The 144,179-nt window shown below is 35.8% G+C and overlaps 3 protein-coding genes and 3 long non-coding RNA genes across 21 annotated transcripts in view; 1 reads left to right on the top strand and 5 right to left on the bottom strand.

Annotated features, from left to right (window-relative positions):
• Nucleotides 1-35,609: 35,609 nt before the first annotated feature.
• Nucleotides 35,610-36,903, bottom strand: LOC113341971. The gene is made up of 2 exons (XM_026586660.1): nt 36,381-36,903; nt 35,610-36,162 (listed from the first exon to the last, which is right to left on the bottom strand). The coding sequence occupies exons 1-2, from the start codon at nt 36,402-36,404 to the stop codon at nt 35,878-35,880; spliced, it is 309 nt and encodes a 102-aa protein (XP_026442445.1). The 5' UTR covers nt 36,405-36,903; the 3' UTR covers nt 35,610-35,877.
• Nucleotides 36,904-83,673: 46,770 nt separating this feature from the next.
• On the top strand, nt 83,674-94,576 carry LOC113342040. Of its 8 annotated transcripts, XR_003356355.1 has the most exons (12): nt 83,674-84,066; nt 84,292-84,410; nt 84,898-85,097; nt 85,328-85,498; nt 86,249-86,305; nt 86,547-86,668; nt 86,755-86,810; nt 86,926-87,055; nt 88,494-88,635; nt 88,758-88,921; nt 93,124-93,171; nt 94,022-94,576. It is a non-coding gene; the product is annotated as an uncharacterized LOC113342040 (long non-coding RNA). The 8 variants fall into 8 exon arrangements; XR_003356350.1 differs by having other exon boundaries at nt 83,674-84,410; nt 86,249-86,301; XR_003356351.1 differs by having other exon boundaries at nt 83,674-84,410; nt 86,926-87,029.
• Nucleotides 94,577-95,198: 622 nt separating this feature from the next.
• On the bottom strand, nt 95,199-98,710 carry LOC113342080 (serine/threonine-protein kinase STY13-like). Of its 2 annotated transcripts, none has more exons than XM_026586741.1 (6): nt 98,252-98,710; nt 98,014-98,146; nt 97,692-97,887; nt 96,300-96,424; nt 96,056-96,214; nt 95,199-95,964 (listed from the first exon to the last, which is right to left on the bottom strand). In XM_026586741.1, exons 1-6 carry the CDS (start codon nt 98,362-98,364, stop codon nt 95,653-95,655), a joined length of 1,038 nt encoding a protein of 345 aa, XP_026442526.1. In that variant the 5' UTR covers nt 98,365-98,710; the 3' UTR covers nt 95,199-95,652. The 2 variants fall into 2 exon arrangements, with proteins under 2 accessions (XP_026442526.1, XP_026442527.1); XM_026586742.1 differs by having other exon boundaries at nt 96,300-96,403; nt 98,252-98,708.
• Nucleotides 98,711-104,232: 5,522 nt separating this feature from the next.
• Nucleotides 104,233-107,549, bottom strand: LOC113342001 (ribosomal RNA-processing protein 8-like). The gene is made up of 9 exons (XM_026586671.1): nt 107,286-107,549; nt 107,077-107,190; nt 106,869-106,983; nt 106,618-106,754; nt 105,524-105,556; nt 104,998-105,104; nt 104,790-104,904; nt 104,662-104,706; nt 104,233-104,536 (listed from the first exon to the last, which is right to left on the bottom strand). Exons 1-9 carry the CDS (start codon nt 107,472-107,474, stop codon nt 104,462-104,464), a joined length of 930 nt encoding a protein of 309 aa, XP_026442456.1. The 5' UTR covers nt 107,475-107,549; the 3' UTR covers nt 104,233-104,461.
• Nucleotides 107,550-128,166: 20,617 nt separating this feature from the next.
• LOC113342084 lies at nt 128,167-130,394 on the bottom strand. Its single transcript, XR_003356392.1, has 2 exons — nt 129,595-130,394; nt 128,167-128,726 (listed from the first exon to the last, which is right to left on the bottom strand). It is a non-coding gene; the product is annotated as an uncharacterized LOC113342084 (long non-coding RNA).
• Nucleotides 130,395-142,198: 11,804 nt separating this feature from the next.
• LOC113342108 overlaps nt 142,199-144,179 on the bottom strand; it is a 4,068-nt gene continuing 2,087 nt past the window's right edge. For 2 of the 8 annotated variants that reach the window (XR_003356409.1, XR_003356414.1), the window contains 3 exons: nt 143,868-144,179; nt 143,047-143,568; nt 142,199-142,529 (listed from right to left, as the gene is read on the bottom strand). The exon at nt 143,868-144,179 is cut by the window's right edge. This is a non-coding gene — a long non-coding RNA (uncharacterized LOC113342108). Of the gene's footprint in view, nt 142,530-142,622; nt 143,569-143,867 lie in introns of all 8 variants that reach the window. The other 6 variants (XR_003356410.1, XR_003356411.1, XR_003356415.1 and 3 more) reach the window with 6 other exon arrangements.

Raw genomic sequence — 144,179 nt, 5'->3', positions numbered from 1 at the left:
GGTTTCTTCTTTGCAAACATTCATAGTATGAGAATCAAATGTTTCTAATGGAGGATATCGAGAAACAAAGTCATTTAACAATATTCTTGAAGTACATACATTCAAGACAATAAGAGGTAAAGGAGAAGGATTAATAGGAAAAGGGTTAGACAAACCTTGTGACTCTTGTGTTATGGTATCTTCTTTATCCTTAAAGAATTCACGTGAATTACTTACCTCTTGCACATCATAGTCCTCTATTAAACCTTGCAAGCACTCTTCGTCCGTTTCTGCCTTAACCAAAGTCTCGACATCAACATCATCATTACAATCCTTTGCAAGCTCAATTGGGTCTTCCACAATATGGATCAAATCGGTTTCATTCTCAATATACTCATCTGCGACTTCATTTTCAGAGTCACCGAAATCAGAATCGTCGTCGGTTTCCCAACCTTTATCGCGATGTCTATTAAGTTCCATACGGATGGTCCTACTAATTTCATCGACAAGCTCTTCCGAGGCTCCATCATCTTCCAACTTGTATAATGTATGTGCAAGTTTTCTAACGTTCACACGCTTACCACCATTGGCTACAATAGATTCTGTTAGAGCATTGCTCGGTTGAACCCACCAAGTGTTGGTATGTCAAGTTTGGTTGTCATATTTTAGTGAATCAAAACTCATGTTAAGAGCTGCTTGATTATGTACTAGAGTCAACTTCGTATAGGTTAGCTTGAAAGTATTATGATATGAGACATTACAAGTATTGCGAAGACTTGAAGATGTGAAGAAGCAAGGAGCTACAACGACAATAATCATCCTTCCACTTGAGGTTAGTGATATTTGACTTGAACTATTTCATTTCCTAACGTATCTTTCAAGTCGTGCATATTGAAAACAAAACTGCGAAGCTTATTTGCACTCTAGATAAACATAGTATTAAGGAATACAATGCGAGGTTTATTGCTTAACCATTAAACTTTGTAGATAAGACGTCGCCATAATCATTTGAATGCTATTGTGACTATGTATGGGTATGAGGTGAGGATTTCATCCTAGGAAACCATGTTTTACATGTGTTCTAAGGAAGTAAGTTCATAAACTTGTTTGTGAATCGAAAAGGAAATCGCCAGGCGTTATTGTTTTTGTTATTCATTTCATATCTTATGAACAACCAACATGTGTGATTGAGTATAACCGTTCACGACTTGTTTGTGTTCTTGGTAGAACTATTCACAAAGGCCTAACTTATGTATTGGTATGACTTTTACTAGTGAAAACGATCTTAAGTAATCACCTGAGATGGTATGACCGGGTTTATGATTTTATGTCTGAAAAATATGGGAAAGAGGAACCGATCCTAGTAAGAGGTGCAGTACATCACAAAGGGGAACCGATCCTTGTATGAGGTGCATCAAGGTTTATAGCAGAAAGAGGAACTGATCCTATGAACATGTGCAACACGTTTTTAGGCAAAGGGGAACCGATCCTGTTGACATGTGCAACACATATAAGTTAGATACCATATATATGAGGGGAACCGATCCTAGTACCTAGTCAACCGAATTTCGGAAAACTAGTGTGACTATGCACAAAACTCACATGGAAGGTAGAACTGAAACTTGTCTTGGTAGAACCGTTAAACCCATGATTGTGATTGAATGTTATTTGATCAAACGCATAGTTCTTTAAAGTCATATGGACCAATTCTAAACTTTTTTGGAAGTGTGGAAAATCGATTTCAAGGTTGTAAGTGTGAAAGAGAACTTACAAAGTAAGGATGTCGACATACTTTGAACACGTGCTATGAATGTTTATTTTTAAATTGTTCAAAGTTATTCCTTAATAGCTAAGGGAAGAGAATCCCAGGATCGAAACATAAATAAGTTAAGAATATTTTAATTAAGGTTATTAATTTCATTTTGTAGGGAAATAAGAATTAGTAATGTGCATTTACTAATTAGAGATTTTCCGAGAGATTTCGATCATTATTTTTGGATAGAGCATTTCCAGGAATTATGAAAACCGAATTTGTGCTTTAATGAATATCTTGAGAATATTTTCGGTTTTGGAAATTCCTTGTTGTCCAAACTTCGTTGTCTATAAATACTTTAAATTTTCCTTTCTAGCAAACTAATCCTTCATAATAACAAGATTCCTCTTTGTTGTGTTGTTACTGGTGTAGTAACCTATTCGGAGAGAAGAGTCACCTAATTAGGTGAAATCTCTTACGGACGCTCAATTTAAAGTCTTCTTTGGGATTGAGAAGCTCTAGCGTGTACCATTGGTGGGAAACTAGATAATTGCGATTTATCTTTTGTTTACATTGATTTGATTGACTAACGGTGGTTGAACTTTGATTGCACCTAGTTTGTTTATGCTTGAGAATCTTCTCTTATGATATAAGATTCACTCAAACTAGTTCAGAGTTTAGACAGGGATCTTTAGACTGTTTTTAGTTCTAAAGATGATCTTGTGATAATCCATTGTTAACAGACTCCGTTCTGTGCGTGATTGATCACAAGAGATTCAAGTGATTGTGTGCAGGTTATTATTGAAGATCTAAGAAGATTTGAAGACGAAAAAGATATTGAAGATTTCTGATTTGTGGGTTCATAATCTCTGGTGTGCACAATACTTGTTTCGGTAAAATAGGATCCAATTAATAATTGGGTTATCCTTGTGATAGATTGGATTGATTAATTGAGTAGATCAGCATCAACATAATTCTTTGGATTAATAGTGTTGATTGGATTAATCTTAAACGATTACTTCGGTAATTGAACATAAGATAGATCTAAGTACCTGACGAAGGAGTTTATGTTTAGATAAACAGAAGAGCCTTTGTCCGACTCATATCACTTGGTTAAATGGAGTTGATACCAAACAAATTTATTGTCCCTTTACTGTTTGGAATATGAACCAAAGGAATTGTTCCAAGTAAGTGACTTATTTATAAGTTGGAGGCATGGGAATACATACGGTACTAGGTGAACTATAGGTTTAGTTGTGTGGTCTCAACTATACGAAGTTAGGTGTAATTTTGTGTAGCGGCTTAATCCTAAGAGTATTCAATTCTGGACAAGGTCCCGGGGTTTTTCTACATTTGCGGTTTCCTCGTTAACAAAAATTTTCCGTGTCATTTAATTTATATTTCCGCATTATAATTGTTTTATTAGAATTAAAGTAAATTACACAAATTTTAATTCTTATTTACTTGATAAGTGAATCCCATTGTATTTGGTTAAGTCTGAACCTTTTTATCAAGTAACATACTTTGTTGTTATATTGTCTCGATCTCGTATCCATAGACGATCACACGAAGTGTGAACCGATTCGTTGTATTGTCTCGACTCAGTCCATAGACAATCACTTTCGGAGAAAGTATTTATAGGTAGGAAAAGTTTTAGCTTGAGGTATATTTGGGTACCCTCGCCTTTTCAATTGGTGTCAGAGCAGGCAAACACGAAAATATCTAATAATCTGTGTTTGGTGCGATCCAACCTACAAGAATTGAATCTACTGTATGATTCAGTTAATGTTATGCAAGAGTATGACTTCTCAAAGGTTGAAGATGTTACTACTTCGTTGAGTCATGATCCAGGAGTTTCGAAAACATCTATGTCTATCTCTGATGAAAGAGAAGATGCTGATAAAGAATTGATAAAACTCTTAAAGCCTATACAATCTCTGTCTTCTAAAGTACTCATTTTAAAGACAGAGTCAAATATTCTTAAACAGGAGATCAGAGAAAAAAGACATTCAACTTAATTGTCTAGACAAAGAGAAAATGGATCTCACTGTCAAACTAGAGGCTCTTGGAAAATCTCTTACAGATAAAGAGACACGTCCTATGATTCTAACTAATGCTGTTGTGATTTCTTCTGATAAGGAAACTAAAAGTCCTTGCTCGACTTTGACAGACTGTAATGAAATCGGTTTAATCACATCTGAAACTGATCAAGATGATGGAAGTTTGCCTAACTACATCAAGTTGGAAGAGGATGAGAAACCAGCTTCTAGATCTACTGATAATCAAACGAAATCTTGTCCAAAGGAAAATTTGAACCGATTCTGTGGTGATTGTAAGGAATACAATTTTCAGTCACTTGACAGGAAACTTATAGATACTTCTTCAACATACGGTGGTAAAAAATTTGAAAATTTTGAAGGAAGTTTCTTGTCTTAAAAAACTGAAAGATCATTCCTCAGTATAAAGACAGATTATAACACATCCGGATAAGCTCAACTCAAAAGAGTCAGAGGAAAGATTTGATAACCGCTTCTGGAGAGAGGTTCCTCCGCACCCATATCAAAACAATTCTGGTTTTGATAAGGAACGACTTCAGAAGGAAGGGAAAGGGAGAATATCTGCTAAAAGAAACAATCAGGAATTTTTGATAGATGTTTCAGACAATCACACTAATGTGGAAAATAAGGAAGTCCTTAGAATGAGAAAATCTTATGGAAAATAAGGAAGTCCTTAGAATTAAGAGAGATTTATCTATCTCTGAGAATTCTCACATTAGTACGTTCTCTCCACATGATCATATCTCTCTAGTTAGAAAAGATCATTGTCTTGGGAGAAAATATTTTGGGCAGAAATTCCAGAAGAGAAACATGAACTATGTTTCTAATATTCACTGTAGGATGGAAAAAGTTTACTCCGATGCAACTTAGTTGTATCAAAATTGTGCATTCTCATACTTTTCGTGCTTATAATCTTGGATGGGAAAGGCACAATAAAACAGGAGCACATTGGTTTTGTGTAGTTGTTTATCATAAAAATTCTGTGACACTGTATGGGTAGCTGCGAATCCATGGTTGTCTGAAAAATGTTCATGTTTAACATGATCTTCCAAAAAGAGGTTTTATTTAAAATTTTCGAATTTTAATAAACCTTCCAGCCTAAGAAATTCGGACTAAGGAAACGAAATATATTCTTTTATATTTTCGGATTCTCCAGAGGTCTTTCGGTCCGAAAGTTGTCTCTTTTAAAAGGAGAAACTTTCTCTTACCTGTATTCGGAAACTCTGATCAATCTTTTTATATTTATTTATTCATAACCGAGCATGCCTCCAATAACTCGCAGTTTCTCAAAGGATAATAAGGATGAAGCTCTAAAGGTGAAGGATTGTCAAGGAATCAATACAGAGAGAAAGAAGAAAGGCATCATGACTGATAGTTCAGTTGGATCACAAGATGAGTCATGTCTGTTGGCTTACAACCTACAAGATCCAACCAAAACCAAGTGGATTCGTTCTGATACTATGATTGACTATATCGAGGGTTTTGAGGAACTAAGAACCAATCTCATAATAACGGTTCGAAATCAAGATTGGGGAAACAAAAGCGGATATAGCTGATATGAAGATGCAAGTTGAAAGACTTGAGAAACAAGAAGTGGTTGCGGACAAGTCTCTTGAGACATGATTTAAGAGTTTGAACACTGAAGAAACCTCAGTGAACAACAAGAGCACCACTAGAGATTAAGTTATTTGCTGTAATACTTAATCTAGAAAAATAGACATCAATTTTTGATTTCTTCCATTGATTGTATTGGTCTATTATGAATAAAATTATTTGATTTATAATCTTTCTTGTGATATTTTTCGGTTTACGTAGCTTGTGCTTGAATGCTTTTATCTTATTGCTATCTATGTTTATGGGATGTTTGATTTCGGTTTTACTAACTTAATATTCGATCTCATATATTGTGAACTCTTGTGGTTTGGGTGACTTTTTGATTTAGCAGGATTAAGTTCTAGATCATGTTGGTAGGATTTATCAAAGAATAATGAGGGATTCTGGTAGAAACAATATGTGAAAAAGTCACAATATGTTGAATCGGTTTTGATTTAGCATAAAAGCATATGTGTTTCGACAGTTTTCAACTTTTGCTTGCAATTCTTAAAATCGGTTTTCAACCTTTCTCTGGTAAAGGTTGGTTGTTGTTATTCTTTTGTTTTTGCAGAAGGATGACAACATGATGATAGTTCGATATCAATTCTCCCTGGACGAAGATGCAATCATATTGGAGAAGTGGATGCGAAATTTGAGGTACAATCTTGTTAGTTAATTGTTTTCCTGTTTAAGAAAAGCCTGAGTTTATATCATATATATTTATTGGTTTTGCTTAACAAAAATTCGGTTCAATTGATGTTTATTCCATGATGTGTGTGTGGATGTGTGTGATTCAATTGGTTCCAGTTAAGAAAATATATTGTTATCTTGCTTTATTGTGTGGTATCAATTGTTCAGGCTTACAAAATTTCGGTGCAATTGCGGTGTTTTAATGCTTATGGTGTTTCAATTGCTTCCGGTTGAGGTGAATAATTATGCAAGTTGAATTATTTGGTTTGTATGAATTATTTATGGCTTAACGAAATAAAAGGATTACGGAATGAGTTGTTTAGTCCAATTCGATTACGGATAAGAGAAACTAAGTTAATTATGATCTTAGTTAGACTTATCGAAGTGAGGTTTCGGTTATTCAAGTCTAATCGAATGCCTTAACAAGAAATTCTAGTTAACTAACCTAGTACTTGTCTTGTTTAAAATTGAAAGGTCTAAGTTTATGGATAATTAGAACCTGATGAGAAAAATAGAGTTATCTTTATTTTGGTCTTATCGAACTAAGCGGTTGTTTTTGAACAATCGGTTTAGCAAAGGGACTAAGGTGCTTAGTTGATTTTTGTTTTGCAAAACTAAATTGGAAAAATTATTTCGGACAATTTTTTCCTTGGTAACATATCAAAATAAAAATACTTGTAGTTTCGGTTTTGATATTGGTTATCAGAACATGATGTGTGGAACACTAGTGCCTAACTCTACAGGTTGCAAGTCTATTTTGAGATTTGTAAGATTCTTTTAGTGTTTACCTTTATTTTTCCGTTTCTTTGTCATTTTGTGACCAAAAGGGGGAGAAATATATGGAGTAAACAAGTGATATTGGCATTGATTTTATATTGATTGGTATCGCTAAGGAAAAGAACATTGGTGCTTAAACGTTTTATCTAAACGAAAGAGTGAAAGCAGAGACTAAGGGGGAGTAACATGTCAAATGAATTGGTATAACAAAGACATGCAGATTGAATATCTACCTATCTTCATTAAGGGGAGTATTAGCTTTGTTATTATAATGTCAATAACGGCATTTTCAAGGATTGAATGTAAGCAGTTTACTGTGCTGTTGAATTCGGGAATTAAGCGTATGTGTAATGAATTCTTGTAATTTGTTTATCCATATGATGTAAGAGTTTTGTCACTAAAATTGACAAGGGGGGATATTGTTAGAGCATTGCTCGGTTGAACCCACCAAGCGTTGGTATGTCAAGTTTGGTTGTCATATTTTAGTGAATCAAAACTCATGTTAAGAGTAGCTTGATTATGTATTAGAGTCAACTTCGTATAGGTTAGCTTGAAAGTATTAGGATATGAGACATTACAAGTATTGTGAAGACTTGAAGATGTGAAGAAGCAAGGAGATACAACGACAACAATCATCCTTCCACTTGAGGTTAGTGATATTTGACTTGAACTGTTCCGTTCCCTAACGTATCTTTCAAGTCGTGCATACTGAAAACAAAACTGCGAAGCTTTTTTGAACTCTAGATAGACATAGTATTAAGGAATACAATACGAGGTTTATTGCTTAACCATTAAACTTTTTAGATAAGACATCTCCATAATCATTTGAATGCTACTGTGATTATGTTTGGGTACGAGGTGAGGATTTCATCCTAGGGAATAATGTTTTACATGTGTTCTAAGGAAGTAAGTTCATAAACTTGTTTGTGAATCGAAAGGGAAATCGCCAGGCGTTATTGGTTTTGTTATTTATTGCATATCTTATGAACAACCAACATGTGTGATTGAGTATAACCGTTCACGACTTGTTTGTGTTCTTGGTATAACTATTCACAAAGGCCTAACTTATGTATTGGTATGACTTTTACTAGTGAAACCGATCTTAAGTAATCACCTGAGATGGTATGACCGGGTTTGTGATTTTATGTCTGACCAAATATGGGAATGGGGGACTGATCCTAGTAAGAGGTGCAGTACATCACAAAGGGGAAACGATCCTTGTATGAGGTGCAGCAAGGTTTATAGCAGAAAGGGGAACCTATCCTATGAACATGTGCAACACGTTTTTAGGCAAAGGGGAACTGATCCAATGGACATGTGCAACACATATAAGTTAGATACCATATATATGTGGGGAACCGATCCTAGTACCTAGTCAACCGAATTTTGGAAAGCTAGTGTGACTATGCACAGTACTCATATGGAAGGTAGAACCGAAACTTGTTTTGGTAGAACCGTTAAACCCATGATTGTGACTGAATGTTATTTGATCAATCGCATAGTTCTTAAAAGTCAGATGAACCAATTCTAAACTTGTTTGATAGTGTGGCAAATCGGTTTCAAGGATGTAAGTGTGAAAGAGAACTTACAAAGTAAGGATGTCGACATACTTTGAACACGTGCTATGAATGTTTATTTCTTTAATTGTTCAAAGTTATTCCTAAATAGCTAAGGGAAGAGAATCCCAGGTTCGAAACATAAATAAGTTAAGAATCTTTTAATTAAGGATATTAATTTTATTTTGTAGGGAAATAAGAATTAGTAATGTGCATTTACTAATTAGAGATTTTCCGAGAGATTTTGATAATTATTTTTAGACAGACATTTCCAGGAATTATGAAAACCGAATTTGTGATTTAATGAATATCTTGAGAATATTTTCGGTTTTGGAAATTCCTTGTTGTCCAAACTTCCTTGTCTATAAATACTTGAAGTTTGTCTTTCTAGTAAACTAATCCTTCGTAACAACAAGCTTCCTCTTTGTTGTGTTGTTACTGGTGTAGCCGCCTATTCGGAGAGGAGAGTAACCTAATTAGGCGAAATCTCTTACGGCCGCTCAATTTAAAGTCTTCTTTGGGATTGAGAATCTCTAGCGTATACCGTTGGTGGGAAACTAGATAATTGCGGTTTATCTTTTGTTTTCATTGATTTGATTGACTAACGGTGGTTAAACTTTGATTGCACCTAGTTTGTTTATGCTTGAGAATCTTCTCTTCTGATATAAGATTCACTCAAACTAGTTCAGAGTTTCGACAGGGATCTTTATACCGTTGGTAGTTCTAAGGATGATCTTGTGATAATCCATTGTTAACAGACTCCGTTCTGTGCGTGATTGATCACAAGAGATTCAAGTGATTGTGTGCAGGTTATTATTGAAGATCTAAGAAGATTTGAAGACGAAAAAGATATTGAAGATTTCTGATTTGTGGGTTCATAATCTCTGGTGTGCACAATACTTGTTTCGGTAAAATAGGATCCAATTAATATCGGTTTATCCTTGTGATAGATTGGATTGATTAATTGAGTATATCTGCATCAACACAATTCTTTGGGTTAATAGTGTTGATTGGCTTAATCTTAAACGATTACTTCGGTAATTGAACATAAGATAGATCGAAGGACCTGACGAAGTCGTTTATGTTAAGATAGACAGAAGAGCCTTTGTCCGACTCATATCACTTGATTGAAGAGAGTTGATACCAAACAGATTTTCGTTCCTTTACTGTTTGGAATACGAATCAAAGGAATTGTTCCAAGTACGTGACTTATTTATAAGTTGGAGGCGTGGGAATACAGACGGAACTAGGTGAACTATAGGTTTAGTTGCTTGGTCTAACCTATACGAAGTTAGGTGTAATTTTGTGTAGCGGCTTAATCCTGAGAGTATTCAATTTTGGACAAGGTCCTGAGGTTTTTATGCATTTACGGTTTCCTCGTTAACAAAATCTTGTTGTGTCATTTATTTTATATTTCCGCATTATAATTGTTTTATTATAATTAAAGTAAATTACACAAACATTAATTCCTGTTTACTTGATAAGTGAATCCTATTGTGTTTGGTTAAGTCCGAACCTTTTTGTAAGTAACATACTTCGTTGTTGTATCGACTCGATCTCGTATCCATAGACGATCACACGAAGTGTGAACCGATTAGTTGTATTATCTCTACTCAGTCCATAGACAATCACTTTCGAAGAAGGACTTATAGGTAGGAAAAGTTTTAGCTTAATGTATATTTGGATACCCTCGCCATTTCGCGTTCTCTTTCCCATGACTCTTCCCTTTAAATGGGTGAATAATCATAACTATGATCCGGAATCGGGTAAAAAAAAGTGTTGCAGAAATTGGTTTGTGCGACGTTCTTTCTATCACAGTCAAGTTGGTCTAGTCTTTGTTGCATGTCTTGCAATCCATTCATAGTCTGCATACAAGTCGAATGAATCCAATTAGAAGTAGAATTATCCCACCTTGGTGCTTGATAGAGCTGCACATGAACCGGTACAGTCCGAATTTTTATGAACCTGATACCTGTACCCGGAGTTGACCGGTTCCTCATTTTGAGGACCGGTACCTGTACTTGTATTTGGACCTGTACTTGTACCGGTCATACAGGTCCGGTTCTGGCCGGGACCGGTTTTTTACCAATATTTTTAGTATTCGCCGTTAGATTAAGCCCAACTCCAATTACAGCCGTCCAATCCAACTCATACGGAATTAAAAAATTACCAGATTCGATTAAACATTTTCTTCCTCTTCTCCTTCGACTTCTCTAAATGGCTAGAATCCCAATCCCTAATTCTCAAATCAATTTCCAAGGTTACGAAACGAACCTTCTCAGTTATGATATAATGATTAGATCATCTAATTTTTTGAAATTTCTGATTGGATCCAAAAATTAAAAACTTTTGTTCATTGGGGATTCATGAAATTAAAACCATTATTCATGATCAACACACACATGTTTTCTCTATTTCAACCTGATTCATACATTCAAACACATATTAAATAAATACACTGATTAGAGAAACTTCAAAAAATAGAGATTTTAATCGATCACTTTTTAAAATCATGGATGTCCATTAACAAACATTAGTCCATTGAAATAAGAAATAATAAGAAGAAAGAAAGAAACAAAGTAATTAGCTGGAGAAGGAAAGAGTTGTGTAGTATGTTGACATCTTCCATGATTCCATCTCTCTCGGAGAACAAGGTTATTTTTAAATTTTTTTAGTTTGTTCAGTTTGTTTGCCTGATGAGGTGAAAAGCAAAACCAGAGAATGGCCTAAAAAGTGATAAGGGTAAAGGTTTAGATTTTTTGCACTATTACACGTATGGGACATATAAGCACAAAAGGTAACAACTGTCGACCAGAGGATTAACCAAGTGAGCAAATCCATGTTTAATGTGTTGGTCTCGAAGAGAAGTGCCCTAAAACAAATTCCACTAGACAATATGCTTCTGATTCTCGAAAAATGAGAGGAAATCCATATGCCCACTAACCGGGTATGATCGGTCCGGAGTGGCCGGGTATGAGGTAAGAACCGGTACCTGTTTCGGTCTACACCGGTTCTCATATTCTATTTCCAGGTCTTGTACCGGTTATACCGGTTTCGGTACGGTTCCGGTCCGATTTTTTCGGTTCCAGATCGGGTCTTGTGCAGCTCTAGTACTTGACTTACATGCCCACTACAAGGTTGTTGTTGGTATGTATGAAAATTACCGTAAGATTGTCTAGGATATGCATCATAGCCAATAAATTGGTTTTGATTGTATCCCATAGATGGTGGGTAATTGTCATAGTGTTGAGGAGGTTGAAAACCGTATCCATTGCTCCAATATGCTCCGTCCATAGTATCGGTACCTGAAATAAGATCTCAAACCAAGTTTGAAAACCAGAAAATAAGAAATGTATAAACAAAAATAAAAACTAAACTAAAAACAAAAAAATAAGAAACCAAAAACAAGAGGCAGCGGCGCCAAAGTTTGATTGTTGTCGTATGCGTCAAAAATAAAACTACTTTCTTACTACTCAAAATATATTATATAACAAGGGCAAGAAAGGATCATTCTCACAGAGAGTTCTTGGGTTGTCAATATGTTTCGGTTTCCTATCTAAAACAATGGGGGATTTCTGATTTTTATAAATTAAAACAAATACAAAATCAAATAATGAAATAAACAAGCAAGTCGATAAGATGAAGATATTGGTCAAGGATTTGTTTTCATTCACAAACATGAATTTGTAACAATAACTAGAATTGGGATTTAATCTCAACTTTATTAAAAGTCCTAAGATATCTTGATCGCAAGTATATCCCACTAATTCCCTGATTTCATCACAACCACATTAAAAGATGCATATGTGAATTCTTCCTAGAAAGCAACCTAAAGTGTAAAAGCACAATTAAGTTTAACTCCCTAAAAGCACTAAGTTCTTTAGAATAAGACTAATCAAAGCAATCGAACGTGTAAAAGCACTAATCCGATTTAACAAAGGTTATGATCCACTTGTGACTACTAGGATACATCACTACAAGCAATACTCACAATTATGCTACTTGCAATCAGGAATTATCACTTTTACGTATAATAACCCTAATCTGTCAATAGAGATGAAAGCAAACTCAATCGATTCGCGACTCGACTAAATAACCATTAAAATCAATATCAATAGTGAATCATAAGTAACAAAGTATGGAGACAAAACTAATTCATTGCAGAAATATCATGGTTGGAATTGCAACTTATTCCTTAACCAAAAGAGAGTTATCTAATCATATCAATGGAGTTCATAAACAAGAAGAAGCAATAAAACTATCATGTTCAAAACCCTAGAAAATAAAAGTAGAAGAAGAGATATCTCCTAATAGAGTTAGAGGTCTTGCTTTTATATATTTTCTCTTGGTCAACTAATTTCCAAGTCTCGGCCAAAGCTTAACCAATAGTACGTAGGCTAAATGTTGTTTCTGTTTAAAGTGCCCAAACATTCAAGCCCACAACTCTGAGCCCATCAGGTCCATTACTATGCCTTTCAGTTTCACAAAACTGCCAGTTCATCTCTCTAATTCTGCTCAACCAACAGCCATACACAATGGCAGCAACATACCTCCTTGTTCATTGAGTTTCCAGCTTACCTGCTTGCAAATGCAGCTGCAACTCACATTCATTCATCACTGCCTACTTCTAAGCTTCGACCATTGCAGCTGCATCAAACTAGTTACAACTCTGTAACCCTCCTGAAACATCTTCACTCCAGCTGCAACGTACGATGCATGCAACACTCGTTTCCGCAACTCAGCCAACACCATGATAAACACAAATAATGCAAACCCATTGTTAATTCAGATCAAAGAAACAGCTCAAACCCTTATTCTTCATGTTGCTTCTTGTTGTTAGCATCACCAAAGCCACCACTACCTTCTCTATCTCTCAGCCAATTTGCACCAGCACTTGTTCCTGAAACCTAGGAATTCATCTATAAACCTCATGCCATATTAAAGCACAGCTCCACCTCGAGCACCATTAGTTCTCCCAACTCAGCTCACACTACTTTTTACTCTAGCCTTCTGGAAACGTACAACTGCAGTACACAGGTTCAGCTCATTCTCCGCCTTCAATACAAATCCACCACAAGCCAGTTATCACAGTTGCAAGGCCCCCTAAACTGCTCTCAGTTCCTCTATCATCACCTGCATACTCCACAGTCCACCAACTTCAGACCAATACCACAGGTTCAGCTCCATAATTTCTGCAACTTGAGCTACATCCACCACCAATGCCTTCGCTGCCAATTTCCTGCAATCTCAAGGCCGCCTCTGTCACTTGCAAACTCAACATCCATTCATCCATTCAATCAATCACAACCTGCGACAGTAACTTGTTCTTCTATCAGTTCGATCACAATGTCCTCCATCTATGCCTCATACCCTTTACTTCGTTGCAGCATTTCAATGCCACCACCAGTCTGTAACCCACTCTTCTCCGCCTTGCCTTACTATTACCCCCATTTTTGTACTTTCTTTGGTGAAACCAACCCAGTTCTTCTGATTTCTTCTTGAATTCACTACCGCAGTCATCTCCTTCTCAGTACCACTACACAAATTCATACCAAACACCATCTGCATCTCAAATTCTCAGAACCCTTCATCTCGGCAGACAATCACAACCACAAACTCATGGCATCAGACTCAAAACCACAAACTAAGTTTATATAGAAAAACGACTTTGTCTCAAGATAGGAGATACATATACTTTTGAGTGATAGATAAGTTCAAGTCTCCACATACCTTTTAGTCGATGAAGTTACACCGGTTCCTTGGTAGTTCTTCATCTTGTATGATGATCTTCATGGAGTTATTGAGCTCAACTACACTTTCTATCCTAGTCCGAGACTTTAGCTATAGTAGACTAGAAATCAAGACTTATAGTTTTGATCACTAACATTGACAAACATGCTTGAGATAGCAACGCATGCGAGTTCGACCGAACAATGCTCTAACACCATCTTTCGCGGCTTTTGCCTTACTGGTTTAAATCCTTCACTGATATTCAGGCGATGGCACGCGAATCTAGGATCAATACCTAGCATGTTTCTAAGGCTTCAGGAGAAAACATCTCATTATTCTTCAATAGGGTAATCAAGCTCTCACTTACGCCTAATGGTAATTCATCTCCGATAAACGTTGTATGCCCCTTTTGATCCCCAATTTGTACTTCTACGAACTCCTCAATAGTTGGTGGTCCTTCCTTTCCTCTTCTTTGCTAAGAGGTCGGGAAGCACTGTGATTTCTAAATTTTCTTTTCAACTTGGAGTGTTTATGAGCCCTTTAGTTCGGACTTTCTATACTCCTCCATTGCGCTTCCGTGACATTTATGAGATGCCACCTGATCGTTTCTAACTTTCATTACTCCAACCGGAATAATGAATTTCAAACATTGATGGATAGTGGAAGTTACCGCCCCCATTGCATGAATCCAATCGCGTTCTAAGATAACATTGTAGGATGCACAACAATCTAACAACGAGAAATATTGCATAACTGTCCTTCCTCCCACCATCGTAGGTAGATTAATTCTTCCCTTCCCATTGCTGCCATCGTTTCACCACTAAATCCTATGACAGAGTTATCATCTGCTTCAACTTGGCTCTTATTCAGACTCATTGAAGAGTATTCTCCCGAGAATATGACGCTAATTGAATTTCCAGTATCGACTAGAACTCGACGTACCTTGTACATTCCAATGAAAGCTAAATCACGATCGCATCATTATGTGGTTGATATACTCCAGCAAGGTCAGCGTCCTAAAAAGATATCTCGGTCTTTCCTTCTTCTAAAGTCTTCATACCAATCAGATTGGCATAGTCGACCTTGTTCAATATTCGCCAATCATTAATATGACGCAACTTCAATCGTGTAACATTTTCCTGAGCCTTTATCGAAGTTGAATTGACTCTTTTTTGCTGAGTTCTTCACCTCTCACCGAGTCTCCTTCAGTTTCTTTGCGAATCCGCTCATTCTTGACAGGATCCGTTCTCCTTTTATAATGGTCTTTATCACGTCTAGATCTCTTTGAGTGATCATCATTGATATGATCATCCCTTTGTGTATGTTTCCCGTGACTTGGTCTTGTTCGCCTATCTTGTTCGACCGTGTAGTAATGATCACCATCGGGAATATAACGATCATAATATCCGTCATTATGGTGATCACAAATTTGATAATCATTCTTGACATCCTCACTTCTTCTTGCGTCACTTCGACTGAGCCGACAATCGTCAAGAACTTCGTCCCTTCTGCGAGGGATGTCTTGTTCTCGATGGTTATGACGGTTCGACCTATCACTTCCGGAATGCGGGATAGCTGCTTCTTCAAGCTCCTTTCTTTTCTCCAATGCGATTTTGAGTCATTTGTTCTCTCTTTCCAGCTCCTGGAAACGCTCACATAACGTCAAGTCGATAGGAGTCACTTTTGGATTGTTAACTTGTGCAGCTGGTGGGTTGTTAGCTTGCGCAGGTTGTGGGTTGTTAGCTTGCGCAGGTTGTGGGTGAGTTCGCACTCCTCTACTAGCGATGTCCTCTTGACGATGCTGCTGGATGCTTGGGTGTTGACTTTCAGTCCCTCTTTGACGATTGAGGCTTTCGCTATTGGTCTGGGGAGGCGATCTATGTAAGTGAACATTGTTTCCCCTGAGACTTGGAGTGGATCTCACAGAACGAGCAGCTGATGCTGTTGATGAAGCTGACGTTTCCCGTCCCTTTCGTCTTGATAAGTATGGACGACAACGCTCCTTAAAGTTCGATTATTTGCATGTTGACTTGAAGGATTTCCGGTAGGTGCATCAACGTCCATTCCTGAATAATTCATATGTTATTCTTTTCTTTTTTGTGGTTTAACAATGTTTTCTTGCGTGATGATTCAGAAACTGATCTTCAGCAACTTTCTGTATCGCGACGTTTCAGTAACCTTCCCGCAACTTTCTGGATTGCAACGTTCTGTAACTTTTCAGTAACTCTCTGGCTCGCGACGTTCTGTAAATTTTCAGCAACTTTACAATATCGCCACGTTCTGTAACTTTTCAGCAACTTTTCAGGATCGCGATGTTCTGTAACCTTTCAACAACTTTTCAGGATCGCGACGTTCCGTAACTTTTCAACAATTTTTCAGGACTTTCTGCAACTTTGTTAGAAACGTCTCCCGAAAAAGTTCAGATCTTTCTGCAACATTGTCTGATCTTCTGCAACTTTGATCAAAATATTTCTGAAAAACGTTCAGAACTTTCTGCAACTTTTTCTGACGTCCCACAACTTACATCAAAACGTCCAGAAACTTCTGCAACTTTTGATCACAATTATTTCGAAACCCTAGTTTCCAAAACCGTTTGGGAATAACTTCTTTCACTCGGAGAACACGATCTTTACTCGTAGTTCCCCTTAGTCGGCGCCAAAAGATGTTGGTGCAAAATTAATTACCCAACATTTTCGAGATGTGTGTATGATGATCGAGTCGTCGTCGTTGATTATCTTCTCCAATGAATTGATGATTGGTGGGGAGGGTACCTGCAAAGACACTCGGATGCTAAAATCAACAAGAATTCTAAGTATGTAGTCGTGGAGAAAAGGAATAGAAAATTGTGTATCTTTTGAGTTGGATTTTAGCCTCTATTTATAGGCCTAAAACCCTAATTTGGTTCCATAATAACCCTATATTTGTAGTTATCCAGAATAACCATCAAGATTTGTACTTATCCTTGAAGATTCTTGTCTATCTTGAAAGATCCTTATATATCTTGTCAAGCTTTGAGTTTATCTTGGAAGATCTTTGTCTATCTTCACAAGATTTGGGTATATCCTAGAAGATCCTTGTCTATCTTCATAGGATTTGAGTATATCTTGGAAGATCCTTATCATCTTCTCAAGATTTGTGTATATCCCCACATCATTTGTATCCATCTTGAAAGATCCATATTTATATCTTCAAGATTTGTAACTACCTTGGAAGATCCTTGTGTATATTCCAAGATTTGTGTCTATCTCAAAATGAGTTCTAAAACAAGTCCTTTGGGCTTCTATAATAAGCTAGACCGGGCTTTTATATTAAGCCCTTGGTTTCTACAATAAACCAAACATGTCTTCTATAATAAGCCATGTGGGTTTCCTCAATAAACCCATGGGTTTCCATAATAAACCGAACCGGGCTTCTATAATAAGCCATGTGGGTTTCCTCAATAAACCCACGAGTTTCCATAATAAACCAACTGGGCTTCTATATAACCCATGTGGGTTTCCTCAATAAACCCACAGGTTTCCACAATAAACCGAACCGGGCTTCTTTGATAAGCCATGTGGGTTTCCTCAATAAACCCACGGGTTTCTATGATAAACCAACTGGGCTTCTATAATAAGCCATGTGGGTTTCCTCAATAAACCCACGGGCTTCCACAATAAACCGAACCGGGCTTCTATATTAATCTATGTGGGTTTCCTCAATAAACCTTAGGGTTCCCATAATAAACCAACCGGGCTTCTATAATAATCCATGTGGGTTTCCTCAATAAACCCACGAGTTTCTTTAATAAACCTATGGGTTTCTTTGACAAATCGTATTTTACCGATATCAAATTGCTTGAGCAGTACACACGTACACTATTTTAATAGGGTACAAACAATGCACAAAAACAAGAAAACTTCCTTATAAAAAGCATAAGAAAACGATATTTAAATGATGTAATTTAGGCACCTATCAACTATATAAGGGATAACTCTAACAACTGGAAAACCTAATCCCGGCACTTTCATGTGTCCTAGTTGCGACTAGAGTCGATTCTCCTTTAACTTAGGTTTTTTCCAAAACCATTATAGGTTAACGACTAGAAGAATTCATTTGGGATTCGTGAAGCCAGACCCAACTATTTTCTCTGTAGTTGCGTGTTCTGATCTTACTTGTTCCATCGTATTGAGTACTATCTTCTCTAAGATTTACTCGAGATTTATCTCCGATAGGTAAGATATAAAAAGTAATCACAAAGCTCTTAGTTAAGTTATACATATTGATTTTCAGTTTGATCTATAGTTAAAAATATCCAGAGCTCATAGTTTTTGAAGATTGAAAAATGATCTGCTGGTTAACTAACATCGTCCGGTTTTATACCGAAACCGAGTCATCCAGAACCGAACAAAACCGAATAAACAAAATGTAGCTACACCGGTTGTCAAAACTGAAAAACCGAATGCTTCGGTTTCGGTTTTGGTTTTGGTTTTGGTTTTGCCAATAACCATACCGAACCAAACCTGTGCAGCCTTATAGATGCTTATGACCAAGTGCCTTGCCAATATAAGCAATGGGTCTATCGTCTTGCATTAAAACAGCTCCAATACCTTTTCTACTGGCATTATTTTTTATTATAAATATAGTAGATAAATTAGGTAATGCTAAAATAGGAGATGAAATCATGGCTTCTTTGAGAGATATAAATGCTTCATTGGCTTCCTCGGTCCACTTAAACCATCTTTTTTTCAGCAGTTGTGTTAACGGTGAAGCAGTTTACACATAATCCTTTATGAACTTTCTATAATAACCTTTCAAACCTAAAACCGTCTTAATGCCTTGATAGTTTTAGGTGTTGGCAATTCTTTCATGCATTGTATTTTTGAATAATCAACAGCTACTCCTTCACGGGTAATTACATCCCCAAGATACTCCACTTTCCTTTTTCCGAATGAGAATTTGCTAAGTTTCACTACCAACATATGTTCTTGCAAAATTTTGAAAACAACATGTAGATGTAACAAGTGTTCATCCCATGTTTTGTTGTAGATTAATATATCATCAAAGAGTACCAAAACATACTTACTGAGCTGATTAAGAAATATGTCATTCATTAAATGTTGGAATGTGGAGGGTACATTAGTAAGATGGAAAGGCATTATTAAGAACTCATAGTGTTTATCATGAGTTCAGAAAGTAGTCTTTGGTACGTCATCTTCGTGCATTCTGATTAGATGATAACCTGTATCCAATAAGTCTTTCATAAGATTTTCAATTTCATTTTTTGGTAGTGTGTATACCTGGCATGGGAGCTATATGGCAACAGTGGTATCCGATGATCATGATTTATCGGAGGCGATAATATTGTTGGTGTCGCGAATATTTCCACAAACTCTTCTATGATATTGCATATGTCGGGAGAATTTGAGCTTCTTTGGTTTTTGTTGAACTTGTTGTATGTAGCAGACGTAACTAGGCGCTCCGCTTTTCAAAAACCGTTGAATTGTATGGCTTGTGTCTATCCTAGACTTATGATTTAGTTCACCTACGTGTCGAATAATTCTCTCGTCCACAGTAAACTCAACTGTAAGCTTCTTAAAGTCCCAACTTATTGGACCCAAAGTCTGTAACCACCGTGCACCCAAAACAATATCACATCCCCAAAGAGCTAGTACATGAAAGTCGCACATGAAAGTATAGTTCTGAAGTTGAAACCCCAAATTTGAACATCTACCTAGACATGGTATTCGTGTTTCATTTGAAACTATTACCTAAATTTAGCATCGCCTAATACCTCAATTCCCAATTTCTTTGGAATTGATGGTTCAATAAAACTGCAAGTGCTGCCGGAATCTATCAAAATAGTCACATTCACTTTTTTTTATAACCCCTGGTACTCTTATTGTTTGAGGTAATCTAGATCCTGCCAGAGCATGAAAAGATATCTCTCACATATCTTTTTTTTCCTGTTGTGTTAATGCCATCATCACTTTTTCCCCATCCCTCTCAATTAAGAATATGATTTTAGTCTTGCACTTGTGTCCCTTAAACCACTTTTCATCACAGTAAAAAAAAAGTTATTTTCGATATTCATCGTGCTCGGCTTGAGATAACCTTTTAACATGCGAAAAGTTCCGTAGTAATTTTGTTAGATTATTATTACCAACATTAGTATATAAGGATGAACTATTGCCGCTTTTTAGAATCTGGCGCTTTAAAGAGAACTTCCTATCTTGTAAGCAAACAATGTCAATTGCTTCAGATAATAACTTAGGTTTGAATGAAAGTGTTTCTAAGTCAACTTCCTCCTTAAGTCCACTAATAAAATACTCCCTCCGTTTTTAGAAAAGCGTTGCGTTCACTTTTTCAATTTGGCCTATTTTTAGGCTATAATGAAAAAAACGAAAGTAACACTTTTCCATAAACGGAGGTAGTAACTTGTAATAAAACTCTCAGCTAATCCTTTTACCTGATTAGAGAGTCGTTCAAATTCCTCACGGTAATTTTCGAAACTTCCACAACTACTTTGCTTTAGTTTGGAAAGCTTTGATACATAACCTTCAAGAGCAGTATTCCTGAATATCCAATAATGTTGTTTTAGAAACATCTTATCATTTATCCTTCATGTAATCTTGTACCAACTTATACCATTATGATGCTCTTCCATCAAAATGGAAGCTTGCCGATTTTAAATTTTTTCCTTCAGGGATCTTATAATACTCAAAATATGTTGATGCCTTACTTAACCAAGATTTTGGATCGTCGCCATTAAATTGTTGTAGGATTAAGCTTCACGAACGGTCTATTCCCCCTCCCCCCTTTTTTTTGATTCAGAAAATTGAGTTTCAATCGCCCTCAACCTGTCTTGTAACTCCTTGATTTGTTTCTCCATCTTTTTCTTTTGTTTTCAAGTAAAGTATAACATATACCGGACGAACCAGCTCTGATGCCAATTGTTAAGAACCTTTCCAGAATTCTTATCTCAACAACAAACGAGAGCGGATTGTAAACAAGTTTATTGAATAACCAAGCAAAATTCTTTTCTGACCTTCATTCAATTTTTTATGAAGTATTTAAAAGACTTAACTTCCACTAATAAACTCAACTAAAAGGAAAACTATTACTATTGAATAACAATGAAAAACTTTTAGTTCAAGAAATTCTAAAAACTAATGACTTCCAAATCTAACAATCTATTAAGTTTCCTAATGTAATCAACTGTGACGCAATGTTGTTTCCTCCATCTTCTATAGATTCTATTAATTTTATTCCTGGCTTTGTTTCCTTTCTTATAGATACTTCTTTATTTGTTCAGAAACTAGATTATTTTTTTTTGAAAGAGTAGTTCAATATTATTAGATAAGAACTTCTCTGGGGTAAGTACGCCCCATAAAATCATTCATTACAATTACATTAAGGAAGTACGGGGTTACATTGTCCCAGATACATGAATGTAGATTCTCTCCTCCCTGTATTTGTTGTTGTTTTGCCGCGTGATTCGCCAATCCTTTTGCCGCTTGATTTGTTTCTCTAAATGAGTGGATTATAGAGAATGCCTTGATTTGTTGTAGGTGGCTTTGGATTTCGCCTATTTTATTTTGAATGATCCATGGTGCTTGTTCCTTGTCTTTTCTCAACAAGGATGCCAAAGTTTCTGAGTCTGTCTCAACGAGTATCTGGGTCCAGTTTTTGCTGCTTGCCATTCTAGTTGCCAGAAGGAAAGCCCAGGTTTCCACTATTAATGGTGTTGTTATCCTAACTGGAGCCGACATTGCCATCATCACGGTTCAATCTGAGTTTCTACATATCCATCCTGCTCCAGCAAAACCCGTTGTACCTCTTGGTTGGCATTTGCAAGCTCCATCTGTATTGATTTTGAACCAGTCGGAGGGTGGCGGATTCCATCGTACCTAAACTATTTGTATATTGCACCTCGCTCCGTCGTTGTGTTGTGAAGTTTCTGCCTATATCATTAAATTGTTTGGTTGCCCATATGAATTCTTGGTTGAGAAGTAAGGCAATATGGAAAGTTTGTTGGGGTGTTTGGATGATGTTTTTGTGGATTTTCTCATTTCTTGCAAGCCAGTTATTCCATAAGGTGTAACAGCATGTTGTGAAGGCCTCTTTCTTGTCCGACGGTAGTAAGAACTCTTTGAAATTTTGCGGGACTGTGATATGGTTTATTGTGTGTTCCCTTCTTCTTCCCAAGTTTTGGTTATGCAAGGTTCTATTTTGATGGTATATGGCCGAGGGTATTGGGTGAGGTGAGAGTAATAACCTTTCATAAGGATTGTTTGGGTCATTTTCTTTACTCGGTCTTGAGCACAATAGAGGCCAAACCTGTCTTGCATTATTACATTCAAAGAGGCAGTGATTTGTGGTTTCCGATTGTTGGAGACAAATCGGGAATACATCATTGTTAGTTATGTTTCTGTTGTGGAGTACTTTCATTGTTGGTAATCCATCATGAGCGACTTTCCAAAGGAAAAGTCTGATTTTTTGAGGGCATTTAGCTTTCCAAATTATTTTGAAGTCTTGTTCACTGCAGCTAAAAGCATTGGAGTTGTGTTTCTGGTTGGTGGTTAACGTCGGTTGAGAGGAGAAAATCTGATAACCACTTTTAACTGAATAAACTCCGTTTTTTGAATGCGGCCAAATTGGTTTATCTGGGATGGAGGGTTTTGAAATGTGTAGCCCAATGATTGCATTAACTACAGCCTGTGGGAGGTTCAAATAGAGTACTGACCTAGTTTTCTACCTCGCCCGTGTTTGAATGGAAAGCTTCATGCATGAGGTGCCATCTGTCTTTAATTTTTGCCGTGTGTCCATCACCAATCTGAATTGCGTGATCTTTTTGCACGAAGACCGCCACTTTGTATATATTCTTCCATGCAGCACTCGCCGAATCTGGTGGCTTTGGAGGGTCCCTCAGGATTGATCTCTGCTGCATGTATTTTGCATGATAAAGAGAGTTGCATATTGTGTCCGTTTTTTCATGCAGTTGCCATACTCTTTTACCAATTAAAGCAAAATTGTGTTTCCTGGAATTTCAATTTCCTAAAATTCAATTTCGAATAGGCAATGTAATTGTGTCTTTCCCAACCATGTGCATTTTCTTTGTATTTTTGTCATGCCCCCAAAAGAAATTCCTAGCCATCTTATCCATTTTTTATGGACGTGGACCGGTATCAGCTGAGTTTGTATTATGTGATTAGCAGTAGGAATTAGGTAGGAATTAATAAGAGTCCTGATTGAGACACTTCTCCATCCAGCCTTTCACCCTTCTTTCCATTCTTTGTAGCAGTTGCGCAAACATCTTTGCCAAGTTCCTTCAACTCTTTAAACTGTACTCCTAGATATTTGGGTGGATTGTGGGTTGTAGGGGTGTTGAACGTGTTATCTAACCAATGGACCATGTTTTGGTTTAGATTTGGGTGATGAATTAACATTGATTTTTGGGTGTTTATCATTTGGCCCGCTGAAGAAGCGTAGGAGTGTAGGATATTGTTCAGGGAAGAACAAGCAGACTAGTTTGCCTTACAAGTAATTAGAAGGTCATCTGCATACATCAGGTGAAGAATGGTCTTGCATTTGTGGAGATTTTCAAACCTTGCACTTCTCCTTTATGCTCCATTCTTGCAAGATTTGTTGAAAGAATTTCTGCACAAAGAATGAAAATGTAAGGTGATAGGGGGTCTCCTTGTCTGATCCCTCGCCTTGGTTTGATGTTTCCTTGTGGATAACCATTGATATTCACTAAGTATGTAACCGAAGTTATGCAAAGCATCAGTTATGCAATAAACTTCTCTGGAAATAGATACTAGACTCACTATTCTTTTGGTATGTGGATGACATATTAGTGAGAGGAATATATTCTTCTTTTATTAAACATCTATTTCTGAATCGAGTATTCATTTTTCTGTGGAAGATCTCTGTGACCTTCATTGATTTCGTGGTTTGGAGAATTCTAGAAGATCTTCTGGTATTTTTGTGCATCATACTAAGTATGCCTTGGACTTACTCATTAATTTAGGGAACTTGTTATGGCTAAATCCTTAAGAAATTTCATGTTTAGTCCAAAAACCCGACCCGGGATTAGTGTGTAGTCCAGCGGGATAGAGAAATTATCCGGTAGTCCAAAAAGGTTTAAAATACCTAAATTACTAGCCTACCCTCACCACTTACATGTGGACCGTATATCTATATCTTCTTCTTCTTTATTTTTCAGACGAAAACTTCATCTACTTTTTCAGAAGAAAACTGTTCTTGTTTCTTCTTCTCAATCAACAACACCAACAACTAATTCAACCCTAAACGCATGCTTAATCATCTCTCAAAAATCATCATCATCAGCAATAGAAACCAAATTCATCGGAAAGCTAGAAGGATAAGCTAAAGATAAAAACCGAAAACAGATCTGGAGAGAAAACCATGGAGAAAGAGAAAAACCGAAAATGGGTGAACTTATTCTCCGGTATTTGAATAAAGTTTTCGTTGGCGGCGGCGATTTATCAAACAAGGAGTAGTTTTGGCATGGTGGTGATGGTGGCGTTTGGAGAAATTATGGTTATGTATCTCTGTAACAACAATATTTGTACTTCTTTCTTTCTAACATTTCCATTTTTTATTTATTTATGTACTGATCCTACAATACATATTAATGTGTATTTGAAGAATTCATTTATTTTTGTATAAACCTTTTTGTTCTGTATGATCCTGTAATACGTATTGATATGTACTGGTAAGGATATCAATAGTTTATATTGATCCGACAGTATATTCGTATGTATTGAAGAAAAAAGTGATTGATTGATATGTAGGAGTACATATTAGTATGCATATGAATATACTGCAGTACATATTTGGCTGTACTGACGAAACTGGATAGTTTTTTGACCGCAAGAGCAACGACAATGGCTTAAGGTTTGGCATTTGAATGTTTTGCCTAAATTTGAATATGTACTAGTAAAAATTGCATTACATATTTGGTTGTACTGACGAAACTGGATGGTTTTTGACACTGTGAACTGCCGGTACATATTTGAATGTATTATAATATGTACTGTGAAAAGCTGGGTGCTCCTACAATACATATGGATATGTAATGACTGAGTGACTGAAATTTTGAGTGTTTTACAACCAAATAAATATATTGCCTTCATGATATATCGCCTTTCAAATCTTATTTATATAGATTTGGAGCTGTCTGGTATAAACCCAACGAGATCTTTGCATGAGCAAAATGTTGGACCATCAATGCATTTTCAGTGATAGGTCGTATTGTGAACATATTGAATAAGCATAATAACATGTACTTCATCTATAAATGATGTACATATTCATAACCTAGGTGGTTTATACAGTACATAATGATATGTACATCATCAAATTTCATGTTTAGTCCATAACTAATATGTATGTTACTCCACCAGCAGCACCAAACCAGTATTTCCTAGACTACATATTAGTCGTATTGTGAGCATATTGTATTGCAAAATCTATGCAAGTTGCAAGCATTCTAGAAGGTGTACGTCGAGGTTGTATTAAGAGTACCATGTATGTATCAACATTTGTTGAATATAATCCTATAGTACGTATTATAATGTACTAATCTACCATGTTGTACGTATTGTGATGTACTCATTTTTCCATACGTATTGTGATGTACTCATTTTTACAATACATATTGTCATGTACTGATTTTTCCTGTATAATCCTGCAATACATATTGTCATGTACTGATTTTTCCTGTATAATCTTGGAATACATATTGTGTTGTAATGAAAAAGCTAGTTAAAGCGCAGGCTCCATATACATGTTGTTTATGGGTTCATATTGTATTGCAAAACCTGACGCATATAAAGTAATTGGAACTTAAACTTGGGATTTTTTCAATACAAATGGTTCTGAAAAAAAAAGAACTAAATGTGTTTCAATACTTCTTGTAGTACTACAGCATATTAGTCGTATGACTTAGTATAAAAGACTAATAGAAGAGTATGAACCTTAAATACTTGCAGTACATATCTGCCAGTACTGTAAAACCTGGTATACATAAGAAAATTTTGCAAGAAACATATATAACTTAACGAACTTTAGTACATATTGGGCAAGAACCCAGTACATATCGATATGTACTGAACAAGAATCATCAAAATTGTGTAGTATCATCAAAAATCTTCTCCCAACCATCTGAAAAAAACACACTTGGGACCTCTTTACCATCTTTCAAATAACTTTTTTTTGCACTGACAACTAAGTCTGCATTACTGTCAACTTCCATACGCCTAGAAGAACTAGATGCGCCAGCTGAAATTACATCCACCTGCAAATCAAAGAAAACCGATTGCTTTGCAGAATGTAATGCACGATGCCCTGGAGCGTTACGTCTGCAAGAATAGGAACTATCGCTTGATTCTGGAAATAGTTAACCAAAATAGTCGATGGAGTCAACCAGCTCCACATATTACAGATGCAAAATTTCAAATGCTCTAAAGTTGAAAAAGATGTAACCAATATGCAAAATGGTATTGCTTATGGTATACATGAGAATAATAAGAGAAATCTGGTGCGGAAGCAACGTCATACAAGTTTTACCCTGTAAAAAATGATCCAATAATTAATTATTGGTAATATACATATTGATATGATATGTATTGACATGTACTGAGATGAACCAAAAAGAGTCTCTGTATGGATATGTATTGTATCATTTCGATATGTATTGACATGTTATATGCATTACGTATTGACATGTACTGAGTCTCTGAATGCATATAACATGTATAATAAATAACATACATTAAACAACATATCAATATGTACCGTTCCTATGAATAAATATGTTCCATATTTCGATATGTATTGACATGTTCTATGCATTACGTATTGACATGTACTGAGTCTCTGAATGCATATAACATGTAGAATAAATAACATACATTAAAAAACATATCAATATGTATCGTGCCTATGAATAAATATGTTCCATATTTCGAGATGTATTGACATGTTCTATGCATTATGTATTGACATGTACTGAGTCTCGGAATGCATATAACATGTAGAATAAATAACATACATTAAACAACATATCAATATGTACCGTGCCTATGAATAAATATGTTCCATATATTTTGAGAATCATGATCATATCAACAAAAAACATGCTAATGAAACTGCAGCTATATCAAAAAGAGAGAACAAAAATTACTACATGATCTGTCTAATGAAAAATAAACCTATATCAAAAAATAAAAAATCAGATTACAAAAGAAACTAAAACAGAACAACAGCAGATAAAAACGTAATTACAGTAACATACCTTGTTCGAATATGAGATAAACCTAATTCGAATCTGAGATACCTAATTGAAACACACAAAAATCACAAAAAAAAATTAAAAAAACGAACGAAAACTGAATTGACAATACAAATCAACATAAAACTGAAATCATAAGAGATAGATAACAATGTACATCATATACAATTATTCTGTTATAAATCGGATCAGAATAAACCTAATTATTCATCAAGATTTCAAGAACAACAGCAGAGGAAGATGATTAAAAGATAAATACCTTGTTCGAAGCTCAAATAAACCTAATTCGAAGATCATATGAACCTAATTCGAAGCTGAGATGAACCTAACTGAAATACACTACCAGAAAACTGAGATGAACCAAAACGCAGCAGCAGATAAAACGAGAGACTGGATCTGAGAAGAAACTGAGTTTGAATGTGTTTTGTTCGTGATTAACAGTTGCAGAAGGGTATGTTTGGCATATTTAAACTACTGTCTTGTGTCAACCGCACGTGGGTGGACTAAGGAATAAAGATTCTGGTTCAAAAACATGTTTTTAGACCAACGGATAATTCTAATCTAGGGGTGGACTACATATTAACCGGTCCTCTCATTTCTGGACTAAACAGTAATTCCTATAATCCTTAATTGTTCATCATGTGGATGCTCAAGATCAAACAACTGATATAATTACTAAAGGGCTTCATGGTTTGAGGTTTCAGTTCTTGAAGTCCAAGTTCAAGGTCTCTTCTCCTGATACCTTTAATTTGAGGTCGGTAATGGTTTACATACTTCTGGTGGCTCTTAACTAAATCATGTCTGCACTTACTTATTATTGTGTTTATATATACAAGTAGAGTGCACGTGCTTCGCACGTCAGCAACCTTTCACGTGAATCCATTTCCTCGATACTACCACATTCTGCAACAAAATTCATTATAGCATACGGATCTAAGCTAAAATATTCATCGAACTGGATGAGCATAGGCATGAAAAGAAAGAAAGCTCCTGAGGAGTTTCATCGAACATGTTTTGCGCACATACAACTTTAACTATTCTTAATATATTGAGTATATGACTTTTGGGGTGACATGAGACAACTCCCTCGGCATTAAAAGAACAAAACACAGTGGATAGGGGGAAAAAAGAAAAAGACAATGTAACATGTCAATATTGATCATAATTAGTGAAATGAAATTGAAACTCGATTTCATCGGATCATTTGAAGTTGCCTAAAATAAGTTTGTGACAGAAAATAGGGGTATAAAAAAAATGATATCGCATCATTATTATTATGTTTATCAATTGATTTTGATTATTCATCTTCTTTTGTATCTCTTTCTCCTTTATTATCATGTTTTATCAATTGATTTTGATTATTCATCTTCTTTTGTATATCTTCTCCTTTTTTTACAGGGATGTATTGGATCCGGATTTATTTGGATAACTAAATTTCCTCAAAATTCCGAGGTATTCAATTAGGATTATTTCAGATTCCTTAAATATCCTAGGTATTCAATTAGGATTATTTTAGATTCTCTAAATATCCTAGGTATTCAATTAGGATCAGATATCTTTGGATCGTAAATGATTCGAGATATATTAGGATTTTCTAGGATATGTTTAGGAAAAATATATATAAAATTATCCTCTACCAATCTCGACCAAGACCATGAGATTTTCATGGATACTCACGGTAGTCATATATTCATATATATATATATGCGAGTGTTTTTTCTTCAGCACCGTAAACAAAATGGATCCTCCATCTCTCTAGCAAGCAAGACAAGGTACACAAGACGTATGTATTTCTCAAATTCAAGATCATTTTTTTTCCTGTTTGATTATCAGTTTATTATTTATTCCATTGTCTTTCTACTAACTTGCTAAAAGAAGTTATTATGGAAAATGATTTTTCTTCTTTCTTTAATTACTGATGTGATGTATGTACAAGATGATCATCACTTTTGCAAGTGATTCTGATACGATGGCAACGGATCCATTTGCTACTGTGATTGATCGGGTATTCGTCGCCATTATTTTGATGAGCTTTTTGTTTGTTTGTTTTTGTTTCAGGAACAAGAGACAAATTTTTTATTGCGTGAAAAGGTATTGTTTTTTAGATTAATTTTTATATTCATTAGTGCTAACGTTATTTAACAATCATAAAACACGTTTTGCTTGAACCTCTAACCTTACTGTACCCACTCTGTATGCACTTGAAAATACGTAACTAGAAATGTCTGATATGGGGGAAAAACAACAAGAGGTTGCAAAGAGTAAACGAAGGTCGTCATCCTGAAACTGCCAATGAGTTGTTCAATCTTCGCCATGCTTCATTAAGAAATGTAGTTGAACGAATATTTGGTATATTTAAATCTCGTTTCACTATCTTTAAATCGGCACCTCCATTTCCATATGAGACACAAGCACATATTGTATTAGCTTGTGTTGGGTAGCATAATATTCTTCGAAAAGAATGTCGATTAGATGAATTCCACCTGAAGAGTATGATGATTCTTCGTCTTCGGATGATGAAGAAGAAGATTTGGATCCAACTATTCAAAGTCAACAACATCAGTGTGCAGATGCAAATAAATGGTGATCAACTATCGCTGCTGAAATGTGGAAAGATGAAACCGGTGAAGGAAATAACAATGAATGATGAGGTTATTTTACTTACATGGATGAACTTTAGATTATAATTAATTAAGAGTAATAAGGATTTTATTTTATTTATTTGGATATGTTGAACTTTTTTTAATTATTAATTGATCATTTTTTCTTAAGATATTTGGTGTTAGAAATTTGTTTCAATCTTTATAAATCTAAATTAATCCAAGTTACAATCCATTATCATCTGAAAATATATATCCTTAAGAATCTGAAAAAATTCATTAGAAACCATACATATCCATCAGATTCAGGTAAAACTTATATCCATATAAATCCAAATAAATCAGGATCCAATACACCCCTGTTAGTCTTCAACTTTGGATTTTTAGTCGATTAAATACCAAACCAAACCCTAGATTTCAGTTTGTCTCCTTCTTTGTCTTTGTCTAGGAGCGAAGTGTGAAAGAAATTTCATTTTTGGGTGAGCTAATCAATTAGATCAAACGGCTGAGTTTCGGTTACTGTTTAATGGTTGAGATTTAATGTGCGGACATTGAAAGAGTTTGGTGAACGAAAAATTGGTTAGCGAATTTGGGTCGTGATTCAATTTCCTTGTTGTTTTTAAAGAGGGGGAGAGAAGGATAATAATCCTTCAGGTGTAATTGAGTCAGATTTATTTTCCATTTTATTTTATGTTGGTGAAGAACATGAGATTCACTAATTGATTTCAAAGATGGAGATTCTATGTTAGGGTTCTAGACCAAAACACTAGGTTTACGTGACTGAAATAGGTATAGAACCCGGATAATAAGAAGAATTAATAGAATGAGAGGATTAAGAAGAAGAAAAGAAGTCTAGAAGAGATTGAAGAAGAGTTTCTCGTATTAATTCTTAAGTCTTTTACAAGGCTCGGGTGTAGTGTTTATAATTACAAATACTTGTGAAACAAGTAATGCTAACTATAGAGTTCAAACTAAACAAGGAAACTAAATAAGCTAAATATAATGAAATTAAATAAGTAAACTAATATGAATAGGTGTTGGTACCGCAACATCCCACCCCTCTCGAAAAATGGCTTGTCCTCGAACCTGAAATTCTGGAAATGCATCACGACACAACGAATGTGCGCGGCTTGTATTCTCTATATAATTCTCTTACTGGTACGGCTTACCACGATCAAACACAAAAGTCATAGCCTTGGAGATTATAAAACGAACTAGCCACAAAATGTTGTTCCACGCATCATAAGATGTGCATTTAAATTTTCCGCCATCAAACACCAAAGTCACCTCATTAGTGATTGTAATGGGGTTGACCATGCAAGTAGCCGTCAGTAAATTCTTCACTTTTCCTTCAACTTGGTTGACCTGAAGTGAAACTTCAATTGCAGCATTTAGAACTTGAAAGCCTTACTGCTGGTAACAAATAATATGCAATAAGACCGATCTCCTCTATCGACGTACATCTCGTTTGTATTGCACCCTTGAATGAGCTGCGGTACTTCATAAATGTGGTACTGCATTTTTTGTTGATCCTTGAAACTACTTTACCTCTTTCGTAGAAATTATCCAAAAATTCCAAATTGGATGTTTGAATGCTTCTCCAAAACAGAAAAACACCATCTACTATGTTGTTGATCCAAAACATTCCTTTGTCAAGAAGACTATCCAGCTTATCATCGTACGCTGTTCGTATTGACTTGCCACGATCGAAGACAAAAACCAAAACCTCAACTCGTTGGAAATCCTCACAACTTTGGTTAGAACTAGCTGCATCTATACACTGTTCAACACTCTTGTGGACGGTATCCTTTAAAACACATAACTGGCTTAGCTTGTGAATTAACCCAATAGTTACAGACTTTTCCTTCCCACTATTTACCTTTCGAATAAAATCCTCCAATGAACTTCTAAACACTTTTAGCCATAAAAATGAGTTTTGCTGATTATTGAACCTCAGGGTTCCCTTGCCTTGCTCGTAGTATTTGCCAAAATCATTCGGAAAAGAAAAATTGAGAAGAGCGGTTCGATTTTTTTCGAACGTTGGCAACAGAAAATCATCCAGTTTATCATCACATGTCGTCTGTTTGGACTTATTGGACTGATAAGCTTCAAGACTGCCTAGTATTGAATTCCCAGCCTCAACATATGAAATTAATTTCTTTGTCTGTACGGTTAGTTCCACAAGTGATGCTCTTTGCTTATGAACTGAGACCAATCTCTCAGATTTTGAACTCTTACTGAATATTATTTTCTTCGAAAATTTTATACAAGGTGATAAAAGAGATCCAATCATAAGCAATCTAATACTAAAATGTTTAGCCACTGCCTTTGCCAAGGTCTTTTCATAAATGTGGTATCCTGGAGGACCAGACGACAACATTCTCGGAGTTACGGTACGAAGAACTGAAGTCAACTTTGGAAACTGGTCACATTTAACAAGGTCGACTATTACCATTCCTCTAATTGAGACTAGTATTTTGACATCATTATGGATATGGGACTCTGAACAGGCAAGCATGATATAAAACTGAATGCCATCCGTAGAGAAGTTTCCTAACTTTGGAATGATCACGTCTACTGCCAAACACATACACGTCCTCGTTTCTTCGAGAGCCATAAATTGTAGTACGGTTAGAGAGAAACCACAGGTGTCGTGAACATCATATTTTGAAATAAAATGGAAGTAAGTAGTCCTCTTAGCTAGAGTCTTAACCCCCCGTGAAATACGTACACCTTGCAAAATATTGTATAACCCACTTGGGTACATGCCGATAACTGTTACAGCAAGATAAAGTCTTCCCTTTTTATCGTGTAGAAGAGGCGAAGCATGAGATGAGATATCCAAAAACTTGTAAAATGTTTCAACATAATCCTCCGTGCTTCGACCAAATTGAATATTCATGGCTGCACTTTCTTGACCAAAACCATGATACTGCACAACTAATGAATCTGTTTTTATATGAAGCAAATCCATACGATCGTTGGCATGTTCCGGATGTAGATATTGCGAAGTAAGATCATACTGTTCTTCAACCATGGTGCATCATTGTGCACAAAATCAATTTCAAAAACAAGAATTCCAAACGAAGCTGGAAGTAACAATAGAATACCAGAGATTCCAAACAAGAGCTTATTTGCCGTTTCTTCTCCCAGTTTCGAGCAAAAATATGGATTTTCATATAGCAACCTGTTAGATTTGGTAATAAGCTTGAGTTTCACTTGTATGGACTTTTCACGTCTACTAATTTTCTTATTAATGCAATAAGCTAGACTGCAATAATCGTGCAAACTCAAGGCAGGAACAAAAACTCTCTAACAGTAACGATGTCTCCCAGAAAAGATATTGTCGTTGTCATGCTGCCACTCCAAAGTAACCTGACCTTCCACAAAAATAATTCCAAAGATAATGTTAATCCTTTGGAAGCATTGTGTATTAACTCCGGGATGAATTACATTTTTCCTGCAACCCAGAAAAGCAAATTTCTTGCAGCTACAGCTTCCAAAATCCAATTTAGTAACGACATTGTAAGCATCACTTGATGTCGATAGTCCCGTTTCGAACAAAGATGAATAAATTCCATATGCAATGTCAGAAACAATATGCGCAACTGTCCATCTTATACTCGGATATTGCACCAAAGTGTTCTTCTCGCAAATATCAATCTCTGGACATGAGTTCATGTTGTATCGTAACTTCACTACAGAGTCTTTCGTCAATGATACTCTCTTGGATTTTGAGAAAATACGAATCGTTCCAAAATAATGTTCCAATGGTATATCATTTGGAGATCGACATACATGCAAATCGACTGACATTAAAGATTTCCCGTAGGATCAATCCACATATACGGACTCAACTACGTCGTCCTTGTTAGGGTTTATATAAGAGGCGATACATGTTTCCTCATGATCAATAACTTGATTATTCTCAACAGCAGATAACGATAAATCAAAGTTATGAACTACTAAATCATTAGGTTTACCAAAATTTGAAGACTTACCGTTAGGCTCTAACGAATCATCCGTAACCCCTTCAACTTGATCTCCTTCGTCCGTCTGAGAAGTATTTATATCATCCGCACCAATTAATATAGCCGAAAACATGCCAGTTCTATCTTCAATTGGTGATGATGAGTCCTCTTGAGCTGACAACGATACATATTATCGTTATGTGATTCCTCCTCTTCGTCGACCAGATTTTCTTGTTGTATAGAAACATGAGTCTCTTCATTCCTTTGAGAAGTCGTTTTGGTTGCTTCTTCTAGAACAGTAACTTCTCTTGAATCATGAAAAACATATGGAACCTCGTTGGCCTGTTGTTTTTCTTGTTCTTTTTGAGATGACGATAAAACTTTCTGTTTAATGGTACTTAATGCCATTCTAGCATCAACAAATCTCTCAGGGGAAAAACGAGCACGAACAAAGGAACAAAATTCTTCCCATGTAGAAACTGTAATCGTGGTCTTCTTCCAACGATACCAAGCATAGGCATTACCTTTAAGATGCGCGGAAGCGATAGTGATTTTTTGATTGTCAGCCACCGTGTGTAAACTAAAATATTGATCGGCACTAAAAATCCAATCATCAAGTTCATCTCCATCAAAAATAGGAAACTGCAAACCAACAGCTCCATCACGAATAGGAGTTTCAAGAATTCCATCACTAATATTAGGGTTAGTAGTACACGGATGGGTTTGCTGATGACCAGTAACATGGGCAATAAGTTGAGGAAGAAATTCACGAAACACATCACGTAAAGATTTTGTGAGTTCTATTTCTAGAGTGTTTGTCTGATCTTCTGTGGAAGTCATCGTAAAAAAAATGGTGTAAAAATAGGTACAGGATAAACCTGCTCTGAACCATATGTTAGGGTTCTAGACCAAAACACTAGGTTTACGTGACTGAAATAGGTATAGAACCCGGATAATAAGAAGAATTAAGAGAATGAGAGGATTAAGAAGAAGAAAAGAAGTCTAGAAGAGATTGAAGAAGAGTTTCTCGTATTAATTCTTAAGTCTTTTACAAGGCTCAGATGTAGTATTTATAATTATAAATACTTGTGAAACAAGTAATGCTAACTATAGAGTTCAAACTAAACAAGGAAACTAAATAAGCTAAATATAATGAAATTAAATAAGTAAACTAATATGAATAGGTGTTGGTACCGCAACATTCTAAGGTGACCAGTTGTTGTGTGCTTGATTGCTTATATTTCTTACTTCATGCTGCATCTAGACTATATTCCGGAACTCAAGATTTGGTTAAATTCAGAACTTTGAGTTTGATCAAGATCATTAGGGCTGTTACTCAGTAACCAATCGATGTTGCAGTGATTCAGCTAGATTTGGCTCATTGAGATTTGGGCAAGACTATATTAATAAAATTTCTATCAAAGAACCATAAAATTTGTAGTTGCTGTGACTGACACCAAGGGTTCAAGATTTCCATGAAATTGTAAGGAATTCATAGTGTCGTCGGAGTACCAAGGGATGGATAATAAAGAAACTGGAAATTTGGAGCTACAATGTGGTCAGGGCACATAGTTTTCTACCTTGTGCTAAACAACTAGCATCGAATGCATTTGGAATTATCTAGAAATTTCCAGTGATGAAGTACAGTAAAACCTTCTTGGGATTTGCCAAGATCACCTAACCAAAAGATCCAGAACTTCAACTATATCAATAACCTGTTCTGGATTCATGAGAGCGATTGATATGTTTAAGATATTCAAGACCCAGTTATTCACAGATTCAGTACTTTCACAAACAAAATCAACACATAGCTTTCACTTGCTAGAAATAGAAAGAGAGGTTTGTACATACATATAGAAAATCATTATGAACTAGTTTATGTTCATGGGAAGTTCAATTTCATGTTCATTTGTAGCCCTGGGAGCCGGAGGTGACTCGCGGAGAATCGTTGGAGTATCAATGCTTTTAATACGTTGAAAACTTGCATTAGTACTGTTGTGTGCACGGTGAAATCTGCAACGAAATGAACCAGCATGTGTAGTTGGCGAGCATAGACAATTGATCTTTGCTCCATTCGATGTTTGTCTCGTTAGTACACCACCACCACCCATTGACATACTATTCTCCTCTTGTCTTTCCTTGTTCTCTTTCTCTTCCTAACACAAATACAAATCAACATAGAATCAGTTGCAAAATTTGAATTTCGATAATAATCTATATTCCATTATATACACATCAAAGAACTCAAGAAAAAGTCTACCAAATGGACAAATAAACGCGTCGAGAACAAAGAAGACAGACTAGAATAATGATAATGAAAGAAAGAGAATGGAAGACCGAAAGAAATCATGCTAATACAAACACAACTACATACCTGATGAGTCTCAATTCTGAGCATAGCTGTTTAATTTAGTAAGTAGTAGTAATACCGGCACTCGCGTACGTTGTCAAGTCGGACAAATTTTGATTCTAATTTCAAAACTATTGAACAAAGCTAGACTAGTAAATTTGAGTTTTCTTCTACTGCTGGTTCAAAAAAAATCAAAGTTTTCTTCCTTATTGGTGCGGCATTTGACGAAATAGATGGTTCTTATGGGTTAGATTTAATTTTTTGGAAAAATAATGGTGTTGCTGACATCAAAGTTTTTGTGGAAGAACAACCAGTGCAACAGCAGCAGAAGTACTAGCTGTAACGAAAGCAGTAGAATGGGCGAGGGAGCAAAACGAAAGACGTATCAAAGTTAGTTCAGACTGCAAGTAGGTCGTTAATTTTTTGGTTGGAAAGCAAGCTAAAACAAAGAAGATCTTAATAGATGTACTTGCTTTTTTGGGTACTAATTTTTTGGTAGATATCAAATATGTAAATAGGAATGTAAACAATGAAGCAGATAGACTTGCTAAATGGAATCGTGTGAAAAAATGTTATTTTGTAAAAACAAACTCCCAACATAATGTGCTGAAAAGAAAAGTGATAAATGGAATTGTAATGGGAGAAAACATTATGTTAGATGATTTCTAGCTTTTAATATATTTTGTTGTTTATTAAAAAAATAAAAAATAAAATCTTTATTAAATGAATGAAATCGAAGTCCAAATATGAGAGATTTGGGCCCCAATATCAACTCTACCGAAAAATCAAGTGGGGTGCTACTCTCTAGAAGATATCTCCACTTTACTCTCTTTTTTCCTACTGTTTAATGTCACGGGTATGATCATCAACTCCATTTTACATTAAAAACATATCTATTCAATCACTGTAATGGGTAAGTATAAGATTGATAATAGGATACCATTTTACTTGGGGGTGTACCAATTTACATATAGAACAAAAAAAGTATTTGGTTTTGGGTTGGTACATCCCAAGCAAAATGATACCCCATTAGCAACCATTGGTAGTTGTACCATGAATTATGATTCAACCACTCTTTGAAACAAACAGAAATTGCGCCCCACTGATTAAAAGTTGAATAAGATAGCCAGTTTCCTGTGAATTAATATACACTGATTCAATCTATGATTGTCATGGGGTGTGTTATCTATTCATTTATTAGTGTTAGGAATTTTGGATAATGGTTTTCAATAAATATGAAAATGAACGAACCCCACTTTTGGCTTTGGACTTGGCAAAAAAAAAAGGGAAAAAAACGGTTCAGTCCAAAACTCCCCTCAAAAATACATATTAGTCCACCCCGATCCGACTAGGAACATATTAGTCTAAAGTTAGTTTGAAAATATGTAAAGACGCTGCTATCCTTCGCATGCGTATCATAAAGCACACGTGCAACGAATTGAAACTGTTTTGTAACTGACACAGTTAATGTGGAAGAGACGTGTTGGTTCGAAAAAGAAAACTGAAATTAAAAACTGAAAGAAAAAAAAACGGAAATGTTAGTAATTCATTTAGCATAAGAGAGAAGATAAAAAAAACTCAGAGAAAAGAAAAACAAGAGAGAACTTTAACCTAAAATCCAAAATCCAAACCCTAAAGCTTCAAAATCAAACTTTAAATCTTCGCAGAATTGATGAATACAGTAGCAGTAACATAATGGTGAGTGCTAAAAGACCAGTTACAAAGCGAAAATCAACAGAAGAATCTTCTGATACACCAGCAACAGTTGAAGAAGATATTTCAAAATCACAAGAATCGAAGACGAGATCAAAATCTGCAGCAATTTCAACATCAACTGTATAAGAAGATACTTCAAAATCATCACCACCTAAGAAGAAATCAAAATCTACAGCAGTTTCAACAGCAACAGTTGAAGAAGATACTTCAAAATCACCACCACCTAAGAAGAAATCAAAATCTACAGTAGTTTCAACAACAACAGTTGAAGAAGATACTTCAAAATCACCACCACGTAAGAAGAAATCAAAAAAGGGTAATGTTACTTAAAACTCTTGTCCATCTATTGTGTTTTACAAGTGTACAAATCTGTACACCGGCATGCTATATCATGTTTATATGTTCTGATATGTGTGTTTTCAGACTATTGTCCATCTCTTGTTGTTGGTGTGTCCATATATGTACACCACCATGCTGTTGCAAGCTTTCTTTTACAGTTCTATCTATTTTCTTGAAATTTTTATGAGATTTGTTGTTGGTGTATCCATATATGTACACCATCATGCTGTTGCGGGCTTTCTTTCACAGTTTTATCTATTTTTTTGCAATTTTTATAAGATTTGTTGTTGGTGTATCCATATATGTACACCACCATGCTGTTGCAGCTTTCTTTCACAGTTCTATCTATTTTTTTTGCAATTTTATGAGATTTGTTGTTGGTGTGTCCATACATGTACACCACCATGCTGTCGCGGTGATTTGTGTTTAGATTTCTTGTTCATGTATGTATATTTCCAGACTCACATGTTTTTGTATGTTTAGATTTCTTGTTTATAATATTTAGATTTATTGGTGTCATGTTCTGTATGTTTTTGTACTGACTTTTTTATTTTGGAACTGTTTTTTCATCACTTTTGGTACCAGTGTACAGATCTGTACACCAACATGCTAGTTCATCTTCATATTGCCTGCTGAGTGTGTTTTGAAACTGATTTTGTTAGATTTTTGTAAGAGTGTAAAGACTTTTACACCTGTATTTGTTCTTATTTGATTAGTGCTCTGTTAAATACTTGTGTATACATTGTTGTACACCTATGTGACTATTTTGTAGTTATGAGTATAATGAATGTATTATTCTTCTTGGTATAGATTGCATTCCTTAATATATAAATGTATTAAGAAACACTTTAGCCACGTTTTGCAAAGAATGCATTCCTTAATATATAAATGTATTTGTTCATGAGTATGAAATCATACTTAACCGATTTAGAACTTAACCACATAAGTTCGCAAACTTAAGTTCCGGACTTTGATCTTTTCCGACAGTTTGCAAACGGGTATGCATGCTGTCGTTCGAGACCGCATTTAGGTGAAACAGTTTGAAAACGGGTACGCAAACTTAGTTCCCGGACTTTGACAGTTAAAACCGTTTACATACGCGTATGTGTACTTGGTTCCCGGACCTGAATTATTCTTTCAACAGTTTGCATACGAGTATGCATACTGTGCTATATCCAGACAATGATTAATTGTTCTAAACTCCCATTTCAATTGTTGAAACATTATTAGAAGACGAAAATAGTTGTCTCACACAAACTATTAGCTTATAACCAATTTTCAAATGATCGAATGATCAATACGAACATTCCGATACTACGTCAAATGACAGTCTCACACAAATCAGTAAGATGTTACAAGGCGATTTTCACATGATCATATTTTAACTTTCGTCAAGAATAATGATGAACACAGTTAAAGCAAGAATATTTCCAACACATATTTCGAGAAAGATATAAGCGACTTAAGCTCAGCTCGAAATATCTAATGTGTATAATGTAAAGTCTATATAGCTATACGACTTGGTATCAATAGGAGATAGAATATAATAGACTTCTGAGTGATATATGAGTTCAAGTATCCACATACCTTTTGTTGATGAAGTTCCTCCAGGCTCCCCTTAGTAGATGTTCGTCTTCAATCGATGAACGACGTGAAGTATAAAGCTCAACTACACATTCTATCCTAATCCAGACATAGCTATAAGTAGACTAGAAATAAAGACTTATAGTTTTGACAACTAAACTTGACAAACAAGCTTGAGATAGCAACGCTTCCGAGTTCGACTGAGCATTGCTTTAACAACAACGATTAGACACGTCAATATACTTTGAAAAAATGAAGATTACAGAAAGCATGTTGTTGATACATTTTAGGGTTTTGTTATCTTGTATATCCACGCACAAGATAAAAGTCAATTATTGGTGTGAGAATGAGAGAAAATGGTTATTTGCATCGGAGAAGGCAATTATTTATGAGTTTTTGAACTTCTGTCTCAACAAATGGATTCTCCAATGCAAAAAACATTCTTTTTCTTGAGGTTGTTTTTATATCTGAGATGCAGTCCCAGTTAAGGCTGCACAAGAACCGGCCCGGAACCGGTGTAACCGAAAACCCAGGGCCGGAACCGTTATAGGCAGTACAAGGAATGGGAATGAATATGAGAACCGGTGTTGACCGGGACAAATACTCGGTTCTAGGGGGAGTACCAGCTTGTATCGGCCTGAAAATCCCGATCAATAAGATTGTCGTTGATTATAATTTATAGACTGATATTAACCATCCATTCTAGGCTAGGTTTATAAGAAAATTTTCATCTTTTTTCTCATTTTTATTTTTATTTTCAGTTTCAGTTCTTCTTCTTCACTGCTAAGAAGAATCTCACGATTATCACCATCGCCTTCTTCCCTTCTACTGAAGAGTCTCACCATCCTTCTTCACTTCGAATCAATTTCTTTGGATAATTGATTTTCCTGAAAGTGTTTGAATTTTGTGAATTTTAATGAGTTTGATGGACTGATAAATTGAGTTGAATTTGTGGGTAAAAACCCGGTACCGGTCTTGAATCAGACCGATCTTACAGGTACAGGTACAAGTACAAGTCCAGATACAGGTGATAGACGCATTTATGTGTCTAATATAGCTCATTTGTATATATTGTTAGTACTCGATATTGTACTTATTCGGTTATTTTATGTATTTGTAGGTGTTTTTGGAAGAATAAGGCTTTGTGGCGAAATTGGCTAAAAATGCGGCATTTGGACCTCCGTTGATAACTACCAGAAGCACCCCAGAAGTATGTTGGAGACACCCAGAAATACCCCGGAGGAACCCCGAAAAAGTGCGGAAAATGCCCCAGAGGACACTTGCTATACGGACCCTTGATTTTGGATAAGGGGTAACCTAATTACTAAGGGGTGACCTATTTCCAGGCAGCTGCTAAAGGGAGACCAGTCACAGATAAGGGGAGGTCATCTTCTCAAATTCAAAAGAAAATTTTGGCGGGAAATGAAATGCTTCACGAACATCAAACAGGGTTGGAATTTTGGGGCCCTTTGGGACAGATTCGATCACCAAATTCGTTTGGGCTGGATGTTAATGGACTAAACAGAGTTGGTACATGCGTTTTTATCAATCGAAATGGTCTGGATAATCCGGGCTGGATAAATAGAGTTGGTACAGAGATACGTATCTTCCCGATATGTACAGAGAATGGGTAAAGGATTCAGGGAGAGTTTCACGCTAGTTAGACTTTTACTTGGTCCTGTTCTAGTCTTGATAAGAGTTTGGTGGCAAATATATAGCTAACAAACGCGTACAGGGAGATCAGAGAGAGATATTTTCTCAACAGCGCAGAGAAGAGAGAAAAAGAAGAAGTCGGATTCACTCGAGATTTTTGGGGGTTTGGTAGCTATATAAGTGTTGGTTCGAGTCATAAGAAGGGTTAGAAAAGTTTAGAGAGAAATAGGAGAGAGTTCAGAGCCGAAACGAGGAAGATACCATTGATTGTTGCTGCTGCTGCCGCTGTTCAAGGAGGAAGAAGAAGAGGAAGAACAGACCTGCTAAGGCAGTCGTTCTTCATCAGTCTTAAAACCAGAACACGCTGTGTCGCTATTTACAGCACACGACTTGTATCGTTTTTTCCAGCAGCTTACACCCTGTGTCGCTATTTACAACACTTTAGTTCTATCGTTTCTTCTCAGCACTTACACCATTTATAACAGTGACGCTGTAACACTTGTAAAGCGTTGCTAATTCCTATTTCATCATATAATCATCAATAAAAACACCTATTTTAGCCATGAATTTATCTTGTGAGTGTGTTTTTGGGATGAGGAGCTAAACCCATTAGCCGAGACGACGGAGGAAGCCATTGGCACAAAATTTATTGGTATAATTCTAATTTTTACATTTATTTGCAATATTATTATTTGATTATTTGCACGAATTAAAATTGAATTAATAGTTTTTATTGAGTAATTGTGAATTGACTTGATGAAGCATGCTGGGTTTTAGTAACTTTTGATGTTTTATACTTTTTAATTACAATTATTACTTCAAAAACTTTTTTGAGGCAAATATTAGAATTGATTTTAAGGATAAAATTGCATAAGAACTATTTAGAGTTTACTATTAAAATGGTCATTGGTGGAATCCTAGTCTTGGTGTTTTTCTCTATAACTTTGAACAACTCTTTTTATTTGCCTGTTTAAATTTAAATCTAAAAACTGTTTTCTTCACAAGTCTGAAAAGAACCTTTTTACCACTATCTCTACAACCATTTGAAAATCCATCAACAGGTACAGGTACCGGTCAACTCCAGGTTCAGATATCGGGTTCATAAGAAACTCAGACCGTATTGGCCTATGTGCAGCCTTATACCCAGTTGATATTACTATTTAGTATTTACTAGAGTTAATGGAGGGTTTGACCAAAGAATATAGGGATTTGGTGTTGAATTATTTGATAGTTGATGAGGCATGTGACTAAGAAATGAGAAAGCCACGAAAGCCAAAAGTATTTTTTTTGTTTGTAGAAATTGACGTTTAGTCCCAAAGTTCGTGGGCTTTGGACACTTTAGTCCATTCATCTGAAGCCCAGTACAGTCTAGTCCAAATAAATCCCGCTTGCTACAGTTTAGTCCAAACATGAACGAGTTAGTCCAAAATCGGGTCGAGTCCCGATTTTGCGAGTTTTCGATATACCATAATTACCCTTGAAGCGATTCCGTATATATAAAGCGTGTTTTGAAATCGATTTTTTTGGATTTCAAACATGAATTCAAAACAGGGAGCAGGTCAGAGATTAATTTTGGGAGGCGATTTAACAGTTTCAGAGAGGATTTGATCGTTTCTTCATCATATTTCAACTCAGGTTATATTCGAAAGTGTTATGAAATCAATTTTTTTAATCTCAGATTTGAATTCACGACAGATTGAGAGAAACATCGATCCAGATTTGAATTCAGAGGTGGTTTAACAGATTCATAGAGTTTAGGTTGGATTTGATTTTCAATGGAGCAAAATTCAACCTCAGGTTAGTTCTCTTTTGGTTGTACGATTTGTTACATCTAATTTTCAGGTTTTTGTTTCTGATTTTTAGATTTTTTGAGTTTGTGAGTTGATGATATCAACTCGATCTATTATATATTATTGTTTGTATGATATTGATTTGATATTTGTTATATTCTAGCTTTTGATTCTCGTAAAAGGATTTTTGTTTACTGTTGTTTAATGATGATTTTTAGTTTTATGATGCATGATATGAAATCGAACTGATATTAGATCGGAGGCTTCTAATTTATTCAATTATGTGTTCCAGTAAGATTCTAAAGCTTAAATGATGGAGTATTTGATTTAGGTTTACTGTTATTTGATGTTTTTGGCTTCGATTAAATGTGTACTTTTCTGTACACTATTTAAGTTTTAGGTTATTCAAATATGAAATTGTTGTTTGAAGCTTCAAATGTTTGTTATCATTTATTTTTGTAATATGGAGGGGTATCGAACATGTCTGATAAGAAGTTTATTAATGTTGTTTTGAATCATGGTGTGCATTCTGCTGTTTTTCGTGTTAATACTTCGACAACTGTAAATAAATTGAAGCATTTTTCATGCAAGCATTGGAGGTCTTTGAATCCTGGGAGTATACGTTTCAGCTATATGGATACTGATCAATTAGTTTGTACAAGGTGATATATAACTGCAAGGTTTGATTGCTCTTGTTATTCTTATTAAGAATGAAGATTTCTATTTGAATGTTGACGTGAATCGGAATCATGCTTCTTCTTTTAATTCTGGTTGTAACACAAGTTCTGGTTCTAGTACTGCAAATTCTTATGTAACTGAAAGTCCTAAGATAGTAAGGGTGTTAGATCATGACGGGGACAAGGGAAAGCCTCTGATTATTGACGAATGTGTTAATGTTTTTGACAAAGTTGGTAGAGAATTTTTGGGTGGTGTTAAAGCTGTTAGACTTGCTGTCAATAAGTACAAGATGGCTACTGGTCACAAGATTATTATTCTTAAAAATGACGAGACTCGTTTTACTGCAAGGTGCGCAGAAAAGGATTATGGTTGGAGGATTCACTTTGGGCCTGTGAATGGTGACATTTATCGGTTCGTGCTGAAAGATTCTAATGTTATTCACAGGTTAGTGGTGTCCATATTAGTCCACATTACAAATTCTTGATTTTAGGCTTTTGTACGTAGACTTGTGTTTAGGTGTACATTGTGGTGCACATTGCTTGTTGTGGGCTTTTTAGGTGGCACATTACTTGTTGTAGGCTTTTTATATAAATTACATATTCTTGCTTGGTCTTTTCTTTTTTGAATATATGTGGTGTTGGTTTTGAGATCTTATTAGGTGTACATTGTAGTGCACTTTACTTATTCCAGTTTGTTTCTTCTTCTTTTTTTGTAGTTGTGGTGTTGGTTTGAGGTTGAAGAGACATGCAGTGACAACCAAGTTAGTCAAGAGTTTGATCACTGACAATATACATGGGGATCCTAGTCTAAAACCTAGACAGATCATGCCACTTTTTAAGAAGACTTATGGTTCCAATATCAAGTCACCATGCCCTTAGAGGGAAATAAGTCGTATTTGAAGAACAGTTTGGCGATTACGAGAAGTCGTATAGCGGTATAACTTGGTATGTCAAATCCATTGAGAAAACTAATCCTGATAGCTATGTGAATTTTGAAGTTGATCATGCAACTCAAATATTTCCGAGGATCTTCATTTGTTTCGGTGCTTGCAAGCATAGCTATAGGTATCTCAGGCCGATGATTTACTTGGACGCTACTTTCCTTACCGGTATATACAAGGGTGCTTTGATGGCTGCAACATATATCAATGGAAACAATGGTTTTTACCCATTTGCATTTGCTCTTGTTTCTTCTGAAAACAAAGAAAATTGGTTTTGGTTTCTAGAGAATCTTAAACAAGTTGTCGATGGTCGTCAGATTGTTTTCCTTAGTGATCGTGGAGAAGGTCTTTTACAGGGCATTCCAAAAAAAAATCCTAATTCATATTACAGCTATTGATTTTACCACATCAAGTGCAATCTCCCAATTGGATCAGGTGGTGCGCATTCGAAGGCCGTTATTGATTTGTTTTACAAAGCTGCTTACTCTTACACAGCAGCGAACTTTAAAGAAGCTTTGCGGGGTATGCATGCAATTGGATGTGGACATGTTGCTAGATATATCAGAACTATTCCAAAGGAGAAATGAGAAAATACATCTTTCCCTGTAAGCAGATATAGTGCTCACTAAACAACTCTTTCCGAGTCCTTCAACAACTGGATTCTTGAATTCAAAAAGTTGCCTTCTTTTGCTCTTCTCGATGAGATAGGGTGAGTTTTATGTTTAGTGTTTCATTCATTTATTTTCTTTGATGTGTACATCTTCCCTTGTATACATGTTTGTCTGTCTACATTGTTGCACACATGGATTTGCTTGATCTGTAGATAATTGTACACATGTTTTATCTGTGATTCTGCAACTGTATGTACATTGTTGTACACATGGATTTCCTTAATATGTACATTGTTGTACACATGTTTTATCTATGTTCCTTCTAGATCATGTTTTGATTCTATGATTTGTGTCTTTGTTATGTTAGTTTGAAGGTTATGAAGAAGAATTCTGAGAGAAGGATAGAAGTTCTAGAAAATTTCAACACTAGGCTCACTCCCATATATGAGGCTTTACTAAAGGAAAACATCGACATTGGTCGTACTTGGACTGTTACTCGGTCCATGGAAAGATTGTATGGAGTCGCGTCTCCCCGGTCTAATATTGTAGATCTATTGCAGAAAACTTGTACATGTCACAGGTGGAAAGTTAACGGTTTTCCTTGTGCACATGCTTGTGCTGCCATTCAAGCTACGAGAGAGAACATCTATTCATTTGTTGAGCCATACTTCACCATGAATGGTACAACAGGACATATCAGGAGAATATCTTGCCAATCCCCAATCATGACAAGCCACGGGCTTATGATCCTAATGATAGGGTTATTGTTCCTATTCCTGTTCCTCCACCTGGTAGACGAAGAACACATCGTATCAAGAATGATTGGGAGAAGCAAAAGAGGCCTATGATGTGCACAAAGTGCTTCACCCTTGGTGACCACAACAGAGCTACCTGCCCCATGATTTGATGCTTTTTTTCTATGTTTTATTTGTTCAAAAGATTCTATGTGTTTGGTCTTTACTTTTGGTAATGTCTTTTCAATTTTCTTTGGCTTGGATAATTAGCGCCAGGACATGTGTACCATTATGTACACCTTCATGTGAACTTCAGTTTTTCTTACCTGTCTTTTACATGTGTACCACTATGTACACCTTGGTGTACAATGGGTGCTACTAGTCTATTTTGTTTAGTAATATTCTATGTTTTCAGATCTGTATAACTAGTAATTACTTTTGCTATGTTCAGTTTTTATGTTTTTAGTCTGCATGCTATAAAAAATAATTTTAGTAATGTTTTTACGTCTTCAATTTTTATACTTTTGATAAAGTATAAAAATCTATCAGTACATGTGTACCTTTATGTACACCTTCTAAACATTTTCTGCTCTAGTCAGTAACTCTGCACAATCAAGTACACCTTAATATTTCAAAACCTGTAATATACACTTCAATGGTAGTGATAATTCATAAACTTGTAACATCAATATTGAAACTAATAAAAATATTAATTCAAGGTCTTTATAGTAGTGATAAGTCATAAAGAAAGTGATAAAAGCTGAAATTTGAAAAGTTGTCTGAAAGATAGAAAATGTTTAGAAGCAATTCAGAAAGTGATATTGTATAATGAAGAGAATGCAAATGTGTATAGAAAATGCAGTAACATGGTTATAATCATTGTGATCTGCATTTTGTAGAAAGTGATCTTTGAGTGATAGATAACTTATCATGTCTATGCGAGATAAACTCGGCTCGATATAGCAAATGTGTATAATCATAGTCTATATATGAATACGACTTTTATCTCAAGATAGGAGATATAGTAGATAGACTTTTGAGTGATAGATAAGTTCAAGTCTCCACATACCTTTTAGTCGATGAATTTCCACCAGTTCCTTGAGTAGTTCTTCGTCTTTGTATGATGATCGCCATGGAGTCTATAGCTCAACTACACTTTCTATCCTAGTTCGAGACTTAGCTATAAGTAGACTAGAAATCAAGACTTATAGTTTTGATCACTAACATTGACAAACATGCTTGAGATAGCAACGCATGCGAGTTCGACCGAGCAGTGCTCTAACAATCTCCCCCTTTGTCAATTTTAGTGACAAAACTATCAATACATGTGGAGTACAAAAATAAATATAAACTTTTGTAGCTTCTCTTCCACATGCCTGGTCTTCTTGGTTCTTCAACATTACTCGAAATCTTCGTCACTTCCAAGTACTCCAATGATCCCAAAGGTTGTAAATTTACTATCATCGTTGTTGAAAATCCATAGCCATAACAATGAGAAAACAAGAATTCTCAATCATTGTTACACAGTGTCATAGTATTATTATACAACATTAAAGTTCAATTGTATCACAACTTCGACAACAATACTATGGTGATATGTATCACTCCCTCTTAGTCAATTATCCATCTCACATGGAAACCACTCCCCCTTACATAATGATCCAAAAACCATATGTATTTGTAGTGTGAACTACATATTAATTCTCCCCCTTTTTGTCAATAAAATTGGCAAAGGTACGAAAACTATTGGGATCCTAATGATATTTCCATAGAGACATTTCATGACCAAAAGCAAGAACATATCAACTTTTTAGATGCAATCATATAGCCGAAACTAAATGCTTTCATTAAGGAGTTTATAAAGATACAAGATTATCCTATAATATTCCACAGCCACACTCCCCACAAAGATTTGGAAATTAAGCACAAGTTCAATTAAGAACTCTTCCCCATAAAATGACATTCCCGAAAGAACAACAAGAGAGACCTTACTTTCACAAGAAAAGAAGGATTTCTTTGGACATAACAAATCACATACGAATATGAATTTGAATCCAAAAAATACTCAATAAAATTAACCACAAGAAAACTCATGATTAATTTAATTGGAAATGCTCAACATAAGAGAACTTACGGAGCTGCACAGTATATACATAAAAATATGGATCAGGGAAGATCAATACTGCGGAATAGACAAGGATTCATTATATTTTCCATCACTATTTGCACAATAGCATATAACAGACATAATCCTCGTAAACAAAAGTTCATCCTATCTTCCATCAATATTTTCATAATGACATACAATAGGCTTAAAAATTTTGTAATGTCATAAGTTCATTCATTCTTTTATCAATACATGCATATCGACATATGAAAGACTTAACTTTTGACAAGGTATGGTACAATCATAGTTCACAGACGCAAACACACATATCCCATAACAAATTGCAATATATAAAATCATAAAGATTAATACTTCAAAAATCATCTTCCAAACAATTTTAGAATTTAAACCAATAAACCTAAAAACATGAAGATGAAAACGTTGGACATAGATATGTGTAATCACAATAATGGCTATTCCAAACTCTAGTTATTCTTCTAAACAAAACAAGAAATAGAAATTCTCATCAGAAGATTTACTATATGTTAAGACCTTTGAAGAATTATTTATCGTCCCCGAACTCCTTGTCGTCAACATCCAGTGGGAGATAAGGTTCATGAAGATAGGAGTTAATATAAATAAACCTTCTTGACTGATGTCGAACCAGGGCCTTCTGAATCTCATGAGTCTTAAGCACAAAAGCCTTTATTTATTAAATCTCCTTTCGTGTTGAAAATGCGGGGGTACAACAACCTCACTGATCAAATTTTATATAGTGGTAAATAGAGTTGTCGTTCACTCGGACTTGATGAGATTGATTTTAAGAATTAATAAACTAAAATAAAACAAAAATATATACAAAATATTTTCACAAGATGAAGAGAGTTACTGGGACTAGGATTTCGTCGAATTCATAACATAGGGTTCGATTTATTTATTCTCAACAATTAAAGCTCAATAAATAAAATTAACATGGACTCTGATTTTGCCAAGGTAGATTCTCAAAAGATTAGTTGTAAATCCTAAGCATGATGTATCAAAACATTTAAGCTAAGCATACCTCATCAAATTAAATGACAACCAATTAATTCAAATCATATTTCAATTAAAATTAATGTAAAAGTCTTAAAAAAATTAAATAATTTTACCCATGTATGAAATTCGTCTTCCTCCGTCGTCCCAGTGTTGGGGATTAGCTCATCACGTCGAAAACACACTTAAAATATTTATTCATGGCTCAAAAAGTGGTTTACAAATGATGAAAATGTGAGAAAATTATTAAAGCGGTGATTTTCTTTTCTCTCCAAAACTCCCCCAAATGTGCTCTCTAGCTCTCTATTTATACACACAAATACACATCACTCAAATATATTCTTCCATAACTCCAAAATCTTCTTCTTTTTAATTAAAAATATCTTCAAGAATTTTTCCTTCTCTTTATTCTATATATGTCTTTACTAAATCCATATCTTCTTTAATTCGCAGAATAAAATCCAAGATAAAATCTTCTAAGGATATCTTTCTTGTTTAATACAAGATAATTTCCTTTTTCTTCAAAACTTCATGTTTGTAAGGCAAGAAGATATTCTTATCTTAAAGATAATAAATCCTTTACCGTTGAAACCAAATTTCCCGCCAATTTTTATTTTCAAATCAAGGAAGAAGATGGAGCCCCCTTAACCAGTAATGGGGTACGATTAGCAGTTGGATCCCTAGGGTGCCCTTTATCCAAAACTGAGAGTCCGAATAATGTGTGTCCTCCGGGTGCCTATACCAACTTTTCGAGCCGAATTTTCCAAAAATGTTTATTTTCCAAAAATACCTGCAAACACATAAAACACCATAATAAGTAGAAAATCGAGTACCAACAATACTGAAAATTCAGGACAATTCGGTCACAAAAATGTGTTTATCAAATACCCCCAAACTTATTATTTTCTAGTCCTCGAGCAAATATAATCTATAAAAATAAAAATGACTACACTTAGCACGTGCGTCAAGTCGTTAAACCGCTAGGTGGCCCTAGCGGCGGAGTATTGTCTCCGGAGGGTTTACCAGAGGTGTACCCACAAAACCTTTACTCCGGACCCTAGCTATCTACGCAAAACCTTGGAAGGCACTAAAGAATCTCCTTGGTTGGCATACTCTCATTGACTACCGGAGGAAGTACCCTGATGCGAAATTCCAATTGTTGTACACGAGTGTGCACTCAAGCATACTAAAATTCATATAAGTGACAGAGCTCTACTCAGATAGTTTCTGTACATCATAACCGGAGTCAACCAATCACATGGAAAGATTAAGAAGATGGATGTAGAGAAAAACATAGATGGTTTTGATGTTGACTAAGGTGAACCTATCCTGATGGACTGAGATATCGGTCTGCCTAATATCAACACAGCTGGCATATACAAGGGAACCAGCGGGTGATAATCCTAACTATAGGTCAACACAACTGGCATATACAAGGGCTCCAGTGGTCGACTTTATTGAATTTATTCAGGTTAGTCTGATGGTCTGGTCTCTCTTTTTTTTATTTTTTCTTTTTTATTTTTGTATCTCAATCACTCTATTTCACCCAATCACTTATAAGAAAATAAAAATAGAAGGTGAAAAGGATTCAACGAGATATGGCGAAACTACCATGTTTTTTTTTTAAATTCTAACACCTGAGCTCTGTGCTTTTATGAATAGACTCTTTAGATGTTTCCATCTAATCAGATTGGTTCCTCAACTCCTATAACCAAGATGCTTCCATATACTTAGATTGGTTAGTGCCATCCTTAATAAACATAAATTTCTAGGCTCTGGAATTTATTTATTACAACTAAAAAGTTTATCCCATACCCCCAAACTTAAATCTAACATTGTCCTCAATGTTCTAAAGATAAAATTAAAACCATATGAACAAGGAGAAACTGTTACCATTTGAAGCAGGAGAGTTAAGGAAAGATATTATGTATTGCATGAGATTGGGTTACCTCCTAAGAAGTGCTAAGTTTAAAGTCTTCAGCCAGACTAAGAAAGGATTAGTCACCTTATAGAATCATAAAGTAATAGCCGGAATAACTGCGGATCACCAAAACCAAATAGAGATATCACAAGTAAAAAGAATCTGCACCATGCCAAGAAAGTTAACAAATAAAGCACACCCTTGTCTAGTTTCCTGTTTAAGACAACTACATCTAGCTATGGTTCAGGTTCAGGTTCTATAACTGGGTCTAGATAACATATTTTCCTGGGTTGCATTTCCTCAAAAGTTAGATCTGAATGTTCAGGTTCTAGAGTCTGGAAAAACTCAAATAAAAACTTAGAAGCACATAATAATAACTTAAATAATTGCGGATCCTTAAAGTCAATCAAATTTGACTTACACAACTGACCACAAAGAGAGTGGTGGTCTCCCTTAAACAAATATGTCGACCCTAATCTCCTAAAGTAATTAGGTTTAGTCTCGAAACTTAATATCTGACACATTTGAATTTCATAAGTTCCCACAATTGGAGAAAAAGCTTTTGGTGGGAAAACAAAGTCAATCGAGGTATCGTAGCCCGGGTTAACCACATCAACAAGAGGATGGGTTTCTAACAACTGAACTTCTTTCTGGACATCATTAGGTTCAGGAAAACGTGTATAAAGATAATCTTGTAAAATGGTTGAGGCACATATGTTAAGTTCCAAGTGAGGGACCTTTGTAAGAGTTAAAGTACATGGAGAATAAAAATCACCCTCAAACTTAGAGTTTTCAGTGTCTCTATAAAGACTAGTCACAACTTCCCTAGTTTCAAGGTCATCAGATTCCTGAAAATGATCAATTAATTCTTCTAAGTCAGGTACATCCTCACTCGTCTCTACGATTTCATTTTTTTTTCTAAGACTAATGTTTCTAAATCGCTAGACTCGAAAAAAATATTCTCAGGATAAACCCGCACCTCTAAACTATCATCGCCTTCGTAATCAAAAGGAAATACTACATCATCTAAGGAAGTCTTATCTTTAGTCAAATCCTCATCCTTTTGAATAGGTGAATAATTATTAAAATTATTTGGATTTGAACTAGAAATAATATTATCATTATAAATCTCAGTTAGAGTAACAAATTCCTGATCACTATGCCTAAATATTTCATATTCTTCATCAGCACTATCCTCATCATAATCATAATAACATGAAAATGGTTGAACCTCATCTAAAGTATTGCTTCCAATTATATCCTTGTCATCTTGATTATGTAAATAAAAATTTCCTCACTTTCAAGGTTGATTTTTGAAGCAATGTATTGGCAATTCAGTGTAATTCGAGCAATTCTTTCTTCCGTCTCTAACTCAAGCCTACGTGTTGACTCAGCAAACTCACGTGTTGACTCAGTTAACTTACATGCTGACTCATCCAACTTCCTGAGGTTATCTTCTAAAGAAGGTTCACTCATTGTTACAGTTCCTTCGTCTATAACTAAGTCATCTGTGTCCGCTGACTTATGTGTCGACTCATGTAACCTACGCGTTGACTCAAGTATCTTACGTGCCTCATCTAGAGAAGAGGAATTATAGGAATTTTGCTCGTATGACCGGTATTCATGTGAATGGTAATTGGGCTCACCATGGTATGAGCCATACTCTTCAAAAGGTTGGCATTCCCAACCACTATTCACACTATGGTCAAAGTAATGTCCATATTGAAAATCAATCGGATATTCGTTGTATTGGTATTGTAATACCAGTTCGACATTCTCAACACAAAATAAACCCACTGACAGGGGATTCGTGGGTGGATAGAGCGTAACCTCCCGTACCAGACGGGCGATGAACCGTTGAAGTCGACTCAGGCCACCGACTCCAACGTCAGTGTACGAACCCGAGGGGCCGAGACGGTATCGTAACCGTCGTCCTTCCCTGCAACAGTTTTATTTAAATGAACCCTTCCTTAGGGTTTTTAAAAATAATAATGTCCAATGTCCAAAAATAAAGTCCAAAAAATATCCAAAAATAAAAAGAAGAAAAAAAAAATACAGGAATAAAATCCTAAGTACAGTTTTGAAAAATAAAATAAAATAAAATATCTATATACAAAAATCTTCTTCTTCACTCCTTTTGGATTCCTCTTTTCTTTCCTTCTTTGGCTTCGCTTTTGTTTTCAGCACTTTCTCCCTTTTTCTTTAGCTCGGCTCCAAATCTGAAAACAAACAAGAAATACCAAAAGGCGTAAAAAAGAACAAAAACAATAAAAATGAAACCTAAAAACAAATCTATACACAAGTCCCCGGCAGCGGCGCCAAAAATTGATCGAATTTTATATAGTGGTAAATAGAGTTGTCGTTCACTCGGACTTGATGAGATTGATTTTAAGAATTAATAAACTAAAATAAAAGAAAAATAAATACAAGATATTGTCACAAGATGAAGAGAGTTACTGGGACTAGGATTTCGTCGAATTCATAACATAGGGTTTGATTTATTTATTCTCAACAATTAAAGCTTAATAAATAAAATTAACATGGACTCTGATTTTGCCAAGGTAGATTCTCAAAAGATTAGTTGTAAATCCTAAGCATGATGTATCAAAACATTTAAGCTAAGCATACCTCGTCAAATTAAATGACAACCAATTAATTCAAATCATATTTCAATTAAAATTAATGCAAAATTCTTAAAAGAATTAAATAATTTTAACACGTCCCAGTGTTGGGGGTTAGCTCATCACGTCGAAAACACACTTAAAATATTTATTCATGGCTCAAAAATTGGTTTACAAAAGATGAAAATGTGAGAAAATTATCAAAGCAGTGATTTTCTTTTCTCTCCAAAACTCCCCCAAATGTGCTCTCTAGCTCTCTATTTATACATACAAATACACATCACTCAAATATATTCTTCCATAACTCCAAAATCTTCTTCTTTTTAATTAAAAATATCTTCAAGAATTTTTTCTTCTCTTTATTCTATATATGTCTTTACTAAACCCATATCTTCTTTAATTCGCAGAACAAAATCCAAGATAAAATCTTCTAAGGATATCTTTCTTGTTTAATACAAGATAACTTTCTTCAAAACTTCATGTTTGTAAGGCAAGAAGATATTCTTATCTTAAAGATAATAAATCCTTTTTCTTCAAAACTTCATGTTTGTAAGGCAAGAAGATATTCTTATCTTAAAGATAATAAATCCTTTATTGTTGAAACCAAATTGCCTGCCAATTTTTCTTTTCAAATCAAGGAAGAAGATGGAGCCCCCTTAACCAGTAATGGGGTGCGATTAGCAGTTGGCTCCCTGGGGTTCCCCTTATCCAAAACTGAGAGTCCGAATAACATGTGTCCTCCGTGTGCCTATACCAACTTTTCGAGCCGAATTTTCCAAAAATGTTTATTTTCCAAAAATACCTACAAACACATAAAACACCATAATAAGTAGAAAATCGAGTACCAACAATACTGAAAATTGAGGATAATTCGGTCACAAAAATGTGTCTATCACTCACCCGATATTTCGATTAGCAATCTGTATGGACTAACTCCAATATACTTTTAAGAGAATCAACTAGACAGTCAGACTCAATCTTAATAAAAAGTATATCAAGGAGTTAATATCTCAATCTCTTGATTTGATCTTTACTTAAGCAAACAGAAATCTGCGAGTCTTTATCAAATACAAGGATAATAACTTGGATGGTACCAAAGACCAATATCCAAGGATCAATCAATTTCCAATCAACAACCAAAGGTTGGATTTCACAATTGATCGAACAAACGAACAACCTTTGATATTTCAATTATATAGCAAAATATAACGCGGAATAGAAATAACACAGACACCAAAAATTTTGTTAAAGAGGAAACCGCAAATGCAGAAAAACCCCGGGACCTAGTTCAGATTGAACACTACACTGTATTAAGCCGCTACAGATACTAGCCTACTACAAACAAACTTCGGTCTGGACTGTAGTTGAACCCTAGTCAATCTCACATTGATTCAAGGTACAGTTGCTCTCCTTACGTCTCTGATCCCAGCAGGATACTACGCACTTGATTCCCTTAGCTGATCTCACCCACAACTAAGAGTTTCTACGACCCAAAGTCGAAGACTTGATAGAAAAATATGACTCACACAGAAAAGTCTATAGAATTGAATAAATCTGTCTCCCACGGAAATACCCAAGAGTTTTTGTTCCGTCTTTTGATAAATCAAGGTGAACAGGAACTAATTATAACCCTGACTTATATTCCCGTAGAACAGCCTATTATTATCAATCACCTCAAAATAATCTAAATCGTATGGTAGCGAAACTAGATATTATGGAATCACAAACGATGAGACGAAGATGTTTGTGATTTATTTTTATCTTGTCCTATCGGAGATGTAATACCAAGACAATTATTCAATTGAACTCGTATGATAGAAAATGGCAAGATCAGATCGCTCAACTACAAGAAAAGTAGTTTCGTCTGGCTTCACAATCCCAATGAAGTCTTTCAGTCGTTAACCTACAGGGTCTCGAGAAGAAACCTAAGGTTAAAGGAGAATCGACTCTAGCAAACCAACTAGTATCACACAGAAGGTGTGGAGATTAATTTTTCCAGATGCTAGATGTCTCCTTTATATAGTTTTCAAATCAGGTTTTGCAATCTAAGTTACCTTGGTAACAAAGCATTCAATATTCACCGTTAGATGAAAAACCTGATTCAACCAAGCTAATATCTTTCAACCGTTAGATCGAAACTTATCTTGTCACACACACAAATGAAATGTATTCATTTAGGTTTGAGTAACCGTACCTAAACGTGTACACTTAGTTGGTTCACAAATAGTTAACCAATGGTTAGCCATATGAGCACTTTCATATTAACCGTATTCATCTTTCTCATAACTAGTTCAAATGACTCATAAGAACTAGTTGAAGAGTTGTTCAATTGCTTAGGTTTTTATTCATAAACACAATTGAAACAAAATTGGTTTGATCCACTTGAATCAATTCATGAACAATATAGCTATGGTTTGCAAAGATTGCATTCATTATAATTTATTGTTTTAAGTTCATGAACTACCCATTTGAGATATCACCAGCTTGAGTATGCGTACGAGTATGCGTACCTTAGCTAACGGATTTGAGTTTACAAACTCAGCAGAAATTTTCGGTTCAAAAACTTCCGCGGGTACACGTACGGGTATGCACACCTAAGGTGACGGGTTTACAAGTTTGCAAACTACAAACTCAGCAAAAAATTTCGGTAGAAAACTTCCTCCAGTACGCGTACCCAACCCGTCTCCTTCACCAATACCGCATACACACATATGCACGCACTTGGCTTCTGGTACATATATTTATACAGTAATGTGCGAACACACTATATATGCTTATATCCATAGATGGTAATCTCAACTCTACATTTCAATCATTGAAACATTCTTCTATAATGTTATAACAATCGTTATTCACGACTATCGTCATCAAAGCTATTTTAAAGATTGAAACGTCATCATGACTTTCGACACGGGTAAAGATGAAAATGGTTAAAGCAAAATCTTACCAACACATATTTCGAGAAAAAGATAGGCGAGTAAACTCGGCTCGAAATAGTAAATGTGTATGTATGAAAACTATCATACTTAAATGACTTTGTCTCAAGAATAGGAGATAGAATAGACTTTTGAGTGATAGATAAGTTCAAGTATCCACATACCTTTTAGTCGGATGAAATTCCACCGGTTCCTCGAGTAGTTCTTCGTCTTCGTAAGATGATCGCCATGGAGTCTGGAGCTTCAACTACACTTGACTATCCTAGACCGAGACTTAGTCATAAGTAAACTAGAAATCAATATATATAGTATTGATCACTAACATTGACAGACATGCTTGAGATAGCAACGCATGCGAGTTCGACCGAGCAATGTTCTAACAATCTCCCCCTTTGTCAATTTTAGTGGCAAAACTATCAATACATATGGATTACAAAATAGATAAAAACTTTGTAGCTTCTCGTCCACATGCTTCATATCCTTGGTGCTTCAAGATTACTCGAAATATTCGTCACTTCCAAATACTCCCATGATTCCAAAGGTTGTAAGTTTAGCATCATCGTTGTTGAAGTTCCGTAGCCATAACAATGAGAAAACAAAAGCTCTTGATCATTGTTATACAATGTCGTCGAACAACATCAAAGTTCTCATATAACAACTTCGACAACAATACTATGGTGATATGTATCACCCCCCCTTAGTCAATACTTCGTCTCAACACGAAAATCACTGCCCCTTACATAATGATCCATAAAACACGTAAACCATATGTATTTGTAGTGTGAACTACATATTAATTCTCCCCATTTTTGTCAATAAAATTGGCAAAGGTACGAAAACGGGATCCTAATGAAATTCTCATGGAGACGCTTCAAGACCAAACAAAAGTTCATATCAACTTTGTTTAGATGCAACCATAAAGCCGAAGCTAAATACATTCATCACGGAGTTTATAAAAATACAAGATAACTCCTCAAATATTCCACATCCGCACTCCCCATAAAGATATGGAAATTAAGCCCAAGTTCAAAAGAACTCTCCCCCATTTGATGTCATTCTCGAAAGAACAACAAGAGCGACCTTACTTTTACAAGAAAAGAAGGATTTCTTTGGATACCAAAAACCACAAAATGATTTTGTATCCAAAAATTCTCAATTAAACTAACCACAAGAGAACCCATGATTAATTTAATCGGAATACACAACCAAAATAACCACAAACGAATCTATGATTAGTTTAGTTGGAAATGCTCACACAAGAAAACTTACGGAGCCGCACAGTATACACATAAAATATGGATCAGAGAAGATCAATACTGCGGAATATACAAGGATTCATTTTATTTTCCATCACTATTTGCATAACGACATACAATAGACATAATCCTTGTAAACAAAAGATTTTAACCTATTGGTAGGTTTCTAAAAGACCTACAAACTAATACCGCAAGTGCACGGTGTCGAGGTGTAGAACAATGCAAATACGGGTCGATCCACAGAGACAAGGTGTGTGTGAGTTGAAGTTTCCTAGATAGTTCTGAGCTAGTGACAGTGAAGCAAAGGGACAAAGGCAATGAGCCTAAGGCAGTGAAGTAAATATCCAAAGAAACAAAGTAAAACAGTTGCAGTGAGGCAGTGAGGCAGTGAGGGAAAGAAACAGTGACTTTAGGCTTAATCACTAAGGCTTTTGATTCCACCTCTAACCTATGCTAAGTCAATTTTCAATGCTAACTCATGTTCTTGCCCCTTGTTTAGATATTAGTGAGATTCTAGCCTCATCTAACTATCTAGATAGCAGTGGAGGTTCGAGCCTGCTGCTTATCAAAGAGGTGGTTTTAAGAGAAGGATTTAGGGTCACTAAGTTAAGTCTATTCCTTGTAGTAATTGGGGATCTCACACTGCAACTACCCGCAGATAAGCCACTTAGATGATTAAACCTTCCTAAAGGATAATCTAATTACAACTAAAATGTTCTTCCATAGCACTAACTGTCTGATTAGAGCACAACTAGTCTAAGGTTTGAACAATAAACATTAATCATGAGCTGCAGCACCATCAATCACAGGGTTATCCTAACTACAATGTATGCTTGACATACAATGTGAGAGAAATGTGATGAAATGCTTAAATTATAACTGTCCTACACAGTTTCAGAACACAAGAACATTGTCTACACATTAACCAACTAGCATTAGCATGGAAGCTTCATCTCAACCTTAGCAAGTGATAAATTAAAACATGATGAATATGTGAAAATAAAACTGAATTTGAAAGTGAAGCAAAAACAGAACATGAACAATTGAGGAACTGGCTAGTCCAGTCCTCTTGGTGGTGCACTGGCTAGCCCAGGCATTCCCCATTACAACACCCAGAGACCCCTATTTATACATACAAGCTATAATCAAAGAATCCCCAAATCAGTACCACATCAGCAAAATTAGGGTTTGCTAAAAAATACAATTAAAATCAAAATTGGCTAACCTAATCTACTGATAACAACCCTACTGCGTGACCCATACTTCAATTTAGACATACAATCGATTTCCCCAAAAAATCCCCAATGTCAGAAAAATTAGGGTTTGATAAAAAATCTTACCTAATCTCTGAAAATGATTATGACTCTTCACCCATGCCTCTATTCCTCTTCCTGCGTCTTCTCTTGTTCTTCCCATGCCCTAATTGCTTTTATAGCTCATCTATTTCATCAACCCCTAACCTAGGGTTCCTGTGAGAGGAAAAGATCGAGGAATTGATGTTATAGAAAGCTAGAGGAGTAGGGGAAGAGTGGGTTTCAGCTGGTAGGAGCCATGATGTCTTTGGTGGAATTTGGTGTCTGGCAGAGACGAGGGTGTGGTGGCGATGGATTTGGTGGATCTGTTGCAGAGGGATGGGGGAGAAGATGGAGAAGAAGGTGGTCGATGGAAAATTGGGTAAGGTCTGTTTGGATGACGGGTATAGGTGTTAGGTGCTCGGGTGTTGAGCGGGGATAGAAAGTTGGATGTACAGCGAGGATGAGACGTTGGATGTGGAGGTGATGGATCGATCTAACGGCGAGATGGAAGGAAGCTTAAAGCGACCGTTGGATGCGGAAGTACAACGAAACTGACGGCTCAAGATGGAGTTAGGTGCTATAGTGTTTGACAGGAGCTTCAAATTTCGATGCACGAAGATGATGCGACCGTTGGATGCTGAGATGATCCAATCTGACGTCTAAAAAGGGAAACGGGTATGGATATTGGAAATGGGTTTGGGTGAGGGTTTTGGGCCTTGGGTATGCCAAGCCCATATCTTCTTTATATAAGCTCATATTCCATCAAATGTGACATGTGCAAGACAGTTTAAGCTCACAGCAAAATGGAGATGTCAATCTAGATATCAAAGGCACAATCCTAGCACTGATAACAAATAAAGACATGTGATAAGAGTGTAAAGTGTATCTACACATGTGTAAAGAAAGATCGGATGTTATGACTACTAATCACCAAGAGATAGTTTCTCAGGCTAAGAACTGAGGTCGAAATCTAGCTAGCTGTCTGGACTTTACGAGAATTGTGAATGAGTTGGAGGTATTTCACAATTACTCGCGTTGTACATCAATGGCATACACCCTTCCTTGCTTATTACAATAAAACACAAAAGATGACTCTTTACATGACTCTTATTTACATTGACTACTCTCTTTTATTTTTGGACAAGAGAGAATGGAAATGATAAATACTTGATTTTTTTTTTCATTTTTTCATTCTTTTTTATTTTTATTTTTTTGATTTTTTTTTTTTATGAATATATACATCATTTTTTATTTTTATTTTTATTTATTTTTTTTGATAAGGAAACACTTTTGATACATAAGCAAAAAGAAACAACAAATTACATGACATTTTGCAAGAGGTAGCCCTTTTTGATGCACCCAGTTAAATTCGATGGTTGTTTTTCTTAATGTAACCTCCACCTTCTATCCCAACCAACCAAAGAACAAGCTAGTCAAGTTTCGTTCAGTATTCTAAAGTGATTGGCAACTAAAACTTCCGATAGAACACCTCAAGGATGAGGCTATACATGTATTGGTAGATCGTGCGCGTGCAAGTTTCTTATCACTATGTGAATTGTGCTAGAATCAGGGGTGCCTAAATATCTAGACTAAGACTCCTAAAAATTACATATTTGCACAAGAGTCAACATTTCAAGGTAAATGAGCTCCATTTTTTTGATTTTTTTGATTTTTTTAATTTTTTAATTAATTTAATTTTTTTTGGAATTTTTAAATTTTTCAAAAAGAAGGAGTTCGTGTTTTCAATTATGGCATATTATCAAAGTATCTACTTTTCACCCCCAGACCTAAATTAAACATTGTCCTCAATGTTTCAAAATATGAACAAAATTATAATACAACATATGAAGAGGATCATGTTGAGTAGAGAAAAAGGAAAGAGAATACCCGATTTCGACGAAAGCAATATTAGAACTCCGTTATTCAAGACAAGAATCAAACATATGTCAGCCGAGATCATATTGGATTAGCAAAATATATACAAAAGGAACAAAAAGATTTTTAAAATTTTTATCTACTGGATTATATACAAAAAATTCACCATACACTAACAATCTAAAGAGTTGAGGATCAACCCAAAAGACAAAGTGTAGAGGTTTCAACAACTTCACACAATAATAATATGATAGGCATGCAAGTGAAGCTGTGAAACAAAATGAGCTACCCCCAAACCTGGATTTTTCAACAGATAAAATTTTGGATACAAAATCTCGCAGTTTTGGGGGTTCATCATGCACAAGGTCTAACTCAAAGTGAACTTTGCTAGGGACGGGAAAACATGCATATCCTAACTGTGGCTCCTCGAAAGTATTGTATTTAGATGCAAAATAGTCCAAGAGGACTTGAGAGGCACACAGTTCCAGGCCTAGATTAGGTATTCTCATGAAAATTGGTTTGAAAATATTGTTACAAACCAAATCTAGGTAGGATGCAAGGCTATCAGATTGTGACTTATGTAGGACGATAGACACATCATTATTAATCACATCAACATCTCCTAAGTCTTCTACAAGTGTCAGAACATGCTCACCATGCTCACACAAATCAGAATCATAAACATCATCAGAAGAATTATTCTCATGCATCGGCAAATCAGTGGAAACATCACAACGTGACCCAGGTAGAGAATCAGACACAACAATTATATTTTCATGCATATTAGTGTCAACAGAAGATTCTATATTACATAAGTCATCTTCATAGGACAGATGCACATGCTCAAAATCAGTATCAACATCACATGTATATGGAATACTAGAAGAAACATCATTCATGAAGGTCGAGGCAGAGAAGCCTAATGTATTTGAACCCAAAGGTTCCATAACATTTTCAGTATAGACATGTTCTTCTAACATAACATCATAATCATCATCATCATCATGATAGGGATTTTACAATCTAGGATAATTTTCAATCCTAAGGTCGGAGCTATCACAAGAATAAGAATCTAACTCATGGGGTGACTCATACCATGTGGCGTTGTCCCTGTTTCCCTAACAGATTCCCATTGATGGGTTTTCTCTGCAATTTCAGCTAAAAATTTCCATGCATCATCCACAGATTTATCAATAAATTTACCATTACACATAGACTCAACCATGGTTCGAGATTTAAAGTCTAGTCCCTCATAGAGGATGACGACAAGTCTCCACTTATCAAATCCATGGTGCGGACATTCGCTCAACAAATCATTAAAACGTTCAAAATAGTGAAAAACAGTTTCCTCATCCAATTGGACAAAACAATTGATACTTTGACGAATAGCGATGGTCCTATGATGTGGAAAGAATTTTTTGAAAAATAGATCTGTGAGTTGGTCCCAAGTGTTGATTGATTGTGGTCTCAAACCGTAAAACCATGTTTTGGCCCTTTCCTTTAGAGAAAATGTAAACAAACGCAATTTCAGAGAGTCTTCGGACATATGATCAGGTTGCATAGTCCGACAAATTTGTTCAAACTCTCTTACATGAGTATAGGGATTCTCAGAATCGAACCCTCGAAATATAGGAAGTATTTGTATCATGCTTGCATTTATTTTAAAAGGGTTATTGGTTTGAGGTAAGACAATACATGATAATGGAATTTTTATTGTGGGATACATGTATTCATGGAGAGCACGAGGTTGGCCCATATTGAAAAGACACAAAGCCCACTATTTGGTTTTTATGGGAAAATTTTGGTTTTTAAAGGCAAGGGGCAAAGCCCATTTTGGTTTTTAAAGATGGGGAGCAAAAATTTGGTTTTTGAAATTAGAAGCAAATTCCTTTTTTCTTTTTTTCTTTTTTTTTTTTTTTAGCCCAAAATTTAGTTAAGTTTGGTTCACAAAAGAGGCAAGCCCAAAATCCAAAAGGTTAAGTTTAGAGCAAGCCCACTATTAAGAAACTACAAGCCTAACAAACAACTAAATTACAAGCCCAAATAAAGAAAGAAATAAAAATAAAACTAATTATTACAAACCCACAAAAAAAAAGAAAATAAAAATAAAACTAAAATTATTATAATCCCAAATAAAGAAAGAAATAAAATTAAAATTAAAATAATTATTACATGCCCACAGATTAAAAATGGAAGCCCACAGGTTGGTTTCTCTTAATGGGTTTAGGCTTACCTTTGAAGCACAGCCCAGCTGTTCAGTTTGGTTGCAAAAGCCCAGTTGGGCTTTGGATCATCCTAAGCTTTGGCTTCAACACTCAAGGCCCAGTTGGGCTTTGGTCTTTCTTCTTTGGCTTGTGTAGCCCAGTTGTGTTTTGGTCTAGCTACAGCAGCAGCAGACAACAACACCAGATCAACTCAGCAACAGCAACAGGCTTGGCCTGGCAGGAAACAGCAGCAGCACCAGGCAGCACAGGTAGGCTTCAGGCAACAGTTCTGGCACCAGCAGCAGCAATCAAGGCTCAGCAGCAGGAGCAGATCAGCAGCAATCAAGGCTCAGCAGCTTCACCAGTTCAGGGCTTGGGTTCTAGCTGCAGCTTTGGTTCAGCAAGTTTCAGCCTTAGCAGCACAGCAACAAGCCCAGCAGCTCACAGGAGTCTTGGCCTGACACAAGCAGGAGCACCACAGCAGCACAAGAGCACCAGCAGCAGCAGAGGCAGTGAACAGGGAAGAAAGCAAAGAAGGCAGGATGATGCAAGAAATGCAAAAAATGCTTATACTAAGATGCTTATACCAGAATGCAATACAAAAATGATGCAAGACACAAGAAAAACTTAACACACAACGCCAAGTCCCCGGCAACGGCGCCAAAAACTTGGTATCTCTCTAAAAGAGTCACAGAAATTATAACCGCAAGTCCACGGTGTCGATTGTAGTATGTGTGTGCAAATACGGGTCGATCCACAGAGACAAGGTGTGTGTGAGTTGAAGTTTCCTAGATAGTTCTGAGCTAGTGACAGTGAAGCAAAGGGACAAAGGCAATGAGCCTAAGGCAGTGAAGTAAAGAGCCAAAGAAACAAAGTAAAACAGTTGCAGTGAGGCAGTGAGGCAGTGAGGGAAAGAAACAGTGACTTTAGGCTTAATCACTAAGGCTTTTGATTCCACCTCTAACCTATGCTAAGTCAATTTTCAATGCTAACTCATGTTCTTGCCCCTTGTTTAGATATTAGTGAGATTCTAGCCTCATCTAACTATCTAGATAGCAGTGGAGGTTCGAGCCTGCTGCTTATCAAAGAGGTGGTTTTAAGAGAAAGATTTAGGGTCACTAAGTTAAGTCTAGTCCTTGTAGTAATTGGGGATCTCACACTGCAACTACCCGCAGATAAGCCACTTAGATGATTAAACCTTCCTAAAGGATAATCTAATTACAGCTAAAATGTTCTTCCATAGCACTAATTGTCTGATTAGAGCACAACTAGTCTAAGGTTTGAACAATAAACATTAATCATGAGCTGCAGCACCATCAATCACAGGGTTATCCTAACTACAATGTATGCTTGACATACAATGTGAGAGCAATGTGATGAAATGCTTAAATTATAACTGTCCTACACAATTTCAGAACACAAGAACATTGTCTACACATTAACCAACTAGCATTAGCATGGAAGCTTCATCTCAACCTTAGCAAGTGATAAATTAAAACATGATGAATATGTGAAAATAAAACTGAATTTGAAAGTGAAGCAAAAACAGAACATGAACAATTGAGGAACTGGCTAGTCCAGTCCTCTTGGTGGTGCACTGGCTAGCCCAGGCATTCCCCATTACAACACCCAGAGACCCCTATTTATACATACAAGCTATAATCAAAGAATCCCCAAATCAGTACCACATCAACAAAATTAGGGTTTGCTAAAAAATACAATTAAAATCAAAATTGGCTAACCTAATCTACTGATAACAACCCTACTGCGTGACCCATACTTCAATTTAGACATACAATCGATTTCCCAAAAAAATCCCCAATGTCAGAAAAATTAGGGTTTGATAAAAAATCTTACCTAATCTCTGAAAATGATTATGACTCTTCACCCATGCCTCTATTCCTCTTCCTGCGTCTTCTCTTGTTCTTCCCATGCCCTAATTGCTTTTCTAGATCATCTATTTCATCAACCCCTAACCTAGGGTTCCTGTGAGAGGAAAAGATCGAGGAATTGATGTTATAGAAAGCTAGAGGAGTAGGGGAAGAGTGGGTTTCAGTTGGTAGGAGCCATGATGTCTTTGGTGGAATTTGGTGGCTGGCAGAGACGAGGGTGTGGTGGCGATGGAGTTGGTGGATCTGTTGCAGAGGGATGGGGGAGAAGATGGAGAAGAAGGTGGTCGATGGAAAATTGGGTAAGGTCTGTTTGGATGACGGGTATAGGTGTTAGGTGCTCGGGTGTTGAGCGGGGACAGAAAGTTGGATGTACAGCGAGGATGAGACGTTGGATGTGGAGGTGATGGATCGATCTAACGGCGAGATGGAAGGAAGCTTAAAGCGACCGTTGGATGCGGAAGTACAACGAAACTGACGGCTCAAGATGGAGTTAGGTGCTATAGTGTTTGACAGGAGCTTCAAATTTCGATGCACGAAGATGATGCGACCGTTGGATGCTGAGATGATCCAATCTGACGTCTAAAAAGGGAAACGGGTATGGATATTGGAAATGGGTTTGTGTGAGGGTTTTGGGCCTTGGGTATGCCAAGCCCATATCTTCTTTAATAACAATTCTCCCTTTTCAAGCCCAGTTCTAGCCTTCTGGTCTTGCGCACAACATTCTTCGCGGCTTCCTTGTGTAATTCCTCCCGGCTTTTCACCACTTTTCTGCTCTTTTCCGCTCCGCTATTCATCCAAACTTTATTTATTACCTAAAAATGCAAAATTAGTTAATAAAAATATTTATTCTTGAAAACAAAGAAAATACAGAATATGGGATAAAATGTAGAATTAATGCACAAAAGATGAGTTAAATGCCAAGAAAAATATATAGAAATATGCACTTTTTAGGACTCATCACCTATCTTCCATCAAAGGATTTGACATAATAGGCTTAATTTTTGTTTGTCAAAAGTTCATTCATTCTGGTATCAATTCATGCATATTGACATATAAACGAGATAACTTTTGACATCGTATGGGACAATAATAGTGCACGGACTCAAACACACATATCCCATAACATATTGCAATATATAAAACCATAAAGATTAATACTGCAATCATCATCTTTGAAAAGGTCCATCAAAATAGGAGTCACTGATATCCTTGATTTTCTTGACCATAGAGGCACCATGTTCATGAGTTAGAACATCTGTTTTTCGGTCTGGATTTGACACAATCAAGGATGACCTTCTTCTGGTTCCTGATCAGAATGTTTTGATTATCAAGAATCTTTGCTTGTCCATCAATAAGATGGTTTATCTGCAATTAAAGGTTAGCAAGCTCGTTCTTCACCTCTTTCTGAACGAGAATTAAATCCTTGACAGATTCTCTTATCCAAGATTTATACTCATTTCTTTCAAGCATATTTTTCAGAATTAGATCTTGAGCTGTCACATCCTTTGAAGTCTTCTTCCATCTCAATGTTTACTTCTTTTTGAGGTTCAACAGAGGTTCCCATAGACACCTTTTTCTGAGAACAAGATAAACACATACAAGGCATATATATGTTGTCAACCAGGGAAGAAACCCTAGATTTCCTTATAGAAGACTTGGACGTTTGTGGACTTGGAGAGGATATCAGAAACAAGAAGGACCCTGGGAGGAATACATAATGTTTCTCAAAATGTCTATTTTAAACAAGGCTCAATATCTGAAAGTTATATAGAGCAAAAAAGATACATTAGATACAGAAAGAGTCCCAGAATAATTCAACCTGTAAAACAGACATCAACAGAATGGATGATAATCGTGCTAAGACTTGAGAATCTCATAAACAGACATCCTTGTGACTCTCATGTTAGACAAAAGGATGTGAATACCTAAAGTTAGATAACAGGATGAGATATGATCTCACCATGAGTGTTTAGAGATTTAGGGATATCATCAGTCAGTCTGTTTTTTATATTCCTTTTCTCTCTTTGACTATTTTTAACTTCATAAAAGTTTCTTACTTTCCTTTGAGAGAATCCATTAAATGGAACCTTTTGATGACTAAGTCTAGGACCTCTAGAAATTGTTTCTAGAGGATTAACTAAGATAGGTCTCCACCTTCTAGACTTAGATCTACCAGTTTTATTCTCATAGAAACTGGGAAGATGTGTTTTTGTGGTGTAGTTTGCACCATGAGTATAAACACGATCCCTGTGAAGATTTTGAAATGAGTGACCATTAAAAATATTTTTACGAGAATTCTGGTATTCTTTGGGAGTGAAATCCATTGTTGATGCCGCCAGATGATTAACTCGTTTGACAGTAAATAGAAGAAGATTTTGAAGATCGGAGATCCGTTTCTTCCTAGCAAAACAATTTTAGCAGTATGATTCTTTTTCCTACATAAGGAACAAGTCCGTGGAGGAGAAATGCTGGAAGGCATCTGTTTCAAACCCATGTCCCGTTTGGAAGTTTGCCGTATATTTCGCAGGGACTTCCTTTGGTGAGTTTTTCTTCATGTCAGGGAACTCATATTGAGCATCAGCACGTGACACAAAAGAATTTCTCATTACAGTGTTTCCCTTTGTCAAGGAGATATACTGTTTTTGGGCTAGGTGAAGAGATGCAACAATATTCTATGTTTTAACACGAAGGTTGTTCAAATCAGAGAAATGTATCTCAATCAAACGTTTTTCTCTAATTGTCCCCTCTTTAACAATATTTTCGAGGATGCTAATCTTTTCTTGTTGCAGCATATTTTCTTGAGTGAGTCTCTTAATATTGTTAGAGAAGGATTCAATGATTTTGTAGAGTTCACGTTCTCGACTAAGAGACTTCTCAAATTCATCCAAGAGTTGAGAATGATCGTGTAAATCAATCGTCTTTGTTGGATTTTCTATGGTTCTAGTGATATTCCTTTCTACTTATGACATCCTGTCAATTGTCTCGTTCCTTTCTCTGGATTCGGAAGAATCATCTAAGGAGTTACCCTTTGAGGAAAAACAAGTCACTTGACATAGTCAAAAGTATGGGAAGACATAGACTATGCGTATATATGAGATACCACTTTGTCCACAGAATCAGTTTGCTACAAACACAGACTTTTGAGGTCTTAAACGTGTTTGCCTGCTCTGATACCAATTGAAAATGCGAGGGGTACAACAACCTCACCCAATATTTCGATTAACAATCTGTATGGACTAATTCCAATATACTTTTAAGAGAATCAACTAGACAGTCAGACTCAATCTTAATAAAAAAGTATATCAAGGAGTTAATATCTCAATCTATTGATTTGATCTTTACTCAAGCAAACAGAAATCTGCGAGTCTTTATCAAATACAAGGATAATAACTTGGATGGTACCAAAGACCAATATCCAAGGATCAATCAATTTCCAATCAACAACCAAAGGTTGGATTTCACAATTGATCGAACAAGCGAACACCACACCTCAATATACTTTTAAGAGAATCAACTAGACAGTCAACGAGAAAACCGCAAATGCAGAAAACCCCCGGGACCTAGTCCAGATTGAACACACACTGCATTAAGCCGTTACAGACACTAGCCTACTACAAACTAACTTCGGTCTGGACTGCAGTTGAACCCCAATCAATCTCACGCTGATCCAAGGTACAATTGCGCTCCTTACGTCTCTGATCCCAGTAGGATACTACGCACTTGATTCCCTTAGCTGATCTCACCCACAACTAAGAGTTGTTACGACCCAAAGTCGAAGACTTTAATAAACAAATCTGTATCACACAGAAATGTCTACGGTAATAGATAAATCTGTCTCCCCCAGAAATACCTACGAGTTTTTGTTCTGTCTTTTGATAAATCAAGGTGAACAGAAGCCAATTGAGAACCCGGACTTATATTCCCAAAGAACAGTCTAGAATTAACAATCACCTCACAATAATCTTAATCGACTAGCGAAAGAAGATATTGCGGAATCACAAATGATGAGACGAAGATGTTTGTGACTTCTTTTAATCTTGCCTATCGGAGAAATCAATCTCAAGCCAATCTTACGATTTTACTTAGTACCATAGAAACAGCAAGATCAGATCACACAACTACGATTGTACTTAGTACCATAAAAAATAGTTGGGTCTGGCTTCACAATCCCAATGAAGTCTTCAAGTCGTTAACCTACAGGGTCTCGGTTGAAACCTAAGGTTAAAGGAGAATCGACTCTAGCTTATACAACTAGTATCGCACAGGAGGTGTGGGGATTAGGTTTCCCAGTTGCTAGAGTTCTCCTTTATATAGTCTTTCAAATCAGGGTTTGCAATCTAAGTTACCTTGGTAAAAAAGCATTCAATATTCATCGTTAGATGAAAACCTGCTTATATTCAAGCTAATATCTTTCAAACGTTAGATCGAAACTTAGCTTGTTACACACAAATGAAATGCACGTTTTTAGGTTTGTGTAACTGTACACAAACATGTACATTTAGTTGGTTCAACAATAGTTAACCAAATGTTTAGCCATACGAGCACTTTCATATCAACCATATTCTTCTTCACCATAACTAGTTCAAATGACTCAAATGAACTAGTTAGAGAGTTGTTCAATTGCTTAGATCTTATAGAAGTATACAAGACATAATCGAAGCAAAAACGATTTGATTCAATCGAATTGATTCATGAACTTTATAGCCACAGTTTGGAAATATGCATCCCTTAGTTTAAATAAGTTTTAGTTCAAGAATAATCGTTTTCAGAAAATAACCAACCTAAGCACGCAGACTTAAGTACCCGGAATAAGTTTGTTTTCAATTCACAAACTCTAGCAGATTTTCACGGGACGTGAAATTCCGATGGTGCGCGTACTGGTACGCAGACTTTAGTTCCGGTTTTCCTGATCAGCAAAGTACGCATACTTAGGTTCAAGGAATAAGGACTTACACATGCATGAGTTATCACACAATTTTTATATTCAACAATGGTTATATATTCTAAACTCTTATTTCAATCATTGATTAGAGGACGTTACATAGTTGTTATTCACAAACCATTTTTCGTCAAAGCAATTTTCAAGTAATTGAAACTTAATATGACTTTCGTCACTAGTAAAGTTGAACTTGGCTAAAGCGAAAGCTTACCAACACATATTTCGAGAAATAGATACGCGAGATAAACTCGGCTCGAAATAGCAAATGTGTATAATCATAGTCTATATAGCAATACGACTTTTATCTCAAGATAGGAGATAGAGTAGATAGACTTTTGAGTGATAGATAAGTTCAAGTCTCCACATACCTTTTAGTCGATGAAGTTCCACCAGTTTCTTGAGTAGTTCTTCATCTTTGTATGATGATCTCCATGGAGTATAGAGCTCAAATACACTTTTTATCCTAGTCCGAGACTTAGCTATAAGTATATTAGAAATCAAGACTTATAGTTTTGATCACTAACACTGACAAACACGCTTGGGATAGCGACGCATGCAAGTTCGACCGAGCAGTGCTCTAACAAAGTCGTTAACCAATAATGGTTTTAGAAAAACCTAAGTTAAAGGAGAATCGACTCTAGTTGCAACTAGTATCACACATGGGTTGTGGGGATTAGGTTTCCCAGTTGCTAGAGTTCTCCCTTATATAGTCTTCAAATCAGGGTTTGCAATAGATGTTACCTTGGTAACAAAGCATTCAATATTCAGCGTTAGATGAAAACCTGATTAGATTCAAGCTAATATCTTTCAACCATTAGATCGAACTTAGCTTGTTATACACACATAAAATGTGACTTCATTTAGATATGGGTAACCATACCTAAACGTGTACACTTAGTTGGCTCAACAATAGTTAAACAAAGTTAGCCATATGAACACTTTCATATCAACCTTGTTCATCTTAATCACAACTAGTTCAAATGACTCAAATGAAACTAGTCATAGAGTTGTTCAATTGTTTATATTCTCATAGAAGTATACAAGACTCAATTGAAGCAAAATCGATTTTGATTTACTCGAATCAATTCATGAAAATTATAGCCATGGTTTGCAAAAGATTGCATTCCTTATTATATAAATGTATTTGTTCATGAACAAATAGATTTTAGAACTTAACCCACTCACGAATGCAAACGGGTACGCATACTTAGAGTTTCGGACTTGGTTTGTCCGCCAGTATACGAACGTGTATGCATAATGTCGTTCACGACCGAACTCAATTGAATTAGTATGCAAACAGGTACGCATACTAACTTCCAGGACTTGAACTGTTAAGCCAGTACGCATACGGGTATGCATATTAAGTTCTCGGACTTCAACTGTCAAACCAGTATGCATACGGGTATGCATACTATGGTTCCCGGACTTGGAGTAACTTGCAACAGTTAGCATACAAGTACGCATACTGTGTTATATCCAATCAATGGTTAATTGTTCTAAACTCCATTTTAATCATTTAAACATTCTTAGAAGACGGGAATAGCTGTCTCACACAAACTATTAGCTTCAAAGCAATTTTCAAGTGATCAATGGATCAATACGAAACATTCCGAGTCTACATCAATTGATTGTCTCACACAAATCATGTAAGATGTTACCAGGCGATTTTCACATGATCATCTTTTGACTTTCGTCAAGAATAAAGATGAACTTGGTTAAAGCGAACGCTTACCAACACATATTTCGAGAAATATGTAAGCGAGTTAAACTCAGCTCGAAATATCAAAAGTGTATAATATAAAGTCTATATAGCCATACGACTTTTGTATCAATAGGAGGTAGAATAGAAATAGACTTTTGAGTGACATATGAGTTCAAGTCTCCACATACCTTTTGTTGATGAAGTTTCACAAGCTCCCCTTAGTAGTTCTTCGTCTTCAATCGATGAACGCCATGAAGTCTAAAGCTCAACTACACCTTTTATCCTAATCCGAGACATAGCTATAAGTAGACTAGAAATCAAGACTTATAATTTTGGCAACTAAACTTGAGAAACAAGCTGGAGATAGCAACGCTTGCGAGTTCGACCGAGCAATGCTCTAACAAGTCTAACCTCTATCATCCTCTATGTAGTGGTGGACCCCGTTAATTTTGGTGTTTGTTTTTTACACTACCTCTATAAAAATAGAGGCTAAACTCTATCTATATAAAGGAAATCAAATAGCACCACTCAAATGCTATATTTGATCCCCTACCTCTATTAATCGCAGAAATGTTTGAGATACCCTCAAAAAAATATAAAAATTCACAGACTTGTACTCGTAATATCTTCCCCTTACCTCTCTCGTTCTTTTTCATAGCAGAAAAATTCTTCGCTTCTCAATTTAAAAAGAATAAAGCTTCATCAATTTCGCTCACAAATGTAAGATTTTCATTTTTTTATCCCGTTCTTCACTTTGTTCCAGTAATTTATTCTCATGATCTTTATTTTGTGAGCTTGTTAACTTTAAGGTTTAATAATTTGGGTTTGTTTCGATTTTTTCTCCACTGGATGTTGTTTATTGTTGTGATCTTAATCTTATTACGCTGAAATTAGATTTAGATTCGATGTTTTCATTTTTTTAATCTATTGTTTAATCGTGGTATAATACATTTCTTTAATTTCGATATCAAAATTTGGGGATGCAAACTGTTTGACAAAATGTTCGACAGATTCTGGAGTTACACTATATCTGAGATCTTTAGTTTTGGTATGTATGAGTTGAATCCTTTTGTTTATTCACAACTACCCGGAGGAACTAATTAGAAATGCATAATTGTTGTCTTTCACTAGCATCTAATAGGTTCGTTGTTTTGGAAAGCAGTGTGAAGCCAAAACAGTTATGGGGTGAGTCATCATCATCTAATAGAGTTCCCGAGTTAAAAGAGGAAAATTAAATACTCAGACGAGGAGTTACAGAACTGGAGTTTAAAGTCGCAGTATTGGTAACTTCTTTAATTGAATTCTAACGTACGGTAAAGCTAACATAAGTGCAGGAAATTTGGATCATTGCTGCTTTTAATGTGATGGTGGATATATGGTTCACCAGAAACATGGCCTTTTTTGAGAACATTGCTCCACATGTGATAAATGCCAAAAAGAAAATAATCAGAATGGTCAAAGACTGTGAGGTAAGACTTAGAGGCTATACAAATAATTCAGATTATGACATCCTCATTCTGCAATTCTTTGATATTAAATACAGTAAGATGAAAATTCCAAAAATCATTGAATGCCAATTCCAGCTATCTGATGAAAATGCCATTTTGCTTTGTTGTGATGGAGCTTCAAGAGGTAACCCTGGAATCTCTGGTTATGGTTTTGTTATTAGAAATTTCTCTGGACAATTCATGGCTGCTGAAAGTGGTGGTCTTGGCATAACAACAAATTTTGTGGCTGAGTCATAGGGACATTGTGTGCTATGGAATGCGAGTACATCATAACAAGTTTCAGGTGATTGTTAGTTCTGATTCAAAGGCAACCATATCAGTTTTCTCCAACAACAATTTGCCATGGTTTGTATTGGTTAGATGGAAATTGGTGTGCATTGTCTTAAAGAAGATTCACTTCAACCATGTTTATAGAGAAATAAACTTTTCTGTAGATTTCTTTGCAAAGAAAGGCTGTCATTTACAAGAGGGAAAGTCCTAAATTCTCTGAAAGACCTTCAAATATGCAGAGGATGGAATTTCCTGGTATTCCATATTACAGATTTGAATGAACTCTTGGTCAGTACTTGTTTTAGTACCATTTTTTGGGGACCATGTTTTTTTTTTGGGACCATTGCTTTATTTTGGGTAAGACGTTAGAAGTAAATCTAGGTCACCCCTTATATAAATATTTATATTAATACCTAAATTACCCTCCTGATTAATTTTGGGTTATGATTAGTTAGTGTTAATAATAGTTAGTGTAATGATTAAGTTAAAGATAATTAGTTAGATTAAAAAATCAGATGGTTTTTTTTTTAAAGAAGTAAAATTATTGAGAGAGTAAAGTTAGAGAAGATGAAGAAGAAAAACATGGAAAATAATTATTTTTTTGAGTTCACTAAGCTTGAGTATTCAAGTGATGATTCAATTGATGATAGCTCATCTGAATCTTCATCTCCTTCCTCTCCTAGAGTATTTGTTAATCTTCACAATGATCCGGATATGAGTTATTTCTTAGATGGTAATTGTATTCTTCCCCAAACTCAATCTCAAGATGAAAACGATGGATTTTACCAACCACAACCGGAGGAAGAGTATTTGGGTACCTAGGTATGCTTCAAGCTTAGATAATGTTGGTTGAATTGCTCCAAATTTTCAAAAAAAATATAAATTTTTAAAGTAGATTTGGGCTTGTTCGGTTACCTTAAGTGAAGAACAGGTAACCAAACACAGATGAAAGTGTAATTCGGTTACTTTTTCCAAACACGCAGGTTACCGAACTCGCTCTTAATGGAGGTTTTTAGTCGTTCGGTTAACAGACATGTTACCGAACTTTGTTTATAGGATTTACAGAGTAATGTTCGGTTTTCTCGCAATGTTGCCGAACTTTTAGGGTCTAGAAGTTTGGTTGGTTTGCAACCAATATCTAACTGAACTTCACGTATAATAAGATTTTACCAAGTGTACAAAGTTCGATTGGTTCGCAAACTTCATACCAACCAAATATCTAACCGAACTTTAGGTAAAATAAGATTATCCCAACTGTAAGAAGTTCGGTTGGTTCGCAAACTTTAACCCAACAACAGATCTAACCGAACTTAACAAACAAACAAAAAAATCAAAAGTTACAGAGAGATATTCGGTTACCTAATATAAAATGGCAGGTAACCGAACTTTATACTTCACAATTTCTTTGAGTCCATCTTGTTTGTTCGGTTACATGTCAAATTTCTCTACCAACCGAACTTCAAGTTCGGTTATTACAATAAAATTATCTTGTTGCCTAACTTGTTTATGATTGCAATTGATGTTGTTCCATTTCTTGTATATTGAATGCCAACCTATACCAATGGATGATCAACCTTCTCTGGTTGATATGTTGTTCGAAGATACATCCCATCACTATGTCAATGATTTGGTATTTGACTTACCTATTGATGCAAAGAATTGGGCTAGAGAGCATGCCAAGAAAGCCATGTGTGTATTAGTTTTGATTGGAAAAGAAAGCAAAACTCGTTTTGAAATGGTTTGTGAGAGAAGTGGAGATCCGGATGTTAGTCACAAGAGGAAGGGTTATGTGTATAAAGGAAAGACGATGAGGAAGAACACAACGCGCTCAAAGAAAATTAAATGTCCTCTCAAGCTAGTATTTAGTAAGTGCAAAAAAAAGAATGGATGGGTTTTATCTATGAATAAGGTGGAAGGTCATCATAACCACCCTCATCCGGAGGATCTTGAAGGACATTCAATGGCCGCAAGGCTCACTCCTCAAGAAATGGAAAAAAATAGATATATATAGGAGAATGGGTATTTCACCACTTAATATGCTTCGCTTACTAAAGGATGATAACAAGGATAACGTATCATCGTTGTCCACCATTTACAATGCAATTGAAACAATTAAAAGGAATGAATGGAAGGATAGACAAGTGATGCAACAATTGTTTTATTTTGGCTCAAGAGAGGGGCTACGCGGTTCAAAAGAAGGTAGGTCCGGAAGAAGAAATAACGCATATCCTCACTGCACATCCGAAGAGTGTTCAATTTGGTTGTTTACTGAGGTTTGCGAACGTACCGAACTGAGAGTTCGGTTTTTTACTGAGGTTTGCGAACGCACCGAACTCTGCGTTCGGTTGTTTACTGAGATTTGCGAATGCACCGAACTTGGAGTTCGGCGTGATCTGTAACTTGGACAAACAACCAAACTTATAGCTGGACTGAGCAATTAGACTAGTTTTGGGTCATTAAAAGTTCTATAATTTAGTTAACATTGAAAGACAATAAAAACCAAACAATTTTAGTTGAAGATTAATTAAAATGCAACACCAACATAAAAAACAAAGGTTGAGGGTGATATTAAAGCTAAATTTTAAACATACTAATACTCAATATAAATATTGATAGCACAACGTACTTAATATCTGAAACGAACACAAAAGAACTTCCTAAGAACATAGAAATGAGCTTCATATTTGAAATTCTTTCTTTTCCACATTCGCCATTCATTTTGAGATCTTTCTATGGTTTCCTCGAATGTTTCACCTTTAAGTCTATATCGCTTCACAATTCGAACTAAACCAATAAATTCTTTGACACTATCTCTTATCTTTGCAAATCGAATAAATAAGGCCGCACGATCACGGTTATGGGGTTTCCGGTTTCGGAGTAGAATTTCTCATGAATCTTTCCCCAATAACTCTGACTCATTATTCCATTTATTCGTTCTTCACCCCTCTTAGGATAGTACACTACATAATTCATGCAAAGAGAAAGATCTTCATTGAGTGTAAATTTTGGACGTCGCACTGCCATTTTTAAGAGGTTTGATATGAAAAGTGAGGAAGTTCTTTAGTATATATAACATAGGTGGGCAGGCAATGGCTATTTTAAAAAAAATAAAGTTCTGGTTTCTCGAAAAATGTGCAATGCATCTAAAGTTCGGTTTACAATGTGATTTTTCGTGGTAACCGAACTTTGTTGCATTTCAAAAAAAAAGTCAGTCTTAACGACTCTATTTCCCCTGGTTTCCAAGCAGCCTAAAGCTTTGGAAGTTATAAGTTCGGTTACATGAAAAATTTCTCAGGTAACCGAACTTGATTGTCCAAAAGTTTAGTTTGTTCGCAAATTTGTGATATAACCGAACCCATCAATAAAAAAAAATCACAAGTTACGTAGAGATATTCGGTTACCTGTCATTTTTTCCCAGGTAACCGAATATCTCTCTGTAACTTCTGATTTTTTTTTTATTGATGAGTTCTGTTATATCGCAAATTTGCGAACTAACCGAACTACCTTATTGTATCTAAAAAAATTCAGTGTAATGAAACACAAATGAGTCTAATAGCCGAACTAATCCTTTAAAACACAAATTAAAAACCAAATTATCAAATTCCTTTACTAATCCACAATACCATAACTAATTGTCGGAAGCACAGGAACATAAGAAAACAAACTACCAAATCCGTAATAAAAAAAGTTTTCTAAACATAAGAAAACAAACTACCAAATCCGTAATAAAAAAGTTTTCTATACATAAGAAACGAAACTACTAATTGTTGCAATCACTCATTCACGACGACCACTACGAGAAACTCTTCAATTCTTGCGTTTAGGAGGTTTAGCTTGTCCTTCGTCACTAGGAGTGTCCTCTCCACTGCTTTGTTGTTCAACCATCCGACTTGAACCTTCCCCTTCTCGGCGACTCCTCTTCACCGGCATGGTCTGGCTTGGATCAACCTGGCTTGGATCAACAATGTTGGGTGAAAAGACATTAGTCCATTGGTTGTAGAGGTTTGTTTGTTCTCAAGTGTTCATCGGCTCTCTATTCCGGATTTTTGCCATCATTTTCTTCAACAATTTTCCTTCACCTTTTTTTCAATCAAAAGCATAAATAACTATTATTTTTTTTAATAATTTATAACAAATTAGAAAAGCAAAAATAAGAGTAAATATCTTACCGCCGAATTCCATAAGTTCAAGGTCTCATCACCACAGGTAGGCATATGCTTCATAACTTTCTGAGCCTCTTTCTCCACTGCCTTTGCTTTCGATTTCTCAGCACGCGCTTGTTGGACTCTGTTTATTACACGAGGATGAGAAATATTTTCATACCATTCCATATATCCCTCATCAACAGCATTTGGATCATCATACGAATCTTCACACTCTTCACCTGGAAGAAAATAATTCCCAAAGTTATTCCAGTGGTCCACTGATGGAGCAGGTTCATATTTTGGGGAAAAATACTTGACGGTGTTCTTAGTTCCCTGCTTTTTCACCTGGAAGTTTTCCACTCGTGGGACACTTTGGACACAAGAAAGTTGTCTCAATACTCTTCGAGGATTATACATTGTACAACCACCAGGATGAAACAATGGTCCATTATAGCTAGGGCTGCACATGGGCGGGTATGGGAGGGTATAAGCTAAAACCAACCTCGCACCCACAGACTGCGGTTTTTTTTTTTTCATAACCAACCCCGCACCCACAAACAGCGGGCGGGTTTTGTTACCCGCCCGCTACGGGTTGGGCGGGTATGGGTTTAAACGGGTTTAAACCCGCTTTATATTCAAGTATTTAGAGTAACTTCTATTCTCCTTGATTAAGTGAGAAAAAAAAACCAAAACCCCCAAAATATTCATATCTAGGAAGTTCACAGATGAAGATTAAGTGTTGAATCTGTTGATTTTTCGATTGTTGTCGATTTCTGGTGAAGATTCGAAGTTGTTGTTGTCGATTTCTGGTGAATATTTCTGGTAATTTTCGTTCGTAGGTGAAGAAGAAGAACTGAGGAGGAAGAAGAGGAGAGGCCGAACAGAGAGAAGAGTGTAGAAAATGAATGAGGGTTATCAGTTATCCTATCTACTAGTATTAGGGTTTCATAATGGACGACTAGGATTAGTTTTATCTAATGGTATATAATCTGCGGGTTTTTTGGGCGGGTATGGGCGGGTATTAGCTTAAACCAACCTCGCACCCACAGACAACGTTGTTTTTTTTTCATAACCAACCCCGCACCCACAACGGGCGGGTATGGATTAAAAACCCACGGATTTAGCGGGTACGGGTGGGTTTGGGTATCGTGGGTGGGTCTTGTGCAGCCCTAATTATAGCCCGCGATAGGTGAGAAATCAACAACCTCAACATCTTCCTCTTCATCTGATGGAATGGTGTATGGATGGAAAACCACATCTTCAAGCGTTGCATTATTCAATGTGTCCCTCAACTTCAACACCTTTTTCTTCTTACCCTTGTCCTATGAGTTCAAAAAATCGTATATACTACCTGTAGGCTTCCCATAAAGCCAAGGAGTCTAAGGATGAGACAATTTCAGTTTAGAAAAGTGGTCGTACACCCAAACCTATGAGAAGAAGCCATAAATGATACATTTTCAGTATGATTAGTAACAATACGCATTCATTCACTTATCAACAACAAAGTTCAGTTTGTCCGTAAATATTTCTTGAAACATACAAAGGATATATTAACGGGTACCTGAATAAGGGTGTATAGGCCTCCAATTTGACAAGTCTTAAGCCTCGTAGCTTTTCTGATCTCCTTTTGAACGAATGAAAGAACCGTCGTACCCCAAGAGTAGTTGTTCACCTCATTAAGGGGGTCCAATAGTTGCAGGTAATGGGCATTTACCAAGTGACCTGAACTGTCGGGGAAGAAAATGGTTCCTAGTTGATATAACAAATAAGCAGTCACATGGTGCTTAATCTTCTCCGATGTCATCACCAACTTTCCTTGAGCAACCAATTTTTTTGTCCCTCCAAACTCCTCTTTCAAGACTTTGATCTTGAAATGTTTGAACTTCTTCTTCAATGTGAGGTCCTCCTCAAACTCATTATACTCATCACCTTTCTTAGGCTCTTTAAAAGCTCGTCTAAACTCACATTGTGCCTTGTCTTGGCCACATCCTAGACACTTTTCGACCAACTTTTTGAAAAGTTCATAATTCATCGAGGGATCGTAGCCAGCTTGGACACTTGTTCCCATAATTGGTAGGCCTGTGATTCAATAACAATCATCCGGAGTTATTGCCATCTCGCCAAACGGTAGATGAAAGGTATCCGTCTCTGGATAAACCCTCTCGGAAAATGCAGAAACAGTGACATCATCAAATTTTTGGTGTGCATGTTGTATTGCGTTCCATAGTACACAATCAAATACCTCCAACTGGACCTCATCACACTCATCCGCTATATCCCATATCTTGTTCTTTTGACGTTTCAAAACACGAATCGCATTATTATGATCCTACAAAAACAACATCATATCTTATATACTAATATATATAGAAAAATATATGTCAAAATATAATAAAATGACTGAAAAATCTTGATGGTTAAGATTCGATACCTTTGTCGCAAAGATCTTGGGTTCCCATGAGTTTTTGTAGCCAAGCAATACCTCCCCTACATCTCTTGGAGTACCATAAGTTGGGTTCTTTGGCGGCTAACACAATCTATCATCAGGAATGTCTGCATATCTAGCACAAGTCTTTTAAGGCGTCTTTCTAGGGTTTTTTTTGAACTATTTTTCCACGTTCCTCTTCCTCTTCCTCTTCATCCGAGTCCTCCTCTGATTCATCATCTTCATTATCTCCATCCTTATCTCCATCTTCCTCATCTTCTTCACTGTCATCATCCTCATTTCCTTATTCTTCTTCAACTGGTTCCTCTTTTCCACCTTGATTATGTTCTTGACTGCCAGTCTCTTCCACAATCTCTTCATTAACTTGTTGGATTATATTGTCAACATTATCTCTATTGACAACATCTTGGATGACAACACCCGATAATGACCCACCTCCAAACTTAGCATATTGGTTTCCACGCTTATTGGCACCTAAGTGTACTCTGCCTCGAGGCGTGGGAGTTCTCATATCTTCCACTAAAGGTTGGTTGGATTTTTTGCCTTTGCCACTAATCAAGAAAATAAAAGATATTAGCTAACATAAGGGTTCCAAATAATAGTTTGGTTAGTAAAATAATTTTACGAACAAACCGAACTCCACATGTATGCAATTAGTGAAAAGTTCGGTTTTTCAAGGTTTTTTGCGAACAAACTGAACTCCACATGTATGCAATTAGTGAAGAGTTCGGTTTGTCAAGGATTTTTTCGAACAAACCGAACATAGTGGGACAAGTTCAGTTAAATTTAAACTCAACATAATAGGCAAAATAGCACAGTGCGGTTATATTGGAAAACTTTTTTTTTTGTAATATTGGTAAAGTTCGGTCACTACATAGTTTTATAATTTTTTGCGAATAAACGGAACATAGTGGGACAAGTTCGGTTAAATTGAAACTCAACATAGTGTGCAAAATAGCACAGTTCGGTTACATCGGATTTTTTTTTTTTTTGTAATATGGGTAAAGTTCGGTTACTAAATAATTTTAGAATTTTTGCGAACCAACCGAACTGGCAGTTCGGAAACCTAATTTTAAATCCTATGGAACCGAACTGTTCTTCGTGTTCTTCCTTTCAGGAAGTTCGGTTAGAAAGCTAGGGTTATTCTGAAACTCGTCCTAACCGAACAACACACTGTAATTTCCATTTGAACCTTATTTTGATGATTTTTATTCAATTAAACGAATCAAAATCAAATTAAAAGTAATGGGTTTGGTTGAAAATACCTGCGGATTTTTTACATGGCAGTTTCAGGGTTCTTGTTGCGTCTATTGTAGCCGATTATGACTTCACTTTCTGGTTCAACTTCTTTGTGAATCTCAAAATCAGTTGGCTGATTTGTTAGATGTCCTAATGGGGGACCTTTTCCTGAGAGTCTTGGGGTTTTCTTTCTAAGAACCGTTCTTATACTTATTTGATTAATCGACGATTAATCGTTGAAGACGATGTTGAAAGGAAGAAGAGAAGATTTTTTTTCTCAAACTGTGCGGCTAGGGTAGGAGAGGGTCCGATTTTTTTTTTTTGTTAAGAGATTAGAATTAGGTTAAACTTTGGTCGTTATTAGTTTAGTTTTAATTTTAATTAGGGTTAAGGGAAAATTAGTAATGTGATTACTTTAGGACATCCCTTATAAGTACAGGGTAGATGGACTTATAAAACAATGGTCCCCAAAAAGGTTGGTCCCCAAAAAATCGTTCTTGTTTTATGCTTTAGAATTTTGTCTTTTTTGTTTCTTTTAGTTCTTGGGCCTTAGGACATGTTATCCATTTTGCCTTGCATTTTTCTGTTGAGGTTCCGCTCCTCTTTTTTGTAACCTTTTTTCTTAATCAATAACCTAAGCACCCAATCACATCTCTCACACCACATTGAGAGTTGCCCTTACCTCCTCTCCCGTTGGCTGGTGAATAAAACCCACGCTCCTGATTGGCTGAAAAACAAGTTAGCCCCCTTGCATTTCGTGACCGTTAATTTTAAAACAAATTAATTTGATCTGATGCTCCAAATTTAATGGTAGCGTCCACCCTCTTTTTGTGTCGGGTGTAGACGAAACCCTTAATCCTGATTGACTGGAATTTTAGCAAAATTCTTACACCACATTTACATGATTTTAATAAAATCTGGACAGTAGAATTTGCTAAATCTAAAATCAACATTTATTAAAATCGAAATACTTAATAATTCGAGAAAAAAAAATGAATTATTTTTTTTAACTACGGGAAAAGCTTCTCGACAAGTATAGATTTGTTGTTATATTTACGGCCTCTACAATTCCCTATCTTGGGATCATCCCGTATGCGGTGGTTACTCTCGACTAATACGATGCCACATCAACAACTCAGCACCACCACCAACAACCACAACTTCCATTCCCACATTCGCAGCTGAAATTAGGAACAAAGATATTAGTCGTAATTTCACCAACCAGCCTGAGACTTACCGTAATCGTCGACTAGTATTTGCTTTTGTGTTTTCTTTTTCAAGGATTTTAATTAAGTTTATTACTAGTATTAAGGATAGCTTAGGTTCAGCGAAGCATCAACAACATGATTCAGTTATGCAAGTCTCATATCAACAACAACGAGACAAGGTATTCATGGAAGGTGGGGACAAGAACCATACACCACACCACAGCAGCAACAACTACCAATCCGCCAACCCTCGGTTACAGAATTACCATCATCATCAGCAACACCGATGGATAACTTCATTGTTCAGACTTTGAAGTATCCTTCAAAATTTAGGCTATTCTTGTGGATGGTCATTGAAGAAGGTTTCATAACCTTCACACTCCAGATCTACCTCCATCAACAACTATTTGGCTAGCTGCAACTGCTGTGTTCTACACCAACTGTGGTTTCCGACACCGGGATCGAAAAACAACCAAGATTGTAACGAAACTATGCAGGTAACATGTATCAAAAGAGGTATCAAAATTTGGAAGAACATCCACACCATCAAGAGGATAAGGTCTAATCGAACAAGACGGTCAGAAATTAATACTTATAATTGGGAACTAATTATACTAATGTTTTATCTACCCAATTATAAAAATTGGGAATACCACTTTCCTAAACTGTGTAACTGTTGAATATTCAAGCCTTTAAATAACATTCTCCTTCTTAAAAAAAAAATAAAAAAAAATAATAGAAGTTTTTGCTATATTTATGGAAACAAATCCAAGAACCGCTACAGATCATTAAACCAAATCCTTTAACTTTCCCTCTATATATTCATATTAGGGCTAAGAATATATACTGTACTGTATATTTTTCTTTCCGCTCATATCTGTATATTAGGGCGAAGAATATACACTGTCTATTTTTCTTTCCCTTCCTATCAGTATATTTTTAGTATTCTTTCGGAAACAAATCAAGGCTCTCATATGGAAGGAAATACGTGGAGGAAAAGAAAAAGGAATTTAACATAAATAGATCTGTTCTTTCTTAACGAGACCTAATGACGAATTTTATTCTAATCGTAACCTTTCTTACACTTATACAGAAAATTACCAGCCGTTTCAAAGAAAAAAAAAAAAAAAAAACACCTAGCTTTATTTTTTCTACCTCTCTTCTTATGGAACCCTAATTTTTCTTTTGTTTCAATCGTCTTTATATGATTTCATCATAGTTACCATGTCTATTTTAATGCATTTTATTAGTACTTTTTTTTACTGATTTAGAAGCTTTTATTTGTTTTCTGCAGAAAGACTAAACTGTGGCGATTTGATAAAGACGGAAATCAGTTGAAAGATAGAGGAGTTGAAACTGTAAAGCTTCTTAAACATAAAGACACTGAATTAAACTCTGTTGATAATCATCTAGGTCTGTTTTTTCTCTTCCCTTTTGGTTCTTCTAAATTGATTTATTGATTATTTTATTTTTTAGGTTTCGATATGTAAGATTTAATTTAGTTTTTTTTTGTTGTGATTTTCATTTGTAATGCTGTCAACAAATTCTGATGATGTATTGAAAGCAGGGGTGTTTGTATTAGATTTGCATCCATTGACAAGTGTGTGTTTTTGCTCCATGAGTTTTAGTATCCATGATGGCACACATATATTGAAACTATGGGCATGAAGATAGTTTGTTGAAGGACCCTGGAGTCTCATAATTAGACTTCCCTTTGCCAACTATTGTTGAAAACACCTTCTTTTTCTTTTTTATTGATGAGTTTATCCGTCAACATTTATTGGTCCTAATAGTTTGTGTCTCCTTCTGTAGCTAAATATATCATTAAACTCTGTTGTGTCCTTGACTTGGGTGCTCGGCGATTTTAACAAAATGCAATTTTCTTCTCTTGCTATGACAGCTTCCTCGGTTGTACTTCATGCCGTTCATCAGTATTTTTCCTGCTATGTATTTTGACTCCGTCGGTTCATTTATGCATTACTCACATATTACTACTCATATATTATATACACAAGTGATGTTTGGGGAGGCTGAAGGTGGGTCTTTATTTTGGAACAATGTATGTTCAAAAGAAGGTGCTAAGCTACTACGTGCTGCTAGGTACGTTTTGCTTTTGAATGATCATCATGAAATTAATTGACTTTGTTAGTTTTGGTTTTCTTTGCTTAGAATTAAAACTGTCCAAGTTATTTGCGTTGGTGTAGCAATTTTCGATATTCATTATTTTGAAAAAACAAAGATTTTTATGTACTAATAACATTATATATACTATTGTCCTATTCTTTCATGACTATTATCAAGTACGTAGCTTATAAGAACCGTATTCACAGGTATGTTTCTATTAGTTACTCGGCGATTACACGGGTATCTGATGCATTTTCGAAGGAAATAGTACAACATCTTGACTTAGCCTAAGATAAGTGTGGTTGGTGCATGCAAGGGTATAGGTTTAACGGCTTGATAGAATCGCTCAATTTGGATGTGGCCCGTGCATTTGACGGGTATAGATGTTATTGCTTTGGCTCATTTTTCTATAGTTTGTTAATTTGCTGTCTAACTATTTTCTGTTTTTCTTTGTTTTGTACAATGTTGACTTGGCGTTAAAAGGTTGTACTGGATGCGGTCATTGTGCTTCATAGTAGTGATTTTGTATCATTAGCTGAAGGGGAAAATAGAGTCTTACAATTGTTGTTCATGTTTCGTCTTTGACGATAGGACTTAACTGAATATAAACGCTCATTTTGGTAAAAGCACATCACTTTTAATGTTGTGGATATCAGCGGACGTAGGCACATTGAGCAAGGTCCATGGCTAAAAGTGTGATTGTTTTTCCACTGTAATTTCTGTGGAAATGTTCAATACAAGGTTGGCAGTCCGGTTGTGAAGTCTCTTGAAAAATGAGGTGGCAAAATAGTGTTTGTAGTGATGAAAAAAGCGTCATGTTATGTTAATCATCGAGGCTATTAATTTCATAGTGTTAATGTGATATTTGTATTTATATGTTAATAGTTGTGACCTCATTGTGATCTCTTCCAATCAGAAGAGCGGGCGTATTAAACATGATCGCACATATTAGGATATCTTCTTGCCTTTGAGATATGTCATGCCGTTCTGTCTTTTATTTTCCATATTTTTTTGATAAGAACTATGGGTTTTTGATTTTCTTTAATTTATTATTTTGATAAGAATTATGGGTTTTTGATATGCTCTAATATATTTTTGTTTTCATCTTTTATTTCCGTATTAAGCAGGTTCAAATTGCTCCTCTGCTTTACCCAGTGATGCAGAGTTAGTCTCTATGGATGTGGGTATAAAATTCTTCAAAATCTGTAAAAATCGTTATGTTTTGAAAATCTATGGATTTTTGAAGCCTCTTTCTCTGATACCGAAAGGTGTCTATAAGTATCTTATCTTCTTACTCTTCACTTTCTGAATTCTCTTATCCATTTCTGAGATGAACTATTTTTTTTTGCTAAAACCCAAATGAGTGACAGCATCCATTAACTATAACATTTTCTTGAATAACAAATCAACTACCTTAATTTGCAGACTCATTGCAGTTCCAATGGAGCCAAAATTTGAGTTGCCCTCTGATGAGTGATGAGGTGACCACAGTAGTGTCAATCGACCTAGCAACTGTGATAGTTCAGAGGATTATGACCGAGCATATTGTAAAATTCTTAAACTTTTTATTTTTCTTTGCATCCATTAACTATAACATTTTCTTGAATAACAAATCAACTACCTTAATTTGCAGACTCACTGCAGTTCCAATGGAGCCAAAATTTGAGTTGCCCTCTGATGAGTGATGAGGTGACCACAGTAGTGTCAACCGACCTAGCAACTGTGATAGTTCAGAGGATTATAACCGAGCATATTGTAAAATTCTTTAACTTTTTCTTTTTCTTTGTTTTGTCTCTCCATGTAGGTCTATCTTCATGCCTAATATTATGGAAAATGATAATTCTGGCATGTCATATACGAGCAAGAGTTGATTGGTATATATGGTCATATACGAGCAAGAGTTGATTGGTATGTAGGAATGCTCATCTCTTGAGGTACATGTGTGTTAGATCATACTCTCTTTTTGTTATTTGTCAGATAATTCCCCAGCATAATTTTTGTATGCTTGCAGCAAAAGTAAGGTCCAGTAACAATATAGATGCAATGAAGTCTTTTAGAAGCTTTGTATGGGCTAAATGGTGTTGTTATGTGAGAGTATATATATAAAATCCTAATTAACTAGGAAATGGTACTTGCTGTCTTAACTCAAATGGAAGAGGACATGGTTCACAACCCATGTAGTCGTGGGTTCGACTCCCACAGATGGTGTTGTTATTTTAGTACCCTAAAAGACTCTGTCATATTTCATCCTGGTCATGTTTCATTGCTATAGCCTTAAACTTACTCGGTAGGGTCTTAGCGAATAATAAAATAAAGGTTCGAAAAACTAAAAAAGGAAGAAGATAATTATGCAATATTGAAAGAACACATTACATTATAACGGTCGTGTCTTAACTCACATTCACCCATTTCTCTTTTAAAGGCTTACATGTCACAAATTTTCCAAATAAAATCAGATATGTCGTAATATTCTCTTTTTGTTTGTTGAATTTCAACATTTTTGACACGTATAATTTGATATTTTTTCCGGTTGATTTGGAAGGGTTGTAATTCAAAGAAGACTCCAAAAGATTTTCTCTCAAAGAAACTGAATTATTTATCGATAAATGTTACCAGTTTTATTTTTCAATAACTCAGTTTGGTAAAAATATTATTTGAGAATATGATATTAAAGCTGAACCACTAAGTAGAGAAGAAACTGGGGTAATGTACATATTTCAAGAACTGTATTATACATTTACGTACATATTATAAAATAAGTATAATAAACAGAAATCAATTTGTAATGTTGGAAGGAAGAGGAACTTGATAATAAACTCAAGAATAAGTCTTCAGTCAAGTTCAAGCCAAGTGTTTTATCGACTGTTCTTGATTAAAGTGGCTTATCGATTGTTCTTGATTTGTGGTTGTGATGATCTGCGCATAACAGAGAACATCTTCCTCTGAAGTCAATGTTTCAAAAAATTTCAAGTGGCACTGTTAGTCCAATATAAAGAGACGCAGATATATGATCTTTGGCACTGTTAGTCCAATATTAGGATTTGTTAATGGATTGTTTAATGCTAAGTGTGCTTGACTTAATCTTTTGCTTGACTCCTACATTCAAGTCTAATATGTCATACGGAATACTTAAGCTGAACCAAAAGCCTGCACTAGAAAGGTGGCTAAGACTTTGTGTGTTTCTGTTTGATGTTATTGTTAAATTCTACCTCGTTTGTTAATTTTGAAGAAAACCCAAAACGAGTTTACTTTTGTATAGTTGTCGCAAACGCCATAATACTAATTAGCGATGCATGATTGAAAACATGAGAGAAAACAAATAGTTAAAGTGAACTACTCTATTAATCTTCAAGTTTTCATTTGTTGAGATAGGCAACACTGGAAATTTGAGGAGGCATAAACTGGTAAAATTATTTAGATATATCGTTCCCCGCCACTCTCAACCCAAAAAGTCCACCAGGACTGGTGCGTAGCACGGGTTACGTGCTAGATCACGGAACAAACGATACGAAAGGTGAGAACAAAACCAGCAAAATCTGTTTAACAATACGTCTGTCCTAAATTCCATATTAGTCTGTTTTAATTTTGCAAAAAGTGATTTAAAATACTAATTGCATATTTTTTTATTTCCCGAAGGGAATAATGACAACAATCAAAACCAGCAAAATCTCATATTCACAATAATAGAAGAAGGGATATGCTCGCGTCCGGTTATAGCAAGAATCAAGAGAAGATGGAATGGAATTAACAATAAGACGGGATATGTTTATAACTTGGAGATGATACTCAGAGATTCAGAGGTAAGACATCTTTAACAAAATAGTACATTAGTTATTATTTGCATGATACTGATAGGACGATGGATAGGGAAACCAAATACATGCTTACATTAAGCTAAAAGATATTCCTTACTTCAAAGACAGAATCAAAGATCAACAAATCATTCGAATTCAGCATTTTAGCCTACAGTCGTACCACAGAGGTTTTCGACCAGTACCCGGTGCAGGGAAAATATGGGTGAATGCATTCACGCGCATAGTTCTACTAGCTCAAAAGGATCAACAAATACCAAAATACAAATTTGCGATATCAGATTTTACAGCACTTAGAGAAAAGATTTAAAAAAAAATAAAATCTAATAGGTAGTACCAAATGTTAAAAAATATTTTTTAATAACCATCAAGATTGTATATGTATGATAAGAATCTAAACTGAGTAATTAGTTTACTATTTTTTTACAAATGTTGTTGGGATCCTAAGGGGTCTTTTGAAGAGTCAGATGAAACATAGAAAAATCAAAACTGATGTACTCGGACATGATGTTCTAATACAAAACCACAATGAAATTTCGATAAAAGTAACTACATGGGATAATCTGACCACCCAACTATGTGATTCTATGCTGGAAAATGATGAGGTTAGTTGAATAATAATAATAATAGATTCAACAATTGTTGAGCAGTTTCAAGGTACATATAACATTCAAATCAAATTAAGCTTAAATTAAAATTTGAATTAAGCTTAACGTTGAAAATAACAAGTAAATGATCACAAGAGAGATCTATCTGCAGTTTCAGTAAAGCTACAAGAATATACATAAATCTTGATGTACCAAAATTGGAAATTTATAAGAAAAATATGCACCAGTGAAGGAACTAAGTATTTCATGTGTAATTATGATTTTAACAATATGCACCAGTGAAGGAACTAAGTATTTCAGGAATTCCAAACAAAGCAAAAGAAAAATTAATGTTTAAAAATCGTACACTAAAAATGTTACACGAGTTTAAGGTGAGATTTGAAAAGTAATTCAATTTAAATGATATTTCATTGCAAATACAATGTAGAGTGCAACTTTTACCGTTAAAGCAACAATTCTTGGAATTGAAGAAGGATCTCCGTGGAACTACATAGCATGTCCAGGATGCATGTTGTTTACATGGAAAGCAAACCATGGAGCAATACAAGTAGGGTCACAGTAGATGCACCAATGCCACGGTAATAAGTAGAAATATTAAGCGAAAAAGTTCATCTATAAAAATAAAAAACTGATGCAATAATGCTAAAATTATATTCTACAACTAATAGTACATGACAGCGTCAATAATGGTGTAATCACAATAATGGGACGAATGGATGAAATGGTTATATATGATGTTAGAGTAACGAAAATGATGGCATTACCAATGGTGGACGTCAAAAAAAAATTGGTTACGTCTTGATTAGACGGGGAATTATTTAGATAAGCTATATAAAAAGAGAAAAATATTGGGGAATGATTTTCTTTTGCTTAAAAACAGGGCAGACTGTGTTGAAGAAATATTAGCTGTGATAGGGAAAACAATGATCTTCAAATTCATGCTTGATGAAAGAAACTTCCTCTGTCACAGTCTAACTACATATCTCTTGAACAAAAACAAAAAGGTAACTACGTGCCAACATTATTTCAGACATGCCACAATTGGAGACAATCATTATGTCAATTCAGATCACCAAGGAAAGGTCTCTATAAAAACCAAATAGTTGGTGAAGTATTTGTTCCTGACATAGAATTAATTACTCCAAACACCTACTAAGAAATACATGATAAACAAAATAAAGTACGATGACATGTCAACTTTGGTCGAGCTAGATGAATGTGATGGTGAAATGGACTGTACTATGGAGAGGGATCCTGAGATGCCACCATTGGTCGAGATAAATGAGGAAGGAAACGAAGTACTTACGTATTGATAGAGGATAGATGACATGAGTTTTTATTTTTTATCCCACTGCTTTTTGGAACATATTATTTAGTCTAAGGCACTATAATGTTCGAATTTTTGGTCCCAGTTATTACTCGGACCTTTATCATGGATGCGACCCTTATAATTAACAGTGTTACTGTGATATTCTTACTTCAGAATTCCTATACCAATCTTACATATTACATATGATATCACGGCTCTTATATATAATTCAATAAGATACTTAGGTACGAAAAGAATAGTATCTAATTTAGTTTACGAACCTTAGAGATCAGTACTAAAAGCAATCAGAATCAGGTGATGCCAGACTGAGATGTGAAACCAAACAATTGCTTGGAGCTAATATCATTGAAACAACATGCACAACCAAACATTGAAAGAACATGCACAACCAAACTTTTGAGTGTCATAGTAAATCAACTTTTGGAAACACATGTACGCGGATATCTGTACAACCATATCAAGTTATAAGAGGACGCTCCACCGGGTTTACTCTAAAATTAATGCTTTCCTAATAAGTGGTATCTCTTGCATGTTTTTGATTTGGATTTAGATATTATGAGTGGAGAAAATAAAATGATTTTGATTTAGATCTTTTGAGTGAAGAAAGTAATAGGAGTTAAGATTTATAGAAAAAGAGGAAGATTACTGAAATATTACAATTCATGAATCAGAATGGAAAAACAGTACATGTTATGGATTTTGGATGACAAAATTCGAGTGAAAATGTGTAATTAGAATTTAAGAAGAAAAATTAAAATTTCATGGACTTAGAAAATACTAAGATTTGATATTTAGGGGAAATTTCATGCGAAGAGACAGGTGAGAGATGATGTAGAATAAGAAATTAAAAGAAACTTTTGGACTATAACAAAAACTTAACCGAGATCAAGGATTTGTCATTTGTGTCTAAATATTGTTTTACGCTATTAAGGAAAACCTTTCCCTAACAATTTAGGAAAAAAATCAAGAAAATTTATAGAATCAATGATTTGGATATTATGTTTACGCACGGAAACTCAAGTCTAAATATCACAATGAGGTGTGTTCTCACCAAGTTAGATCGACTGCTATTGGACTTTAGTAAAATGAATATTACGTAAAGTGATAAAGCCCCAAATTGGACAAGGAGGGAAGATGATGTGCAAACCAAATTTGGAGTACTATAAAAAGGTTTAGAGCAACTGCAGTGGACGACTAAACCCAAATTTGGTGTCGAGTGGGCTGGCGTAGTGGGACGGACCATCGATCAAAATTTGATCAAAGAGTAAAACTCGGACCAAATTTGGTCGGCGATTAAGACCAAATCCAAATATAGTCGGGCGTTTATATAATGTCCGCCTACCCGACGGGCGTTGGTATAATGTCCGCCTGTAGCCGCGCGTTCGTAAAGTTAACGCCTGATGCAGGGCGTTGGTATAATGTCCGCCTGGATGGGACGTTGGTATAATGTCCGCCTGGATGGGACGTTGGTATAATGTCCGCCTGGATGGGGCGTACGTAAAGTTAACGCCGGACACCCAGGCGTTGATATAGTCATGATCCCACCTTCACAAAGTTTTGAAAACTTTGCTTGGGGCGTTGTCTTTATCAGCGCCCTATTTTTATTTATTTTTTTTTGAACCCGGGCGAACGTATAATCTCCGTCCCACACACCAGGCGTTGCTATAGTTCACGCCCCATACAGGCGTTATTTTTATCAACGCCCCATACCAGGCGTTATCTTTATCAACGCCCCATGCCAGGCGTAATCTTTATCTACGCTGGACGATGAAACGGACTTTATATCAACGCGCGACCAAATTTACTCGTCACCCGCTACGCCACAGGACGGACTAAACCCAAATTTGATCTTTTTTTTTAGTCTTTGGTCTTTAGTTATGCTCGCACCACTGTGGACGCTCTTAGGCTCCACCGTATACACTGTACAGAGATTGTTACAATTTTTAGGTTAAAACACAAATGTATTCGTCGGTCTCTGTGTAGCACCAAATATCCCATAATATATTGATTATCAACCGGTATCAAATTTTCTTACTAATTTATGAATCATTTTTATAAATATTCCAACATATATGAACCACGGGCGCGGGGCGAAGCCCCGGCACACCAAATCAACAATTCACACCAGACCCGGTGCGTAGCACGGGTTACATACTAGTAAATACTAATTCGTTGTTTTTTATATAAAAAAGAAAAAAAAAGTAAATTTCAATGTAAGGCTGAATTTGATTTTTATTTTAATTGGTTTATAGGTTCCAAGCAATCCATTGCCACCAAACCGGAACAACAAAGAACTCGAGGTATCGTGCATTATTTCTATTTTTTGGTCGTATTTCATGCAGATTTTTAGAAGTATTTTACGTAGTTTCAGTAGTGGAAATATCTTTTTAACAAGCTCCCTTATCCTTAGGTAGTGGCAGTAATAGATGAAATATGGATTTAGGAAAGAGTACATTCTCCCCTTATTGGCGACTCATGACTGATATCTCATGTCTATTTTAAAGAAGGAATTTGGTAGACACATAAAACATTGTTCAACTGCAAACATAAAACAGATCCATTAACATAGATGTGCAGTGCATTGCGTATTTCTTATAACCAAGTACACCATTTGCTCGACCAATGGTCAACTAGTCAGTTTAGTTTCTGTACGTAACATTGGATTGTATTTTGACAAAACCACTTGTTGTTACGATGTTTATTATTGTTGAATTACCTTTCAGTTGTTCTGGTTGCTGAAAGGTCTTGGGATTGAGAATTTGAGAGTGATTGTTTTTGTTTGTTTACGATATTACTGTGGACATTTTGTTGTATAGATGAACTTATAAACCAATCTTTTTGTGGTCCTGCATTTGATGGGTTGATGGGCATGTGTAAGACGAGTCAAGTGAATGTGGTTAACCATGTCAGAGATTGTGTTCGTTTCTTATTGGTAAATCTGATGCAAAAGCTGCAAATGCCTCACCACTACTTTTAGTTAACAGATAATACACCATTTAATGTAAAGAGTATACGAACATCTAATGTTTAGCCTGTTTTTTATGTGAACAACTTGTTTTGAGAACAAATGCGTCTCTTTTGTAAACAAACAATTTGGTTTCTGATAATGTATATCAAACTTTGTTTATCTTCTTGTCCATGTTCTTACAGTGTTGTGGATGTATCTCATTATAATCCTGGCTTATGGTTTGCACAAGTGAGAACCTGGCTTATGCAAAAATAGGGGTAGATCTCTATATTGTCATTTGAGGTGTAGGTGTGTTCAAGGGTATGGACTGGTGGCGTGGTGTACTACTGGTGGCGGGTCGTCAATGAGCTGATGTTAGACAAGTTGTGGCATGGACTGACTGCTATGTGGTGGATGCCAGCAGGTGATTATGTCAAGGTGGTCATCAACTGGTGACAGTGGAGTTCTGCTGATTGTAGCGAATGGGTGATGAGTTTTCTGTTTTTTTTTTTCCTGAAGTTGGTATAGGGCTGGTGAGGAAGTGTAGGAGAGAATCGAAAAGGTCTACTCGTGTGAATGTTTCGCGGAGGAGCTTCTGGTGTTGTTAGTGCCAAAATTAAGTTTCTGTATGTTTATTTTTTATTTTCTTTAAGCAAATACAGTATTTGAATTTTTGAATTTCACGGTTGAACTACATGAATTTTAGAAGTTTTTGTATTTAATCTAAATGGGGATGCAATGCAATGGGTTTTCTGAAATTTACAAGGGTGAGATGGGAAACTTAAAATACTAATTACATTTGAAATTTAAACATAGAGTTATTAGATATTATGTTTGAAATTTGGGTATCAGTATCATGTACTCTCGTGCAATAGCCCTTTAATTAGTTTAATAAAATTTTATGCTTCAAAAAAAAAAGAAAGAAAAAAGGTAAAACAAACATTAATCTAGGAAACACTGTGTAGTGGTATTTATTTAGAGATAGAGGCCCTCTACTTATATAGAGGAAAAAGCAAACCAGCCGTTACACTTCCACATTTTTGTTACTTCTATCTTGTAAGTTGTACGTATTTACGGCGTGGGCAAATCCAAAATCGAATACACGGAACTGCATTTTGTTAGGGTTTAATATGGTGGATAATCTACAAAGTGATCACCTTGAGAATCTTATCTTTTCTTGGAAAGTGGAGTTTTGGATTCAGTCCGAAACTCTATTATCAGATTTGATCATGTTTAATTTAAACTGAAATCCGAAAAATCCAAAGGTCTTTTTTTTTAATAGATCGGACAATCTACGTTAACACTGCAGTCTTCTTTTCTCTGTCTGTTGCATATTAGAGTATATACCACTGTTCAAATAGCATTTTCGTAGAGCACATATATAGTAAAAGCAGATAAGCTGCTTAAAACGTTTGTTCTATTTATTATAAAGCTTTTTACAACTACAACGATCCCTATATTATTATTACCCACAGTAGTTCTAATCTAAGCATTCAACAACTATTATATAATTTTTTTAACCGCGGTAACTTCTTTTCCGCGGTTAAGGTAAAACTCGGTAACTTGGTAACAAACAGGCTACTCTTCAAGTATACCATAGTCCACAATTGTTTGTTACAATTATCTGACTGGGTAGCAGAGTACGTTTCATTCATTTTCCAGTGTATCTTTAGGGTGCTGCATAGGATCCCTACTGTATCGTCCATAAGTTACGCATCCACAGTGTTTGGAGCCACAAAACACTGATCCACATATTAAAGACCCATTTCATACCGCGAAAATCTCCTCTGGTATTAGGATTTGTGAAGCAGACGTGTTGTTGTGGTTAAGGGGGTCAGAAGCAATGATGGAAACAAAATAGACAACCCCTCGACTCCTGTATGTTCTCGTCTGGCTTGTCACCACTGTCGTTGTGCATAGCCATTAATGAACTTGTACCTGGAGACTCTGGGGGTAATACTTTGTTCTCTGAACTAAACATACGAGATGGGATCATGTGTTCGGGTGGAGAAATAGTGGTCAGATAATGTAAAAGCATCTGCACTATTTGGCTGAAGTTAGGTCTAGCATTTGGGTCCTCCTTCCAACACGATGTTACAGTTAAAGCTAAATCTTCAGGGATGTCTTCTGCACTAGGTCTAACATTCTGAAACAGCAAATAAAACTTCAATCACCCTTCACACATGACAAACCAAAATACTGTAAGAATAAAAGGTGATAAACGAGAGAGTGCGTACCTTGAAAGCGGCTGCATATGCTGCTTGGAGGTTCGACATGCCTTCGAATGGAAGTCGGTTGTGTATAAGTTCCCACAGCACAATAGCAAAGCTGTAGGAATCAACCTTATGGTTGTAATGTTTCTTCTCTCCATGCCTCAACGTGACTGTGCTGTACAACTGCGATCACAGAATGCTACTACATTTTTAGTGATGCTTCACAGTAGTCACTGAAAATGAAGGTAAAAGATAGTTCCGATGCTACCTCAGGAGCCATCCAACGATATGTCCCCGTCTCAGCAGTCATCATCTCTGTTGCTGACTCTTCTCTTGCTAAACCAAAGTCTACAAGTTTTACTGTCTTGTGGTCTGCAGTCAATATCAAATTTTCTGCACCAATTATTCATCTGTCAAATCTCCCCTAGTTCTCTTATTCATCTTTTAATATAGATGCTTGGTAAGTTAAAAGTCCAATAATCTAAGTTAGTGAGGAAACAAACAAAAAAAAAGAGGAAGCAAAATTTGGAAATCATATAGAGATATCCAAAACCAAAAGACAAATTTAATGTGAAATTTTTAATGTTTTCAGAATATAAATATCATACTTGTAGCAAGTAAAACCACCATAGCAATTACTATCATACCCAATATGACCCATTTGAATAAGAGGAGTAGGTTCTTCCTCTCATTGTAAATGTGACTTAACAACAAGGCCACTCGTTGTGTCAGACAAGTCTGGGATTGAACTCTTTTAAGTTTCAGAAGCCTGCTATCGAGTTAGAACAATATTAAGCATGAGATCAGTAGGAGTGCCAATCAAAACAATCACTACACGAAATTCTGACTGTGATCTAGGTCATGTTTTTAGAATCATTTAAGATATTTGAAGCAATAAAACTTATAAGTCTACATAGCCATATCGTGGTAAACTAACATCTCAAAGGTTCAAAACATGGACAATGGATGAAGCTTGGTTATACTAATATAAGTATGACGAACAAGACAAGTTGTCTCTAATGTTAAGAATATGCAAATTCAAAGGTATCAGTCATATCGAAAAAGAATCATGCGTCTACGCTAGTAGTGCTCTAGAAACTGACATCATAAAGCACGCGATCAGGACGACATTACTCTGAAACTAATTTTCTGAATCCTGTGAACAACCTAAACATGAGCAACAGCAGGTCAGGTATGTTGCTCAAAAGAAGAATATTGGGTGAATCTCAAGGTAATGTGGAATATTTATAAGATTTTCAGAGACTTGGCTGAAAATTTAAATTCACTGTGGATACACCCAATCAGATTAAATGACCCATAGACGTCGACCGATATTCATCTCAAAGTTTCCACGGAACATATAGGCATAATGAAGCTTGAAGCTTACAAGGAGGAGATCAGCAAAACTGTTACCTCAAATCTTCACCTCAGGCGTACGAATATGCCTAAGCTCGATAACGTGAGAACACCAAAATCTAAGTATCTTTCAGATTGTTAGGAATAATAATAATAACAACAGAAGTGCCATCATGACAATACTGAAGTACAATTCTAATTAGAGATATTCAGCAGTTATTCAACGGATCGAACATCATTGCCGTAAATTAGAGACATAAGTACTTGACAACATAAGAATTAGAAAACCTAAGAAGATAAATACCAGGCTTCAGATCACGATGAATAATCCCATGTGAATGCAAGCATTCCATTGCCCGAGCAATGTCAAGCGCATAACTAACCGCAACACGTGTCTCCAAGCCTCTCGGTCGCAAGTTCACCAAGAACTTACGCGATGAACCACCTAATAGAAGCTCAGTAACTATCACCATGACAGGGACATTACACGCCCCAATAAACTGTCAATGCACATCAAACACCATTGCATGTTAAAAACACACCCACTTCCTCACCAAATGCAATTTAACAACCTCCATATAAACAACAATATGAATCGATTTCCAAAGAAGCTACAGAAGAACAACCTTTACTAAATTTTTGTGTTGAACTCTAGAAAGCATTGAAACTTCTCTAGCAAACCTCCCTTCTCTTTTAGCAATCTCCTCTGGCGTGTCCCCTCTATGAACAATTTTAATTGCAACTGTTTGATTCTTATATCTGAAAGCCAATAAACACAAGCAATTAGATATCTTACAGATACTACAGTTTCCATTCATCCCCAATTGAAAGAGTTAAGCAACCAAGAAATCAGATAAAACTTACTTTCCTTCGTATACTTTGGCATGAGCACCTTCTCCGATTCTTGGTCCAACAAAAAGATGTTTAGGATCGATTAACCGCTTTGAATCCAAATGAAATTCATTATTTATTTCCATTTAACTAAACAAGTATGAGGGCAGACAAATAAAAACGCAAACCTTTACACTGATTTTAACACCATCAAATAACAATCCCTAAAATGGATATTTACAAACCACAAATGTTCTCAATATTGAAGAAAAGAAAAGAAAAGCAGTAGCACTATATATATAAACCTAACACTCAACTCTTTGCCTCTTTACTTCACTTTTTCAAAGAAAATAATACAAACCCGGATTAAATTAAGGTGTTTTAAGTAAAGGGTCAAGCTTTATTGATCTTAAAACGAACCATGAAGGAAGGAGCCATTAAAATGGAATAGGGTGTTTGCCTATGATTAAAAGGGAGAGAGATATTTCAAAAAACACTATTATATTCACTAAACCCTGTTTCGCGTGTTGATTAAGTCTTTTAGTTAAAGCCCTCGATTGTAACAACTTATTTCATCAGTGATGAACTCATTTCATTGACTTTTTGTGTAGTCAATGGTTTGGATTGTTTTTGTTCACAGTGAGTCAACTCTTTATGTCTTGTTTAATGGATATTCAACCCACTTGATGATATCGGATTTGAGTTGCACGAGAAGTTGGGTTTGTGATTTGTATTTGCGTAAGTTTTATTTTGGTAGTAGTTGAAACAAAAACTGTTGAAGGGGCACATGCAATCTCATCTTTAAAAAAACAAAACATTGGCGCAGCCAATGTAGTTAAGTTTTATGTCGAGATACCGCCGATAATATCGGTTTCGGTGTTTCACCGAAATGCTGATATTGGCTGGTATTTTACCGTATTCACCGAAATATCGTGTCTAGATATTCGATTGATATTCACCGAAATCCGATAACTACATTTGGCGCAGCACGATCGCATAGCTATCTTCACTTTAGAACAACATCACTTCGTTGCAATGTGTGTTTAATCTACCATAGCTAGTTATACTCAAGGTGAAACTTAAATAACATTCCTCCTTTTATAAAAGAGAAAGGATCCCATCACACTTGTATTTTTACATTATCTCACATTTTGGACGAGATAGCTTATTTGAAGTTAATATTCTGAGATCACGTTCGTCTTACAAATCGCTATATACCCATAAAAAACGAGCGCATTCCGGAATGTATAACTTCATCATCTACTACTTACAATACAAATCAACGAATTTTCAACCGTTAAAATTAAGTATAGTAGATAGTGAGGTTTGGTATTCAGAATGTGCTCATTTCGTAGGTATGTAGATCACTGTAAGACGAGCATATCCCCAAATATTGGCTGCAAATACGCTACTGTTTAAGTTTTTCAAAAAAAGATCTCCCAAAGTGTGAAATAGTATGAAGGGATCATCCTCTTTAGAAAGACAGACTTGTTTTACGTGTAAGTAGTAGGAACACATACGTGATGCACATGCTTGAATTTGACTCGTTCAACAATATTAGTCAAACATATAAATTTGCTCTTACAACGTATGTAGTTTTTAGAGTTTAATCTATTTTTAAAACTATAGCATTTCCGTAAATATATAAATATTTATTTAATGTATGTTTTTACCCTTTATTTTTATTAAATTTACATGATACAATAAGACTTTTAATTTAAATGAGGACAACTTGGTAATTTCGAGGGTATCTTGCTAAAAAGGCCTCTCTTTTTTATTTTAGTTAGATTTTGCGCACAAAACTCACATGTCTTTTTGAAACATGGCGAATATAATTCTGTCTAACTCAAAAAAAATAATTATTTGAGCAAATGGGAATTCATTAAAAACTGAAGAGCATTACAGAGACCCAAAGGACTAAAACACTCTCAACTAAACAACTAAGACAGACGCAAAAGCAAAGAGAAGAACAGACTTAAATACATTCTCTACTGAGAACTTCACTGATAATGTTTGGTGGTGATTCCCACCAAGACTGACCTCTAATGCTTCTTCTAGCATGTTTAGCGAGCAGATCTGCTGCTTGGTTGCAACCCCTTCTTTTAAACGATATCACACACTGACTCAAAACACTAAGAACTTTTTGACACTCTAAAATAAGACTGTGATCTTCCCAATGAAGACCATTTAGGTTACCATTACATCCATTTATAACAGAAAGTTATCGCATTCAACAATGACTCTTTGAATATTCTGATCTTTAGTCCATTGCAGAGCTTTCAACCAGATCATAACTTCAGCTTGCATCACATTCCTGGCTACTGTTGAGAAGGCCATTGCCCCCACGAATCCGCTTGTACAGTTACGAATGATTAGAGCAAATCCTGCTTTAGAAAATCAAATTTTATGGAAGCATCAATATTAACTTTAAGCCAATCTCTAGGGGGTTTTTGCCAATTTTCTTTTTTCCTAACATTTATGTTGTTTAAGCTATCCTTTATGCACATGTTAGTGTTAATATAAGACCTAATTTTCAGAATAACTTCCCTAGGGTGATAGTTTTTGTTTTGAAAGACTTTATCACATTTGACTTTCCACAATTGCCATAGGATACAAGCAGCTATATTGGCTAGGTTAGGATTACCGGATTCTAAAGAACTTCTATCAGAGAACCAAGATTTAATCCATTGCTGAAGAGAGATGCTGTTGTTTTTTGAGTGATGGAGAGCTGCAGACATTCCAAACCAAACCACAAGAACTGCTGTATTTTGTAAGGAATGTTCATGTGCCAAAGTTTCAGCCAATCTTGTTCCTTCATATTGTTTGGAGAGGGCAGCTGATTTTTACTCTTGCTTAGTTCCTTGTAGACTGTGTGAATTTGCCACATTTAGTAACGGACCATCTCAGCTTGTCTTGACCTTCTTCTGAGATTCTAATGGACCTTATTTTCTGAGTCATATTCTGATCAAAATATTTGTTGAGATTACTGATATTCCCCAGCTCCTTGAGTATTCTTTCAAAAGATCATCCACCTTTAGATCTTCATTGCCCTGATAATGAACACCACTGAGACTAGAAGCTTTCTCATTTTTACTTATCCAGTTATGCTTGAAAACTCTAACAGATTTTCCATCACCAATTTCCCATGTATAGTGCTACCCTGCTGAATGCTACTCCATACCCAAGAATTAGAATTTTTTGAAATTTCATCCACCAGAGGATCCTTGTTTGGGAAGTATATTTCCTTAACAGTTGAGCCCATTTCTTTGTAGGGTTAGTCACCATGGAGCTGCCGTAACTTAGGCTCATCATGCTATACTCGCCCTCCAAGCTAAATTAGTAAGCATGGCTAAATTATATTTTTTTGAATCGTTAAAGCCAAGGCCTTCATATCTCTTATATTTGCTCATTGATATCCATGAGATTGGACAGTAATATTTATTTTTCTTTTCATTCCAGAAATAGTTCCTTTGAATCCTGTTTATTCTGTCATGAGTTTTGTCTGGAAGAAGAAAAACACTCATCTAGTACTGAGCATTTGAGCTTAAGGAAGACTGATTTTGTGTAAATCTTCGTGTCCTGCCTGACTTACAAGACTTCCCTGCCAACCCTGAAGCATATTCTGCATTCTGTCAACAGCATAATCAGCACTTTGATCTTTGTTTCTGGAGATAATAAGATTGATTCCCATGCATTTTTCCTTGAGATCCATTTCCTTCATTTGGAACATTAAAGATATGTTCTGAGCAGCTTGAGGACACACATTCTCACTTAGAAAAATACTTAATATAGTCGCCTTATGACTTCTTAACTTGATCGGCCAATTATTTTTTTAGCCGAATATAGATTTTTGATTTTTATAACAAAGTAATTACAGGGATTGATATCAATACTAGTTTAGAGACAATGTAAAAAATTTCATAAAGAGTTAAAATTTAGCTTGTGCAAATATAATTGTCCCTCCATTTTTGGAAAAGAGATACTTTCATTTTTTTTATTTTTGCCTAAAAATAGGTCAAGTTGGAAAAAATGATAATATCTCTTCTCCAAAAACAGAGGTGGTAATTGAGGTCAAATGAAAGAAGTACACTGCACTAAATGCCGCAACTCGGGACCTATCCCATGGCTGGGGTTTAGAAATGGTTATTAGTTTGATCAAATTTTGATCGAGTAAAACACTAGAGACCATTGACAAATTGTCTGAGTCGCTAAAGTCCTTGACCGCAAATATTGGGATTATTTGGTGGTTAAGAGATGTAGACCAGGGTAAGAGACTGGTGGGTGGGGGTGGGGTTGTTTGAAAAATGAAAATAGGAATGACGGTGGAGGGTGCCCTTAACAGAAAAACAAAGTCCAAGGACCAAGAGTAGCTGTTTGTTTAATCAAGTCAATCGCTGTTAAGCCGCTAGTAAGTTAAGAAAAGAAAATTACTAGGGCTGCACAACGGGTAGGGTGGGTAGGATATGGCCTATACCCGCCACCCTACCTGTTTACTGTTGGTTAAGAAAATTTTTACCCGCCACTCTATCCGTTATTAAACGGGTAAGATCCTATCCAACCCATTTGTCTGGCCGGTCGGGTAGGGTAGGGTGGCGGGTATAACCGTTTTTTTGCAAATCCAATGACTGTTTGCCTCATCTCTTTCATTAACCAACTGCAGTGGTTTATGGAGTTCCTCTTCATTCTCTTTCTCAGATGGAATAACTTTCTTCTCTCTTTCATTAACTATCTGCAGTAGTTTACGGTAGACGACTTCCTCTTCATTTTCTTCCTCAAATGGAGTAGCACTTGAAGAACCTGTTCTCATGTAGAAATGAGTGTCGTCCTCTTCCTCTTCATTTCTAGCGGAGCCGGAGTTTATGTCTTGAAGAACATTCCACTGGGATGTATATTGTTTCAATTGACGCACATTGCTCTCTGAGACTCTCTGACTTTCAACTTTCTTATCATGTTTAGAAGCCAGTTTCGGCTTATCAATATGCAAGGATTCAAACAGCGAGACCAAATTACCGGTCTGAGTACGGTCAAGTTCAACCAAAAATGATGTTCAGTGTAGTAGTTGTCTATGAGTACTGGCTTAGAAGAAGGAAAGGAAATTAGGTTTCTTACGACCAGAATAATAAGTCGAGTTTTTCAGCTCAAGTCACAATAGAGCATTTTTCTCTTGCTGCCGGCTATGGATTTTGTCGCCGTCGACTTAGCCATGGAACTGGCAGATTTCTGGTTACTAGTTACTAGTTTCAACGGCTACTAACGGCTGTTAGATAAATAGGCGGGTAGGCGGGTAGTCACCCTATCCATCTAACGGCGGTTAAGAAAATTTTACCCGTTATTCTACCCGCCAAATAGTGGGTAGGATAGGATACGGTTAAAACACTGGCGGGTAGGATAGGATTGGCGGATATGAGTAGGGTATGTGCACCCCTAAAAATTACTATCCATACAGTGGGTGCATAGTGTTGTAATAGATAAGTCAAGAACTTGTTTGAAAAAGTTGTTCTTGAATGAACTCATTTTCAAAGTGAAAAGTTTTTCCCACAAACAAACAGTGCACAAGGGTTGAGCTTTCATACTACTTTGGCAAGACCACTCTGACTAAAGCGTCGGTCATGTTAGGTCCATCAAATGAAAAGGAAATGACTTTTGTAACTTATGAAACTTCTTGAGCTCACACACGATATCAAATTAATTTTTTTTTCTTGGAGAAATTGCCATCACACCATAAACTACTAAACCGATTAACTTATGAACCTTACCGACTAAAAAGATACCATTAAATTAACTTATGGACCTTGCTACTCGGTTGTCATGTGTCGCCTTTGTGTTGCACTACCGCACAGGCCTGGCGCACCCAAAAAAAAACCTTCTTGATGGAATTCGTGTCCAAACAAGGTTTCGTGTGAATAGTAAAGGCCAATCACACTGACACTTGGTTATTTGATTTCCATAAGCACTACCCCACATGGTTTTACTGAAAAGGGTGCACAATAATAAAGTACCAACAGTTTTTACGTTTGGCAAGGTAAGGTGGGAATTGTAGTAACATCAGTTTCCGATCTTAATAATTCACTTCTAAATGGCAAACACCAATTACACTAACAGAACTTGGTGATTACCATGATGAATCATTATACAGAAAATAATATACGAAGTCAAATCACAATTTTAAGTACTATGAAACAACTCAAATCACAATTTTAAGTACTATGAAACAACAACAGATCACCTTGAAACAGAAACACATCACCAACGCTTATATAAACACGGCTTCAGGGTTGGCCATTCAATTTCTTTGTTCTTTGACTTTCGCTTCTCTTGCTGAAAAGAAAGGGGATGCTTGATTTTAGTAGTTAGTAGGAATTCAATTGTGATATACATAACCAAAAAATTCTTCTGAGCTTCATGTTATAACAAACAATATCAAGTAAAGTAGTACATTATACCTCTTTCTTGAAGAAGAACAAGAGAAACATCTTATTTGAGTAGTCCTGCACAAGTTACACATTTAATAAGCAGACGTGCATAACAAGCAAGAGATATTTTTTTGTCAGAGAAGAGATATATCATCAACCTTAGATGTTAAAGTAAATCCAAGATCACAGACAGCTTGTAGAAACCCATCAGGAGCTGTTCCTCCATTGTTTGGTTCAAACCTGCTTCTAACCTCAGCTATTAAGAGCCAACCACTGCAACATGCCATTATAACACTAGATATGGACTAGCAATAATAAATTTACCAAAAAAACAAATCAAGGTTATGCACGAGTTCTGGGCATTACCTTGAGTTAAGAACTCTATGCGCTTCCGTAAGATAACTAGGGAAGTTGGTCCCCATCAATGAAAGACAGAAAACTGCAACATCCACTGATGAAGAAGCAAGGGGTGTCTGGAAAAGGACAAAATGAAGGCTTCTTATTACTTTTCATACAGACTTTCTTGGACAATGCAGTCATTACATACACCACTAGAGAAATAAGTTAAGGCGTGGTGAACCTTAGAGTCATAATGTCACATAAGAAATCCATATTTTAATACTTGAATCAGCCATCATTAAGAAATTAGGACGAGGCATCAAAGTTGAACTGGTGATATTTGCATCAAGCCATAAAACCATGTATGTTTCAACAAGGTACATTTTATGCTATTACCGTGAACCCTTCAACCCTCCAGGTTATGTAAGAATCACATGAGGATCCTTTTAACATTTTCCCAATCAATATTTTGTAAACTCAAAATAGCAATGTGTTTCATGCATAACAAAGGAAATGAAATACTATGTGCAAAATGTGTTGAAGAAAAAGCTACCAAGCTCATCTGCGGGGTTGACAGCCCACCATTTTATCATTTAACTCGAATGTCTTAGTTTCAGTAGCATATATTTATCATTATACAGTGCTACAGTTGTTCTTTTTGCATTACACTCTCTTCTTTTCCAATGTGAGATAAAGAGCAAACTCCACTAGGAGCTCGTTTGGGCACCCGGGAAAAGGCCAACTTCTAATCCCCTGCAAACTCATTACTCAAGAAGGTAGACAGCTTCAGGATGAATTCCAGATAGCTTAATAAAAATTATTGCAACCAACAGATCCTACCTAGGGCAAAGGACTACAAACTCAAAATTTTCTCTATCTCATCAGAAAAGCCCTAACATTGATGCTGTTAACCCATGTATAATTATTAATAACTAAGATATCTATGCAGACGAATCAATTTTGCCCGGGAACTGGGATACTATTATTATTACAATGTACAGTGAGTCCAACTGGCTGCTTTAATAATTTTCAATTTTGCAGGTAGGCATTATGGAACTGCAGCAGCCAACCGAGATTCAGACCAGGATGAGGGTCTAATTTTTAACAATTATCTCTAGGAATACAGATCTAAGATAAAACAAAGCATACAGAAATTCATGGATGCATCTCCTGAATCCTAACTCTTGTACATGGCATGTCAAATTATGCCATCACGGATTGCATGTTTGTCACATTTTTCTTGGTCTTGCAGCTACAAGCAACAATTAGCTGATTTTCTAGACAAAAACAGCATCCATAGATGAAAAAGTGAGGGGTGTCTGCAAATGGCAACAAAAAATGCTGCATTTTAATGATGGATATGAAGGCTTCTTACCGCTTTCATACAGACTTCCTCGAAGATGCCAGTCACTGCATATCCTACTTGAAAAATAAGTTATGGCGTTGTGAAACTAATGTCACATAAGAAATGTGGTACCAAGCATCAAATTTGAGCACATAGTATTGCACCAGGCCGTCAACCATGACTCTTTAAAACAAGCTGTGTTTGGTGCAATTAACTGTTACCCCTCGAGAGAACTGGTTTCCCCTTCCAGGTAATGTAAGAAATGAAAATCACTTTACTAACAATTTCTCCATCAAAATTTAATAAGCTTGCAACAACATTGCGTAAGAATAATGTGCACAATGTGTAGAAGAAAAAGCTAGCAACCCCGTCCACCGAAGACAGCCCACAATCATCACACAGACTTTGTTCTTCACATTTTTAGCTAGCCGAGCATCCCCTAGAGTACAACAACAACAATAAAAAAGATTCAAACATCAATCAAAATAATCTTCACCTCTTACCAAAATAACAAAGAAAAACTTAATAATAAAAAGCGTATCCAAATTCTCACCACAGCCAAAATCAGCAACAATCAAATACGGGTCATGTTCTTTAAGCCATTGGATAATAACATTAACTGGTGTCTCAGGCCAATGTGACATTTGCTCTTGATATCCAGTATGATACTACCCAACAACAACAAAAAATATTAAAAAATAAATTAAAACTCACAAAATAAAAATGTTTAGTTTCATTGTTTAGAGGTTTAAGGCCTTTACCATATTAAACAAAGAAGGATCTTCTTTGAAATAATTGAGTGCTTCTTCACCACTGCAAGTATACAATTTCTCATTTATCATCCTGAAATGTCCACCAGATAACCTAGCTTTCGCCTACACAATCACACACATACAAAAACAAACAGAAATTTCGATAAAAAAATTTGGAATATAGGGTTCTGGGGTTTGAAGAGATGGAAAGCTAAAACCTTTTCCAGGAAAGTCAATTGTTTTCCTCCTCCATCAGGTACTACTGCATTGGTATTTCTACGCTTCGAGTTGGAGTTATCTACAGAAGATGATTTTTGAGGGGCAGAGACGAGCTTCTTTGGGTGATCATGAGAATCTGAACTAGAGTTTTTCTTTTTTGTATTCCTTTTTCGTTTTCCGCTCTCCATAGCTGAAATCTTGAAAGAAAGAAGGGATTTCAGGTTAGTTTTGCTGGGAAGAACGGGGAGTTAGTCGTGGGAGAGTTCAAGAGATTTTAATTTATTTAGGTTTTCTCCTGTCAGTCCTGAGGGAGTATGAGTGAGTCTTTCCAAATCTCCGTTAGTCGTGGGGGAGTTTAGAGGAGTCTCCAAAACTCTCTAGAAAACACCTGTTAGTCGCTGGGGAGTTTAAAAAAAGCTTTTGAACTCCCTTTTAGTCATAAAACCCTACAATATTAGGGAGTTTGTTGCTTGGGAAGTTCGAAGGAGTTTTTAGTGTATTTTGGTCTCACAACAAATCTCTCAAATGAGTAGAGATTTGGGAAGGAGTTTGGTGCATAGAAAATCATAAGAGAAAGAAGAGGAAACGTTTTTTCCAGGTATGTTTTTTCTCTTCTTTGATCTCCATGATTGTTTATAATAGTTTGATTTGTGTACTATTTTGATTGTTTTTCATATCTTTGATCTTCATGATTGTTTATTTTGATTGTGTGTATAGTTTTTTTTTGTGGGTACTCTCTCTGTCAAAACCATAATTTGTGGTTCAAAAGATCTTGGTAAGAAATTGCATGATTTCATTATAATGATATCTTTAAATTCAACCGTTGGAATATGATGAAATTTGAGTATGTCGTAGTTTACCTTGTTATAGAAGTACAATAAAATTTTCACGCGGATCAGGTCACGTTTGCTACTGCAAAACTTGCACAATATATGACTATGGTCTGCTGAGTTTAAATCCCGAATAAGGGACTGATTCCTATTTATCTCATTCTCCGCTTATCGGACAAAGCTGAAATTTTAGTATGATGTTTGTATATATGAAGGTTACCTACTGTAGAAATTTCATGAAGTTCTGATCAATTTAGGTACACCAAAGTGTGAGAAATCCGGAACTGAATTCTGTATGGACGTATTGCAAGTAGTCGGGTTCTGAGTAATGTATCTTTTTAATGAACAGTTGGAATGCTATGATTTTTGAGTGTGTTGTGGAATATTGAGTTGTAAGTGTACCATAAAAATTTAAATAGGATCAGGTAAGTATTAGTACTGCAAAGATTGGACAATCTGAAACTGTGTTTCGGTGAAACAGAATTCCTTTACAGCTATCTTCATAATTTGTTATGTCATCATGCATTAATTGGCTTGCTACTTTGCATGGGTGTCATTGATAATCACTATCACTTGTTAATTCATCTTATTTAAACACATACTTCTCTTCTATTCTATATGCCAAAGTTCAATACAGTGGCATACTTCATTCCGTATTGACGTGTTTTAGCCAATTCATACGGTGCTTTTTTTATAATGATATATTTAAATTCAACCGTTGGAATATGATGAAATTTGAGTATGTCGTAGTTTACCTTGTTATAGAAGTACAGTACAATTTTCACGCGGATCAGGTCACGTTTGTTACTGCAAAGCTTGCACAATATATGACTATGGTCTGCTGAGTTTAAATCCCGAATAAGGGACCGATTCCTATTTATCTCATTCTCCGCTTATCGTACAAAGCTTAAATTTTAGTATGATGTTTGTATATATTAAGGTTACCTACTGTAGAAATTTCATGAAGTTATGATCACTTTAGGTACACCAAAGTGTGAGAAATCCGGAACTGAATTCTGTATGCACGTATTGAAAGTAGTCGGGTTCTGAGTAATGTATCTTTTTAATGAACCGTTGGAATGCTATGATTTTTGAGTGTGTTTTGGAATATTGAGTTGTAAGTGTACCATAAAAATTTAAATAGGATCAGGTAAGTATTAGTACTGCAAAAATTGGACAATCTGAAACTGTGTTTCGGTGAAACAGAATTCCTTTACGGCTATCTTCATAATTTTTTATGTCATCATGCATTAACTGGCTTGCTACTTTGCATGGGTGTCATTGAGAATCACTATCACTTGTTAAGTCCTCTTATTTAGACACATACTTCTCTTCTATTCTATATGCCAAAGTTCAATACAGTGGCGTACTTCATTCCGTATTGGCGTGTTTTAGCCAATTCATACGGTGCTTTTGTTGCAAGGAGTTGCTAAGGGATTTTCTTTGATTAACAATTTGGCTAAGTAGCTCTGCGTGTTAGTACTGTGTAATCTAGTATCACATTTTTTTATCATGTATACATTAGACTGTTTGGTGTTATTACTATCCTTGCTTTGTTAAGTTCTAGTATTAGTCTAAGTACTAATGTAGCTAACATGTCAACCATAGAATGGAAAAATCCACCAACCTGCTGAAAACAACAAGAAGAAAAAGAATGTTAGGAAGAATAAGAATACGGAACCGGAAACGGAAGTGACTACGAATTACAAACAATGGACAACTCGAGAGACTGAGAAATTATTGGAACTGTTGGTAGAAGCTACACTTGAGAAGAAGAAAGACACTAGTGGATGTTTTACTAAGAGAATAGTGGAAGAGGAGATACTTCCAAAACTTAACCAAGCATGTGGTTGTGACAAATCTTTTGAGAACTATAAAGGGAAACATAGATGGCTGAAGACTAGATTTGGTCAATACCAGGATTTGTTTAAATCTTGTACTTCTGGATTCGGTTGGGATGATGCTAACAAGATGATTACTGGATCCGACGAGATGTGGAACAATTACTTTGAGGTATGTGTGTGTTACTTACTGAAAACTAAATTTGATATTTTTTTCTTCTATTTTGTGCAGAGTTCTAATTCATGCTTTATCCTTTATTTATTTTTTGTATGTTAACAGAGCCATCCAAACCAAACTAACTTAAGGGAAGATAATGGTAAAGACTATGGTGACTTGCTTATTGTTTTTGGGAATAAATGTGCTTCTGGAAAAGTTACAGTTGATCTTACCCATGAGGGTACAAGTGCTAGAACCTGTGATAAGGAAGATGAACAAGATGATTACTTCGATGTTGATTATACTCAACGAGAGCAATATGATAATGCTTTTAACGTATCATACGTGGGATATGGCTTAGAGGAAAGTGATGAACAAGATAAAGATGAAACTCAAGATATGAACACAAAGAAAATTCCTGTCAGAAAAACGGCACCAAAGAAAAGACCAAGGTGTGACATTGGTGACTCTTCTACATCAACTAATCCTACTGGGCAGTCTGATTATCTAGAGAAATTGATTGCCAACAGTTCATCGATTGCTTCTATTGATTCAATGCATGCTCTTATTGCGAAAGAGAAAGAAGACCGCAAAATTGAAAAAGAAATGCGTGCAGAATTGATAAGGATAAGAAAGATAACCAAGTATGGGATCTTGTTTATGGCATGAATGAAATTTCTTTGGAAGATAAGCTGAAAGTAATTGAAATGCTGGACAACAATCACAAGAAGAACTTATTCATACGTTTTACTCCTGAAGAGAGAAAGTTGTGGATTGGTTCAAAGTTAAAAGCATAAACCTGTCATCTTTGCAAGTTTCTATTAGGTTTAATGGGCTTTTAGAGTTACAACATTTGATCGTTTTTCTTCATAACTATTAGTATTTAATTTTTCTTTTCTCCTAGTTGAGAACTTATTGTTATGGATTGATTGCTACTAATTTTTATGGGTTGACATCTTTATGGTTATTATGATTGAATTTATGAACTTTATATTCTATATGCTTATTTTCTATATACATATACTTTTATGCTTTTGAAATAATGATGATTCTAATAAAAAAAAGTACTTTTATCATCTTTTTAGGTGAACATGTCTGATTTGGATTTATCTACTGATAGTGAAGATGAAGCCTTTGATACAGAAGAAGAAAGCAGTGATGATGAAGAGGTAAGCAGCAATAATGAATTTGAACTATCCATATTTTTGAATATACTTTCAGCGGTGCATTCATGGTTGATGGATATAATCAAGCAATTGCAATACATACAAAGTCAGCGTATTGAAAGACCAATGAGACGCCCAGTTACTTTGTTTGGATATAACTATAAGGAGAGTTTTGCGTCAAGACCCAGAAGACTTTCGAAGAAGTTATAGGATGTACCCTGATATTTTTCTAAAACTATGTTGTATCATTAGAGAAACTACATCATTATGTGATACAAGATGTGTTTCTATTGAAGAAATGCTTGGTACATTTTTACTCGTTGTTGGCCAAAGTTCACGATATTGCACAATACGTGACACATTTGGTCGCTCTCGGTGGACAGTTAGTAAAAACTTCAACAGATGTTGCGAGCTTTAAATTCTATAGCTCCGAGGATGATGGCTAAGCCAACAAGTGCAACTCCATTTAAAATTCGTGAGAGTACACGATTTTATCCTTACTTTAAGGATTGCATTGGAGCTATGGACGGTACACATATCCCAGCAATGGTAGAGAAAAGAAATGCAGCCGTTTATCGGAATCGACATGGAATTACATCTCAAAATGTGTTAGGTTTGCAACTTCGACTTGGAGTTCATATACGTGCTCAGTGGATGGGAAGGGTCTGCTCATGATTCGAAAATACTTAACGACGCAATGACAAAAAGAAATGGACTGAAAATACCGCAAGGTAATTTTACTTTTATCTAATGTGAAGTTTTGAGTTTTTTGGTTAAGTTATATTCGGGTTCTACTTGACGAAGTTTTCTTTTTGTGTTTTATTCAGGTAAATATTACTTGGGGGATGGTGGGTTTGCAAACCGACGATATTGTTTAACACCATTTCGTGGCCAACGTTATCATTTGAAAGAATTTTCTGGTACGGGTAATCATGCGAAAAAGGCTGAAGAATTATTTAACATGCGTCATGCTTCTTTGAGGAATGTAGTTGAAAGATTGTTCGGTGTTGTGAAGTCTCGTTTCTTGATCTTTAAGTCTCAACCTCCATTTCCGTATCAGGTGCAAGCGGAGATAATGACAGCTTGTGCAGGCCTACACAACTTACGAAAAGAATGCCGTTCAGATGAGTTTCCGGTCGAGGAAGAGGAAGATAGCCATCCATCAACGCTTGTAAATGACGATGAAATTTTGACACAACAAACTCAAGAACAACAACGTCAAGAAGCTAATGCATGGAGAAAGAGTATAGCGGATGATATGTGGGAAAATGTTCGTGAACAAAGGGAGTTAGAATTGTATGGAGACCGTTAAATTGAAGGGAAAAAAATTATCTCGTTGCACAAAATAACATACTATTGATACAGAGATATGATCATTTTCATTTATTTTTTTCTTTTGATTAAAGATCGATGTTATTTGCAAATAAGGGTTTATTGTTTCTTAAAAGAGAATGAGTTAGGAGTGAACTCTCTCAAACTCCCCCAAACTCCCTCTAATAAACTCTCTCAAACTCCCTACACTCCCCCAAACTCCCTGAACTCAAAAACACAAAACTCTCTCAAACTCCCTACACTCTCTCAAACTCTCTCAAAATCCCTGAGATTTAAAATACACTCAACTCCCCCGAAATCACTCGAGGACTAACCCCCTGGAAGTTAGGAATACGATGTCATTTCTCTGGAATCTTCGGTTAGGGTTTGTATAGTTACAAGGATTTCGTTGTATTTGTGCCCTCGGTTATGATAAACCGACGGTATCACATTTTCCTTTTTTTTCTTTTGATGCTAAGGCCGGTTCCTATGGGGGTGGCTAACCCACTCATTTGCCATGCCAGGTGGCCTGGAAAACTGGCCGCGCCACTATGAGGAAAAGGATAGGATAAACGATCGAGTCTCGACCGCAACCGCTAGAGGTGTACTAGCGACCGCCAGGTCTAGATTACACCGCTAGCGGTTTAATCTCGACCGTCCACGGTCAGTGCTCTACCGCCTATAAATACCTCTATTCCCTTCAGTTTTCATTCACAAAAAAAAAATCGTTCTTCCCTTCTCTAGAGAGCAGACTAAAACGATTTTTTAAAAATGAGTAGTTCCAAAAAAAATAGACAAAGGAAAAGAAACAAGAAAGAAAATCTGTTGCAGATAATGATATCGTTTGGGTTCAGGATAAAGAGCACGAGTTCGCTAATGTTAGGCAACTAGTTGGATCTGGTGTAACATCTATGCATTTATGTAACCATCCCGAGCGAGTTTTGTTACCTAAATTAAGAGGTGGGTGGTCTGAGCTAAGTGAAATTTATGAGTTACTCCCCGAACCTGTTCGAGAATCCTTGAGAAGATATCCTTGGCAGCGTTTATATTTCATGAAAGGCAAATACCACATGACTCAAATTGTGCGAGTTATTTGTGAACGTTGGCGGAACACTATAAATACGTTCTTTTTCAAGGATTTCGAGTGTGGTAAGTTCTATATCTTCCATTCAATAGTTTAATTTTTAGTTCAGAAACAAATTTTAATTTTTAGAGATTCAATTTTTTAGTTTGATACAAATTTTAGTTCCACATGCAAACTTTAATTTTATAACCATGTTGTTTTTAGGGTTCACACCGTTAGATTTATATATGTTGACTGGAATAAAAAGTGAGGGTGAAATAGTATAATTTAACCAATTAAAGTGGATATCATAAGGAAGATGGAAACAATTACTCCCCTTATACTCAAATGATACTGGAGGAAAGCCAGAATCCAGAGACTTACACTCATATGGATTAAGAGTGACTGGGTTGAAGCCGTTACCATGCCAAGGGGATAAACAGAGCTGAAGATTATCCCGAGCTTGAACGGATTTTGTATTATGGATGTTAGGCCAAGTTTTTTCCCCCAATGCTAGCACAGTGTCATTAATTGGTTTTCTAGAATCTTTAGAAGATTTAAGTAAAGCGCCAAATTATGATTGGGGTTCTGAAATTTTAGCTGAGCTATACATATGTCTCGGTGATTGCTCAATTAAGAAGATAGATAGCTTAAATGCATTTTGGGTCGTATTGGAGGTAAGAACTATTTATTAGATTTATTATCAATGTTATTTTTCAGTGGTGAATGTACTAACACATCAGTTTTCGTCAATGTTATTTTCAATATTGGTGGTATACTTAATTTACGGTCGGCGAACCTGATCTTCACGATAAACGATTAATTTTTCCAATCGTGTACAAGTACAAAGCTGATAATTGGATTGGCCAGATTAACGATGGTCAAAATGTTGTTGTTATGCAAATGATGCAACAAGTGTGCAGAACTAGTATCAACATTACGTCAGCGCCGTATACAGTAATTGATGAGTTCAATGAACTAGTGGCACAAGCCATGCTTTTGTTAAGCCTTAAGCGACTTGTGTTTTACAGTCCAGTTAGTGGTCAGGGTATTTGGTACTGCGGAGAAAGACATCTGTTTCAGCTACAAGGAAGAAAGGTAAAAGCAATCAACCCTTTTCCAACTTCAATTATTTCACATGATGATTGGATAAAGTTGATAAATAATGGACAACCTTGGGAAGAAGCTTATGATTTGATCCAAGTACCAGAAAATGACTATGATTACTACAGTTGGTTCCAAAAGGTATGCGTGCTAAATATTGTTGTTTATCCACAAAACTTAGGTAGTGTTGACTTTCCAACAATTGGCAATTTTCCACTTACAGATCTTCCATCCCTACCCCCACAACCGACGGGCGAACCATGTACATACCCTAGCAGTCAATTGGGGTCGTCACATATGCCTCCATTATCTTGGGAAGTCCAGACTTTATCACCAAGTGGAGATGTTGTTACAGTTCCACTTAATATTGAAGGTATGCAGCTGAGCTATCCATACGATAATGTGGTGGCAACAAAAGCAGAGTATCAGACCGAGTTGAAAAATTTTGCGCTTTACTTGAGTCAGATACAGGATTTAAGGGAGAGTATGACTTATGAATTGACTTATGAATTGCCTGAGACTCCGTTAGGGTCAAGTTCTGAAATGCCCGGTGAGAGCAATACAAGAAATCGTGCAAGTGGAAGTCGTGCAAGTGTAAGTCGTGGAGGTCGTCATCACACTCCGATGGAAGAGACTATGGTGGAAGAGACTCAGCTACCACCAACAGCAGCAGACTTGGAGACGGATTTCCAGTCTCCTCTTGGTTTCATTCCTCAAGGTCCTGTACTTAGTCCTAGTGGTGGACACGTCAATTTGGATGCATTTAGGCAATCCATAATTTATACCCAAAAAATTCAGCATTTCACCGATTTCAAGCACCTCCAATGGCTCTGGTACCATTTCAAGTTATGAATCACCTGATGCTACTCAACCACCATCTCAGAGTCCAAATAATGAGTTTTCACAAGATCCAACGGGCTTAGGAGATTATGTATTTGGTGGTAATCGTTAGTTTGAGAGTTTTGTTAGTCGTTAATATGAATCGTGGTTTGTTTAAATCGTTAATGTAATTGCACTTTTGTTTGATAAATAATAATCTTCATTTCAAGTTTTCTACATAACTTAAAATTGAGAACTTAAAATTGATAAGATAGATTAAATTGGGGCAACATTTTTAAGATTTCATAACAACTTACATATCGGAACTTCTCTCAGTTTTCACAGAGCCACTTTGCACGACATCTTTGATCAATCTCCAGCAGGGTTTCACCACTTCTCATGTTTCGAGCCTCTTCCCTTATCATACCAATATACTTGTTAACATTCTTGGAAATTACGGAGAACCGAGCACCCAACACCATCGAATCGCGATTGTTGAGGTTGGCTTTTTCTTCTTCAAATTTCATTAAAACGCGTTCCCAAAATAGAATAAGTCGTAATGCGCCATCATGGATTGGATGATTAGTGTATAAAACATAATTACTGCAGATGCATTCATCTTCTAACGTGCTAAAATTGCGCTGTTGTGCAACTCTCCAACTATTTGCTCTTCTTAATTCATTTTGCACACTAGCTCGAAGTGCAACTCTTTGATTTTCGACCGCATGTTGCTCTTCTATGAATTGAGCCACAAACATGTTTTGAGCCATTGGAAAATCTAAGAAAATAGGAAGAAGTTGTGAGTTAAAATGGTATAGGAATTTGGTATATATAGGGGGGAGATTTATGGCTGTTGGATCAGATTCTACTCAGCGGTGTAAACTAGACCAGCCGGTCTTATAAGAGCCGCTAGCGGTGTAGACTTGACCGAGCGGTCGAGATTCGAACGCTCGGTAGAAACTTGACCTGGCCTGGCTAAGTGGCAAGCCAGGCCGATTTTCCAGTTTTCCAGCTCCATAGTGGGTGCAAAAATGGCAAACTTTTTGGTTTTCCACACCCATAGGAACTGGCCTAAAGATGAGAAATATATTAAACTGAAACTGGTACGTTGTCTTGAATCAACTGATTCTCAATGATACTATAGGTGGTTTGTCAAACCAGACTCTAGTGACTCCAAATTTCCTGCTAAACTTTGCGAGTTTGTCAGCAGGTTTATTACAATATCTAGGAACATAATGACATAACCAATAAGGAATAGTTTTTAAAACATCTAAAGCATCTAATAGAATGTCTTCATTTTCCCACGCAATAACTGGTTCTTCTTTGTTGATACATCTTTCGATTCCTTGTAAATCAGTCTCTAAAATTACATGAGTGTGGTGCAATTCCTTACTCCAGTTAACAACATCAAAAAATGCTAGGCACTCTGCATGCTCTGAATTCTTTAGTCCTGCATATCATTTTGCTGAGCATCCCCACCATTTGCCTGTGAAATCACGCAAAACAAGTGCAACACCAGTTAGTCCAGAGTTACTATCATATGATGCATCATAGTTGATAACAAAATATGGAGATGCAGGTGATTTCCAGACTGATTTTGGAGAAATAAGGCTTGGGATATTAGTGCCTTATAATTAGTTTTGCAAATTCAGTTTGATGATGTAGTCTGCAAAACTAATGGCCCTCCTAGCCACTGCCCTTGGATCTGCCTTTTTGTTTTGAAAATTAACCTCACAACGTTCATTCCAGATTGTCCATGAAACTGTCATAGCCATTTTTAACCACCCTGGTGTGATAATTTGTTGTTGGCTATTGCTCATCCAGATTTCAAATATTGCAGCTATATTAGTGTGTGTTCCTGATAGTACTATAGACCTACCCGACACTAATATTCAAACAACCATAGAGAATGTATAAGAGAAGAGAACATGCATAGTAGTTTCCTCATACTGACCACATAAATGACAGTCACGATTTATGTGTCTGCAGTTTCTAGAAAGCCTTTCCTTCGTACGAAGGATGTCAGCTAAGCATTTCCACCAAAAGTGTTTCACTCTTGACCATCCTTGTATTTTCCAGAAATCCTTCCAACTTAAATCTGTACCTTCAATCTTTAGTTACACTTGCATGTTACCTAAGTTGGTATCATGAAGTTTATTGTAAGATGATTTGAGGGTGAAGTTTCCATTTCTTGTCAAGTTCCACATCAGTTTATTAGGTACAACAATTCAGACTCTCATGTTCAAGATTAACTCTGCAGTTTCAGGTTCAAACAGATGGGTCACTAGAGAGGCATTCCACTGTCTACCTCCATTAAGTAGCAATTCTTGTACCAAGATATAGTTTTCACAGTCATTAGTTCCTTGTTTTGGAGTTGATGGAACATTCAAGCCTGTCACCCAAACATCTAACCAAATCTTAATCTTATCTCCTTTACCAACTCTCCATCTACTATGTTCTTTGATAAAATGAATTTGCTTATGCACTCCTTTCCATACCCACGAGCAATTCTGCTTGGTGCTTGCATGTAACATACTGGTACACGAAAAATATTTTGCCTGCATTGCTTAACCCACTGCGCATCTGAATTTATACATATTCTCCATGCAGCTCTGACTAAAAGTGTTTGGTTTAGAATCTTCAAATTCTTAAAACCTTTCCCTCCTAGATTTTTATGTAAACCTAGCTTCTTCCAAGAAGTAATGTACGTGCCTTTCTTGTCAGTGAATCCCCACCAGAATTTACGCTGTAGAGAATCAATCTGCTTGATTGTTTCATCAGGTACTTGTAGACAGTTCATCGAGTAAGAATGAATTGTGTTGGTTACAGTATTGATCATTAGTGATTTACTGCATTGAGACATTGAATCTCCATTCCAAGCAGATAATCTCCCTTTGACTCTATCAACCAATTTATAGAAACATTTAGTCTTTTTCCTCCCAATTAAGAGTGGTAATCCCAAATATCTTTCTTTGGAATTCATCTTTCGCACTTTCAGCCTTCTAGTAAGTAATCTGCAGAATCTTTGTGGAACACCAACACTGTAATAAACGCTGGATTTATTAAAATTCACTAACTGACCTGAGGCCGCACCAAAATCTTCAATGATTTTGAGGAGATTATTAACATTATGAATATCAACATTGGTGAACAAGAGACAATCATCCGAGAAAAATAAGTGGGGGATTGGAGGTGCACTTGGAGCCAATTTAATGCCTTGTATCTTGTTGTTGTGCTCAACATGAAGTAATTGACGAGAAAGAGCTTCCATAACTATTATAAATAGGTAAGTTGATAATGGATCACCTTGACTAATACCCCTTGATGGTTGATAAGCAGTACATGGTGCACCATTGAGGAGAATCGAGATTTTTGTAGTGCTAATGCATTGCATTATCAGATTGCACCACTCTTGGCTAAAACCCATTTGTTGCATGACGTCTACTAGGAAGGAACATTCAAGCCTATCAAAGGCTTTTGACATGTCCAATTTCAGAGCAAGTTGCTTGATTGAATCTTTTTTATTATTCATTGTGTGAATGATCTCTTGAGCAAGATGTATGTTGTCTGATATTTTCCTACTTGGAACATATGCAGCCTGAAGTGGGGATATAATCTTTCCCATCATCTTCTTCATTATATATGCAAGAATCTTCGAGATAATCTTATATGAAGTGTTGCAGAGAGCAATTGGACGCAAATCTGAATGGAATTGCATGTTCTTAGTTTTTGGGATGAGAGAGACATTTGTAACATTTAGACTCTTTAGAATAAAACTAGTGCGAAAAATTGCTTCACCATCTCCATCACATCTGTACCAACAATTTCCCAATGTGTTTTGAAAAAACCTGGTGGAAATCTATCCGGACCAGGTGCCTTCCATGGCTTCATATCCTTTAGAGCTTTAAGGATTTCAGCATTTTCTGGTATTCGAGTTAACTCCAAATTATCTGAGGCTGTAATAACTTCAGGAATGCATTGGAGAATAGTATCATTTCTTCTTGGTGATGAAGTAGTGTGAAGATCACTGTAGTGCTTGACTAATAGATGCTCCATGTCCTCCTTTGTAGTGGACCACTGTCCACTCTCAGTTTTTTAAGGCAGTAATATTGTTTCTCGATCGCCTTCTATTTTCATTAGCATGATGATACCTTGTGTTCTTGTACATTTGAAGATAATATTCATCTCTTGCTTTATGGCCCCAGAAATCACTTTGCACTTGATGCCAGTGTTCAATCTGGTTCTCAATATGCTAAATTTGCTGATTAGTATCAGAATTTACATCTTTTTGTTGAATAGACTCCATTTTTTGATGTAGTAGATGTATATTGCTTTGGATGTTACCAAATTTTTCTCTATTCCACTTAGACACATAGCGCCCAGTGGTAATGAGATGTTTTGATAACTGAAAGGCATGTGAGTCATTGATATGTACTCTCCAAGCAGCAACAACCTCGTCCTTGAGAGACTCATCCATTTCATAACATTGAAAGTATTTCCAATTTATTCTTCTATCCACGTTAGTCAAAGAAGTATCTAACATAATAGGGCAGTGATCTGACCCAAGTTGAGGGAGATGAATAAGTTTAGCATCAGCAAAGTGAATGATCCATTCTCTGTTTACCAAAGCCCTATCAAGTCTTGATCGTATGATTCCAGTTCCATGAACATTGCTTCATTAAGTGAAAGACCTTCCAGTGTACCTTAAATCTTCTAACCCAACATCATAAATAAGCTTGATGTAAGGGGAATCTCTTGAAGATGAAGCAATAGAAATAGAAGTATGAGAAATATTAGAAGATCCACATTTCAATTTTCATTCTTGAAGACCAAATTCAAATCTCCCAAAACCACTCACGGCTGCTTAACATTTGAACTTAGATTTTTAATACAAGTTCATTGTTTCTCCCTATTATTAGGATAAGAAGAACCATAAATGCATGTTAGTAACCACTCTGGCTTCGATGGATCATCCTGCACCAAACAGTTAATAATCCAAGACTCTGCATTCACAATTTTAAATTGAAAGCCATCTTTCCAAAGGAGAATTAATCCTCCATCCAATCCTATGGAAGATACTAATTTACTATTTGGATATTTGAAAGGTTTAATAAGTTTTCTTATTTTATCTTCTCCTATTTTGGGTTCTGATATGAAAATAATGTCTGGCTTGTACCTATATATCAAATTTTTGTGATGATCTCTAGTAGTTTACTAGTAAAACCCTGACAGTTCCATGCTAAGGCCCTCATTGTAACAGGATATAAATCACAGGTGAAAAAAGAGTAATAATGAAGTAAATAAATTAAACAAAATCTATCAACTTTATAAAAGTTTGCAGTGACTAGGAGAATAGTGTGTGCAGAGTATATTACCGTAATTACATGGCCATCTTGAATTTGATTAGCACCATCTAAAGCATTTGCAACATGATTTTCTCTGCCATCCATTATTACTCCATCAATAAGTTCAACATTAGCATCCATATTATTTCCCACCCACCATGAGCAACTAAGATTGAACCTTGTATGAAAGGGATAGACACAAGGGTTTGAGTGTTTTGATTTCTAGCTCGTTTAGAAGTTCTAGATTCATTTGTATCAGCATCTTGTTCCTTATCCATTTCAATGTGGAAAAGTCATCTCTAATGTTTTCCTGATTAACAGTTTCTTTAGCAGCGACATTGTTTTTAGCCTTAAGATGTTCTTCATATTCTTCCCGTGTCATAGATCTTTCTTTTAAAATTTCAGCCACTTCTTCACATATGTTGGTATCATGATCAATGGTATAGCATTCTGAACAAAGACTGTGAGGTTGTTTAACCTAGTGATAGCGAATCCAAGCTGGTTCTCCTGAATGTGTGTTCCAGCATTCTCCTTTTTTGAGAGGATTTTTAAGATCTATCTAAATTCTCGCAGTTATCATATTCCCTGAGCACGACTTGCAGTTTCTAGGATTTGTGCTTATTTTTTACCCAGATCTTCAATAGCTTCATTCACAATCGCTTCATGATGATGTTCCAGCAGCAATCCCTTGAACTGAACATTCCATTCTTGTTTATCAAAAACGTAGTATTTATATGCAATTGTGGTAGTGTACACCTGTAAAGCCAGTAGGTTTCTCTGGACAATCCAAGGAGCTTTTTTCAAAATTTTCTTCATATTTTTGTCAGAGTTAAACTTGAAAACATAAAGATATTTTACCACAGTTCTGACTTCCCTTCTCCTGTAGTTTTTCCAGAGTAGATTTAACTCATCCTTCACTTATGAGGTTTCGATCTCATCATCATCAGTTACTAGCTTTCCAATCATTAGCAACTTCATTATTATTCCTTATAGACCCGATGGCACTTCTAGATATTATCTAAGTAGTCTTCATTCTTTCAGTGATATCACTTAAGTTGCTGGGACTTTGAGTATCCATTTCTTCAAAATATACAAAATACTGTCTAGGGTTTGGATATCTTTCTGGTTTGCAAGTTTGTTTAGCGTTTTCTTTTTTATCATAACAATAGCAGTTAATGTGAACTATGACGCATATAATCAATTTCCTTAAATCAGGCATATAATAATTCCAAGAACGGAAAAAATTAGATTCTCTAGATAGCATGTGCATGCATTCCGCATAATAATGAGATTTCCTATAATGGCGGATGGTTATGGGCGGAAAGTTGATTTTTTGAAATTGAATCGGGTTTTGACTCGGAGAAAAACAATGGTTGCTCATGGTTTCAAACATTTGAATGGTGGTGGGATTATGGTTCTCATACTGAGAAAAACTTAACGTTGAACTTTTGTAGCTTGACAAAATTGCCGAATGGAGAAATTTGTTGACGGGCAAAACAGCCAAAAGTGACAATACTGTCAAGAGAAAGACGCAAAATCTTTGAATATGTATCCAAAACAGGAAGTGGTCCATACTAAGATCAAGAAGTCCTGCAAGAGGAATTAGAACTCCATTAGATATGATGAAATATCAATGAAAATGGAAAATAAGCAGAGAAATAAAAGATAACTATCAAATAATCAGATGACAAAAGTATTATGATTAAAGAACGATAAACACGAAGGAAAGAAATTTAAAATATAGAAATCATGATAAAGATCAGAGGTGAAACAGAAAACTAATCAGGATTTGTAAATCATAAGAAAAATTATACGAAAAGAGATCACAACATATGAAAACAGGGAAGAAAATTTTAATACTGAGTTAACTCAGTTGTCGCCCGATTTGGATTTTCTTTCAATCGAGTTTATATACAAGGTATATACATTTTCTCTTCTTTTTAAAGCGTCTAAAAATGAACCATATTGGGATACCTCTACAGACTAGAGGATACAAAAAAAAGACAAACGGATTTCCCATTTCTTCTTTTTCTTTATTTTTTTTCTTCTCTAAAATCTTATCAACCCCCTTTACCCTCTTTCGATTTTCAAGGTGATTTCAACCAACGATAGAGATATTATGAAGTAATATTAGATACCCCTATGTAAATATTTTTTTTAATGACCCAATTATCGTTGAAGTCGACATTGGAGAAAAAGACATGTAATTTATTCCCAAAATATGTTATTTGTTCCTAGTTTAGGATTAATGGAAAGGTATCATTTCCAAAGATCTATAATTTGTTTATGATATAGTGTTTATTTATGACATTTTGTTTCTCAGAGCGAAGCAAATAAAATCTAAAGCTTATTTATTTGCGGCGAGTATGGCCTGGGAAAAACAATGGAGGAAAAAAAAGAGTTGGTAAAAAAGAGAGTCGGCACAGTCTTCATCTTGAAGGCCATGCCGAAATCTTCTGTTACATTTTTTTAAAAGGGAATATTAATTATATACCCCTAGTTTTCATACCCTACAAATATACCGCTACTATATAATAAAATATAGTATGATTGTCAAGTATGATTGTCATTTTTTAGTATCAAAACTCATCTAAAGTCACTTATTAAATACTAGAATCAACTTTGTTTAGGTTAGACTTGAAAGTCTAGGAATGTTGAGACATACAAGTATTACTCCGAAGACCTGAAGAATGAGAAGAAGTAACGACTACAACGAGGACATCATCCTTCCACTTGAGGTTAGTAATACTGACTTTACTTGTTTCCATTCCTAACATATTTTTCAAGTCGTATTATATTGAAAACATAACATGCGAAGCTGTATATATATATAATACTCTAGTGGTTAGACTTGGTCATGTCATTATGATCAAAGTGTCAAGGAACTTATTGAATTACAAAATATAAACACTTATCTTTTGGAACTTCGTAAATACGACAAACGAAGATCTGAAAATGATGGAATTTTTCTTATTAGTTTTCGTATCTTGTGAATTGTGTGCGCAAACCTTGATCGGCCGGGATCCAACTAGAATTATGTTTATCTTTGATAAACTTGATTGGTTAGTTGTGTTAGATCGGCATCACCTTAAAGTTTCTCTTTGAGATCTATATTGATTGATTGCAAATCTAGAGTTTGGTTATTTCGGTAATCAAAGTTTAGGTTGATCTAACCAGACAAAGGAGTTTATTAGTTTAAACAGAAGAGCCTTTGTCAACGTCTCATAATATCTTATTACCAAGATTGAATAAAGTAGTTACCAAACAGATTTATCCTTTACTGTCTGAAATACGATCAAAAGGATTGGTGATTCACGTGCGTGACTCTAGAAGTCGAAGGTCCAGGTATACTGAGGAAGCTAAGTAGCTAGGAGTAGTCTACTTGGTCTCAACTATACGAAGTTGGTATTAGATTTTGTATAACAGCTTAATTCTGAGAGTATTCAAAACTTATTGTTACCTTTGTATAACAACTAAGTATTTAGGGGTAGTCTACTTGGTCTCAAATTGTGATGCACTTTTTGCTAAAACTAACAATGATATTGTTTAGAAAAACTTGAGTTGGTGACTAAAGAAAATCAAAATTTAAAAGGGGAACTTGATAACTTGAGAAAATCTTTGTCTGATCGAACTCTAGAGGCAAAATCTGAGCAAGAAAAACTGGTTGAGACAATTGTTCTAAAAGATAAAGAAACTGATATCCTAAAAGGAGATCTACAGCGTCTCTCAGAAAGTTCAAGCAAAGTTGATGTTATGCTTTTGGACAAAAATGTTTTGGAAATATCTGTGGTATAGGGTATATAAGAAAACCTTGTACAAGTAACAATAAGTTTGTTCGAGGTCAACCAGCATTGTCAGAAGGTTATGAAGAAAAAGGTGATATTTTTTAAAGATTTCTGATATGTTCCTTCTGTGGAAGAAATGGCCACAATGTAAACTTTTGTTGGGATTCCAAAGGGATTAATAAATTTGTGAAGAAACTTCGTAAGGGCAAAAAAAAATTCGGAGTTTGATCTTGATAAATTTACTAGGTCCAAAAAGGAAGTTGCAGACACTTGTAGTGTCAAGAGAAATGAACAATATAAAGAAAAAACACAATCCACTGTGTTGATAAATCATCCACAGGATGTTTATGTTACATATGGTGAGATCAACTCTTACCTCAACACACACTAATTGTGTTGGAAAAATGCATCCTCACTTTTTGCCCAATTTTTTTTATATGTGCTTGGGCACGATTCGGGAATATGTTCAATTAGTAGGTAAAAATAAACTCATGATCGATATGTTTCACTGTTTTTGGGTTGAATATATTCGGTCTCACCATACCAGAATACATTGTTCCTTGATTTTCTCCTATCTCATGTTATATATCTTTCATATCCGAAAGAAGATTATCTTGACAATAATAGAGAAATTGGTGAAAGTAGCTTCCTCTCTTGATGATATGGCACTATGTGCATCGGTCATGACTGAAACTCAAGATGTTCTACAACTTATTAATCGGCAAGAGTTTCTAAGAAAATAGATTCTTACTTTTAAAAGTTGTATTAGGCATCATCAACTTATGATCAAGCATTTAAAGGAAGCACTTGTTGATCTTCAATCTCAACTGTTTGAGATAAACAATCACTCTATTGGAAAGGAAAGCGCTCGGAAGAATTTGAATCTAGAATTCGAAAGTGACGTTCTCAATATTTCTTGAAGACACACTTTTGAAGGAAATAGACTATTCAATTTGTTGATTTATTCCGATATTTTTTATAAGGTCTCTTTTGAATAAAACTCTATGAAAAAAATTATTATTTTATAATCTTTGTTTCATTATTTGATAGTTTCTGATTGCATATCCTGTGAATATATTTTATGATATTTGCTTTCGGATAGTGAGATGTTTAGCTTCACTTTTTATTAACCAAAATATTCGATCTCATGTGACTTTTTGATTTAGCGGGATTATTTTCTAGCCTTTGTTGGTAGGCTTTACAAAGGATCATAAGGTGTTCCGATTGAAACTCATATGTGAAAAGTCATAATATGTTGATAATCAGTTTATGTTTACATAAGTTGTGTTTAGCATAACATATGTGTTTTGGGTTTAAACTTTTGCTATTGACACGCATTAGTTAAAACCGATTCAACCTTTCTCTGGTAAAGGTCGATCTTGTTGTTGTTTTTTTGTTCTTGCGAGAGGATGACAACTAACTGGGGGAGAGTTCTTATTTGAAGTTGCGCTTAAACGATGTATCTTTCTAGGGAGAAGTGGCTGCGGAATTTGAGGTAACGATTTTTATTGTTAGTTAATCGTTTTTCTTGTTTAAGAAAAGCCTGAGTTTATTGGATATATTTTGCTTTTGCTTAACAAAATTTCGGTACAATTGATATGTTCCATTATGTCGTATGGATTGATTATTGCGATTCAATTATTTCCGGTTAAGAAAAACTGTGTCAATTTATTTGCCTTATGATTTTGTATCTTCTTTATTGTCTGGTATCAAGTGTTTTTGCTTAACGAAATTCGGTGCAATTGCGGTGCTTACATTGGTTATATTTCTTTCAAGAAAAACTATGAGGTCATTTGTTTTCGTAAATACGACAAACGAAAATCTGAAGATGACGAAGTTTTTCTTATTAGTTTTCGTATCTTGTAAATTGTGTGCACAAACCTTGATCGGTTGGGATCCAACTAGAATCGTGTTTATCTTTGATAGACTTGATTGGTTAGTTGTGTGAGATCGGCATCACCTTATAGTTTCTCTTTGAGATCTATATTGATTGATTGCAAATCTAGAGTTTGGTTATTTCGGTAATCAAAGTTTAGGTTGATATAACCATACAAAGGAGTTTGTTAGTTTAGACGGAAGAGCTTTTGTCAAAGACTCATAATATCTTATTACCAAGATTTAATAAAGTAGTTACCAAAAAGATTTATCCTTTACTGTATGGAATGCGATCGAAAGGATTGGTGATTCACGTGCGTGAGAAGTCGAAGGCGCGGGGATACTGAGGAAACTAAGTAGCTAGGGGTAGTCTACTTGGTCTCAACTATACGAAGTTGGTATTAGATTTTGTATAACGGCTGAATTTGAGAGTATTCAAAACTGGACTAGGTCTCGGGGCTTTTCCTCATTCGGTTTCCTCGTCAACAAAATCTTGCCATGTCGTTTACTTTGTTTTTCGCATTATAATTGTTATTATAATTAAGTAAATTACGCAACGTAAATTAATCCTAATTACTTGACTTTGATCCTAATAATCAATCGGTTATTACTGTAACTATTATGAAGTAAATATCTTGTTGAGTATTATTTCAACCTCGTCCATAAACAATCACACAAGGTATAGGACTTAAGTTGTATTGTCTCGACTTTAATAAACTGAACTTATAAGTTGACATTTAAATAATTATGGTGTATCTTTTCACTCTATTATATATAATTTTTGTCTTATTTTATCACAGAAACATATTTGTTCATTCAGAAAAATAAAATCATTTCACCACCAGCACTCCACCACCATTATACCACCGCCACCTCCAACTTCACCAGGACACCACAACCACCGCCACCATTATACCACCACCGCCACCTGTCCATCGCCCCCGCCAGCGCCACAGTCCACCACCACCACCTTCAACTCTACCAGCACCAGCACCATCAGTCCATCGCGGTCGCCACCACCCCCACCAAATTTGGTGTCAATAACCGAAAGTTGCTCCCAAAAAAAATAAAATAAAAATAAAAAACATGGTGTCAACAACCGAAGTTGATCCCAAAATCAAAAATCGTAAAAAAAATAAATGGAGTCAACAACCGAAGTTGGTCCAAAATTAAAAGTTCAAAGATAACTTTACTAGTATATATTCTGTTTTTTTTTCCGTCAACAATGGAAGTTGATCCCGGTGAATGGAGTCAACAACCAAAGTTGACACAAAAAATAACTGAAAATATTCCAGTTCAATTATATCAACATAGGAAGTTGATCCCAGTAAATGGAGTCAACAACCAAAATTAACACAATAACTGAAAAAAATACTCCAATTTTTTTTACGTTAACAATGAAAGTTGATCCCAGTGAATGGAGTCAACAACCAAAATTGATATAGTAACTGAAAAATACTCCAGTTTTTTGTGTCAACAATAGAAGTTGATCCCGATAAATGGAATCAACAACCAAATTTGACACAAAAAAATTGACATATACGAATGAGTGACCTTGGCGTGAGTCAAACACGCATCATCTAACGTGAAATCAGTCATGCTACCATTGCACCATAAATTCAACATTTAAAAAACTTTAAAGTTGTAAAATCCAACTTAATCATCACACCCAAAACAAAGGTATTCTTTAATGCAAAAGCTACTGCATTAGACCCTAAGTTTTGGAAAGACCCAAAAGAATTCCAACCAGAAAGATTCATAACTAAGATTATAGAATTTAAAGGGCAAGACTTTGAGACGGTATCATTTGGTATTGGACGGAGGGGTTGCCCTATTATTGACTCTGCTTTGGTCATAATTGAACTTGTTCTTACAAATCTTCTCAACTTTTTTAAGTGGGAATTGCCTTTGGAGTCAAAAAAAAAGGAAGAAATTGATATGCAAGAAGCTCCTGGGATCGCAGTGCACAGGAAGATTCCACTCTTATTGGTCACTGCCGCTGCAAATGTAAACCCAAGTGTGTAAGAAGGTGGGAAGCAGCTCATCAGAGGCGTTGCTTAGGTGATGCAATATGAGACAAGACATGAACCCTTTACACTGTTGTTCCATAACTTGATCTGTAGTCGCAAAATTTGTACCCCACTCTAAAAAAGAACAAAAAAAAAAAGAGGCATATTACAACACAAAAAGGCCCTGGGTACACTGTATCGTCCAAGTCTCGTCCTCCAACATGAAGAACCGAATAAAAAGAGTCACATATCATCCTATTAGACAATAAAAATGCCACATTCTGATATCAATTGAATATGTAAAGTCAAATTCAAAATATGATGCTAATAAAGGAGAATGAGAATCTGCATAACAACACTGCCTCTGCATGGAACTAGTGGGACTACGAAAGCCCTTAGAACAGTCTAAAGATGAAGAAACAAATCCATGTGTACCATGATAATTGTTGTCCTCATAACTAAACCAACGAGAAATCGGTAGTTTTTCCGACTTTTAACTCGTATTACGAGCTAACGCGTAACTAACCATGAACCTTTGTTAAGCTACTAGATCATAGTTTCTTAGGACCCAACAAGCTTCTAAAAATTCAATAAAACATAAAAGAAATTCTAATTGATATAATCCATGGAATGGTGAAACTGAACATGAAAGATGAGCAATGATGCAATATGAGACAAGACGGGAAAATTCTAATTAATATATTCCTCGGAGGAAACACATCAAACTAAAAGAAAAGAGATGGTACCATTTGGTATTGGACAACCATTCCCTAAAAAACGAACAAAGTTGACAAATTCAACAACCAAAAGCTTAGAAATGAGACCACTTTATCTCAGGTAGAAATGGAGCAAACAATTTTGGCTTAAAAACCTAGCTTAGCTAAATAACAATTAGTTTATTTATGAATATGAACACTAAAATCAAAACCAAGAGAAATGTAAATAAGTTCTGAATTTAAGATTAAGAAACAATGCACTAAAAGAAATGTGGAAGAGAAAATACCTTGTAGTGATGCTTTCTGAAGTGGTTTTGGCGAAGGCATTGATAATTGCCAGAAGTATCACCACTACCACCATCTCCCAACAACCACAGCCACACCCAATCTCCACCATCACTATCACCGCAACCACAACCAGAACCATCATTACTCTACCGACAATTAACTTCATCATTCTAACCTTACCTCCACTTATAACAACAATCATGTTAAACACCACCACCACCAGAAACTTAAGCAAGAGAAAACGATAATCAAGACAATCTCAATTTATCTTCATCACCAGTTTAAAAATAGATATAACTAAAATTCTATCGGTAGAACGAAATAAAAAACATCATACCTCCTCCTTCACCACCGCAGCACCACCACCATCATCAAAATTACTTCTTGAGCTTCAATAATTTAAACAAGTTCAACTCTAAATTTCCTCAAAATCTAAACCTAAAACCAGATCTCGATCTCTTTCAATCTGATTCGGAAATTAATCTTTATAAGAAGAACAACCCCTCTCTGAACGCGAACCATATGATGGTGATGATAGTTTCGATTGATTCTGGATCTATTGGACGCAACGGAAGTGGTGGTGGAAGTGATGGTGGTGGTGGTTGTGGTGGTGAATCTGGTGATGGATGAAAGAAAAATGGAGAGAGAAGGAGAAGAGAAAACTTGATCGATAGATCCCAATCGGTGGAAACAACATCATATCTAGTGTATTATCGAAATGGTAAATCCGGTACGAAAAATTAAATAGATTCATTTCTTGAAGATGGTGGGCGTATTTATTGTATGATAAGGATATTTATGAAGCCCATTTTTTTTTTAAATGGGTCTGTATCCATTTGACATCTCATATCCTATCTTCAAAACAAAATTTGTTATATATTTTTGAGAGTGTAGAATCCCCTCAGGTCAAAGATAGATAATTTAAAGATAATGGATGATTTAGGCTTGTAAATTTAGTCTGGTGAATTAGAAAATGTGTTTTTATCCATGAAGACAATCCGGCCGTGAAAGGCTAAGTTACCTATTTTAATTTTTTAAACACCCCTTATCAACATACGTTACATCACTTAACCAAAAATATCCTCCAATTTATCGGGGTATTCCCCAATTTTGGGTTCCTAAAAATTACACTTTTTTTTCTTTTTTTAAAGCAAATATTTTTCTAATTTGAGGTCTACCTAAATTTTGTGTCAAACTAGATAGAGGATAGAGGTATCTAAATTTGGTGAAACTACTATATTATAATAATGCCTTATTAATACCTAATGGTGATTATCTTGTCACTCTATCTGGCTATTTGTTTTCTTTTCTTCTCGCCTGATTTTTTCACTTTCAAATCAAAATATCATCGATAATTGACGATTCAAAAACCTATTAATCATTTTTATTTTTCTTTATAACGAAGACGGAAAAATGGTATCATTACTTTTCCTAGTGGTTGTGATCTAGGAGTTGTGAAAGCGGTTCGAAATAAAGAATCGATGTTGAAAACAGCTAGAAGAGGTGAATTAACTCTGAGCATATTACAAGCAGTATAAATGGCAAGAATCAGGTACTTTTCTACCAACCTAATCCTCCAAATTAGGTTTTATCAACATGCATGCACTCAAAAATTGAATCTAGGTTTTCTGCACTTAACCAGAATCGGTCGATGTTCATGTTGACCATTCCTATATAAAATGGCCTATTTTCATACCCACATCGGCCACGAAGAACATCAAACTAAAATCGGTCGATATGGGCGTGGACATCGACTAATTCTGATTTGGAAGAAATAACGTGCTTCTGTTGTTTATTTTTCCTAGAATAGGTTTGTTTTGGGGTAAAAACCATTTCTGCTGGTTTTGGTAAATTTGGGTGTGTTGATGAGAAACGAAATTAGACTAAACAAATGCACTGCATGGGAGTACTTTAGATTCGAAAGATCAATTTGTACAATCCTGGCCTAAACCAAGTAATGGTCGTTCCAGTCTTGCTTCGGTCACAAAGTGAAGAGAAAGGTTGGTCTTAGGGAGGGAAGCGAAGAAGGTGTTGAGACTAGAATGGTTGATTCTGAAGGTGTGGTTGTTTTATGACTTGTATCAGAATATGGAACTGGCTTGCGGAATGTAAGCTATCATTTCTTTGGTGTTTTTCTGGATACTTGTGTTGTTGTTAACCAAAACTCTGTTGTTTTTGGTTGAAATATGTAGAAACTTATTTATATAAGTCATAGTTTGAACGCACCATGATCTCGTAGGAAGTGGGAGTAGTTGAGTGATGGAGAAGTGGGGAAATGTGTAAATGCTAGAAACCACGTCCCCATTATGAATAAAACGAGTTAGTTTACACCCAATACTTCTTGATGCCACTAACTACCCGCTTTCCTGACACTTTCTTATAATGGGCATGTTGCACGCCGAACGTTATAAACCGCCAGACCAATACCCTGATGAGCATCCCCCAGTTTGTGACATGTTTGATGTCTCGAGTATTTTCGTGGAAAATGTGTAGCAGATTGCTGAATGGGTCTTGTGTGCAAAACTTAATTATTCTGATCAATCGTGCGCTAGCTAGGTGGCGGATGATCATGTTGCGGCAAGTCAAGCCATGGAACTTTTCGCAGGAAAATGGCGTATGAACATTAAACTTATTATGGGCCGGTCAATTCTGTGGCGAATTTGGACGGCTGAGATTGTAAGTCATGAGAAAGGGTGGCCGTTGATTATGGTCACATTCCGTTGGCACCTGATAATAGCATAGTGGCGCCATTGACACATGTCAGTGGCATAGTTGGCGCGGAATGGCACGTTTGGCATGCCATTAGCATGTTAGAGCGGAATGACATGTTTGGCGTGCCATTAGCAATTGGCGTGGCATGGCACGTTTGGCATGCCATTAGCATGTTGGCGCGGAATGGCAGTTTGGCATGCCATTAGCACGGTGGCGTGGTAGGGCGCGTTTGGCATGCCAATTAGCATGGTGGAGTGGCAGGGGGAATTTTACATGCCAATTAGCATGGTGGCGTGGCAGGGCACGTTTGGCATGCCATTAACATGTTGGCGCGGAATGGCAGTTTGGCATGCCATTAGCATGGTGGCGTGGCAGGGCGCGTTTTTCATGCCAATTAGCATAGTGGCGGGTTTAAAACGACATGATTGGTCAAGAAAAGAGGTCGGCCAAACATAGGGCACGACCACACCTCTAGTGCTCGTGGCGCATTTAAAGTAATCGTCGATGGGAAAGAGGAGGGCCGACAAGCAGCATGGGGGCGTGGACATCTGCAGGTGGCGCCGGCTGGCCTATGGCACAACCACACCTCCCCTTGTTGCGGCTCCTCTTTTATTCCTTGTTTTCTGATTTCGGGTAGGACTTTGCACCTACTAGTCCATGGCGGATCAATCGTGTTTGTGTGATCGTCTATGGATACGAGATCGAGATAATACAACAATCAAAGTGTGATTACTTGATAATAGGTTCGGACTTAACCAAACTCTATAGGATCACTATCAAGTAATACATAATTAACGTTTGTGTAATTTACTTTAAATTAGAATAATAACAATTATAATTACGGAAAATAAAAGTAAATGACACAACAAGATTTTGTTAACGAGGAAACCGCAAATGCAGAAAAACCCCGGGACCTAGTCCAGAATTGAATACTCTCAAAATTAAGCCGTTATAAAAAATCAAACCAACTTCGTATAGTTGAGACCGATCAATTAAACCTATAGTTCACCTAGTTCCGTCTGTATTCCCACGCCTCCAACTTGTAATAGGTCACGTACTTGGAACAATTCCTTTGGTTCATATTCCAAACAGTAAAGGAACAACAAATCTGTTTGGTAACAACTCTTTTCAACCAAATGATGTGAGTTCGACAAAAGGCTCTTCCGTTTATCTCAATAAACTCCTTTGTCAGCTCCTTAGATCTATCTAATAACAACTACCAAAGTAATTGTCAAGATTTTGCAATCAATACTTTGAATTACAAAAAATTGTATTGATGCCAATCTACTCAACTAATCAATCCAATCTACCAAAAGGATAAACCGATTATAGTTGGATCCTCTTTAACCGAAACAAGTATTGTGCACACCAAAGATCATGAACCCAAATCAGAAATCTTCTTCGTCTTCAAATCTTCTTAAATCTTCAATAAACACATGCACACAATCAACTTGAATCTCTTATAATCAATCATACACAGAACGGAGTCTATTAACAATGGATTATCACAAGACGTCTTTAGATCTACAAACAGTTTAAAGATCCCCGTCGAAACTTCTATCTAGTTTGAATGAATCTTATATTAGAAGAGAAGATTCTCAAGCATAAACAAATTAGGTGCAATCAAATTTCAACAACCGTTAGTCAATCAAATCAATCGAAAACTAATAATAAACCATAATTATCTAGTTTCCCACCAACGGTACTAATAAAGCTTCTCAATCCCAAAGAAGTCTTTAAACTGAGCGGCCGTAAGAGATTTCTCCTAATTAGGTTACTTTCCTCTCCGAATAGATGGCTCCACCAGTAACAACACAACTAGGTAGTTTTGCTGGCTTTGAGGATTAGTTTGCTCAAAATGCAAACTTTGATATTTATAGACCAAGGAAGTTTGGACACCAAAGAATTTCCAAAACCAAAAATATTCTCAAGATATGAAATATATTTCCAAATTCGGTTTCCATAATTCCTGGAAATGCTTTGTCCAAACATTGACAGAAAATATCTTAGAAAATATCCAACTAATAAATGCATATTACTAATTTTCATTTTCCAAAAATAAAATTAAAAACATTAAATAAAAGATTCTCAATTTATTTTTCGATCCGGGATTTTCCTTTAGATATTAAGGAATATCTTTGAACAATAAAAGGTAAGTGTTACTGCACGTGTTCAAAGTATGTCGACATCTTTACTTTGTAAGTCCTCTTTCATACTTACAATCTTGAAACCGATTTTCCACACTTCCAAACAAGTTTAGAATTGGTTCATCTGACTTTCAAGAACTATGTGATTGATTAAGAACACTCAATTACCAAACATGGGTTTCACGGTTCTACCAAAACAAGTTTCAGTTCTACCTCCATGTGGGTATTGGAATTAGTCACACTAGCTTTCCAAAATTCGGTTGACTAGGTGCTAGGAATCTAACTTGTATTTGTTGCACATATCCATAGGATCGGTTCCCAATATCTAAAAACGTGTTGCACATGTTCATAGGATCGGTTCCCAATATCTAGAAACTTGTTGCACCTCATACAAGGATCGATTCCCCTCTTGTGATCGGTTGCACCTCTTACTAGGAGCGGTTCCCCTTTGCCTAGAGTTGGTCATACCAATAACACTAAATCGATCATACCATCTCAGGTGATTAATTAAGATCGATTTCACTTATAAAAGTCATACCAATACAAAAGTGAGGCCTTGTGAATAGTTTTACCAAGAACATAAACAAGTCATGAGCGGTTATACTAATCACACATATTGGTAATTCAAAAGATATGCAATGAATAACAATACCAATAAGCCTAACGATTTCCATTTCGATTCTCGAAACAAGTTTATGAATTTACTTCCTTTAAACGAATGTAAAACATTGTTTCCTAGGATGAAATCTTCACCTCATACCCATACATAATCAAAATAGCATTCAAATGATTATGTCGATGTCTTATATACGAAGTTCAAAAGATAAGCGTTATACTTCGTATTGTATTCCTTAATACTACGTCTAACTAGAGTATAATCATTCATGCTTCGCAGTTATGTTTTCAAAACGCACGACTTGAAATATACGTTAGGGAATAAAACAGTTCAAGTCAAATATCACTAACCTCAAGTGGAAGGATGATGTTGTCGTTGTAGCTCCTTACTTCTTCACTTCTTCAAGTCTTCACGTAATACTTATAATGTCTCATATCCTATTACTTTCAAGCTAACCTATACGAAGTTGAATCTAGTACATAATCAAGCGACTCTTTATATGAGTTTTGGCTCACTAAAATATGACAACCAAACTTGACATACCAACGCTTGGTGGGTTCAAACGAGCTATGCTCTAACAAAACCTAGTTCTTTTTTATAAAGATCTGACTTTTTATTTAGAAATCAACTTCTTAGAAGATGAGTTAAATTTACATACCTCAAAAGGATTCTACTTTAGAACAAGTTTGAGTTTGTTTGTTAATCGATTTGCTCTCCGTTGCAGTTGATTGACGTATCTTACTTTGTGTTTGTACTTGAAACAATTAGAGAGTTCATGACCCTTAATAGTTCAATAAGAATATATCAATATGGAGGATGGTTCAGGTACCATAGCCGAACATGCTGTTAAACAAAGTGAAGTACCTGAAACATGTGAGACAGAATTTTTATTAGACAGAGTAAAATCCATTTCATCTCCCAATATGGTTGATATATTTATTTTTTGACTCTTAAAAGCTCGAACTGGAGAGAAAAATTTGCACATCACAAAAATCTCAAATTTTCGATTTTTTTTCTAATTTTATTCACGCCTAGGTTTTGTTTATGATGATTGATTTATGATGATTGAATCATCTGTTGCTACAACATCCATGGATGCTAAACCTAATGATAGTCATGGTTCTTTTGTTGATATACTACAAGGAAAGAAAACCCTAACTCCAACTTCTGTTGATCTTTCTAAGTTACCTAATCCAACCTTAAAAGAGGGTGAACCAACGTTAGAAATCCCTTTAGATTTGTTTCAAGAGGGTTGGATAAGGTTTCAACATAGTTTTATTGATAGGTTAGACTTCATGGGTTTAAAGTTTTCTGAAGATAAGAAACAACTTTTAGATCAATGGAAACTTGAATGTATTAAATTTCTCCCAATGGCTAATTCACAGTTATGCTTTCGTGTTCTGAAGATAAAGAGAAGATTAGTAATGGTCCAGCTGCAACTGTTAACAATCACTTGTTGAAGCTAATAGATTGGTATCCAGGTTTCAACCCAAACAAACAACGTTCTTCACATGCTGCTATTTGGGTTATGTTTTCAGATTTACCGGTTGAGCTTTGGACTGAAAAGTCTTTTCTTTCAATTGGTAAGATTCTAGGTAATCCAATTGTGGTGGATGAAAAAACTTTACAGCTTGATTATGGTTTTTATGCTTCAGTTTTAATTGATATTGATATTTCTAAGCATATTCCAGAGAGAATTCATATAACCTCATGTGGAAAAGAGTTTTGGCAATATATTGATATTCAAAAGTATCCAAATTTATGTTCAAAGTGTAATATTATTGGTCATAATGATGCTGAATGTAAGAAGAAGTCGACTAAAATTGATGGGAACAAAGAAAGAAGATTTTTAAAGGTAGTTATGATCTTAATGCTGGTAAGAAATGGCAAATTAAATCTAAAGTTGTTTTACCAGAAGTTAGTGTGGGCATGGATGTTAACACTAATCAAATTGAACAAGATTTTGAGAAGCACGAGGCTGCAATTTCCCATGCAGCTCATGCAAATCAGGAAACTATAATTGGTGCTTCAGATTTTAGCGCTATTGGAGCTACTAATGATAACAGAATTGAGGCTACAGTTCAAACTAGCAATGAACAGTCGGAGAAAGAGCTTGTTATTTCATCAAAATAATTTTGTGAGGCTCAATTGAGGTTGATCAAGTGCAAAAATGCAATTTCAGCTAAGGAAGGTATTACTGCACGTAAAGGAGGTAAATCTGTGACTAAGCCTGGCGAGGATTTGGATTTGGAAATCAAGTCCGTGTCCAACTCAAACTTAGAAAGCAAGTCCGTGCAAACTATGAAAGCTAAGTCCGTGCAAATTATGGAATCCAAGTCCGTGCAAAATATGGAAGCCAAGTCCATGCAAATTTTAGAAACCAAGGAAACTGCCGTGACCAGAATTAGCTCTAATTTGGCAAGCAAGTCCGTGAGCAATACAAACTCTTTAAAAGACAAGTCCGTGTCTAATAAGGAAACCGTGCTAAACTCTTTGGAAGGGAAGCCAGTTAAGGAAAATATTGAATCTAATGAAGGTTGGACGCAAGTAAAGAGTAAGCACTCATCTTCTATAGAAAAAATCAAAGGAAAAAGGTACTCCTTTTACTTTTAAGTCTTTTGAGGATGGTTTAATGCCTATGGTAGATGCTTTGCTCAGTTCTGAAAATGTATTTAACAAAAATCAATTTGAAACTCTTAGTGCTAAATTTACTTTTAGAGATGATGAGGGGGAAGTTCAGCAAAGTGTTGTTGAAAACTTAGATGAGGAGGATGATGATTTAGATGTGGCTAATATGGCAGCTGAAGTTAAAAATTCTAAAGACTGGGGTACGGTTAGTGATCACAATAAAAACAAGAATAACAATGTTTTGAAGATTGATAATGCTACAGCTTTAGTTGAGAGTTCAACTGAAACTGTTGATGCAGAAAAGAAGACAACTTTTCTTGACAGATTAGAGGCTCTAGGGAAACAACAGACGGATAATATTCTCAATGAGGAGGAGCTTGCAGAGGTTGGCATCATTAAGAATGATGAAGTTCAAACTAACTTCATTAGAAATCCAGCCTATATAAAGGAGTATTTTAAAGAAAAAAGGGAGTTGTTGGAAAGAGTTTCAGCAAGGAAAAAACCTCAAACTCCTATTAAGCTAGTTCCTGGTGGTAATTATGCTTCGGATGAAGATGAATTTGCTGATATGTATGAAGATGAGTATAGTGAGTATTATGAAGACCCTGATGTTTTAGCAGAAATCCTTGTTGGTCTCCAAACTAAGAAGAGGAATTTTAGGGTGGGAAAGGGGCGCAAACGTTTTTGAGTTCCTATTTTTCTTCTTTTTGTTAGTTATTTATGTTTTGGAGATTTTTATGAGCTTTTAGAGCTATTTGCTGTTATTTTTTCACCCCTTTGGTTTGTGGGGGTGGGGGGACTAGAGCCCTCATTGTAATTCTTGTAATTACGTTTTTTTGCTTTAATAAACCATTGGACTTAGCAAAAAAAAAACAAAAAACCCAATATGGTCGATGGAGTTTCTATAGGAAAAATATCAAGATTTATGTGAGTATTGCTACAATTATCAAAATAAATATTTTCGCCAAGGAGAGCTAGACTTGATTTTTCAACTTCATTTGAATCATAGTGATCAGATGTTTCATCAACAGTTGCAACAAGACCTTTGTTCCCAGTGTATTTTCTACGATTTGGACACTCATTAGCAAAATGACCAAAACCTTTACACTTGAAGCACTGTCGCATATCCTCATCATCAATATCGAAAATATCCATGTTTTTAGAAGGAACACGATCATGAGGCTTAACTGATGATCTAGGTTTTCTCTGGTGAACTGTTTACTTCTCTACAAAAGAAGATCTCTAAACTGTCTTGTGATCAGAGAGATTGAGTTGTCAAGATCTTCATCTGATGATTCAGTCTCAATAGGATCATCCACAGAGTATCATTTCCAGATTTGGATATATGCTCATGATCAAAGATATTTAACTTTCCAACAAGAGTATTTATGGAAAGTGTTTCAAGGTTATTTCCTTATCCGATGACATGTTTCTTAGAATCGTATCTAGCTAGCAGTGATCTGAGAATTTTCATCACAGTGTCCTTTTCAGGAATAGTCTTACCCAACGCAAATTATGTATTAACAATTTCAGACACTTTGTGATTAAACTCATCAAATGAATCTTCATCGACCATACAAAGGTTTTCCCAGTCAGAAATTAGGTTTTGAATCCTAGCTTCCTTTTCAAAGGTATTCCCTTCAAATACGATTTCTCAAGATATCCGAAGAATTTTTAGACTTAATGCACGTAGTCATACGGTGCTGAAGATCTGGGGTAATGGCATGAATGATAGCATTTAAACCGTCAGAATTTCGCTTTGCAGCAAGTATCGCAACTTCACTGTATCTACCAATATCCTTTGCAACAGTTACAACATCTAACCATTGGAGGATCATAACCAATAAAAACACGAACCCATGATTCAAAAGCACGCGCTTGTAGAAAGGCACGCATAACAATTTTCCATCATAAGTAATTCGAGACATCGAAGATTGGCGGTACGTTTATGGAGATAACACTTCTGTCCATAGAGTCAGATTGCTACAAACACAGACTTATGAGGTCATAGCATGTTTGCCTGCTCTGATACTAATTGGGTATAACAACCACACCCAATAATTCGTTCGACAATCTGTATGGACTAAACTCTAATATAATTCCGAGAGCACCAACTTAAAAGCGAGCTCAATCAAGAAAGATATCAAAGAGCTTTATCTCTATTCTGAGCACAATCAGCAAATCGAACAGATAGAAATCCGTGAGCCTGATTGATATGAGAAATAACTTGGACGGTACAAATGACCAATATCCAAGTGTCAATCAAGTTATATCCAACAATCAAGGTCAGATTTATCAATTGATTGAACTACGCATAACCTGTGATATTTCAATTATATAAACAAATATAATGCGGAAAAGAAATAAACAGACACCAGAAATTTTGTTAACGAGGAAACCGCAAATGCAGAAAAATCCTGGGACCTAGTCTAGCTTTGAACAACACATTGTATTAAACCGTTGCAGACACCAGCTTACTACAAGTTAACTTCCGACAGGAATGTACTTGAGACCTAACCAAGTCTCACACCGATTAAGGTACAATCGCGTTCCTTACGCCTCTAGAACCACGCTGGATTCTGCACTTGATTCCCTTAGCTGATCTCACCACAACTAAAAATTGCTACGACCAAAAGTCGAAGACTTATAAACAAATCTGTCTCCCACAAATATGTATATTCTTTATTCAGTTTTTGTTCCGTCTTTTGATAAATCAAGGTGTACAGGAACCAATTGATATCCGGACTTATACTCCCCACGAGCATCCTAGAAATATCAATCACCTCACAATAACCCAACTGATTAACATAAAAAGTTATTGCGGAATCACAAGAGTCAGAGACAAAGAAATGTTGTGATTACTTTTTATATCTTACCTATCAGAGATAAATCTCGAGTAAATCTTAGAGAAGATAAAACTCAATACGATAGAACAAGTAAGATCAGAATACGCAACTACAGAGAAAATAGTTGGATCTGGCTTCACGAGTCCCAAATGAATTCTTCAAGTCGTTAACCTAATATGGTTTTGGAAAAACCTAGGTTACAGGAGAATCGACTCTAGTTTGCAACTAGGACATAAGAAAGTGTCGAGATTAGGTTTTTCAGTTGCTAGAGTTCTCCCTTATATAGCCTTTCAAATCAGGGTTGCTTACAATCAAAGCTAAGATAGCTTAGTAACAAAGCATTCAATATTCACCATTAGATGAAATCCTGATTTAAGATTCAAGCTAAGTCTGCTTAGAAATTAAGCAATCAATCTCTGACGTTAGATGGTCTTAGCTTGTTACACAGAAATGAAATATACTTATATTTAGATATGGATAACCGTACCTAAACGTGTATATTGGGTTGGCTCAATAACAGTTAATCGAAGTTAGCCAAATGAAAACTTTTGTCTTAACCATATTCATCTAACACTTCTAGATCAAATATGATGATCAATCAATCATGAAAGATAATCAAATGAATCTAATTGTGTCTCAAATAGAGTTGTTCAATTGTTCACTATCTCACAGAAATATATATGAACGAAATGAAACAAAATCGGATTGATTCGTAATTGTACAAAGTACTTATACAAGAATCAATTCATGAACATTAAGCCACGGTTTGCAAAGTTAATTTGAATTCATTAAATCATAAATGTTTTAGTTCATTAGTATGAGAATCATACATAACCGATTTTAGAACTTAACCACTGTGTTTGCAAACTGGGTACGCGAACAGCAGCTCCAGACCTTGGCCTAGTCAAGCCTTTCGCAAACCCGGTTCGTGAACAATCGTCCCAGGCTTAACTTAGGTAAACCCGTTCGCATACTAGGTATGCAAACAAGAGTTTCAGACCTTCTAAGGTAAATCCGTTCGCATACTAGGTATGCAAACAGGAGTTCCGGACCTGAATCATTACAATACAGTTCGAATACTAGGTATGCATAACGTGTTGTATCCAAACATGGGTAATTGTTCTAAACTCTCATTTCAATCATTGAAACATTCTTGGAATACGACAATGGTAATCTCATACATATCATTAGCTTCAAGTAATTTCCAAGTGGTCGAATGATCAATACTAAACTTCCCAAGCTAACATCAAATGACTCTCTCACAAAAAACATGTAAGATGTTCAAGGTAATTTTCACGTGATCATATTTTGACTTAATATTTAGTTTCCAACAAATCACTATAACAAAAACATACACGGATCATTCTTTAAAAGTGTGATCTAAGCTGGCTGTCCGTGATCTTTGCCAGTATAATTTAAAGGGTGATCTATAGATAACAACTCTCCTGCGATGAAAAATGTGATCTTACCTTATTCAAAGAACATAAAGTTTTGAAAAGTTGAGATCTAAAGGCTAGGTTTTTAAAAGACAGGGATTTAAAAGTTGTGATCTTTCCTCCAAGTTTTCAACCCAACTTTACCCTATACAAACAGCATATTCCATTTCATTTCTGCACCTGTAATTAAAAATTCAAAACTGACATGAACAAAATCGAAAAGGCTAATAGAAAAACTATATTCCATTGGGTTTGAATCAGATTCATTCCTGAACAAGAAAATAGAAAAATTACACATTTCTGCAGAATCTACTTGTTTAACTCAAATCAAGGGTACCAAAACACAGATCCTTAATATCAGAACAAGCTCATTTAGACTATTCCCTGAAGCACTACAAGTACGATCAAGCAAATAGTGTCAACCACTAACACTGGAGAATGATGTTAAATCTGAAAAGCCAGAGACTTGCACAATCCGTGACAACCTCGAGACTAATGCAGGGTATCCTGTACGCCTTCTTTTGCAGCAAGCCTTCAGAACCCTGCAAGCTGAATAATAATCCTGGTTACCACGAAAACAAGTTTGTACAAGTGACCGCATTCAGAATAAAATAGATACAGACAATAGGAACATACACAGACCTCTAATGCTGGACGTATTGATGAGCTGAGACAGAGAAAGACAGGCAAGTACCCTAAGCAGAATTGGCCTTTTTTTTTTCTCTTTCTGATGGTAGATTTAAGCGTATCTAGCAACCAAGAAACAAGTATTATCTATCCGTAGGAAAATGACTAACTTACTTGGGAACAATTTCCATGTTAGGGTCATGTCCTCTACCAGGGATTGAGTATATAAACATGCCCTGTACCTTGAAATCAAGGGCCAACATCCAGAACTAATAACCTGGTACTTGTTCAATAGCTAGTATAGAATTCTTACCCCTAAGCTATGCAGACAAATCAAATACACGTAAAAATAAGAATATACCATATTGACCATAAAAATAGGGAAGAGAAGAAAAACAAGAAGCATAACAAAAATTAAAGCACGGGAGCAATGGTTTACTTTGGTCAAGGTCAAACCACTCTGTGCGGTATGGAAACTAGAATGGAACCTTCGAACTTCGGTAATGCCGCCACCAACAGAAACAAAGTTCCTTGCGTCACCAAGATATAAAGATTGTTTAATTAGTAGACAGACCCTACAATCAAAAGACACAGAAGGAAGAAACTCGAGCTTTATCCAGTTTGATAGAGACTTATCCATAAGCTTTATCCCGATCCCCTTGCTTTGAGCACCTCCTCATCTTCAAAGGTAACATAAACCTGCACTGTTTTAACTGATTAGTTCAAACCCCTGCTTATAATTCCAACATCAATTTCAACTAATATTTTTGGGATAAGGTATAACAACATCATAACATTTTTGAAATTGCTCCTAAAGATGCATATAAAATGTCAGGCAGATGCCACAAGGTACTAGTGACTAATCAGCTACTGGTGCTAGAGCTTTTAAAGCTTCCCCCCTGCACCATTTGCTTTCCAGTCTGCTTTGCAGACATCAAGATGACCTTATTTTTACACCATTCTGTAGAAAACAAAGTAGTAAAACAAAAGTATCAATGATCATTTCGACGGACGGGGATAATTCATGTCTTCTGATCTTTGCCAACAGCTATGATCATCTATCGAAGTTGAGTCACTCTTACTGATGCCTACCTTCGGTACATTAAGCAAGGCTAAAAGATTGAATGATCATATGTAATGTAACCACATAATCATAGAACAGATTAATGATAAATATGTTACAACAAATGTGACAATGTCACGAGGCAGAGGCATATAGACTTGTCCTAATACCAGAAAATACAAGATTTGCGAGAGTACCTACTGATCCTTCACCATTCCTAGTGAGTACCAACATGCCCTGGAATATGATGATAGCTTTAACCTCCTAATATGAGCCAATGAACTATCATCTAGAAGAACAAAAGCAAGAAATTAATATTTCCTCTCTGGTTAATATACTAACAGATACCCACACCAACAAAAAAACAACAATTCTTATGCATTTATAATTACGTGAAATATCCATCGCCATCTGAATAAGAGGACCAATAGAAGCCCCTTGAAAGAGAGTCGAAGTCATACAATTTCTTAAGACCACTAAACTACAAATCCAGGAAACAATAATAAAAC

Source organism: Papaver somniferum, unplaced genomic scaffold (assembly GCF_003573695.1).
Source record: "Papaver somniferum cultivar HN1 unplaced genomic scaffold, ASM357369v1 unplaced-scaffold_33, whole genome shotgun sequence".
In the NCBI taxonomy this organism is placed as follows: Eukaryota; Viridiplantae; Streptophyta; class Magnoliopsida; order Ranunculales; family Papaveraceae; genus Papaver; species Papaver somniferum.
This window is presented reverse-complemented; position numbering and strand designations above follow the sequence as displayed.

Coding starts and splice junctions, on each gene's coding strand:
- LOC113341971 (XM_026586660.1), bottom strand. CDS start 36,404: ATGCTCAGAATTGAGACTCATCAG. Junction 36,163..36,380: donor TCAGAATTGAGACTCATCAG/GTATGTAGTTGT, acceptor TATTTGTGTTAG/GAAGAGAAAGAGAACAAGGA.
- LOC113342080 (XM_026586741.1), bottom strand. CDS start 98,364: ATGGAAATAAATAATGAATTTCATTTGGATTCAAAGCGGTTAATCGAT. Junction 98,147..98,251: donor GCCAAAGTATACGAAGGAAA/GTAAGTTTTATC, acceptor ATTGGCTTTCAG/ATATAAGAATCAAACAGTTG. Junction 96,425..97,691: donor TCATCGTGATCTGAAGCCTG/GTATTTATCTTC, acceptor TAATTGGTGCAG/AAAATTTGATATTGACTGCA.
- LOC113342001 (XM_026586671.1), bottom strand. CDS start 107,474: ATGGAGAGCGGAAAACGAAAAAGGAATACAAAAAAGAAAAACTCTAGT. Junction 107,191..107,285: donor AATTGACTTTCCTGGAAAAG/GTTTTAGCTTTC, acceptor GTGATTGTGTAG/GCGAAAGCTAGGTTATCTGG. Junction 106,984..107,076: donor ATCCTTCTTTGTTTAATATG/GTAAAGGCCTTA, acceptor GTTGTTGGGTAG/TATCATACTGGATATCAAGA.